This window comes from Episyrphus balteatus, chromosome 3 (assembly GCF_945859705.1).
Source record: "Episyrphus balteatus chromosome 3, idEpiBalt1.1, whole genome shotgun sequence".
Taxonomy (NCBI): domain Eukaryota; kingdom Metazoa; phylum Arthropoda; class Insecta; order Diptera; family Syrphidae; genus Episyrphus; species Episyrphus balteatus.
Window position 1 is genome coordinate 52,179,900 of NC_079136.1, and position 144,179 is coordinate 52,324,078.

The 144,179-nt window shown below is 30.8% G+C and overlaps 9 protein-coding genes and 2 long non-coding RNA genes across 13 annotated transcripts in view; 6 read left to right on the plus strand and 5 right to left on the minus strand.

The window, feature by feature from the left end:
* The window catches only part of LOC129914392 (calreticulin), a 5,274-nt gene extending 3,425 nt beyond the window's left edge, over positions 1–1,849 (plus strand). The window contains exons 3-4 of the mRNA XM_055993610.1: positions 601–1,073; positions 1,134–1,849. Of these exons, the coding sequence (XP_055849585.1) occupies positions 601–1,073; positions 1,134–1,694 (1,034 nt within the window). The 3' untranslated portion in view covers positions 1,695–1,849. The remainder of the gene's footprint in view (positions 1–600; positions 1,074–1,133) is intronic.
* Positions 1,850–10,772: 8,923 nt separating this feature from the next.
* Positions 10,773–69,016, plus strand: LOC129914075 (uncharacterized). Of its 2 annotated transcripts, XR_008772133.1 has the most exons (4): positions 10,773–12,151; positions 41,165–41,198; positions 66,827–67,674; positions 67,735–69,016. XR_008772133.1 is itself a non-coding variant. In XM_055993127.1 (3 exons), the coding sequence occupies exon 3, from the start codon at positions 66,914–66,916 to the stop codon at positions 67,520–67,522; it is 609 nt and encodes a 202-aa protein (XP_055849102.1). In that variant the 5' UTR covers positions 10,773–12,151; positions 41,165–41,198; positions 66,827–66,913; the 3' UTR covers positions 67,523–67,692. The 2 variants fall into 2 exon arrangements, 1 of the variants encoding a protein (XP_055849102.1); XM_055993127.1 differs by lacking the exon at positions 67,735–69,016 and having other exon boundaries at positions 66,827–67,692.
* A 1,765-nt stretch (positions 69,017–70,781) lies between these two features.
* On the minus strand, positions 70,782–80,622 carry LOC129914659 (dnaJ homolog subfamily C member 16). Its single transcript, XM_055993993.1, has 10 exons — positions 80,159–80,622; positions 79,685–80,082; positions 79,454–79,600; positions 76,375–76,555; positions 76,103–76,317; positions 75,875–76,035; positions 75,557–75,811; positions 75,262–75,487; positions 74,815–75,200; positions 70,782–72,699 (listed from the first exon to the last, which is right to left on the minus strand). The coding sequence occupies exons 1-10, from the start codon at positions 80,344–80,346 to the stop codon at positions 72,469–72,471; spliced, it is 2,388 nt and encodes a 795-aa protein (XP_055849968.1). The 5' UTR covers positions 80,347–80,622; the 3' UTR covers positions 70,782–72,468.
* Positions 80,623–82,561: 1,939 nt separating this feature from the next.
* Positions 82,562–88,784, minus strand: LOC129914658 (60S ribosomal protein L10). Its single transcript, XM_055993992.1, has 5 exons — positions 88,683–88,784; positions 88,513–88,544; positions 88,117–88,422; positions 87,754–87,916; positions 82,562–82,824 (listed from the first exon to the last, which is right to left on the minus strand). The coding sequence occupies exons 2-5, from the start codon at positions 88,533–88,535 to the stop codon at positions 82,660–82,662; spliced, it is 657 nt and encodes a 218-aa protein (XP_055849967.1). The 5' UTR covers positions 88,536–88,544; positions 88,683–88,784; the 3' UTR covers positions 82,562–82,659.
* A 3,725-nt stretch (positions 88,785–92,509) lies between these two features.
* Positions 92,510–106,663, plus strand: LOC129913748 (bifunctional glutamate/proline--tRNA ligase). The gene is made up of 9 exons (XM_055992573.1): positions 92,510–92,685; positions 92,857–93,786; positions 93,851–94,022; positions 96,306–96,539; positions 96,599–97,196; positions 97,261–97,491; positions 103,482–105,287; positions 105,350–106,281; positions 106,339–106,663. The coding sequence occupies exons 1-9, from the start codon at positions 92,643–92,645 to the stop codon at positions 106,493–106,495; spliced, it is 5,103 nt and encodes a 1,700-aa protein (XP_055848548.1). The 5' UTR covers positions 92,510–92,642; the 3' UTR covers positions 106,496–106,663.
* An 11,807-nt stretch (positions 106,664–118,470) lies between these two features.
* Positions 118,471–127,479, plus strand: LOC129914489 (hepatoma-derived growth factor-related protein 2). 2 transcript variants are annotated; one of them, XM_055993769.1, is made up of 2 exons: positions 118,471–119,348; positions 122,227–123,081. In XM_055993769.1, the coding sequence occupies exons 1-2, from the start codon at positions 118,652–118,654 to the stop codon at positions 122,853–122,855; spliced, it is 1,326 nt and encodes a 441-aa protein (XP_055849744.1). In that variant the 5' UTR covers positions 118,471–118,651; the 3' UTR covers positions 122,856–123,081. The 2 variants fall into 2 exon arrangements, with proteins under 2 accessions (XP_055849744.1, XP_055849743.1); XM_055993768.1 differs by lacking the exon at positions 122,227–123,081 and adding an exon at positions 126,197–127,479 and having other exon boundaries at positions 118,479–119,348.
* Positions 127,480–130,276: 2,797 nt separating this feature from the next.
* LOC129915378 (mitochondrial intermembrane space import and assembly protein 40-B) lies at positions 130,277–130,844 on the minus strand. The gene is made up of 2 exons (XM_055994879.1): positions 130,627–130,844; positions 130,277–130,569 (listed from the first exon to the last, which is right to left on the minus strand). Exons 1-2 carry the CDS (start codon positions 130,842–130,844, stop codon positions 130,359–130,361), a joined length of 429 nt encoding a protein of 142 aa, XP_055850854.1. The 3' UTR covers positions 130,277–130,358.
* A 16-nt stretch (positions 130,845–130,860) lies between these two features.
* LOC129915379 (ribonuclease P protein subunit p14-like) lies at positions 130,861–131,425 on the minus strand. The gene is made up of 2 exons (XM_055994880.1): positions 131,243–131,425; positions 130,861–131,158 (listed from the first exon to the last, which is right to left on the minus strand). Exons 1-2 carry the CDS (start codon positions 131,272–131,274, stop codon positions 130,861–130,863), a joined length of 330 nt encoding a protein of 109 aa, XP_055850855.1. The 5' UTR covers positions 131,275–131,425.
* A 1,047-nt stretch (positions 131,426–132,472) lies between these two features.
* Positions 132,473–132,767, plus strand: LOC129915380 (uncharacterized). The gene is made up of 2 exons (XR_008772292.1): positions 132,473–132,599; positions 132,692–132,767. It is a non-coding gene; the product is annotated as an uncharacterized LOC129915380 (long non-coding RNA).
* Positions 132,768–135,478: 2,711 nt separating this feature from the next.
* LOC129915381 (uncharacterized) lies at positions 135,479–136,509 on the minus strand. The gene is made up of 4 exons (XR_008772293.1): positions 136,257–136,509; positions 135,883–136,201; positions 135,658–135,823; positions 135,479–135,595 (listed from the first exon to the last, which is right to left on the minus strand). It is a non-coding gene; the product is annotated as an uncharacterized LOC129915381 (long non-coding RNA).
* A 945-nt stretch (positions 136,510–137,454) lies between these two features.
* On the plus strand, positions 137,455–138,882 carry LOC129915382 (DNA repair protein RAD51 homolog 1). Its single transcript, XM_055994882.1, has 3 exons — positions 137,455–137,700; positions 137,765–138,451; positions 138,504–138,882. The coding sequence occupies exons 1-3, from the start codon at positions 137,614–137,616 to the stop codon at positions 138,750–138,752; spliced, it is 1,023 nt and encodes a 340-aa protein (XP_055850857.1). The 5' UTR covers positions 137,455–137,613; the 3' UTR covers positions 138,753–138,882.
* The last annotated feature ends 5,297 nt before the right edge of the window (positions 138,883–144,179 follow it).

Sequence of the window (144,179 nt, forward strand, 5' to 3'; positions counted from 1 at the left end):
TGACTTGTGCCCCTATAACTTGAAAGGGCATTGTTAATTAATTTAATTTTATAACTGTTGGCATGACAACAACTGAACAAATATTTATTTATTAACATTTAATTTGAATAATAATCTTCATTGTCCCACTTTTGCCATTAATTAGGCCTAATAGCGTTCTAATTATAAGCAAATGCGTGTCATTGTACTATGCTTCAAATACTGAAAGACACTACTTATTGCTAGATGTAGCAATTGTGTTGTATTTACTTTTAAAGATTTGTGTATTTATCAAATCTAACAGTTGTTCTTCAGTACAAATGTTTTAGAAACTTCTATTTGAGTTATAAAACCCGTTTGGTAAAACAAATAGCAAATATTTGAGAATCTTTGTAGAACTGATTTGTACATTTAAATAACGGGGGTCTTTCAAGAAGCTAACTTGTATTATTTTTTAAATAATAACTTAGCTTGCTTCAACGTAGGACACACACATGCATCATACCTCTGGCTATGTGTTAACTCTTAAACCAATAAATGTGCTAATTTAATAAACAAATCATACCAGAGTACAACGACCCATAAACTCATTTTCATTTATTTTTATTTTTTCATTTACAGGTCTACAAACATCTCAAGATGCTCGATTCTATGCTTTGTCAAAGAAATTTGATCCCTTCACAAACGAAGGCAAACCATTGGTCATTCAATTCTCTGTGAAACACGAACAAAACATCGATTGCGGTGGTGGTTATGTCAAATTGTTTGACTGTTCTTTGGAACAAACCGAAATGCACGGTGAATCTCCTTACGAAATTATGTTCGGACCTGATATTTGCGGACCAGGAACCAAGAAGGTTCATGTCATCTTCAGCTACAAGGGCAAGAATCATTTGATCAACAAGGATATCCGTTGCAAGGATGATGTCTACACTCATTTCTACACGTTGATCGTGAACCCAGACAACACCTATGAAGTTCGTATTGATGATGTCAAAGTTGAATCTGGTAATTTGGAAGACGATTGGGACTTTTTGCCACCAAAGAAGATCAAGGATCCAAATGCAAAGAAACCAGAAGATTGGGATGATAAGGTAGGTTTTTAAGATCTTGTTTAAAATGGTATAGTGTTTAATTTGTTTTTTATTTTATAGCCTACCATTCCTGATCCATCTGATGAGAAACCAGAAGATTGGGACAAACCAGAACACATTCCAGATCCAGATGCCACCAAGCCAGAAGATTGGGACGATGAAATGGACGGCGAATGGGAACCACCAATGGTCGACAATCCAGAATACAAAGGTGAATGGCAACCCAAGCAATTGGACAACCCAGCCTACAAGGGCGCATGGCAACATCCAGAAATCGACAACCCAGAATACCAAGCCGATGAAAACTTATACAAGCGCAAAGAAATCTGCACCATTGGTTACGATTTGTGGCAAGTCAAGTCTGGCACCATTTTCGATAATGTTCTCATCACCGACGATCTTGATTACGCATCTAAAATTGCTGCTAAAGTTACTGAAACACAAGCTGGCGAAAAGAAAATGAAGGAAGCCCAAGATGAGGAACAACGCAAGAAGGATGAAGAAGAATCAAAGAAGAATGCCGCCGAAACCAAGGACGACGATGAAGATGAAGACGATGACGACAAAGAAGAAGGTGTACCAGAAGTGGAAGAAGACTCAAACGAACACGATGAGTTGTAAGCTCCGCTGACGCCAGATAATTCCACCTAAAAAATTGCGTGCCGTCGCCGTGTGTGTTCGTTCGTTCGTTTGGTGTGCACGTTTCACTTGTTTTGTTTAGTTTTCTTCAGTTTAACACGTTTTCATTTATTTTTTAAAAACAACAAAAAAACAAAGACTTATTTTGTAATTTATTATTTAGGAAAGAAGAAAGAAAGAAAAAAAAAAGAAGAACGGGTGTCTGAGAGAATGTCAAAACATTATTTTTTTTTTTTATGTTTCCTCCCATTTAATTAAGACCCCATCCTAACCCAACCCCAATCCCATGTTCGTTCTCGATAAGTAAGATAGCAAATTGCTTATATTGAATTTAATATTTATATACATTTTTGTATATGAGCTATGATGTGAATATAAAAGAAAAAAAAATTAATATAAACAAATGTATAAACAAAAAAAAACTCTTAAAAAACGAATAAAAAAAGAGAAAAAATACAGAAAAAACAAAAATAGTTATCGCATTGCATTTTTTTCATTTGTAGTTTTAATTTTAAGAAAAAAACAATGAGAAGGGAATTTATTTACGTTTTTGTTCTTTATTTGATTTCTTTTCTCTTTTCTTGTTGAAAAAATAAAATTTATTTATTGTGGTTTCTCTAGGAATATTTAGAAATCTGTTTCAATAAGATGAAAATCAATTTTTAAATAACAAATAAGCATTTTTTGTATGACTGATGAGAAATAAAATATAGTTTAAAATACATATGTATAGTGAGGAATACAAATGTTTTAATTTTTATAATTGCATTTTTTCGAAAGAAGTTTAAGGCCGTGGAGTTCTTTTGCTACATCAACACATAAATATGTAAGAACTAATAAAAACACCCTCAACTGAGAATATTACGTGAAGAATTATTGGAAATATGGACATAGGTTGTCCAATTTTATTCTGGCTAATAAGGGTAATTTCGGTGGGTATGGGCGTGTGGGGATAAAATATACTTTTGTTTAACTAGATTTTTGTTTTTACTGAAAGGATATTCAATTCCCAGGCCAACATTATAGGGGTGCCTATCAAAAGTTGGCCAGTTGCCTAGTTTTAAGATGTAACCCCATCTGATATTTAATCGATTTTTAAAGAAAGTGTTGGTATTTTTATAAGATAATACACACTGTCGCTGCAACCTGCCTCAAACATATCTCTATGCAATTTTTCATTTTTAAACTGCATCCAAATTAAATTTTAATAATATTTAAAAAAAAAAGTACGTATACGTCATAGTGAACATATTTTAACGTTCAATTTTGTAAGTCCTTTTATTTGCTGAGTTCCTTTATCCATATATCGAAAAGTACTTTTTAGTGCTTCTGAATGCATTCAAGGAAATATACAGAACTATTCTGCTATCCATCGGGGGGAATAATCTCTAAATATTCACCAATTACCATTCTGCTATTCATCGGGGGGAATCCAAACTCACGTCGCACATAGGGGTATTTACCTCCAAAACCCGCTCATTTAACTTTTTTGCAAAATTTGGAGTTGAGAAGTGATTTTTTTTTTTGCTACTCTTAAATACCCACGGAATAATGTTCCGTATTTTTTAGTTTTTATGCATGCAGTTTCAGCTCCAGGTGTACACTTTATTTAAAAAACATATTCATTGCATTTGAAGCTTTTATTTATTGTAAAATGAATTTATTTTAAATGTAAGTAGAAAGGCAGTTTTTTTTTATTTTTCTGATTTTTTAATGGACCTTTTGTGATATCATTGGGTGTTATTCGGTAACATTTTTGTTATCATATTAAAGAGGAAGATGTCAAAAAGCAAACACAAAAAAATTTCTGCCCGTTAGTGCCCGTCTAGCTTTTATCGTCTTTTATGTGAACATAGTTTTGTGAGAATTACTGACTGTTTTAATACAAACAAAATTTTTTTTGACAAATTCATACTTTAATCAATTAAACAAATATAACCGTGACATTTTATATTCAAATGTTTATTAATATTGAAAAATATCAGAATTCATTACTTTTTTCAAAATTGGATACTATAGCTCAGGGAAATTAGTCAAAATATGGGCATGAAATGAAAAATTTTTTCATGAAATGTGTTCGGGTGGTTGTCCTTATCATAAAAGTCAATTTGTTGGCATAATTGGAGGTTGGGAACAGCCGCCATCTTGGAAAAGAGATTGGTATCGTTTTTATTGAATAGCTCCATTGTTATTCATTTTAACAAAAAATGACAAAGGTAAGACTTATTAACAATAAAATTATCTAAGAAATGATATACAAAACAATTCCGTGAGTTGATTAAATAAAATTTTATAGATGGTCAAAGTGCGGGTTTGTATCGCAAGGTTGGGACAAAATGACATTTTTTCATATATCTGACGAACTTTCGATTTGTTTGGATAATTCTTCAAGAATGAATTGTAGAACTTATAATTACCTATAAAATGAGCCCACAATCGTTATTGTCACCATCGTATTGTAGAAGTAATCTAACTCCGAAACTCTCCATGTACTAGTCAAAAGTAAGAAAAAAGCTGTTTTTTTGCTAGTAGGCCGAGAAAATTTTGGGAGTAGAGTAGAGGTATAACCAAAATATAAGTACGCAGTTTTGCAGTCATACGCGTGTTAATGTCGATTTCGAAGGTCTGACAACTCTAATTTTGTGCTTTATACGGTTTTTGGGGGGTTAAATAGCGTAAGTTTTCCAGTTAATGTGAATGGGCTAAATTTATACTATTTGTAATTATAAATAAACAAGCTGATGCTCTATTATTTTTCCTAAATCTGAACACCCCAATCTTGAGGATGTGACCAATAGAACTATATATAAGCCGTTTATACGATTATGTTTTAGAAGCTTTTTTTGTTTAGATTTTTGTTTGTTTATTTGAATTGAAAAGCCTGATATGGTTAGTTAAACAAGCTTATATCGTGAGTTCTATTAACCCCATAGCCGAGATTGAGGTGTCCAGATGTGTCCAGGATGAATAACAATGGAGCTATTCAATAAAAACGATACCAATCTCTTTTCCAAGATGGCGGCTGTTCCCAACCTCCAATTATTCCAAAAAATTGACTTTTATGATAAGGACAACCACCCGAACACATTCCATGAAAAAAATTTTGTCCCGCGAAAAATGCGATTTAAATTACTAATTTCCCTGGGCTACTAAAGTGTTTGATAATTTTTTTTACCAGAATATAAGATTTTTTGAATATCAATGAGAAAAAAAACTATTTCTCAATATTTAACATACCTATGTATGTTACACATTGAGACAAATCTTTATTAAATACCTTCCGAAAATTTTTTAGTCTGTCCGACCAGAGGGTTTTAAGTAATTTCCCATCATTAAAAGCTATGACGGTAATTCGTTGAACTTCGCAGAATGGCAGGGAAGGGGGAAGAAAATTTAACATAATATTTTTCCTATTCAATATAATTCTCTCTAAAGCCCAATTGGCGATTGGAGCACATACTACTTTTAACCAAACTTTCTTTAATTTTCTCTAATAAATGTCCAAAAAATATGGGTTCAAACAATTCTTCCATGGCTTCTCTAATCCCTATATTCCGCGAACTTTTTCATTACGTACTCTTGGACAGTGGTTTGAATTTATCATTTCCTTAAAAAATAGGGCCCAATATTTAACTAATAAGATTTCAACAAAATCAAATTTGCCCATTCTCTTTTAACACCATTTTTGAAAAAAAAAAAATGCTTTTGTTCACAAAAATCTTTATTTTAATCCTTGTATATATAAACAAGGTTATACATATATACAAGGTTTTAATTGAAAAAAAAAACAATATGGCAACAGCTGCAATTTTTAATTTGTAGAAGTTAGAGTATTTTGAAGAGTATTTTTTTCTTAAACCTGGCCAAAAATATTTGGTCACATTTTTCACTTAAAATAGGTACCAAATGACTAAAAATTTATTTGGAAGGAAATTTTTTCATCTTCTTGCTACAGTAAAAACCACTTAATAACTTAACTACCGATTAGCCGAAAAAAAATTATTAAAATAAATAAATGCACGTATATAGTTCTGTGCTATAACTTTTCTTAAAGCTAGTAATTTATTCTTTATTTTGTTTTTTGGCTCAAGTTGTTTCATTAAGCATTTTTTGAGAAAATAAGTTTTAAGGAAAAAATTTAGAAAAATAAAATGCACGGCTGGGGTTGCACGTACTTGCTCTTGCAGTTCAAAGCACTTTTATGTTAGTCTACTTGTAGATTTTAAAAGCTGGATCTAATTTTAAAAAGAAATTGATAATGGGGAAGAGCCGACATTTAGGGCAAAATTTTGTTATATAAAAAAATTTTTTTTTTGTTATTTGACTTTTTTGAGAAAAAATAAAAATGCAGTTTTATTGCCACTGCTTTAAATATTACGTATACAAAGTTCAATCAAAATCGTTAGAGCCGTTTTCGAGAAATTCGTAATATCGTATTTTTTTTGTATGGGAGGTATACCTACGTTCTAAACGAAATATACAAAAAAAAAAACCAACTTTCAGAATTCCATAAAAATCATCTGTACCAAATTTGAAGAAAATCCATCCACCCGTTTAGGCTGTGGAAATGTGTACAGATGGACGCAGAACCGCACAGACGCACGGACGGAATTGCGGGACCCACTTTTTCGGAATTCTCCATCATCGCAATGTTGGTTTTGATTAAAACCACAATTTTTTTTTCGACACGAAACCAATACTTAGGGCAAGTATTGAAGTAAAAAATGTTTCTTTTTTTAATTGATTCTGTATAAAATTTTGCAATATTATGAACCTTTTTTATCATTATTTAATGACCTGGTAGTTTTTAGTCAAATACTTAAGAATTCATTTTATGTTCCTAAGAAATAAAAAAAAACTGAAACATATGTACTTTTTTTTACACTTACATATGTGTATGTGTAACATACACTTTGGCAGTTATCATGTTTATACCAAGAGCCATTGATAAGAAATTATGCATTGCATACGAAAAAAAAATCGAAATCGAGTATACATATGTATAATCAAAATTATTTATTACGATGATAGAAAATGCGAAAAAGTGGGTCTCGCAATTCTGTCCCTCTGTTCTCTGTATGCTGACTTACGCCAAAACCATAATAAATTGTACATCATTGGGTAAGTATTGGTTTTGTGTTAATAATCATTTTTATCAAAAAAACAAAACCGACTTCCATGGTTTTATGGTTTTTAAAATAGTTCCTATGGCTAAAACACTGCAGCCACCAGCTTTCCAATACAAAAAGAATTATCAAAATTGGGTCACTCAGTCCAAAGTTATGCGGTAACAAACATAAAAAAAAAAAAAAAAAAAAATACAGACGAATTGAATACCTCCTCCTTTTTGGAAGTCGGTAAAAAAAAATACAGACGAATTGAATACCTCCTCCTTTTTGGAAGTCGGTAAAAAAAGGACCCCGCACATTTTGTATGGGAAGTGAAAGAGAGTTACTATCCCTTATAAAAGGTTTGAGATAGTCATCGAAAAAAACCCGTTAACTTAATAACTGTCCATTTTTTTACTTTCTGCCCATATCGACTTTTGATGAAGAGCCTCAAGAGAACAACATACTAAAATTTCAGACAATTTCACTGAGGGCCACTTCCCAAACAAAATGTGCGGGGTCCTTTTGAGGATGGAGAATTTGAAAAAATGAATTTCGGATTTTTGTATTTTGAAAAAAAAAATTTTTTTGTTAAACAGAATGTTGACTTTTTTAATTGAGCTTATGGATGTTGATTGATAAAATTACTACAGGATTTAATACCTTCTTAAAAAAAATTATACTTCTCATTTGATTTTGAATTATTTAAAAACAAAATGCACTTTAATACGAAATCATGTTGCTTTTTTTAAGAGCTCAAACTAATTCTTAGAATTTCTTAGAAAAACTAATTTTATGTGTATTTTTCTTTTTCATTTTAAAAATAGAAATTAAAAAATACATAGTAAGCTCCAAATCTTATGTCATTCGAATATTTCTTAAAATATGAATTTAAAAATAAAATCGTTAAATTAGAGATTTCATACAGTTTTATAATTTTACTAGCTGACCCGGCGGACTTCGTTCCGCCATTTCTTGTATTTATTTCTATTTTCGACTTTGTAATTTGTCATAATTATTCCCAATACAAAAAGGAAATCAAAACTTGAAAAGTTCGTCCAATTAATTTAAAAATATTCACTTTTAAAATTTAAAAAAAAGTGGCCTATGTTAAAAATGTTTTTTAAGTTTTTTAATTTACCATTGTGAAGCTTGTAGTGAATGTAGCGTTATGTGTGATATATCAAATGAAAGGTAATATTATCAGGATGCTCAATAAAGATACATTTTTGTAAGCTCCAGATCAAAAGATGTAACGTGTTGAAAAATAGAGTTTTATTTTACCGATATTTCAAACTTGTCATTACAAAATTAATTGAAACTTTGTACAAATATAGTCTTGCCTATTATCTATCTACACTGTAAATTTCATTCATTTATCTATTGAAGAAAAAAAGATAAAAATAAAAAACTGTTAAAAACGGCCAAAAAACTTGGGACAAAAAAAATTGTTTTTCCCTCGGTCAAAAATTGATTTAAAAATTCAAAAGTTTGTATATGCATGCGCATGATTAAAACCTATATTTCCTATAAATTTGAGATTTTTTGCAGACTTTTAAAAATTCCAAAAAAATAAAAGACTACTCAAAAATGTCCCTAAAAATTAGGTTGTTTTTCAAAAATTTTTATTTCAAAATACAGGGCCTATGAAAAAAATCCGTTTTAGACCCCTAATTTTTTTTTTAAATATCTTTCTTATGGTGTAACTCAAATTTCTGTGCAAAATTTTGCGTACCTCTAATTAGTCTTTTGTCGAAGGTCTATGACTGCAAAAAAACCCTCACAACTTGGTTTTTTGAATTTTTTCAATACCTTTTTTAACTATTGAATAAATTTGTCTATCATTTAAAAAAAAAGTCAACTCTTTACGACTTACCGTTTAGAAAATAGCCTCTTTTTTCAATGTCGTGTTACCCCTATTTACCCTATAAAATCTTGAATTTTTTTTGCCTTAAACCTTCTCCTCTTATGCCTCTTTGATTTAAAAAAAAAAATTAAGAAAATGAGTCAGTCTGTGTGGCCGGTTAGCGAACGTACACAAAACCAAACTTTAATATATATAATAGATAATTTGTCTATTGTTTTTTTTATATAAAATCAAAAGCATTAAAAATAAAAAATCATGTGTGCAATTCACACGTGGTAGAAGTGAAACCTTAACAAATCATTTTTCTTGCAAAAAAAAAAATAGAAAAAATCTACCTATTTTTATTCTATCACCTTCAAATCCATGTTTTTTATATGACATGTACATGTATATCATCTGAAAGCTTATTGTCTAAGCTCAAAATATATAAATCGATCAGGTCTATGAGACATCTACAAAAAGAGCAAGAATTTTTTGAACTCGATCAATTTAAATAAAGAAAAGCGAAAAACACGTATTTTTATCTTCTCACGCTATTAAATCCATTTTCTTCCCTAACAGCCTATAACAACCTACACGTAGGTTGTTATCCTACACCATCTGAAAGCTTACTGTCTTAGCTCAAAATAAATATATCGATCAAGTCTATGAGACATCTACAAAAAGAGCTAGAATTTTTTAAACTCGATGAAATTTCATCCAAAAAGCAAGAAAAACATTTATTTTTATGTTCTCATGCTATTAAATCAATTTTTTTGTTTGACAACCTATAAAAAATTTTCTACCATGTGAAAGCTTATGTCGTTTTCTATTGACTTTTGAGATTTTTGTGTAAAATTCTCAGATTTTCCACTGCAAATAGAATATGAAATCTAGTTTTGTAATTGTGTGCGAAATCTGTGCGTATAAAAAAAATAAAACAAGAACAAATGTTCAGACAAATGTCAAACAGAGGAGTGTATGTGAAAGTGCTTGTGTTTGTATGCGTGAATCTTGATAAAAATCCAGAATCAGATTCTTGAATCTCAGATTCATTTTTTTGTCATTTTTTTGAATCTCAGGACGCAAATAGATCATGAAATCTGAGATTTGTCCACTATTTCCCCTCTTCACCCCCTCTTTCAGCTGTCAAATTCACAAATCTCATTCTGAGAATAGATAGAATAGAAAACGACATTATTGTTTCACCTTGTATAATGAAATGATGCATAAATTTTATTTCAAAGATGTCTACAAGAGAAGTTAGAATTTTTTAAAGTCAACCCTGTCGAAATTTCCAGACTGAGATTACGGTACTTCCTACACTGGTAGCTGGTCATCGCCAACAGATCTCTACAGGTGTTTTGAGGTATGTTTCAATTATTTCAATTTAAGATTGTGTAACTTGTAGAGCACGTAACGTTATGTGTTATATATCAAATAAAAGGTTATGTTATCAGCATGCGTATTAAAGTTAAATCAAATTTGTATGTGCACTAGATCAAAAGATATAACGTGTGTTGGAAAAGAACATCTTTTTACCGTTATTTCCGAATTTTGAATATGAAATTAATTAAAATTTTGTACAATTATAAATTATAATTTATTTAATTACCTCTCTACAGCACAAATTTAATTCATCTATCTATTAAAACAAAAAAGTTATAACAAGTTGAAGTCGTGTCGCGTTTTCGTTTCATCTTGTTTCAAATCACTACGATACTAAAGAAGTTTTCACTTCAATAAATCTTTTAATCAAAACAATGTTTCAATTTAAAATAAAGTGCGTTATTTTCATTTCATAGAAAGAAGCACATTTTATTTTTATTTAATTCTAACATTGCTCCCCATCGAACCCCACATGCGTACTCCCAACTAATATTCCTTTCTCTTTATCTAAACTTAAGTTAAATTTTCTTCTTATTGAATTGACACACTCTCAGAGACTTTAACAAAGTTAGAAACGACGGATAAACTCTCTTAAATTGTATCTATTGAAGTGTCAGCATTATTCCATGGTAGATATCTGAGGAGAGTAAGTTTTTGTCTTTTACTCAAAAAGCTATGCCCTGTGTGCAATCAACTTGATTTGCTAGTTAAATGCCTCATACTACTGGCATGATGGTTTGTGTTACCTGTTTCGCCACTACTGTGTGTTATTGTACTACCAAACGAACTTACGTAGACTAACCATACGACGACGAAACAATACGAACAACAAACCAACAACAACCAGCACCTGGCCAGACTGTTTTTGGGAGCTGGCTATAGGAGGTTAATCCAACTACCGCATCCAAGTACCTGATCAGTTCTTTCCGAAGAGCTTTGCTAGCTGGTAACTTCGTCGAGTCTTTTTGGTTTTGGTTATTGTTCTTCTTGGTTTTTTCGTAGTCAAAATATAAATTGCTATCAATTTAATACTTAATTGTGTTTTTTTGCAACAAGTCGTTAAATCGAGCTTGGTCAAAGGTTGACATTTAGTATCTTTTCCTGTATATTGTGGGTGAATTTTGCAAACTAAAAAGGTCAAAACTTCAGGAAATATTAACCTTTCGTGTGTATTTGATTTTGATTTTTCAAACAGTTTTGAAAATCTCTCAAAAACGTTTCTTCGGTTAACTTTTCAAAAGTTTATTTACGTTTACCGCGCTTTGAAAACAATATAAAACCTTTTTTTACCAGCATAAATTGTCAAAGTCGCTCATAAAAAGATACAAAAACCTAAAAAGTGGAGTAAAAGTGTTGTGAAGTGCTCGTTGGTGAGCGTGATTGAAATTTAAATATCTGTTAAATAAAAGTAATCGTAATCGTAACAACACAAATTTTACATATTTACGAGTATTTTTCGGTTAAGTGAATACTTGTTCGTGAGTTTGGAGTATAGAGAGTGGATGTGTTTTTTTTTTTTTAATTTTGGATTTTCGTGTCATGCATCCGAGAGATACATTCAACAACCATCAGTGCAGCATTTGAATCTGATTTATTTCAACTCGGAATCATTTAATTAGGACCACATCACGACCTGTTTTGGTAGTTTTTTTTTTGTCTTTTTTTTTCGTCTTCTTCCTCGATTTGTCGGGTTTTTTTGTTTTTTTTTTTTGTATTTTTTTGATTTTATGTCGTCGTTTTATCGCAAAGTTTTTATTTATATTTTGTATTCCTTATAATTCGATCTTCTTCACATTTTTTAATGTAGGCTGTTCTCGATTCGCAACGAGCGAAAAAGAACTTGAAATTCTGAACTTAATTGTTGTCATCTTCTTTAACTGACATTAAAAATACAAGATAAAATTAAATTAAATAAACAATCGTTGTTGGAAAAATACCAAACAGAAAAAAAATTAAATATAAATGTGCTGTATCTTCGAAAACAAGAGGGAGATATTATATCCTTGAGATGCTGAGGATCACATTTTGGCAGAATTAATTCGTTTTTCTGGTTGGAAATTACACAAAAAAAAAAAAAAAAAACAAAAACGAAAAAGGTATTTTATTTAGTTATATCGTTTTTTATTTTGTTGTTGTTGGTTTTATTGATAAAATACACTTTATCGGACATAATATAAAGTTTGGAGATATTAAAAATGCACAATGTATAAGAAGAGAGGTTTATTATTTTTTTAATGTCTTCTTTGTTTGCTTGAGTTTTTTCGGTTTTTTTTTAAATTTTAATGCAAACTTGCAAAGTGAAAGGTGGAATTTCAGGCAATGATGGTTATTGGGTGATAGTGGGTAGATATATACATATATAGGAATAGTAAGTTAAGCACACTTTAATTTCCTGTTTAAATAGAGTCAGTTGTTTGAAAGAAAGGATTAACAGATGTTGATGTGAAGTTGATTTGAGTCAAGATGGTATTTTTAGATGGGAAATTTAAAATTTAAATGCACTTATTTGTATGAAATATATAAGTAGACGAATATCCTAACACTAAATATCCTAAAACTCAAGTTCCTAAGTGGAAAAACTGTTTTTAAATAATAAAAAAAAATTCCCTAATTATTTCAGATTTTTATTTTGACACTAGATGGCGCCCCAAGAGGGTTAAAGTTTTTTCTCATTTGAAATAGGTATGTGTTGACTTATGGGGCTATTTTTGGATGAGGTTCTTGTCTACATTAAACAACGTTTTCAAAAAGGTATAAACCATTTTTCTAGGACCAGGGGTTCAGTGAGGGCATGCAAAATTAAAAAATTAATATTTAACATCGTTTTGCATCTTTATATTTTTACTTATGTCAATACTTTATTTTTATAAGCGTTTGCAAAAAAAAAAGAAAGCTTCAGATGGTTCAAATGTTCATGGTCAATTACTCATGATTGGAAATAAATTTTAAAGAAAGAGCTATTCACCAAGTTTATTTATTTTTTTTTTTTTCAAGAAAACTAGAAAACTATGCCCAGGACTGTAAACGAAAAAAAAAAAATATTTACGTCTAGATTTGCATTAAAAAAATTTTATTCTTATTACAATTAAAAATTTTGGTTTAAAAAAAAAAATTAAAGCAAAATTTGAAGATCAAATATTTTTTTTTTTCATAATTTTCGTCGAATTACAATTTTAACTATTTGGCCTTTTATTAGCTATTTCAACCCGAATATGAAAGATAATGTTAGGTCAAAAAGTCAAAATTGTCAGTAAAAAAATAAATAATTAAAAAAAATTGATTAAAACCAACAGAACAGTGAAACAATGTTTGAGCAGTTTAACATAATAACACATGTTGTTTAGTTATGTTTTGATGCTGAATATAATACATAATTACATTAAAATAAAGTCAATACCATGACTCTAAGAAAAGATTTTTATTTTTAAGTTAAGCACTAAAACACGTTGAAATAAATTTTTCCATTTTTCCTTATTCGAAAAAACACCCTTTAATTCAAAATAATTGTATGAACTATTTAGATTCTTTGCTCTTATCCTAATTTAAAACTAATATTACTAGATTGGGTAGGTACCATTTTTGAAATAGATTTTTTGTAATAATAACTTAATGTGTTTCTTAACTAAAAAAAAAAAACACCCTCTCACCCAAAGGCTCATTTAAATTTTTGTTCAAATTACAAAGAAAATATTTAGACTTAACTTTTTAAACGTCTTGCACGAATCATTGGATTTTTTTGACTCATTAAACAGTTTATTCCACCTCGAAAAAAACACACTTTCACCCAAAATTGTATGAAGTTTCTAAATTCTTTATTCCTTTTCTTGCAACTAAAAAAAATCCAAAAAACGCATTTTTGTCCGGTCAAACCACTAACCCCTTAAGTTGTTGATATTTTATATGAATTCAAATTTAAAAGATTGTATGATTAATATATGTAGTAGAGCTCTTAAAACGATTATGTAAAAATTGAAATCGAGACGACAGTCGATCTTTTTCTGTTTTTGGAATGGGCTGACATTGAACTGATTGATTGGAGATTGTAAACTTTTGTATGCAAATTAGTTGCATACACGTAAAAATAAAAATCCGGAAGCTATACAGCTACAAGTACCCCTAGATTGATTGCTGGGACTAAATTTTATATATGTTTGTAAAGTTGAATTTTAAACACAAGTTCATAACACATTTGGAAAGTGTATCATATATATGTAAAATCTTGCTACTTAACATGCTAAACTACGTCTCAACACCTTAAAGAGTGGTGATTGTAACAAGAAATTGAATTTTTTTTTAGATGAACAAGATAAGATCAAAATAGTTAAAAACAACTAACTTTTTTCTTTAAATTGATTCGCTATTACCCACGTGATTTTACAAGCTGATTAATATTTAAAACATGAAGCATTTGAAATAAAAATAGATTTTACCATATATTTATATAATATGCAATTTTTCATACAAATCTTATTATCCTTATTTGCTTTGATCATAAAGTACCTTCATGTTAAACTACAAAATGTTTCAAAAGCAATATCAATCACTTAAGAGCTAAGTTGTAAAATAAATTCGTACAAAATAAATAAATACAAAATAAAAAAAAATACACAAATAATAATAAAAATTAAATTAAAGTGTTTTCTATTTATTTTCGAAAAAAAAAAATACAAACCTAAGTGGAAAGTTCTAAAAAAATTAGAATAAAGATTTAAACCTTTCAGTAAAGTTTTTTTTTATTTAATACAAACAACAAAATTAGCTTGTGCCCGCGAAAAAAATTCAATATTTACAATATTTAATCATTTGAAAGCAGAAAAAGTTTTTTTTTTTATTAATATTAAAATTGCATTCAAACAATCCTGTTATTAATAACTTTGTGGAAGTTTGTTAGAGATTTTAAATGATACAACTTTTACTGGTTTGCACAGTGTTTTTTTTTATTGTTTTTGTTTAATATGTATTCAATGCCTGGTTCAAATTTAACGTTGTAAAACTAGTTTTGGTTTTTTATCAATATGATGTCAATGGTTTATTTTTGTTTACGTTAGGACAGCACAAAATAATCAATTTTCATCAGTTGTTATTTTTGTAGCTTAATCAATTATTATTTATTTAAATAAATTAGTTGTAAGGTGTACCTCTTAATTACTATTATCGTAAAACACAATTTGTATAACAGATTAATAGAAGGAGAGATATATGAACGCTTATAAAACAATTTTTTTTATTCTTTTCGATAAAATACTATTTTGTTTAATTTGGCACGACGATCACAAAAATCAAAAGCTTGTCTTGTCATCTATGTCTGGTGTTACTTGACCTCCTAAAAGAATTAATAATGGGCAATGAGGTAATGTTTTGAACAATCAAAAATACTACAGGCATTTTAAGTGAGAAGACAAAAAGGCGCTTTTTCTTAGAAAAATGTTTTCAAGATTTATCCGCGAACGAACAAAAATACTGAATTCGAAAGATGGGTTCCAATATTTTTGTATCTTTAATTTCCACCAAATGCCTGTATTTCAATTTTCTACAATTTCCTTGATAATTTTCAAATAGTTTTCAAAATAACAAAAAAAAAAATTACGTATACGTCGCAGTGACCCCAAACAAAATTATTAAAATTCAATATTGCCTTAAGTCTATGTATGTATATAATTGAAACTATTAGTCATTCATGGAAATAAACACTACTTAAAACACTAATTAACTAAACAGAACTGCCTTGCCTTAGCACATTTTTTCGTATTGTTTTGTTTTATTTTCCTGAACTTCAAATCTTCGATAAAATAAATATCAGACATGACTTTTACTCAGATAATGTTGATAAAGGGTCTTAGACTGCACAAGTAAACATAATTAAAAAATTATTTTAACTATACTACGACGAAAAGTTAAAAACTTTTCATGAAAATAAAAGAGACACATTTTTAATTACATGAAGGATGATGTTTAATATTCTTCTTCTTCCTTTTTCTCGGCGCTGTTATGATCTCGATGTCGAGGGGATCATAACTATCCCACGTAACTGCTTCACACTAGTGATCCGCCTGTGGGGTTCGCCGGGTTGACCTCAGAAATCGGCGGCAAGCCTCCCGGTTTTGTATTGTTCCATTTCTAAGGCCAACTGAATGCTGGTGGTTTTGCATTTGCTTGTACCAGGAGTTTTTAGGCCTACCTTTCTTTCTATGTTTAATATTAAACAATACAATTTTTGTTTCATGATTTTATACCACAAAAATATGTAGATATGGACGGACATACATATATGTATGCTGTATATTTTATGAAGACTTATTAGGTCAATAACGAAAAACAATATTCCCTATTCCCTTTCTGATATATTAGACTTTGCTCAAAGGTGTGAGCTCATCAAGCAAAATGATGCAATGTAGGTTCATGTATAGATACATTTCAAACAATAGAACAAAAGGGTAGAGACAAATTTCAATTAAAGGGAAGTAGAAGAACAAGCATTTTTAATTAATTTTTCATATTCTTTTTTAAGATAAACATTCTTAATTAGTCCTTTATGTGGAATATTTTTTGCTATAAAAATTATATATTTCTCTTGAGTTTTTAAAGATAATCATAATCATAATAATTAAATATTTGTTTCCAAAAGTGATATACAAAATAAAAATAAATCATTTTTCGCATATAATAGCGGTAATCGTTTCATCAAATATGATTTACTTCGTTGTTCATAGGCCGATTACTAAAAAAATCCTTCTTATACATGCCAGAAATACCTAGGTCATAAGTTATTTTTTTTTAGTTGTGTGGTTATTTTTTTGATAAGAGTTAATTTTTCAGCCATATGTACTTGAATAGGGTTCTGATTAAAAATAAAAAAAAATGCAGAATTATGTCGATAAAGCAACATTATTTATGTGGACTCTAGGAAATTTTAAATTTGGGCCATATTCATAGACACTGTCTAGGGTGTGTCAAAGCGCTTTACTATGGAATTTACAAATGTAATAGCTTTTTTAAGTTGCATTGCTTATCAAAATTTAATTCTTCGTTTACAATTTTCATTTTTATTAATATCTTTGGCTCGCTAAAAATATAGGAAGAAATTTGGATTTTTATAGATTTTTGAAAATATGTTGTTTCTAACCGTTTTGATACAAACAAAAATTTATTAAAAATTTATAGGCTATCACGTGAAAGATAAAACTTTTAAGCTTATATTTGTTTAAATTAAACTCTTTAAAAAGAAGATATGATATAAATATTAAATGAAGGAAAAAAAAAAATTTTTTTATAAAATGTTTAACAAAAAATAACAATATCATAAAATATCTTTTTGTAAAGCCAAAAACTTCTTCTTTATTTTATGTTTAATGTCACTAACTTGTTTTGAACAAATTAATTTTAAAACTCAAAATTAAAAAAAAATTCAAACCGATTTTTTTCGAAATTTAATGTTCTTAAGAACTTTTTTTTTTAATTTTCTGTAATCAATTTAAAGCTGAAAACAGATGATTTTATAAAAAAAAAAAAATTCCGTTAGTAAGACACCAACTCTTTACTACAATAATTATTATCTCTTACTTTTTTTTTTGTATCAGTCTCTCTCTATAAAATTTCAAAACCAAGTTATGAACAGTTTTTTAAACTTCTACAACTTAGTATTTTTTCAATAACACAACTTATACTTATGATAAGTTAATAAAAAAAATTACGTATCTCTTACTCTAGATTTCGAAATATATTTTTTTTCAAAAACACCTATTTTTTAGTGTTTTTTCGGTTGTTTTTTTATTTTTAAGAATTTTTCAAAGTATTCAAAAAATCTCAAAGTTACAAAAGTAATAGTTATGCAAACATTTAGATTTTTAAAATGATATCTGAGCCAAAAACAGGAAAAAGAATTTTTTTGCCCAACATTTTTTGAACGTTTTCAAGAGTTTTTTTTTTTAATCTTATCTTAATATCAGTTTTTTTTTCAACTTCAACCGATTTGAGCGATCCAAAGACGAACGATGTTATACTTTTTTTTTATATGTATATTCTTAAACATTTACTTTTTTTCGGTCACACAAAAGTGACTCACCCTAGTGCAGGGATGGCGAACCTTTTTAGAGCCTCGTGCCATTTAAAGAAAAATATTTATTTGAGATGCCTTCCGCGTGCCATACAGTTTTGATCTAGGTTTTTTTGTGACCACTAGAAGCAAAAATAATTAATTTTAAACTCAAAATATTGTCAACTTTTCCAATTTCATGTTTCCATTAATTTGGATTTGTTCGTAGTATTGCCCTCCACCTTCTCTAGTTCGATGGATTCCAACTCTTTCATTGTTTCCACTAATTTTTGAGTCGATATCGGACAAGATTGAAGTTCGTTCAGCTACATTACAATTTTTTCAATTTCCAACCAGTTAAATTTAGACATGTTAAGTTTATCAAAGGATGTCGTATCAGGGTCCAAAGTAGACCTAGCATTTCCGATAATTCTTTAATTTGTAAAAACCTAATTACCTACCCATAAAAAACTGTTTAGAACATGAGTATCTTCTTCTGAGAAGAAGAGATTTTTACAGTTTACAAAATCTCAAGAAAAATTTTACTGGAAAAATCGTTGAATGTCGATCAAATGGCAATTGGATTACTTTATTGGTGGAGTGCCGGAAATATTTTATGGCGTGCCACCAATGGCACGCGGGTCTATAAACGACTATGAATATAAATGCCCCTTTGATTCTTGGCCTTTTAGTAGTGCTGCCTCCTACATTATGGATTGTATTTAGGAGTAAAGTACACCCAGAGAAAAAACGCATAGTAATTTTTAATCCGTTCTACATTGAATCAATGGTGAAAAATATATTCATTAATTTTCTAAAAAGTCGTCCTATGCTTAACTTACAGTTTGTCACATCAATTTTTATAAGTGAGATGGCACAGTGGTAAAGCACAAGCTTGTCAACCCAGGTATAGCAGGTTCGATCCCCAGCGGATGCAAGTTTTACTTTTTTTATTTTTTTAATGTGTGAACAACTTTGATTTAATGTGTGAACAACTTTGATTTAATGTGTGAACAACTTTGATTTAAAGTGTGCTACTTTGATTCAATCATTTTCCACTTTAGGCTAAAAATGTAGTGATTTTCCATTGATTCAAAGTGGTTTAGATTGATTTTACGTTGTTTTTTGGCTCAGTGTAAGCGATTATTGTCTTTTTCTGTTCCTTATACTTTTAAAAATTTTTTAATAAAATACCAAAAATCTACTATACGATGATGATGATGCAAACAAACAAGAAACCAAACATTAATCGACGCTGCCTATACAACCTGAGCAAATGTCACGACACACTTTGCCCCCAAAATACTAAATACACGATTAAAATAAAAAAAAAAAAAACAAGTCCAACAAACCAAACAGAAACTGACAATAAACTGCCAAGTAAATGACAATGACTCTTGGGGCCATATTGGTTTGTTGACCTTATGTCATGATCATGGAAATGAAAAAAAGTATTCTTCAAACAAGAAATACCTTATGCCGCACCGCACCATACTGCTGCGCTTGACGGATATGGAATGCAATAAAGACAAATAATATAATATGTCTGTCTCTGAAAGAGTCTGTAATGTAGACACAAGTCAACAAAAAAACTTTAGTTTAACCCCTTTTTTAGATTTCTGTTTACTCAAATGGTTGAAACGTTTGTGCAAACAGGGTAATTATGTGATAATCAGTCAACATACATAATTTAAAATGCAGCTTATAGTATAGTTACCGTTGCCGGTTATTTTAAGCTCTGTTCACATACACGTGTTTTTGAACTGTCATATCATAAATTTATATAAACGAATGTAACCATGCCATTAAAGGGCAAGATCATCACTAAAAATGACTTTTCCTTCAACTTTGACATCGTTACAAAATGAAACTTTTTTTCAGAATACATTCAACTAAGAAATGTAATAGAGTGGATAAATGTATTTAATAAAAAAAAACATCGACTAAAGGAAGTTTACTGACAAGTTAGTAAAAACTATACATCACTGAAACTTCCCGTTTCTAATGAATGATGAAAGACGTTATGTTGCTTAATGTTAATAGTCTCCTGAACTTTAAAAATAAAAAATTGTTTATATACAAAATGACAGCGGAAATATATTATTTAATTTTATTTATTTCAATCGTGTGTGCAGTTTTTCGTTTTGAAGAAGGCGTTTATCATGTTTTCAAAGCCGTTGGCCAAATATGAGAAAGTTAGTTTTATAAGTTTGTTTATTTCTTATTTTTCTTAAGCTATAACCTTGAGTATAAATATTGCGCACTAAAGATACAATGGGTGATAGTAATTAAGTGGGAAGTTAGTTATATTGAAAAACCGTTGTAGTAGCCAATCAATCATGTTGTTGTTGTTTTTTTTTTTTTTTTGTTTTGCTTGGTTATGTTTTGTGGTGTTTCTGCTTTTTAACTTGTTTTTTTTTTTGTTTGCTATCAGGGTATTTTGTGTAATAGATTTCCTCTTTAAATGGTTATAGGCCCAGATATTTTAAAGCATATAAGGTTATAACCCAATGACCGCAAAACTTCAAGGTTTAGACGACAGGGGAGTTTTAACCATGTTTATAATAATTGATTCAATGCCAGGCCTTAAGAAAAAAAAATAAATAAAAATATGCATCATTTATAGTTATTAAAAAATATATATAAAATAATGGCTATAAAGTTCTAATTTTTTAGATTTTCCCTTTCGATCCCTCCGATTAGTTGGGTTCTTTAAAAAATATGCATGTGACTTATTTTTTTTTTATATACAAATTGTGGGAGTATGTTTGGTTTAGGAATTTTTAAACCAAACCCATGATGCATTTTTTTAAACTTTAGCTTTTCCAAGAATCTTTTCAACTAATTTTAATTAAATGAAACTTTATATTATTTTTACTATCAGATTTCTTACTTCTTCTTTCTTTATAATATTTTATCCAAAAAGACTGTATGTTTTCAAGAAATCATAGTATAGATACAATGAAGCCAACACTCTACAAATTCTACCTTAAAATAAGATGATGTCCGCACTTTAAACCCCAACCCTCTAAAAACTCCACAATAAGTGGAATCCGCTAAAATTTAAGGTGAACTTCATTTCATTTTAATGTGAATTTTTATATTAAAAAACCGACAAAAATAAAAATCTGAAAATTTAAGTCCAACTTTAGCTTTAGTTTACTTATACCCAACAGCCAGATAGCATGTCGTTTTTTTTTTTTTTTTTTTTCAAATGTCTTTATAAAAAAATAAGATGATTCCGCACTTAAATTAAGTGGATTTCATTAAAATTTTTAATTTCAAGAAATTAAGATGAATTGTCCGCTTAATTTAAGATCAAAGTCATCTTAGCAAGAAACCATACAAAAATCCGCTTTATTTAATGTGGAATCCGCTTTCTTTTAGGTGGTCTTTTTTCTCCGTGTAGTTGGTATTTATTCTAAAAAAAAAAAAACAAAATCTTACTATCACAATACCATCTCATCAATTTTAGGACTTCTTCCACTCAGTTAAGTAGAAACTAAAAATGAGCTTTAAATATTAAACTAAACTTTGTTCTCCAACAGATAAAATTGTTAAATATAATGTTTAAACTCTTCCATGGAAGCAATTCAATAAAAAAAAAATTAAGTTTCATGTTCCACATAATTAGTTTTTGTTGTCAATATACATATAGAACAGAAGGGTCTCATTAATTATTTCGTATTCAATTTACCAAGTCAGAGTTCCACCTCCGAGAGAAGGTAGTTCACACAGGCATAATAGATATCACACAATGTGCAATTTAAGTGAGATTTCTATTGAATACCCCAGAACCACAAAATGGATATACCCGGCAATCACAAAAAAAAACAGACTATACAGCTTAGCCAGAAACCTACAATGAGGACGAGAGGCTAAAGAAAGTAAAACTAGGTTAAGAACAAACTGGTTTGCCCTATCTTCAATGTGTTTGTTTTTCCATTCTATGTACGATAAGTATGCCTTTTTTTGTTGTTGTTGTTGTTCAAACTATAAAGTGACTTCTGTTGCTTTAAAGTTGGTTGTTGTTGTCGTCAGTATAGTTTAACTGGCTGTTGTTATAGAAGATATTGAAGTGCAAGCTATGTGTAGAGAGATGCAAGACGTTAACGTTTGTTGTGCAAAGAAAAAAAAAGAACAAGAAAGAATGCTCATAAATTTGTGTGTAAATGAAATAAGATCAAATAAGAAAGCTCTTTCGCGCAGTCAATGGACCATTTTATGAATTTCAGTCAGATAAATTTATATACCAGTTTGTAGACGTTTAAGTGAGTTGTAGGAAATTATAGGGAATTATTTGGATAAAATAAATAAAATAACTATCTGGGTACAGCATAAAATATGTCAAATCATAAAATTCATGGTAAAGTGAATAATTTAATGGAAGTGTCATTCTTAGCACAGATCTTAAAATTTAATAGTAAACGTGTTCTAGCAGTAATCTAGTTTTCCTAGAAACTAGTTTGATAGTTGTTTATAAGGAAGGAAACTCTCATACTAGCCCTTGAAAAAATTAATCATTCTGATAAAGAATTAATATTTGTTGTAAACAAATGAGGTTAAGATCTTATGATCTTCTAAAAGGATCTAAAGTTTTTTGATAAATTAACCCAAATTCTCCCGGAACAGTGTTGAACATTTTTAACAAAATCTCTTAAGATAGCTATTAGTAATTTTCGTAAGAATAGTTAATATTTGAAAATTTAGATCTTAGATTTTTCTTGCTCATTTTATAGAAAAATTAGAAGTAAACTACAATTCATTTGAGAAGAATTATACCCAAACAAATCAAAAGTTCATCAGATATATGGAAAAATGTCATTTTGCTTCCGCTTTGCGAAATAAACCCGGACTTTGTTAAAATATAAAATTAATTTCCAAATTCGTTTTTATACCATTTTGTAGATAATTTAATTTAAAAAAAATAAAGGTATTTAATAAGAACGATGCCAACATCTTTTCCGAGATGGCGGCCGCTTCCGCCTACCTATCATACCAACGAATTGACTTTTATGATAAGGATATTTACCCGAATACATTTTATTAAAAACAAGTTAGTCCCGTAAAAAGTGCGATTTTATTTACTAATTTGCATCGGGCTAAAGTGTTTTTATTTTTAATGTGTTTTAAAGAATAATAAGTGAGATCTCTACTCTTCTAAATTAGACTATAAATAAATAAATGTTCAAAGAACATTTAAAAGGAAAAATCTTTTTTTTTTACAAATCGTCGTCGGCGGAAAGCAAAATTGTTCTAAATCCACTTTTTACCGAAAATGAGATAATGATGCTGTTTTACTAATTTGAGGGTGCTCTTTCCGAATTTGAAAAGCGTTTTTGTTTAAAAAATTTCTCCAGCAGATAATATAATTTAATGGGACATAGAACAAAAACAGGTAAGAAGCCTTCTGAAAATGAGACCCAGTAAGTTTTCTTGATTGTTCTAAGTCCCATCATATTTTGTTCTAAGTCCACTTTTTATTTAAGGAAAGTGCGTACTTGTATAGGAATTGTTCTATGTCCAATTTTGGGTTTTTAGTTTTTAAAAATATTAAAAAATAGTATGTATTTACTTATGAAGGAAGTTTGTATGGTTTATTCAAAAGGAAAGAACAAACTTTATAAAAAACATAACTTCATTTACCGACAAGCAAAAAAATGTCGCTTTCAATAAATTTGGAAACTTAAAAATCGTCCCCTGTAAAATTTACTTTTTGTGACTTAGAAAAATTTTGCTTTCCGCCGACGAAATGGCATTATGTAAATTTCAGGATAACTAATTGTCTACGTATTCCAGTTTAAAGGTAAAAAAAAGAATGATCAACAAAGGTCAGCTTGTAATAATAATTGCTCACATACAGAGAATTTGCATCACCACGTAAAATTTCTCTATAAAAAAAGATTACACATACGCCATAGTGTCCCACTAAACAAAACAAATAAAACGAAAAAATGAAACTAGATATTTACTAATCAATGACCATTAACTGATTATTATCAAAATTATATAGTTTTTCATTCGAAATCAGTAAAGTTGTTTACATATTTTATCTTCTCAAAATATAACAGCAAACATGTAACGACTAAAAACAGAATTTATGGCATTTATCTCAAAATGTTTAAAATATCAATTTGAGATAATACGGCAGAATAGTCCATATGCAAAATTGATCATAAAATGGTGTTTAGTAATGAAAGTTTGTGGTGGATACTTATTATTGGGTCCTGGAGTCGTAAAAACGTTAAGATACATAATGTGCATTTATAATATAATGAAGTACTTAAAAGGACAATAGGTGAAATTTATTCGAAAACTATTTCGAAAAAAATGGAGCAGACATACAATTTTAAATTAGAGCTGCATTTGTCAAGATGATAAGGAATTTAAGTAAGATTTTTTTTATCGGGTTGGGTTGAAAATTTAGCAGGGGTCAAAATACTTCATAAAAAAATTCAAATTTCAAAATTCTATTTTACATAATTATACTTTCAAAATTCTACTTCACAAAATTCTTATTTTCAAATCTGTTTCATTAAATTCTGATAACAATAAAGAAAAAAAGAGTGGGCAGGTTCAGAAACGTTAGGGAATAAATATTTAGGTAATTTCTCGGTCTCTGACTGGTCAGCTGTCAAAAAAAATCCTTCCAATTTAGGTAATTTTATTGGAAAGCTGACTGGAAAGTTAGGCAAGAAAATTTTCCCTAAAAATTTAGGAAAGTTTTTTTTGTCAACATGACAGGAGATTGTTTTTATTTAAAGAATTAATTTAGCAAAATTAAATTTATTTGTGTGAAAAACAACTAAAAAGTTTATTATCGGTTATAATTAATTTATTTATTCATTACAGCTAAGTGAAATTTGGTGTCTTACCCATGCGACTGGTAAAATTCTTAAATAAATTTCAAAATTTGACAATAGCATCACATCCAAACTAATTTAGTCAATTTACTCAAATTTTCGTTCAGAAAATGGCGTTGCCTAAATATCTAGTCCCTAATATTTCCTAAACGTGCCCATTATGTTTAGACAGTTGAAGTAAAAAAAAAAAACAGTTAGCTCTAATTTTGAGAGTGCTAAAGTTTTGTAAAATAAAGAATATTATGGCACCAATTATGTTGTACACTATGTGGCGTATGAGTGTTTTTTTTTCTTGAAAACTAATTATAGTAATTGCCATTTTCGTAAGTTAACATTATGTGTAGTTTCAACATTAAAATCTATTTAACTGACCAATTTTTTTGGTTAGCTTTAATATTTTCTCCATAAGTCCGAATCGTGCCTGGTTCTTAAACATAAGTGACTTAAACGATTATATCGTGGACACAAAGCCAAAACCGCAAATCTGCAAAATTGTAGTTTTGAGAAACACGGCTTCAAAGTCTTGGAAACTCATGCAATCCTATGGAAACTAGTGCAACGGAAATTGATATTTAAGGCTCTTAGGCAACAGATGGAGGATTGGGATCGAGCCAGTAAATAGAAGGACCCATGATAAATAAAATGACGTATTAAAGTGAAAATGTCAAAAATGCAGATTCGCGGTTTTGCCGTTGTACCGACGATATTAATTCTAGCAAATAATCTCATCACTGTTGGAAAAGACAGTATAGTCAAACCGGATGAGGATTTTCTTATTTTTCTTCAATTCAAATCAATTATGACTTTTATTAATCAAATTTTCTTGTTCATAATTTGTATAACAATTCATTTTATAACATGGCTTTACGCCGTCTGCCAGAGTGACAACTTAAGTTTTTTTTCAATTCAAATAATAAAAAACATATAATAACTCATGTAATAAAGCGTACTAGCCGACCCCGCACTCAAAATTCGAGTGCCAATTGTAACTTTTATTTATGCTCAAATAAGCACACTATATAAATCACTTTATTTACTACTAAGAATATGCAACACTTAATTTTATTCGAAATTCGAGAATGTCTTCGAAGGTTCTCGTCTTTGCTTTTAGAAGTTTCCACTTCCAGAAGGGAGAGGGCGTGGTTCAGCACATTTGTTTTTGTTTTTTTCCTCAATTTTAATTTATTGTTTTTATCTATTTCGGTAAAAAAAAAATAAATAAAGTATATATTCTGCACATCTAGATAAAATTTCCTATCGTTCGGTATATAATTTATGCCCCTTCGGTTTTTTTGGGCCTCGTATTTTGTACCACAAAATAAGTGTTTGCCGTTTTATTATATGATTCTAAAATAATTCATCAATAATTCTTCTTCTATAACGTAAGGCCCGAGTGATGTATTTATAAAGGTCGTTCCATCCTTCGCCATTTAGTATGTTGTGCATTTCGTTGTTTGTAAAATAGATTTTGCCGTATACGTCCCTTCTGATTTCAATCAAGATAGGGCATCTACCTAAGAAGTGCAGCACGTCCTCTTTCTCTCTCATGTTGCATAGGCCACAAATGTTTGGGAGATCGGTTCTATTAGGTACGAAATTGAGTGATATTATCTCTGCTCTTGTTTTGAAAACTATTGTTATCAAAGCTGTTGGATATGTGGGGCTGAAGTAATTATTGTTGCACAGGTTGTGGTTGATAGAATTTCGGTTTGATAAATATCTACCGTTTTAGAGTAATCTCTCTAAACAAATAGGTACAAAACAAAAACTTTGAAATTGTAAATAGAAATTGACTACTGCGTATCTACATTCTACACAACAAAATAAATGTTTATAAAATAAATTGCACGACTGGGGTCGCACGTACTTGCTCTTATGCTTAAAGTAACTAAAATGTTAAAGCTTTTTATTCAAGAAATTTAAAATTGATATTTTGAAGAAATTTCATAAGTACCTAGTATAAAAAAAAATAAATCTGTTTTTATAATTAATTAAACTCCGTTTTAAACTATCTTAAAAAAAATAACAAATATGCCATTTTATTTCTTGTATAAAAAGGTATTTTTAGAAAAAAATTTTCGAAAATTGTAGGAGCCGTTTTTTAAAAAAATAATTTTTTATGTATAAAAATTTTTCAACATTTTTCAAAAAAAAAGTTGGTATGCCATTTTGAAGAAATAAATAATTTACACATAAAAACTAAATTTCAAAATTTTTCGTTGATTCGTTTTGAAAAAATTGATTTTTCAAAAAAAAATTTTGAAATATTTTTTAAAAAACCAAAAATGCGTTTTTTGAAAATTTTCTAAAATTTTAATATTATCTTTACTTACATACTTTTGTATAAAAATTTTCATTTAAATCGGGTTAATGTTGTACGAGATATTCAGAAACGAAAAAAACCGTTTTATGACAGGTACCGTTAATAACGGTACAAAAAATATTTTTTTTATTTAAAAAGTTGGCTATTATGTGTAGTACTACACACAAAAATTTTAATCAAAATCGTTAGAGCCGTTTTTGAAAAAAATTTACTTTTCTATTTCCGTTATATGGCAGGTACCGTTAGTTTTGGTCATAAAAAAAAAATTTCAATTTCCCCTCTAGGGAATCACCAAAAACTGCTAACTACCAAGTTTGAAGAAAATCACTTCACTCATTTAGGCTGCAGCTCCAGATAGAGACAGACACACAGACAGACAGACAGACAGACAGACAGACAGACAGACAGACAGACAGACAGAATTGCCGGACCCACTTTTTTGGCATTCTCCATCATCGTAATGTCATGTAAAATTGTTATCTCGAGTTCGATTTTTTTTACGAATCCTAAACTTGCCCTATAGTACCTATATCGCAAGTAAAAATTTGCAATTATGGGTATGTCCTTTATCCACATAATGTCATATTTTAATAAATATCTAGTTGTTTATTTGAACATACGCAACGATATAATCATTGTACTATACCTACCTCTTTTTCTTATTGTTTATTATCCCAACTCACGCCCTACTCTATTAAGGGAATTTATTAGGGAATTAGGATACCAGGTCATCCATATTCACGTGGAGAGAAAACACACCTTAAAAAAAAAGAAAAACTATACTCATACTGTGTATGTTTATTTTTCACTCTTAGTTTCCTCTTCTCCAATAATTGAAGGTAGGGCTCTCTTTTTTTCTACCTGTCAGTACTCTTTGAGTTATTTTCATATACTAAAGTTATTAAATAAATAGCAAAAAATAAAATTAAGAAAAAAAAATTAAACTAAACTAAATAAATTGCAAAATGCCAAGTGCACACAACGATGACGGGCTTGGGGCTTCTTGAGTTTCAATTTCAATTTCATTACTCTGAAATAGCTAAAGCAAGTCATATCATTTTTCAGTTTTTTTTTTGTTTGTTTATTTCTTAAAGATTTATGTTCAGTCCAGTAGACATACAGAGAGTAGCTCTAAAAAGCATCATTATATTGTACTACTTGTAACCAGTGATACCACTTTACTTCAATTGAAGTAGATCTACTTCTTTTTTTCAAAAAAAATTTAAATCTACTTCCTACTTCGCACCATCACAAAAATATCGAAATCTACTTCATTTTAAAATATCTGTTCCAATCTACTTCAAATGATCAAAATATGAGCCAAATCTACTCCTTTTTTCAGAAAACCAAATATTTGACTAAATATTGTTATAAAATAATTTATAGAAACGTGTTTGCACAGAAAATATGGGGTTTGAAAGAATTAAAATGTTTGGTTTTAGTTGTTTTTGCTAATTAAATTATTTAACTTAAATACCTACATTTAATAGAATTATTTTTTTTATATAGATTTGTATAAAAAAAAGAATATTTTGAAATCTACTTCGATTTTTCTCAATTTACTTCCATTTTTTCTTCAAATCTACTTCGACTTTTTTTCTGCAAGTGGTAACGCTGCTTGTAACTCGTATACTTAAGAGTATCTATGAGTATGTATATAGCCTAGAGGTGAAGTTTAAAAGGGTTTAGATTCAACAAAATGATATTAGATTTCATCCATACATAAAAACTTTAATTCAAGTTTGTGTTGGTGTTTTTTTTTTTTTTTATTTTTTAATCCAAAGTACTTAGACTAACTTTTAATTTTATCTACTTCTACATAATGGTAGTGAATTTATCTAATCATTTTAACCATTTGTATCTTGTATCTCTGGGGGATTAAGCTTATTTTGTCTTTGTATTAGTAAACAAAATGGCCTTCTTAGTTTTACCTAGTAAAATTGCTAATTGTTGTTTTTTTTTTCTAAATAGACGTAGGTAGTAGTACCGTTTTTTAACTTAAGTTTGTCTTAAAGTTAGTTTCTGATTTGATGAAGGAGGAGGTTTTTCTTCTACAAGAGATTAAAGTTAAAGTATATCGTATGACTATTTAATTACAGTGAATTTGAAACTTAAGCTAGTTGGAAAATTGGGAAATATTTTATGGTAAAGTGGAACAAAGATATTCGGTTCGGTCTGTGTCTACGATGCAAAACGGTAAAGGATTAATGTCTTTTTGGAAACACGGCATATTAACTCAGAGTATTTTCAACTCTCAATTTTCATATTGGCTATAGAAGTCACGCATACGGAACGAAATCGAACTGGAGGTTTGCATCAGACAAGGCATGATAGAATTGAATCTCAATAAAATTGTCTGTTTGCATTATTTCAAGATGAAACGATAAAAAGTCGTGGGGGAAAGTGGTCTTAAATGGCCCCAGGTTAAAATGACATCCTTGCTAGAAAACGTAGAATCGAACAGAATTAGAAAGTTTTGTGAATACCAATCCTAGTTTATCTGGCAGCACTGACATATAAGAAATTTTAGAAACTTCAAGCCATTATTTTAAATTTGAACGGTCAAACTGCCTCCAACTATATCAAAAAGTAGATCTACTAAAATTTTCTGAAAAATGTTTTTCTTATTAATTTACTGAAATAAGTTGGCCTAGAACTATTTAAGTTTTATCGGTATTAAAACTTAAATAAACTAAAGGGGTAAAATGACCTACTTAGCACTCGGGCAAAATGGCATAGTGATAAAATGGTTGATAAAACGATCTATACAGATCGGTAGTCCTGGGGCCTATTTCTCGTCGAGCTTCATCAACTAAATCAGCTACATTAACGACTTTAAACTTTAATATCTCAGTCCCATTGGACCGCACGGATGAAATTTTAGTATTTTTGAATTATTCCGACCATAAACAATATTTCCCAATACAAAATGGAGCTTTGCTATTGGTTTTTAGGGTCGTCCATGTAGTAAATGTAGCTGATATAGTTGAGAAACAGCCCCCTAGAGCCGTAAAGAAAAAAGATATGGGTTAGAAAAAGCATGCAAAAGATTCGGAGTTCCAAGACCTACACTAAAGAGACGAGCAACCAACAAGAACAAGATTCTGAATGGCTCACAGAAATGTCTGGGAAGGTTTAGCACCTTGTTTCCAAGCAAAGGGAAAAGAAGCTCGTTGAAAAACTTTTAAAGTATTTAATAATAAAGTTTGAATGTAATTTTATATTATCCTTAAGGGGGACATTAAAGGCATTAAATTTGGTAATTTTTGCTATATAATTAAAAATAAAATCTCTATAGATACTACTCTTATTGTTTTTATAAGATATAAGAAATGTATTAAGCAGCACTTTATTTTTATTTTTAAACTGGCTAGACTATAATTATTATAAAAGAAAAAAACTTGCAAAAAAGATTAATGAGCAAAAAAAAACACAATTCTAGATAATTATTTTAAATTTCCGGTAAAAGTTAATCGATAGGCATTGAAAATAATTATCATATTATTTATTCATGATCACATTAATCAACGCTTTAATTCTCCTCTCATCATCAGAACCAACAAACGTTCATTTTAATATTTTTTTTAACTTAAATTACGTAATCGTTTGAAGAGCAGCAAAAAAAAAAAACAAGATCATAGATTTAAAAACATTCATAAAAAAAAAAAAATATCTTCACATAATTAACTTCAACAACATAAATAACTAAAGCAATAAATGTCTTTTGCTGTCCAAATTGGTCTTAGTTTTTTTTTTTTTTTGGAAACCAAATGGAGCCTTAACCCGGGGTGATGATTATTATTTTCGATTACCAACTTTTTTTTGTTTTGTTTATTGTTTTTATCTTCTTCTTTGAAGGCCAATACTTTGCGAAAGTAACAAAATTAAAAAAGTTTTGGGTTCAAACTAAGGTTAAGTTTGGTTTATATGAAGAATATTGTTTTGCAATCAAAAATTTAACTAAACAAGGTTTTATTAGAAATGTACAAATAAACTTGTGTCTAAGTTTTATTGAAATGGTTAGAACACAATCTTGGAGATTTAAAACTTCTTTTTTTCAATTTGAACGATAAAATTTTGATTATTGATTAGACATGAACATATAAGCATTTGTTAGCTGAATTGGCAACATAAATAAAAAAAAAACCTACGAAACAACAAACAACTAATGAGATTCACTTTTCTCAAAAGATACCTTTGGAGATCACTTGTCAAATTTATTCAAGATACAGTATCTCAGAAAAAAAACAAGAATTTGAACATTGAGTTCCCAGAACACAATTTTTGTTTGCCCAAAACTTGTGTTATAGTTTAATTCTAGTGATCAAACAGTTGTAGAATCTATATTCAGTGACTGCCAGTATTTTTTTTTAAATAAAAATGATGATTTTCCGCTTAAATTAAGTGGATTTATTTTAAATTTGTACAATCAAGTGGAACAAAGAAAAAGAAAAGAAGATTTGTCAGCTTAATTTTAGAAGGAAGTTATCTTGGCAAAAAACCATGCAGAAATCCGCTTAATTCAATACGAAATCCGCTTTTTTTCGGTGTTTTTTTTTTTTTTGTGTAGCTTTACAAAAAAATTTTTGCACTGTGTTGCAGGTGTTGCCGTTGTTTTTAAATAATTTTTGTTCATTTTGAAGCCAAGTTTCTAAGAAGACGGGGATAGAGAGACCGTCTTCCATATAGTTGTGGAACAGTGAGTGAACACATTCTCGATAAAAATGGTCAGCTATATTTTTTTTATCTTTTTTTATAAATTTTACTTACAAACTTAACTTATTTTAAGAATTAAAAAAAGAACAGATATTTGGTTTTCCGAAGAAGTTTAAAATATAATTTGTATCATTTTAAGTCTTTTTTTTTAAGAAAATTAGTAAATAGAAATGGCGGACGCCCAGTCCTAAAGTATAAAAATGCTTGTACAGTAAAACCCGCTTTAGAAAAACCCACTCAAGAGAAACCTGCTTAAGAGAAAATCCCGCTTATCTGAAACACTTGTCTGACCCCCAAATATATTTAAATTTTAAGTGAAAGAGGGACTGTGACATTTTGCCGTTTCTCTTAGTGGGTTTTACTGTATTGGATACCTGTCCGTTCAAATAACTTTGTTCAAAAATATGGTAGTCTGCAAAGTCAATGAAAATTACATGAAATGTGTTCGTAACTTTTCGACATTACGTTTTTATTATTTGAACTTCTTTAATACATTTTTAAATAGCACTTCTAGTTTTATTGTTTCATTCCATGATTCATTATGCAAAGTCAGTAACAATTTGTACTGATGTCAAATTTTGTGTATTACAAGACGGCATCAACATTTTCTGATAATTATGCGGATCTATGGTTATGGGTAACAAAAAATTATTGTGAATTTTCGTGTTGCCATCTGGAGGCAACAATCTGAAATCTCAAAGTTTACATCATCACTCTGCGTTTGTTGTATTATTATCATTCATCACAAACCGTTCGCTGATGTGATTTTTACCTTCGCCAATAGATAGCGCTAATTAGGAAAATTGTTGCAAATTACCAAAGAGGTACAACGCGCATAGTGTGTTGTGTGCTGTATTTCATGGGGTCCTATCTCCTTTTAAATGACGGGTTATACCATCATCACCTTGGAATACTGACGAGGCAATAGTCGCTCAGAGTGCAGCAGAAGCGCATCACAATATATCTTGGCAACCTTCAAACTTCTCATCAACATATGCCAAGCCGCATGTGATGTACATAAACACAAAAAAAAAAAAAAGTATAAAAAACAAAAAGATAAAATTAGTATCATGCATCATTCGCGCATGCACGCGTTTGATTAGATGCAAGATGCGAATAGAGTCGCTTACTGCATCAATTGCAACAAGGAAGTAATCATATGAGGTACTCATACGGATACGGATTACGGATGCACAAACCACAGCAAATGGTAGACAGTTGTTGCTGTCAGTGGCACAGCGTATTTATTTTTTTTTTTTTCCAAGTTTCAAACCAAAGGAGTTAGCTCATTTTTTTTGAGGAATACCTAGCTAGTTTTGTATGAATATATTTTAGCTCTTTTGTTGGAAAGTAACTAAGTTGATGTTATGTGGGAATTTTATTTTCTTTTTGTTTCATTTTTATTAACCTGTTGAGCTGTAGCTCATACAAAATGAGTTGAGATTAAATGAAATTATCAGTTTTTATTGTGAATCTTCATGATAATCATGATGAAGATAATTTGATAAGCTAAGTGAAGAGATATAATAATAAAATTGTTATTGCTTGTGGGTTTGTTTGTGAAGTTAATCATATTATAACTTGACATGTCTGCGCCAGTAATACAAATGATGAAAAGGTATAATCGGGCAGTGTTTTTAAATGAAGATGAATTGATGAGAATATTGTTAGGTTTACTTTTGATTATCTTCCTCTTCTATTAGTCGGAAAGTGACAAAGAAAGTTATGAAAAAAAAAAAAAAAACTAGTAATTATGCGACATATCAAAGAAAAACAAAATTGTAGTACGGAACAAGTTTTTTGATTAGTTTTTTCTCAGTGAATTTGAATATTGGTGTAAGCAATATGGACTTTACTAACGATGTGAGCATAGCGCACTTTATCTAATAAGCTGACGCACCGCTATTTTTATCATTTTAAAGGAACCATTAACTAGATTCTAGTTTTTTTTGCGCCTTAAGCCAATTACATTCAGAAATCACGACACCGATCGGGAAGATCGGTAGAAGATTTATAATAAGATTATTTGGAGATAGAACCGAAACGTTCTATGAAAAAAACTGATATACGAATGAAATTCAGCTAAATAGTTGCTTTTAACATGAGAATAATGAAGCAAAGGGTGTTTTTTTCTACAGAAATAAAAAAAACATTAATTTTACCTATATCTTAAATTTATTGCTTTATTTTCTTAGTTTTGATGCTAAATCCAAAACTTTAACCGACTTTCATAAGAGTATTATCATCTCATTTTTTTTTGTTTCAACGTGATTGCCGTGAAACAAATTAAAGGCTAAGCGTTATAGGTCTCAAATAGTGATGGGAACTATCGAATAAAAACTATCAAACTATCGATAGTTGTAAAATATATTAATTCATTCGATAGTTTTAAATCATTCATTCATTCATTTAGTTACTATTTTCATTCGAATAGTTTTTTTATTCGATAGTTTAGTTACTATTTTCATTTGAATAGTTTTTTAATACGATGGTTTTTTCGTTCAATAGTTTTCTTAAACGATAGTTTTTTCATTTGAATAGTTTTTTTTTATTTATATAGTTTATTCGATAGTTTATGCGATAGTTTGTTCGATAGTTTTTATTCGATAGTTTTTATTCGAATGAATAAATGAATGAACTATTCGAAAGGTTCAAATCATTCAGTTACTAACTATCGATAGTTCAAATCATTCGATAGTTCCCATCACTAGTCTCAAAAGTTGCGTATAGACTCTGAGGGTATACTTTTTTTTTAATTTTGAGATAACTTTTGGGCCTCTTCCAGCGATTATATAAATAGGTACCCTATTTTTGTCCTTTAAAGACTTTTAAAGCCCGAAAAGTTATTTTCAAATTAAAAAGTAATATCATATTCAAAGCTACTCTTTTGATATCTCTTTCGATGAAATACACAGAGAAAAATATGACCCGCTAAAAACTAACAGATTGCCATATTGTTTTACCGTCCATACATTTCATAAGGAAATCTTATTAAAATCAACGATTAATAAGGTTTTTTTAAGGAGATTTCTTATTACTTTTATAGAGAAAATCTTATTAAAATTTGACTGAAAAGTTGATTTTTTTTGCAACTTAGCACTAGAACAACAATCGCGATCAATATTTTCATGGCAGGTTGATTCAGGCGGTAAGGTGGCCGACTAATGATTTGAAGTCCCCAGTTCGATTCCCGGCCTGGTCGGCTTTTTTTTTTTTTTCTTTTCAAAACCCTACAAGTGCAGATTTTGAAACAATATAAGGAAAACCCGATTGTTTTAATAAGGTTTCCTTCTTGGATGAAAACCATAGAGAAATCTTATTGTTTTTGTTCTATTTTATGTGGTCTATTTTTCTCTGTGTAGGAGAAAAAACAAAAATCATCATAAATTGACGGGACACTTTACTGTACACTGTACAGGTTGTACAAGGACACTAACCTAGCCAAGTAAATATGCAGCGTCTGAGATGGCTAGGTCATATGGAGCGCATGGACAACAATGCTTCGGTCGGGAAAGTTTTCGACTCCAACTCGCTAAGGCGCGAACAAAAATTTAAGAATGAATGGTATACTTAAAAAAAAAAAAAATAAAATGAAAATGCTGCCATTTTTAATATTTTTTCATCTTAAATATTTTAATTTTTTTCTATTTTAAATTATTTTCTACCTCCCATACGAACACGATTATTGTTGTTTTTTGTTGGCCTTTTACTATAGCAGAATCCAAAAACAGCAATCTATAATAAACGACTTCTTTTACCCTTATTATGTATGCCTCTCTTAGCACCTTAGTGATTAAAGGTTAAAAATATGTATTTATATATCCAATCAATAAAAGTGGAGCTACCAAAAGGTCTATTTATAGATATTTTTTAAAAAGGACACGAGCATTAATATAGCTCAAGTTCAATGGTTCATCACAAAAAAATAAAAAAATTTAAAGTTGTACTAAAATTAGAAAATAAATTGATGAGTTGAGTTGGGTGTAGACAACATTTCTGATGGCTTAACATAACTTAACTGTTGGAAGAAAAATTAATTAAACTTACTGATTTTCTCGCACAAAAGACTTTTTCTAACCTCATAACAAATATCCTTGATTCAAATTAGTTTGCTACTTGGACATAAAGATTCTGCTCATTGAAAAAAGTCCTTAAATAAATACCTACATAATTTATTTAGCTTTACTTTTAAAATTCTAAGAAGATAATGAAGTAAACATTTACTACATTCTCTGACGAAAATTTTATTTTATTTGATTTGTTGACGAAAACCGCAAAAAACAACCACATTATTTTGTAAAATTAAGAAAAAAAAATTAACTAACCCAACCTAGAATTTCACAAATATAGCTAATAGGACCAATTATTTGCATTAGAGATTTAGCTGAAAGGTATTACAATTTTATAGGATTTCAACCTATTTTCCATTACATAAAAGATCAAGGAAACCTATCTATCTTCAAAGCACTCGACGTGGTTTTTTTTTTGGAGAGTGCCAAAAGCCAAACCTTAACCAATCCTCAAATAAACGTTTGTTATTTCATTTATTGTTGTTATATTAACAATCGTGACCGAGAAGAAATAAAATAAACAGGAAAAAAATAGAAACAAGAAAAATACGTCAATATGTGTAGTTTTTTTTTGTTTTATCTTTGGTTAAGTCTTGAGTGTTTTGAAGTTTAAGTCAAACTCTCTTGTTGCTCTTTCGCATGGCAGCATCACAACACCAACAATGTTTCTAGATAGACTTCAAGGTATTCTATATAAATTCGCAAAGAGTACTGTAGTCAGCAGAACATAATACTACTACTACTATAGTTGCAATTCTTTGAAGCAATTAAAATAACAGTAAATGAAAAAAAAGTAAACATTTTCCTCCAACCTTTGCGCTAAAAAAATAATAATGAAAAACACAACAAGAAAACGACAAGAAAGCTATACAAAAAAAAAAAAAAAAACAAAGTTAGAAAAAGCCAACGAGGTAACTGACTCTGTGACTTTGTACATCTTACAAAAGAGAGTGCGCGGGAAAGTCGGCGATCGATCTTGGTTACCGCATTCAGAGATGGATTGTACTTTTTTAAGGCCTGGATACCAAAGTTATTTCAATGCCATTATGCTTTTTAATTTTTTTAAACTTAAAGCCTTTTTATTTCATAAAGTCTGTAATGTAAACTTTGCAAGTATGTAATTAAGCTTATTTAAATAACATTGATAGAATGAGTAAAAGAATAGGACCTTAAACGGAACCCTGTGGTACACCAGAATTTATTTAAAGGTTTTAAGACTTGAGTCCTCACATTGGAAGAAAAATTAAAGTACAATCTTTTTCCATTTAAGAAATTTTATGTTTCTGGAATATTCTATGGAATGCAATTTAGATAATCTTAGGCATTCTTGGGTTGTTTAGAGAAATATCAATTTTGTGTTGAAAAAAAAGCAGAAGACTTTAGCTCTGATTTTATATCCACTTATATCCACGCCTTGACACAAAGTATGAGCAAATACAGACCTGGTTTAAGTCAGATGTTTCACTACATCTATGAGTACAGCTTCAACTGTATCGTACCGAGCGAGGCCGAGAAAAATAATAATAATAATACAAAAAAATAACAAGAATAAGTTTTAAATGGATCTATCGGTGAAATATTTTTTTTTTCTATTTTCATTTTCAGTGAATGAGTTTAAGATAGATAGATACTTCGGGAAAAAATATAGAGAGAGGAGAATAGATACAAAGATTCGTATAGAAAGTGTATAATGGAAATGTGCGCCGATGAAAAAATGATTAATGATCGCGAGAGATGGTGGCAGGCAGCAGAAAACAACGCGATCTGTGCCGCCAACAGATGATGGAGAATCATGGAGAATCGACCGATCGACTTTGGAGCTGGAGACACAAAAGCGGACCGTTTAGCATTGCCTCAAGATTGTCTGGGCAAGTTTTTTTTCTCTCCACTTTTTAAGCGCTTACCTACCTACCATTGAAACTGCAATAGAGTTTTAGAGTGTAACTGAAGGTTTTCTTTTTCTATATAATGTCTTCAAGTCTTCAGATGATACTCGCATTTCTATTAAATGCAGCATAGTTATGCGATTTGTTAAGTTTAGTATTTTTGTTTTTGTTGTTGTTTTGAATTAATGTATGAGTGTAGAAAGAGGAAAATGTGAATGCGACCAGAGTTTATTTCTTGGAACTTTGCAAGAGTAATCGCATCCTACAGAGTGGATATTAATTTTTTTTTCTAATTGAATTTAAGGTCGCACATTAAAGTGGGGAGTATAAAATGCATTATGGAGGGGGGAAATCTAAAGCTACATGGCTTTGTGTTGTTTGTCGTTGTTGAGAAAAAAAAAATAATAATACAATATTTATGAAGCATTGTTGCAATTCTATGTTGGGTATTTACAACTAGGAAGTGTATAGTTTTGAGAGATGAGCGTGACGTATGCTTTCCTAATTCATTCCGGCATCGAGATAAGACAAATACAAATGAGTAAGGCTTTGGTGTTGTGAAAGACATTTTCAAGGTTTTTTTTTTGTTTGTTAAAAGCGTAACAGAGGTCGAAAAGGTACATTGTAGTTTTTGTCTAATAAAGAGAGGTATAGTTGGAAATGGCATAGTTTTTAAGTTTTGTACAGTAAATTTTTTCGACTTAAAACTTAAATATTAAAGATAAAAAATATATATATGTATGTAGGTTAAGATTCATTGAAATTACTTAGCACTTTACAGTTAATTTTTTGTTAAGTTAACAACACGAAAAGTGTATTTAAAAAAGGTTTTCAATTAAAAGCCACTATTTACGAAATATAATCTTTCAGATAAGGTAATATTCATAGTATAATTTTTGTTGCGAATAATATTTTCGAATTTAAATCTATTCTATAAAAATGTCTACCTAATATGTATGTATTTATTTTGAGTCTCCAAATTTTTGTTTTTTGAAATGAATTAAAGTGTTAAAAAAGATGGCATTTACAAATATTGACGTGTGTTATATTTGTTAGTCATTATACAAATTAGTTAGCAAAAACCAATCCACTATACAATTTATTTCGATGGTATGTATATTACAAAAAAAAACATGTCCTTACTTTGATGTTTAGTATCTTACATGTAAAATTTACAATAACAATAACAAGTTGTGAACATCTTTTTAGAAATTTGAAAATATCACACAAAATAACAATTGGCTCCATTATTATTGTTCACTGATAACAATTTCTATTATGGAAACTATTTAAGTTTCTATAAAAAAAAATGTTACGCATACACCACAGTGACCAACTTTCAAATAATAATATATACTTAGAAAATTTCATCATCATCATCATATAATAAAACGGCGAACATGGTTTTTGTGGTACAAAATACCGGGCCCACAAAAACCAAAGGGGCATAAATTATACACCGAACGAAAGAGAATGACGTCTAGAAGTGCAGAATCACTTTTTTTTTTACTTTTTATTAACCGAAATAATGAAATTAAACAAATTAAAATTCGATATGAAAAAAAAAAAACAAAACAAAAACAACTGGAATATCTGTTGAAAAATTTCCAATCGACTGGAATGAAATGTCATTCATGACTGAATGAATGAATGAAAGCATTTAGCGAAAATCAAAAAACATTAAGGTGGTTTCACATTGGTGCGTTGTTTTAAGGTCGCATGTTAATTATGGTTAACTTTCATTGTTTTAGTTATCTAAGTTTAGAAGTAAGATGTTTGTTTTATTACCATGAATTTTGTATATAAGAACCAAGAAATATATAAACAATGGTGTGAATGACAAATTTGACTGAAGTTGGTGGAGGTTGAATGATTGAATGATGGAATTTGAACGAATGGAACATGAAACAGGTTGAATTGAATCGCAAAATGCAAGGTGCAAACACAATGCTCTTAAGTCGATTACACTTTGCATTTTCTTTTTCTATACTTTTTTTACGTAGTTGAGCGTTGTTAAAACGTAGTTCAACAATATCTAAATCAGGTTTAAAATATATCAAAAAGGAGGTATATTAAATACTTATGTATTTTGTCTTCAAAAAGTTTAGTTAGTCTCAAGAAAACAACAACAAATACTATAAAAAATAAATAAACTATTTTGGTATAATTGTGTTCAAAATTGTTGCAAATAAAAAAAAAAATAAAGAAATTGGCACTCGAATTTCGAGGGCTGGGTCGGCTAGTTTGATTTAAAAACTGAGTTATCCAATTTAAGCATAGACAAAAAAAAAAAAACAATTTATCCAAAAAAGGATTTATGTATTTTAAATGAAAAGCCGAAGGCAGTCTTTGTTTTTGATCAATATTTATTTAATTTTCACCGAAGGCGGGAGTTTCGATTATTGTTGGGATCTATTGGTTATATCGACTATGTCTCAGATATACCTACATACCCTAACCAATTTTTGTTTTATTTTAAAACATCTCATTTAGAACTTATACCTCCCATTTAATGATTTCATGATATTGCAATGTTCTAAAGAACTGCTCTTTCGACCTTAATTAACAAATTTTATGCAAACCTTATAGACAAATGTTTGTTATCAACCAAAATGGTTTAGTGCATTCAAGTTTTGAAAAAAAAAAAACCAAAATGAAATTAATTTGTTTGCTTATGATTTTTTCAATTTTTTCTTATATTAGTTCAATGCCACAGCAGTTTACAGAGGGCAAAAGTTGGAAATCATAAGCGAAATGTGAGAGAAAAGTTAGGACTAATCACCATGGCGGAAAGAGGAAGAAAGTTGTTTGGTGGAAGGAAGGTGGGGTAAAAAACGGTTTTTTATGTTTGTTTAGAATTCATAATAACTAATAAGTGATAACTGATAACAAATGAACAATGATGAAAAATGAAAGTGGGTCCCGCAATTCAGTCTGTATGTACGTAAAAAAAAGGTGGCCGTATTGACAATTTTCTTTACGCAATAGAAACAACTGATTGACAACACAAACTCGGTGTTTGATTTTTTTTTTTTCCAAAAAAAGTGATAAGAGGAATATTTCCATGCCAAGTTAAAACTGTAATGTTGTGTTCTCAAAGCTTCTTACTTCGCTATGTGACATGATTTTCCATCTTGTTTTAAAGTACATTTAAAAAAATAAATACTTTGTCTTCTTCTTTTTTGTAAATATTTAATATCATTTTCTTTTTTTTTTCAGGACTAAACCAACACAAAAGAAGCTAATTAAGAGGGTATGTAAAATTTCGAATACAAGACACTCGTTGTCAATTATTTACAATATGTTCAAAGTTTTCTCACCTTGTCTCATGTCCATGTCCAAGGAGCATAGGTACAGCATGTATCTTTACAAAAAAAAAAAAAAAAAAAAAAAAATTTGTATTTTTCTGTCTTACAACACGGTGACAAGTAAAAATGAAAGTCGTCCAAATAAAACCAAACAAAACATAGACTCTCGATTGTGTCTTCTTAAGCCAAATGGGATAATCCAGAGATGCATTTTGAATCTAAAATAACCATTTAACTGTGTATAACTATAAGCCAAAACTTTAACCAGCATCCATTGAACATAAGCATCCATATATATACAATGGCTTGAAGATGGCTGTTGTGTTGGATTTATGTGCGTGGTCGTAGGTAAGTAACCTTTTCCAGATGTAATCATCTGAACAAGATCACATAATTCGTCTTGTGAACTCTCCATTTTTGTTGGAGTTGTTGTTTTTTTTTTTTGTAAATTATCATATTGAGCTTATACAAAAAAAAAAACGTAATTTACCTACAAATTGTGCTGTTTCGTATTCACGAAAGCGCCATCCACTAAGCACGATGTGACTCACGATGCCTCCTCATAAATTACCTTTAGAGAAGACAGGTCGGAAATTAATTTTTGATTTTTTTTTTTTGCTTTTGTTGTTTGTTGTTTTTTTTTTCTTTATTTTTTTTTAGGACAAAGAAAAGTGAAATTTACATTTCAGATCAAGAGACACAAACATGCAAACAATTAAGCAGAAGATACAACAATATGAAATCGAGAGATCATTATGCATTTTCTGGTTAATTTTAAATTTAAATTTAGTAATACGACTTTTGTATATCGTTTGATCCATCAGTTTTGTCATCAATTAAAATGAAGAAAATACAAAATTAATTTAAAGGTCATTGAATTTCAAGTGTAAAGATAAACACTTTAAAAATGTATACATTTTATTTCCAATTCAAAGAAATAATAGTTTTTTTTTTTCTTTTTTTGTAATAATGTAAATTAAAGAAAATCCTTTGTTTTGAGTATTGGAAACTAGTTTCAAATATATCAAAAAAATAAAAAAAGATCAAAAAAAGGCTGCTAAAAATATATTATAAAGGAAATAAAACTAAAGCCGCAAACGCAAAGCTCAAAAGCTATATATTTCAAAACCCATGATAATTTTATGCTCCATTGAAAATATGAATCCATTTAAATGCAGTAAGCTCTTCAAGGTATTGAGAACTGGACAAGATTCACATATCGTCGGTAACGGACGCAAAGTTTTGTTGTTTTTTTTTTTAAATAAGATTTTGATGCAATTTGTTAGATATACGTACATAACTGAATACTACAACTCCTCAAACCAGGAATTTCCACTTAAATTCTAAATAAAATTATTTATGGTTAAAATGTCATGAAAATAACACGGTTTGGTAAAATGGAGTTTCACACCTTGCGTGAGGGTACAACGTCATGCGCGTAGGAAGGGGGGGTCCTGGGTGGGCCAGGCCCACCCTAGAAAATCAATGGCCCACCCTAGAAAAACCGACAGTTCTACGGAACCTTTAGTCTGGTATTAGCTCCCAATAACATTTTTTTTTTTAATATCGCTTGCTGAGAATTATAGGGCTGTATGTATGTTTAATAATTTAATTAATTTTTAAATTAAAATTAATTTTTCAATTAAATTTAATTTTTTACAAAATTAAGATTTTTGGACGTCAAATATCTTTTAAACGATTAGAGAAACGAAAATGGTGTCCAAGGCCTTTTTTGTAGAGCGTTCAATTTCATACAAGAATATGTAAAGAAACCTGCTAAAAAGCCGATTTATAAAAACATGATTTTTTTTAGTAGAAGGATAATATAAAAAATTGAAAATTGCAAAGCGAAGGACCTTTCCATTAATACAAAGATTTCATATTTGGTGAGTATATTCTAGAGATGTCTGGCAATCTATCGGAGTATAAAATCAAAAAAAAAAATTCGATTTTTTTGAACAAGCCTTGTGTTTATGTATATTTTTCTTAGTCAGCGATATGTATAAATACCCCGTTTATATGAGCAGTCTAAAAGGTCGGATTCAATAATTAGCTTTTTCAATTTAGGCCGTGTGTGAATTGCGTTAAATAGTAAACAGCATGTACAATTTTTGACACTATTGAGGTTAATAAAAAATTTTCAGCTGTTAAAAATGTATTGGGTTAAATTAGAGTTAAATTTTTTTTTTTGCTGATGCTTTTTTTTTTTTTATTTAAAAGGAGTATCATGGCAGAAAAAAGGCAGACAAAATTCTAAACAATAATCCATACAGCTGAAATTTTTTTTATTAACCTCAATAGTGTCAAAAATTTTACACGGTGTTAACTATTTAACGCTATTCACACACGGCCTTAGACCGTGTGTGAATCGGGTTAAATACTAAGCCGAGAATATATTTTTGATACTTTTGAGGTGAAAGGATAATTTCAGTTGTCAAAAATTTATCCTGCTCTAGGAGCCGGTTTAATTTTTATTTTCAGAGAATAAATTTTTTGCAGAATTTTTGGAGTATTTTTTTCAATAACTAATCAAAAACTGAATATAAAGAAAGAAAATTGAAAAAGTAGTACAAAATTATGAGTGTATATTAGGAAAAATTTGTATTTTTCAATATATTTCATTTTATTGATAATGAAAAAAATTGTTAGTTACCCATTAATGGCAGCACAAAAATAAAATTCACATGACAACGCATGTTGGAAGTTTGTAAATTGTTAATATTTATACTTTTTTTTAAATCATTATTTCTTTCGATTTGCAGAAAAAAAATATTTATCTACGTTAAAAATGTATCCAAATTCACACAGCTAAATTGAGCCAAAGATATCCTCAAAGGTATCCTCTGCTAAATATTTAACATATGGATTTAGAGTCACATAGTCACCCGCATACAACAACTTTTATTTACAAATTTTTATTTTTATATGTACATACACTTCTGGCTTAAGTTTCAAGAGCACCTTAAACAAAAAAATAAAGCAAATAAAATTGAGAACTTGGTAAGGTTAGTTTTTAAAGCCAATCGCTGTCATAAATTGCGATTGAATTCAACTTTTGTGTAGCTCAAAATAAAAGTGATGTAACTCCATCCAATTGCATTTCGATATATCAAGCTTTTAAAAAACGGAATACCATATTACACTACACAATATAAAAAGAAAAACCAGTAACTTTTTATATTGAAAGATATTAACATACGATACCATTGAGCAAAAAACACACATTTTTCAAAAAAAAAAAATGAGTTACCCCACTATTATTGTAAAAAACGCATTAACCGATCGAATATATTATTAAAAATAAACTTTTGGCAAATTTTAAGTTATTAAAAACAACAGAGAGTGGCAAATTATTTGCCAATTAAAGTCGAAAATTAAATAAAATGCACGACTGTGTCACGTAGTTGCTGTAAACTAACTAACACTTATGTTAGTTTACAGATTTAAATTTCAAAGAAGTTTTGTTGATGTTGGGGAAGAGCCGACATTCAGGGCAAAGTTTTGTTAAATAATTTTTTTTTTGTTATTAGACTTTTTTGAGAAAAACTAAAAATGCAGTTTTACGCCTGCAAAGTTTAATCAAAATCGTTAGAGCCGTTTCAAGTTCAAGTTATTTGGTATAACTTGAAGAATTTGTATGGGGGTAATTAAGGTAGAAAAAGAACAAAAAAAAACAACTTTCAGAATTCTATAAAAATCATCTGTACCAAATTTGAAGAAAATCAGTCCACTGGTTTATGGCTGTGGAAATGTGTACAGATGGACGTACAGACGCACGGACAGAATTCCTAGATGCACTTTTTCTTAATTCTCCACCATCGTAATGTTGGTTTTGATTAACACCTCGACACGAAACCAATACTTGCCTAGTAAAAAAAAATTGCAAACTCATGGTTATGGCTTCTGGTCGATGATAACATCTGGCCCACCCTAGATGAAATCTCTAGCTACGCCCATGTACAACGTCCTAAATTATATTCTTTTTGTCAGTAATTGGTTAACATACCTATTCAATTGATTTAATTACTTGGCCATTGAAAGAACGCATTTAGTTTTTTTTTTAACTTCAGCGGTCACTGTGGCGTATGCGTAATATTTTGTTACATTATTGAAATTTATTGACCTTTGTTTTGGCTTTTCGCTGCTTTTTAAAATTTTTTAATTGTTCATATATATTTCTCATTTGATGTGTTACTACTTTTGAACTCTTAAAAAAATCATTGTCATTTTGAATGTTCGGCTATTTCAGTTGTAGAGACCCACAATGGCCTAAATTAATTAAGGCACCACCCTACAAACAATTTTGCTTCTATAAAGCTTTATACAAGCAATTATAGCACCTGTAAAGCTTTATAGAAGCAAAATTGTTAGTCGGGCATGACTCTCACGGCCTCATTTATAACTATGTATGTACTATGTACAAAGCAGATTTCGCCCAAAATGTTTAGGTATATTGAAACGTCAAAACAGTCATTATGTAAAACTTTTAAAAATGTTTCAAAAAACACATTTTTGGATTTTTTAGAAATATTTCAAAATATTATTTTGAATACGGGTTGATGAATTTTATCGAAATATCGTTTTTATGTGTTTAATAATATTTTCTTAAAATTGGCATAACAACTTTTTTTTTTTAATTTTAGAAAATTTTTATATACACTCCTGCTCAAAATTAACGCACAGTTTTTTCTTCTTTAGTTATACCGCTGTATCTAATTTAAAATGGCTTAAGAATAAGTTGGTGTATTTTTTACTTGATCAATAGGGCAAGTATTGGTTTCGTATAAGAAATAAATTTTGAGGTTTTAATCAAAACTAACATTACGATGATAGAGAAGTCCAAAAAAGTAGGTTTCGTCATGACGTCCGTGGGTCTGTGCGTCCATCTGTTCAAGTAGCTACAGCCTAAACGGGTGGACGGATTTTCTTGAAATTTAGAATAGATGTTTTTTTTTCGTAATTTCTAAGGTTGTTTTTTTTTTTTGTTTTTTAATATCTCGCTTAAAACGTATACCATACAAAATTTTCGAGTTATTGCAATTTTCTCGAAAACGGCTTTAACGATTTTGATTAACTGTACAAAGGTCTAACATAGTATTTCTCTAAAAATACGGATAATTGAAATATGGTATTTCCGTTTTTTTAAATCACTCATGTCGGCTCTTCCCTTAAATCTTTAATTGAATCGTTTATTTTCAAAACATGATAAGTCCATTTTGATTGTTTTTTTTTTTGTAAAACCCACAAAAAGGATGAATTTATTAGTTCTTATAAATTTAAATCTTGATTAATAGATAAATTTGATATATAAGGATAATATTTGCATTTAAAGTAACGATCAAACTTCTTCAATACAAAAAATATGGTGTCAGAAACTTTTTCTGACCAAATGGACTTATAATGTTTTGAAAATAAACGATTCAATTGGTTATTGCAATTTTGTCGAGAACGGCTCTAACCATTTTGATTAATTTTTGCATACGTTATATTGAAAGCAATTGCAATAAAACTGCATTTTTAGTTTTTCTCAAATAACAAAAAAAAAAAATGTATTTAACAAAAATTTGGTCTCCATGTCGGCTCTTTCCCTACAAAAACCAAATTTCTTCAAAATTATAGAGGCAGCTCTTATAATCAACACGTTTTTTAACATCAAAAAGCTTTGAACTGCAAGAGCAAGTACGTGCGAACCCAGTCGTGAATTTTATTTAGAACGGCTCTAACGATTTTTGAATTTTTTTTCTTAAAAATTCCTGTTTATGCAAGAAATAAAATGGTTTTGTGTAAAAGATCATTTAAAACGGTGTTTAATTAATTATAAAAACGGATTTTAATTTTTTTACACTACTTATGAAATTCCATAAAAATATCAAATTTTCCCTAATTTTATTCAGTACAAAGCTTTAACATTAGAGTTACTTTTACCATAAGAGCAAGTACGTGTGACCCCAGTCGTGCATTTTATTTTTAAATATTTTTAAAAAGATTTGCAACACATTATTTCTATTTCTTACAATATAGGATTAAGTATCTTGTGCACATTTACCATACAATACAATAAGTTAAATAAAAATTAAAAAAAAAGGATCGCAAATGTTCATCCACAATTGCATTTGAATATTATTACATTGAACATAATTTGGTTATAGTAAAAGGTTTTAAAAGACTTTCATCTAAATGAAATTCAAATAAATCTTTTAACTTTTCAATTCAAACTTAAAGTTCAAAAGGAAATAATATTACTACTCTGGTATAATCCAAATGTGCAAAATCATTTCACATGAATTACTAAAGCGAAAAGTTATATACCACAACCACAGAAATGACCATTATAATCATATTCGAGAAGGTGGTGTATTGCATTAATTCGTTGTCTTCGCCCGCACACTACACATATAAAAAAAAAAAACTTTTAATGCCTATAGCGATGAATCGCTTGCATTTCATTTAACCATTGCACGGACTTTGGAACCCAATGAGAGAGAGAACAGCTATATCCACGTAATTTCCATATCCACACATAAATCATTCTCGAACTGGACCCAAAAATAAAACAAAACATTATAAAGACCTGAATGATAATGTTGCATGTGCATGCAACATGCATAACTGTGGGAACTGGTGTCTGGTTGTGAGTCATTATTGTATGGTGGGTGACATGGCCAGGCCATACGGCTCGGCGCAGGCTAAATCACCAACCGGCTTCTTGAATAGGCATGCAATCTATGATGTGATGTGAGATGTAAGTGGAATTGTGGTAGCCAATGGCTTAATACTTTTGCAACTGTTTTTTGCTAACCGAATTTTGTTTAACCTTTTACAATGAAAGACCTGTTTTTCAAGACAAAAAATGATACTCACCTACTTGTTTTTTTTTTTAGTTTAATAATTTTGTATTGTGTTCAAAAATTGAGATAATTCTATCGATTACTGTGGGTTTGTACATTGTACCTACTACTTATTGGCAAAAAAAGGTCAAGTGATATTGTAATCAAGTGACCCTACCATGTCAAATATTGGCTACAACTAGGGAAAAATATTAAAGAAACAGAAATATCACCTCCATTAATCTAGTTCCCACGGTAGGACAACCCTAGTACCTACCGATAATTCGGTGGATTTCTGATTCCAGAATCACAGATGCTTCTTCTTCAAAATATAGAATAAGTGACAAAAGGAACTTTAAGAAATGTGGGAAGACCATATTTTATTAAATGCTGAAGCGGATCTTACAGCAATTTTTGAGCTATAGCCACTTAATCACCTTGACGCTTGAAGGAATTACAAGCAGCAAGAAAAATTGATTTCATGAACAAAATTTCTAACATGGTGAAATAAATCGTGACTTAATAAGAGCAACTTCTGAATTTCAGCTTATAAGGCTTGAAAAGTGTAGGTGTTGTTGTATTTAAACTAAATTACGACATCGTTAGTCCAAAACTTTAAAGATCAATTCTTCTCATAAAGCCATTGACCCATTTGATTTGGGTGGCAAGTGTTCAGTTAAACTGCTTTATTTTCTCACCAATTTACCATTTGTGACAAACGCCCGCCATCAACGACGACACGACGTGACAATTAAAGCTCAAGAGATATTAAGATCCCAGGTAAAGTGGTCAAAATTGTTTTCATTGATTCCTATTTAATTTGCGGTTTTATGATCACTATAAATAATAAACAAACAAAAAATAAAACATAAATTCAGAATAAACAAAGATGACTGATTTTTATTTTGTTTGTATAAAATATAAGAATAAGATGACGAAGACAATCAATTAACATCATCAAAAAGTCACAAAGGTATAGGTACCTATAAATAAATTGATTGATCAGTTAAATAAACTGACTTGAATTTACTTAACACGTAAGAACATTAATTCAGTACAAGTTCATGATTTCAAAGTGATTTTAATCCAAGCTTTATAAAATAAATTTAAAAGTTTAATTATGCCTGGATGACTGATCACTTTTTAAGATTAATTTTATTTATACAGAAAAAGTATTAAGTAAATGATAAAAATAAGAATTAAAAGAAAACAAGTTTTTTTTCAATATTACCAAATTTAGTAGACATAAGGTTTTGTGGAAATAAAATATTATGTAATTTCTTTGAGAACTTACATTTTTTGTGCCTATATATAAAATATTGCTTAAAGGTTTGAAAACCTTTTGAAATTTTTGGAGTAGAGGCATGTAATTTGAGTATTTAGTTTTATAGCCTTTATGCATCTACCAACATTTAGCCAACAAAGTTTTTTGAAGATATCAATTCGTCTAAAAACTTTTATTGAGGAGCCGAAAAATCTCGCATTCCTTGTATTCATTTCTTACACAGGACTTTACAGTTTGTGTTTTAAAAAGTACTAACCCATTTGTGTATGAAAACGGACTCTATGCTATGACTTGCCTACTGTATCCTTCAATCGCAATGGATTTTTTAATTAATTTCGATGACAAGGCGATGCTGATTCAACATTACAATCCCCCATAGATTTTGACTGATGTAAGCCATTTATGGATCATAGAAAAAGTTGTAACTGTTATAGAAATGAATCATTCAATATCTTCCAAGAATCTAATGTGGTCACCTAAGTGGTTATATGTTTTTAATTATCTAATATAATTGAATGAGTTCTATATTACACCTTAGACCGGTAGGTAATAAATAAAAAGTTGTGAACCCGTTTAAGAGATAAATAAATTTCCAACCCACGTTAATTTTATTGACAACACCAAAGAGTGAGTTCATTTTATTATTTCTATAAATGTAGCTTAATAATACCAGTCAAGTAAAGTGTCTGCAATGAAATCATTCCTGTCGCGCAATGAAAACAATATTTTTTTACTCTGCTGTAATCCGTTTATGACTCAACAATCTTGAAAAATCTCGAAACCTCAACTATTCGTATGTGTGTTCGCCTCAAGGAATCCCAAACAATAACAAATCATTATTTTTTTTTATAAAAAAAATTATAAAGCCAAGCTTCTAGAGGGAATTGCTTAGGCTTCCTTCTCATTATAATTTCCATAAAAATAAAAAATAATAATAAGAAAAAAAAAAAAACTAGCTTGAGATTTGAGTACAAAGCCATATGAAGAATGAGGGCCATCATCGCGCAACGTTTCTCATGTTGCAGACATTGGAGTAATATTGCAACAATTATAGTGCACCAGCAGAAAAAAATATAAGAAAAAAAAAAAAAAAAAAAAAATAGCAGAAAGCTGAAATATTAATAAGAATACTCTTATACGTGTGTTGTTACTTGAAGAGCAGACGTGTCGCTTCGGTTGGTCGGTTACGACTCGGCATAGCGGCGGCGGCGGCTGCGCGTCTTCAACGTTATGGATACAATGGCAGACCGTCACGTTTTGTACCAAGAGCATTGGATTTTGTTCTTTTTTGTTGTAAATTTATTTTCTGTATTCTATATGAAAAAAAAAAAATAATAATAATAACATTTCATGAACCATGACGCAAGCATGAGTTACGTCATTTCGGTTTGTTTTATTTTTCGCCCATGCCGCCGCAGTCATGAGTGTTTTAATTTAGTTTTAGATGTTTATATTTTTCTACTGCAAAAAAATTTAATAAATTTAAACATGCTAAGTTAAATTGACACTTGTAGATTTGCATCTGTCAAATAACGAATCTTAGGGCATGAAAATGTTGAAATAAAAGTATTTGAACCATTGCTCATAAACTGTAATATATGTATATTGACATTTCCTTTTAAAATTTATAATCACAATAAATGTGGGCAAAAAAAATTGAAAAATTATACCTTCGAAAGGACATGTTAAAATTTGTTCAATAATTCTTTTTTTTTTCAAAAATCTGAGTTTAATTACCATTTTTTGAAAAACTCTTTCTTCAATTTACTTAATTTTGATTTTACAAATATAAATAAGCTTCTAGCTTTTTCAAAATGTATATTTAAATATTGTAAGTGTTGCCGTTGTGTTCAAATATTGTTTGTGTGTTTAAAGTCAATTTGTGAGAAAATTGCATCTATCGCCTAAACGATGGAAGATTGTCCTTCACTTCCATATAGTTGTTTTACTTTAATTGTCTAGACAATCTTTTGGCATTAGTAAATTTATGAATTTTAAGCAAATTTTTTGAAAAAAAATTTGTTTTTTCACAAAAATCTTCAATTAAATTTAAAAAAAATTAAAACGGCAACAGCGGCAATTTGTAATCTATAGATTTTAAAGTATTTTTAATTACCGACGTTTGAAAAAAAAAAAATCATTAAAATCAGAGCTGTTCGGCCGGGTTCCCTAATATTGCCATTTTTTTTAGCTTTAGTTACTCCACTAAGGGCCAGTTGTACAAACGTGGTTCAGCCTCGGATCAGGAATTTACCCTTCCGATTTCGGCGGATTAGCTGCGGGTCAACTTCGGTTCAAGCATGAATGTGGCTATTTTTACATATATGGACCTTGAACCAGTGCTAAAACTCAGCTATGCTTTCGATTTAAGAAGATAAACGTTGCTGATCCACGGATTAAATATTTGTACAACTAAGGGTTTCATACCAATTTCATTATACAAAATTTAATTTAGGTAATGTTTTTTTATAGAAAACTATTTAAAAACAAGCATTCCAACGATTTTTAAACAGAAGTTTCCAGACATTCATTGTAAAAGACAAAAATAAATGTTGGCACACTTCATTTGAAGGTTGATGTGTTTTTGTAATTTTAAACAGATTAAATTCAAATTTAATTATTATTATTGCTTTTTTCTTTTTGTGTATAATATTTAACATTGTAAAGCTACAGAAGTTGTGTAGTAACTTTTTTAAGTTTTTGTACAGAAATAAATGTTACGCATACACCACAGTGGCCCGCAAATCGTTTCGATGAAATGTCTAGGAATTTTTCCCAATATGAGAGCTAAATTTATACAAATAGAGTCGAGCATCGAGGACTTCAATATGGGGTTGGTGTGGTAAAAAAATCCAGCCATTAACATTTTGAAAAAATAAAACTGGATTTACATCGTAAACGAAATATTAACAAAAAAATACCACTTGCTGTATTTCGAAAACCATAAACGAATCTAGAATTATTCTACGAGTATAATAGAAAAAAAACTATTAAGTGAAGAGAAATCATATACAGGGTGTCCCAAAAGTAATGGATCAAACGAAGTATGCTGATAGGCCAACTTTAGGGCTCTCAGAATTTGGTAACTTGTTTACCCCAAATCTTTACGGTTTTCGATTTAATGCAGTTTCTGTGAAATTTCGATAAATCCCGACTTTGCAACAGTATTTCGCTTCCTCCGCTCATAATTGATTTTGGTTTTTTACAATTCTTTCACTAAAACATTGCCTAATAATAAGAAATAAATAATTAATCAAAATATTTTTTATTTCATTCGCCATTTTGCTGCAAATTAATTAACAGTTCCATGATTTATAAAAACTCAATTTCTTACTTTTATTTCAGAGCAACACCATGAAAAAAAATTGTATGGTGTGACCCGGCCTGGTTTATTATTTTGAAAACTTGCCGTGTTATTGCAGTTTTCAAAAATGTATAAAAGATTCCAAAGTTGAAGTTAGAACTAAAGATATTACAATTTAAAAGCAACAAAACAGGGTCTTTCAGAGAAAAATAATAAAGGAAAATAAACTTTCTCGACTGTTGTTTGTTTATTTCTTTTTGAATAAAAGCCTCGATTTTTGTTTGTTATTTTGCTCTGAAAACCTCTGTTTTTTTTGGATTCAAATTGTAATATCTTTCGTTCTAATTTCATCTTTGGAAACTTTTATTCATTTTTGAAATCTGTAATAACACGGCAAGTTTTCAAAATAATAAACCAGGGTCACACCATAAAAATTTTGTTCAGGGTGTTGCTCTGAAATAAAAGTGAGAAATTGAGTTTTCATACAACTGTTAATTCATTTGCAGCGAAATGGCTAATGAAATAAAAAATATTTTGATTAATTATTTATTCCTTATTATTAGGCAATGTTTTAGTGAAAGAAATGTAAAAAACAAAAATCAATTATGAGCGGAAAAAGCAAAATACTGTTGCAAACTCGGAATTTATCGAAATTTCACAAAAACTGCATTAAATCGAAAACCGTAAAGATTTGGGATGAATAAGTTACCAAATTCTGAGAGCCCTAAAGTTGGCCTATCAGCATACCTCGTTTGATCCATTACTTTTGGGACACCCTGTATATCAAATTCGATATTTTTCTCGTACCTACTCCTGTTTTGTGACTTTTTCAAATTCCTTATTGAGGTAACACTTAAATATGGCATTAAAAATGGGTAGAGGCAACGGCAAATCTTTCCAGCTCTAGAGCCATTAACGTCCAGTCCTTTGCTTTAAAAAAAATATGTACAAGCTAATTCTTTCAACCTAGTTGTGCATTTCTTAAGGCAAACAAATATAACTACATGTATAGGTATCATGAAATGCATTTTAAAATATCAGAGAAATTGATCTCGGAACATTTGTTATCATTAAATCAAAACAAAAAAAGAAAGTGTTTCACACAACAACAACAACAAAATAAAACAATTTTTCCCTTCTTAACTTTCAAATTCAACAAACTTGCATCAGTGAGCTGCAACAATGAACCCAAAAATTCCAATCAATCATTCCTACCAAATATACTTCCGTTTATTTTTACTGTATTGTATTCTTGAAGTTAACATTGTTTGTACTTCTATTTTAACCTTTAACACAGCAGCATACCTACGTTGAAAAACACAGACTTTCTCATTTTTTTTTTTGTTTCTGTCAGATGACAAGCGAATAGATATATGAAACTGATATATGCATAGCATAAAACATATATCAAAGATATAAATCAACTTTTATGTCTTAAAGCTTTTAAAATGATTAATGCTATATTTTATTCGCCTCCAAAAAGAGGTCTCAGATTTTCCCATGGCTAAATAATAATTAAGTTTTATTTTTAAGTGGTGCTTCTGCCTCCTAATTACCACAATTAGCGCCTTGCCATGCATTCTTTTTTCATAATTATTATATTTTCAAAATCAAAAAAAGAAATAGTATAATTAGATGCAATTAAAAGAATTAAATCGTTTTTATTTAAAGATTTGAAGTTGAAAGACTGTATCGTTAGGCTATGCCGTGTCACATTTTATTGGTTAATAAAGCAATTATAAACTACCCAAAGTTTTTTTGCTTTATAATTATTATGAAAAGCACCAAATTAACCTTAATCTTATTTCATATTTATTTCAATGTTAATGTGGTAAAGTGATCAGAGGGCATGAACAAATTATAAGCATTTTGATTGAAATAGCTATAAGTTGGCTAAAAATATTATAAATTCTCAATTGAATTGCTTGAATTGCTGCTTGAGTCTCATAAAAAAGTAGAAATAAGGAGTTTGAGAATTGCAAATTCGAGCGAACATCCACTCTTAAGATCCTTTTAAAGCCTCGTAAAACCAAAAGTTAAATTAGTACCTACCTACCTTTATGATATTTAAAAAAAAGAGATTTTACAGTGCTCATTTGGCGCTGCATGAAGGAACGATAATTTAAAAAAAGCATTTTTGATGAATTGTGGTTAGTTTTTTCTTCCGCACTATGTGAAATATGTCAACTTGATAGTGATTAGTGATAGGTGTGCTTTTTCAGCGATTTTTAAAGAGCATCAATGAAAATAGAAAAAGCTATCAACTGCTGCTATTTAATCATTCTTTATGTCGCAGATAACGCCGCAAATTACTCTATTAATTTCTACCTGATTTGAATTATAGTTTGAAATATGGAATGCAAAATAAATAAAAAGAAAGTAATAGTTTCCGATAACAAGAAATAACAGATTGCCTGCGATAAAACAATGGTATTTCAAACTGAACTACCTACTCTGTTTCGTCATCCTCATCATCGTTTTAAACTTTTATTTACCTACATCTTTGCTTTTTTTATCGTAAATCACATCATTACATTATGCGGAATGCTCACAAAATTGCAGTGAAATTTTAAAGAGCAAAGAACATTTTCTGAAAAAGAGCAGTGAAGTTACAAAGATCAGAACTTATAAAAGCAGTGCAATCTTTAAGAGCATAGAACATTTTACTATTTTCCCTGTTCACTTGATCGCTTTATGTTCTTCATTGCAAAAGAGCAGAATGAACATTGCAAATTAGATTGTGTTGGATTTTCTTAGCAGTGAGCAGCTATATTGAAAAGCAATCACAACTAGAGTTGGGAATGATAAATGTAAGGTGAGCGCAAGCTGTTTTGTAATGTCATATTACGACTGCTCTAGGTTGCTGTTTAGTTTTTTGAAACAAATCTTTTTCGCTATTCGGGAACTAAATTGAACTTAGTAAAGTGAACTAAGTTCACTAGTTCACCAAGATGAACTAGTTCATTGAATTAGTTCGTTCGCGAACTACACAAGCCTAATCACAACTGTTCGCTGCTCAGTGGAAGAGCAGCTATCACAAAGAAAGCAGCTATCACAATTATAGCAGTCTCAGCAATACCTTTTAGTGCATGAAAAAAATTTTGCTCTCAAATATTTAGCAGTCTTGATAGTAAAAAGCATACATCCGCATTATTTGTCGTCATGTCAAAGCCTTAGTTTTAATTGAAAGAAGCTATCACAATTATAGCAGTCTCAGCAATACCTTTTACTGCATGAAAAAAATTTTGCTCTCAAATATTTAGCAGTATTGATAGTAAAAAGCATACATCCGCATTATTTGTCGAAATAAATCAATTTGTGAAAATAAATCAATAAATTTGAGAGTTCCACAGGGTTCGGTTTTGGGACCAAGACTTTTTCTAAATTTACATTAATTTAATGGTTTATTGAATCCTTTTGCAGTTGATGTGGGTTTTATTAATGGTACAAATTTATATCCGAATTAATTTGGGATTTCAGTTTGTTGTGTGTTTCTGGTTAGAACAGAACAAATTGATTATAAGTTCTAAAACTAAGGCTATGTTTTTTTAATTTTTCTGAATTAAAAATTACTGAATCTGATCAATCTTTTTTCATGCTACTGACTGTTAAAAAAATTAAACCTTATAACTGCACCTGTGATTCTTTTGCTAACTCTTCAACATTTAATTACTCAACAAGTTGCTGCAATACCTAACTGTTTTAAGTTAGAAATTGTTAATGAATTCAAGTATATTTGGGATTAATCATCATTGATTCAAGAATGAATTTTTATAGCTATACAGAAAATCTTAGAATTTTCTTCTATTTGCCTAAAGTTTAATTAATAAATTAATTTAATAATAAATAATAACCAGTCGAATTTTGAGCAGAACAACATGTAAAAAAGCTTGTTATACACAAGTTGTACCAAATTACAAATACTAAAGTTCCAAGTGTATTCCACTGATGCATTATACAATGAGACGTCAAAGACCGATAATGGATTCCCAAATTTATGTTTCTTTTTCACTTTTTAATGTAAATTAAATAATTTTTAGAGCATGAACACAAAGAAGTTAAGTAGTATTTGCTGGTGTTGTTGATAAAATGGTACTTGCACTCGCATAGGTCTATATAGTGTTGATGCGGTGAATTACTATAAACAGATCGGTTCAAATCGGACCGCACCGAACCAACAACAAACGTTTGGCGCGGATATCTCGTTGATGGTGTTTTTCGGTCCGATGAGCGCATTGTTAATCAAACAAATAATAATACAAAAAAAAATAAAATAAATGAAAAAGGAAAGAAAAATGTTATGCTACTGTGTTTGAGGTTAATTTGCATATTAAGTGGTAGACTATTCAAAAAAACAAAAAAAACGTTTTTACAGATTGATGGCGACCGGCAACGGTAATTAATATAAAGAGCCAACTGAAATAAGCGTAAATTAGTTGAAAGTGAAATTTATGTTAATTCTTTTAATTCTATGTAATTTCCTTGGAATCATCTATTAATAAAGTATCTACCTTCTTTAGGTTTGTTTGTATGTTTTTTTAATACAAATTATGTTTGTTTGATTCAGTGACTGCTCATCGCCACCGCCATCTGTTGGAAAAAGATATTAATCTTTGTTTGGAGTAGCGTCGTCGTGTAATGCGCAGCTCATTTGACTTACTTGTGGAAGGAAGTATCTTGTACCAAGAGTATCTTTGTTTTCCTTAACATTTTGTCTAGCATATTATGGCGCTGCATCAGCTTCAACAGCTCATAAATATGGCCGACAAATGGGGTCATTTGGGGGCTGTTTGTCTTGTGGGTGGAAATTAGATTTTCACTTTGTTGTTTCTATTTCTATTGTGGTGAGGCGCTAGGCGTTAAAAAATGCAAGACACCGCACGCTTCCAAGCGGAAAAGATTGAAGACTTTTCAGAGTTTCCCGTGAGATGGAGATGGATCTTGCAAGAATACAAAACCTTAGAAGATACAAGATCCCAATCTTTCTGCCTGACCTTATCGGTGATGGCGTCGGTGGTGGCGGCAGTTGCCACCGTCGCACGGTGTGGGATTTCGCGAATTTAGCGGAATTTAATTCGAAAAATGACTTGTCTTGTTTGATGCCAAAACCGGTTTTTCTTAAAGCTAATAGATTGTAGAAAGTGATAACAAAAGCATTGATAGGTGGGGATCATGTAAACAAAAAAAAATAGCTTCGAAGTTGCAGTTGGCGATTTTTTTTCTGTTTATTTGGTGAAAGAGATTACTTTGCTCTTAATTTTTTCTCGTGCGTTTGGTGTGTGTTTTAATAAAAGTTTTATTTTTTTTATATTTTCTAAATATCAAGGTATAATTATGTAAGTAATTTTTTATTTCACAGGGTGTTTTACATTTTTGTTTTGGTGATTGAAGTTAAAAAAATGTGTTTTTTTTCGATTTTTGTACCTTTGTTAGAGCAAAACTTTAGTTATTCCGCATTATTCCGCTTAGAGACAATACTCAATGCAAAGATTGATTTATTATCTATCAAGAATCACTAAAATTTGACACCCCAATTTTGTTATGATATATTTTTTTTTTTTTTCTAAATGACCATCAAAAAAAAAAAAATGATGGCATACCGTAAAAATCAAACAACTTTTTGGGATTTTGTTAGAAGAAGAATGTTATAGAATCAGAAACTTTTTTATTTCACAGGGTGTTCAAAAAATTTGTGAATTTTATTTTAAAATAGTTCCAATAAAAATACAGGGTGTTCAAATTCAAAGTTAACAGTAAGAAAAAAAAAAAATTAAGTTATTTAAAAAAATAAAAACGTAAACTATCAATTAATAAAAAAAAGTATTACATCTGATAAAGGGTGTTCCAATTATAATGATAAAAATAAATTAATTAAAAAAAAACAATTGTTTATTTTTCGAGCAATAGCGCCTTTAACGCGTATTTTTCACAAAATTTGATATTTGATACTTTGAAAATCGGTATTAAAATTAATTTTACTTGTTATAAGTGCTGTGTTTTGTTATTGAGGCATATGCATAAAAAAAAGTAATTACTAGTAGTAAAAGGTTTATAGTAAATACTAGTACTACTAGTAGAAGCTGAAACTAATAGTATTTACTACATTCGGTATGCATAAACCTCAGTTTCTACTAGCTAGTATAAACTAGTAGTAAATACTGGATTCATCCCAGTAAATACTACTAGTTCATCTGAAAGTAATAGTATATACTAGATACCTACATAAATGATGTTGCTTTTTTTTGTTATGTATTTTTAAAGTTCTATAATTTTCTTCTTTTGTAACCAATTTTTTGTATTACAATTTGTTGATAATAACAACTGGTGTTTAAGGCGGTTAAGGAGTTTTATACGCTTGGGAGTGGGACAAATGCCGAAAAAAGCATTTTAATTTTAGTACACATAATTTACTTGACGTTCCTCCTCCCCTTCTTTCAGATTGAGAACTTTGATATTTTTTATTGTAAAAGGGATAAATAAATTTATCAGATTCAATTAAATATCTTACCCATAAAATATTCGCTTAGCCACTCAACGTTATCTTTACTCAAAATGATAGAGCATTTTAAAATTATTATTCGCGGGCCTTCTTCGCTGTTTATAAATTTTTTCAGATCTTAAATTGAAAAAAGCTGCAATTTTTATATTCGAAATAAATCCTCTGCAAACCGGTTGCTTTGAAAGTAAAGTCGCGACTGATGATGTCGGTATTTAACATGAGAAAGTTTTTACTAGTAAATGTTCAAGTTGGTATTTAGAAACTTGAAAAATTAGCAGTAAATACTAGAAAGTAAAAGTTCGTACTAGTTTTTTATGCATACCAAAACCAGTATTTACTATAAAAATTCATCAAAAACTAGTAAATACTATTCTTCTAGTAAATACTACCTTATCAGCATTTACTATGTTTTTTATGCATATGGAAAGTAGTAAATACTATTAAAATTTACTAGTAAAAGCATATGCTACCTTTTATGCATACGGCTCATTGTGTGTATATGTACTGTGGAGTATTAATTTTCGTCTTTTTATAATGTGGTATGTTATTTGAATAATTAGCAAACTATCCTTTTAAATTACAAAATATTTCGGTATTATATAATTTGCAGAATGTCTTTCCAAATAACAAAGAAGGAAATATTTGATGTTTGGGTCTCAAAAATAAAAATTAAGCGCTTTGAGGCAGTTGGCTTTTTATTTTACTAGAATAACACGATTGGTAAATACAAATTGTCTATTCCAGTTAAACTGATTTTTTTTCGACAGGAAGTTTACGGTTCTTTTAATTTTTGGTATCCTTGATGATGTATGGCAGAAAAATTTCGTGACAGAACACTTACCAAGCTACATAATTTAAAACATCCTTTGAAATAGTATCTTGTACGTTTTAGTAGCCTTTTAGAGAATAGTTTCTTTAGTTCATAAACAACGCCATTGACATATCGGTTTGCAAAAAACCTAGTCAATTCTGACAATAATTAACTTTTTTCTTTATTTTATTCATATTTGTCATAAAATTAAACAATAAATCATTCCTCAAAAGTTTTTTTTGTAAATTATGATTTTCAAAAAAAAGTACTTTTTGGTGAAAATAACCTGTCACTTCAAAGCTCATTTTACAAAAACTTAAATACAATATCACCAAAATGTGAATTACATTTGATTGTATACACATATTCAATGAACTAATCACAAAAAAAACTACAACAAAATTTAAAATGCAAGCGTTATTAATTTTATTCCGCTAAATTCGCGAATTCCCACACTGTGCGTCGTCGTCGTCATCATTAAGAAACCGAAAAAAAATAATTTATTGTTAACATAATTTATCTTTTGAATGCACCTCTCGGACATGTGTGAAGTGAAAATGTAATTTATTTGCGATTTGTAAAGGAAAGTAAAACGCTTAATGATTTACGATATGAAGACCCTTAAGCAGGGTTTAATATTTTCACGTATGCAAAAGATTTGGGTTTTTATTTTTTGTTTCTCTTGAAAATTGATTGCATTTGGTTTATGTATGATTGAAGATGCGGTTCCGCATCATCAACAGATGCTCAACAGCTCAGCGCAGCAGAACATCAAAGCGAAGACACGGCACATGCAGTGGCGCTGAATATGTTTGGTATGCAATAATGATTTAGACAGATGATGATGGGTATTTAATGTAATAAGTTTGCTTGGATAATAATGTAGAGTTGGCATGATGATGCTTGTTTGTTGTTTATACAACTTTCTTTCTTTCGTCGTCAAAATGACCTGCGGCGGTAAGTTTAGTTAATTTAGATGCACTAAAGATCCATTTGTGGACAGTAAAAAAAAATAGAGGAGATGGAAGATTTTATAATTTTATTTAATTGATCAGATATAATTTTGACAAATAGGTTGGTTGCTTTTGTTTACGGATGTGATGAAATAGTTTAGAATTGGTTCCCACAACATTAGGAAAGAAATAATCTTTAATTGTCAATTAGATAGAATGTCTTCATTAGTTGAACAAGTATTGATAATAATTTAGTTGACAATCTTTATATTACTCGTAGGTACATCATTATTTGATTAGTGAGGAAATAGAAGAGCAGAAAAGATACATTCTTCACTTTCTTTACTTTTAATTATCCACAACCGCATTCAATAACCTGGAAGAGGTCTATTGGCATAAGTATTAAGGTCTTAATTTATTTTGCGTACTTTTTAGGGGCCTATTCTGGTTCTATGAAGAAGAGAATCGAACATTTTCAATTTTTCACTCTAAGGCATAAGGGGAATACAGCAGAATTTCGTTTTTGGAGTTTATGTCCCATGTGAGACATAAGACCCAAATAGAATTTTGGAACTTATGTACTATCGAATTGATTAATTGTGTGATTTTTAAATGGACCATACATTCCAAATATTTTGAAATGTGAAAAAAATGTTTGTATTGACTTTAATTTATAAGAAATGCTTTTGAGATCAGTCCTACAAAGTGCTTTTGGGCCTTAACGGAGAAGACATATTGATGCTTGTTTCCAGTTTATCTCCTTGAAAAAGCAATCTTTTTTCTTGAAATTTGGTGGGTTCAGGATAAAGTTGATGTTCTAGAAGTTTCACGATGGCTTCTTCTACGAGATACAATTTGTTTCAATTTCCGTTGTTCATCTTATACTCCCGATTTGGAGACAAAGCCTACTTAGTGGAGCTAAGGAAATATTTCTATGTAATCAGCTGTAGGCATTTTCATATTAAAATGCCTTATTTTTATCACTTCTTGAAACTCATCTAGGTTAATGAATAATTAGAATGAACATAAGACCGAACATTGTTCCTTAGTAAATTTGTGAATTATATCCCTTTAAAACTTAAACTTTTAAAAATAAAATTAGTACCTGGGCGTTATGTCCTTGCGTCTGCTTTAATTCTTACTTTTCTAATATAATTATTTCTCAGTTAGAACTCGGCGTTATTTCACTATGACAAAGTGCAATAAGCAATGTGTGGATTGTGGAACATCGAATTTTGTAATTAAATATTTAATCGTTTAATACGGAGCTCCCTGAAGAGTGACACCCTGCTCAATTTCGATTTTATTGCACACGTCTGTCATAAATAGTACCGCTCAAAAAATTTTAGGCAAACTTTTTTTTTTTTAGTTCCAATTTTTTTCTAACTCATCCGTAAAATGGATTCAGAGTTAATTTTTTTTTAAGATCCACCGAAGTCTTGAACCGATCCCGATGACTGTAAAGAGCCAAAAAATGATCTACGTTTATTTCGGCCCCCTTGATCATTTCTTATTTTAAAATTAATTTTTTTTAATTTCACAGTTTTTTAAACAACATTTAATCTTTTAGAAATTTTACGTTTTGTCAAATAGAGACGTAATAGACACAAAATATTGGCTTTGCACTCCGAAATTGTATGCAATATTTGAACATGTTAATACCTATTGCAATAAAATCCCGTAGCTCTTACGAATTCCCATCAGAAATGCGCTCAAAAAGGGTACCTAATAAATTAGGCTCATTTTCAGTAAAAGTGAAATAATCATACTATGTGTTAGTTTTGGTTGAATATGATTTTGTTATTGTTAACCCTCTGTAGGCACACCTCTTTTTTGCGAATTTGGTTTATACTTTTTCATGTCGCTATAGAACTTTTTTCGGCTTTATAGAGAATCATATATGAAATTGATGTAGAATATTCCGAGGAATTCAAATATCGTATTCACAATTCAAAAAAATGTATTTTCACTCTTATAAAGACACTTTTTTGTGACCACTTTTAATTTTTGTCTTGCCAAATACGCACCCGTGTGCCGACAGAGGGTTAAAGATGATCTTCCTAAAAAATGAAGGAAATAATATCATTTCCCTCCGGAAGGAATTGTAGTTCTGCACAGTTTAATCCCACAATTTATTAACCAAAACATATTAATAGGCTACTACCTAAGATCTTCCATTGAAATAATTATTTATTATTCTTTTCCTCATTAAAAAAAAAAAAAACTAAGATTTATAGACAAGAATTAACAAAATAAAACTAACAACAAAACTACTTCGAAGAAAAATGACCTTAAAGTGTCCAACATTTTGGCGCGTAAAAAAAAGTTTGTTGTTGTTTTTTGTTGCTGTTGTCTTTATTAATTAAAATCCATTGTTGTACAAGCAAAACATTATAAATGCTTCTGTGTTATTTCCCCCTTCTGCAGATCACTAACTCAACTATTGTTTTAATACACATCTTTAGATACCCCCCTCAGTAACAAAAAATTAAGTACTGGAAAAATTAGTTCATGCTTACCGGGTTCCCAAACTTACACAATTTTTCTTACAGAATCACGCTAACAATAATAATTCTGTTGTGCGGAGGCCATTCGGTGAGAAACTGCAACACGCAAAGCAAAAGTGATACAAAATTGTTGCACAAGATAGTGAGAGTTTGTGTGTGTTAGTGTCAGTGTCCATTGTGTTTTTACAGGGTGTCTCGTAGAGAGATAACTTTGACATTGTGATCCAAACTTATAAAAGCTTACATCTTTTTTTGTTTCAGAGCTTAAATAAACTCTAAATTGTATGTATACTAAATTCCAATATCCGTTACCGCATACAAAAATTCAAAGTTAAATGTTGAATCATTTTTCTTAAAAAAAAAACACCTTGCTTGCTCCAAAACATTCAAGACTTCGTTAATGTAAGCTGGACCTATTACAGAGGTCTCCTGCTATCTATTAATGGCAATGAATGGGAAAAATTACGTTGGACGTAATTTTAATGTCACTCTGGTGCAACTTTGTTTACAACACACAAATAATAGTCCTACACCCATCATACTCTTATTCCAGCTGCTCAGCTCACTCCCAGCATCAGAGTCGCTGTCTGGGCAAAACTATATTTAGAAAATCGAGAATATTTTCCCACTGACATTGCTCTTTGGTAATTTAAAGCTCGATCAGATGCAAGCCTTTTTGTAAGGCAAAATGCGATAACATGAACTGCGCAATCCACTGTGACAACCACAAAATGAACATTTTTCCGGAAGCCCCATGGAAACTGAAGACTCTTGCCTACGTCGTCGTAGTCGAAGTCGTTGTCTTCGTTGTCATTGTGTTTTTGTTGGTTGGGTAGCTAACTATAAATTACCAATATAATCCAAGCCGAAACTAAGTCTTTAACCACACTATGATCCATTTGTTTGATTCTAGATGAGAATGAATGAAGTTGAATTTACGTGGTTGTCGCTTGGTTTGGCTTTTGAATGGTTTGGTTTGGTCGTTCGAGCGGGATAGGCTTTGAGCTGAAAGTCTGAAACCGAATCTTGCGAGCATTATTATTCTTTCAAACCAAAAATCGATGGCCTGCAAAGATTATATACGCCACAATGCAATATTGTAATATAATGTGGGGGGCTTAATGAAATCGGCTTGTACCGGTACTTATAGAATGCTTAAATAGTAATTCTCAGTGAAAAGCCGGCCTCATGTACTATCATTAAAGTTGCTAATAAATTATATCAACCTACACGTACAATTCTGGCTTTTGATACGAGCGAGTAGCAGTCTTTTAAGAGTGTGCGCAGTTGAAATGCTTTGTTTTTTTCTTTTTTTATTTGCGGGCTTGAGTTTTTTTTTTTTTATTTTTTATTCTGTAAACAAATTAAATTGCTCTTAGCGAATACAATACTCAAGTTGAGGTGTAGGATTTTGCAAAAGTGCTACTAGACACCTATCTCTATTGAACCAGAAGTGGAACGTGAAGAATGGAATTAATGGGCAATTGATTCAAAGAGTAAACGGAGGGAATATTCGTTGTGTGTATAGACTTTGTCTAACCAAACCATTAATAAATGGACTTTAAGAGGATTTTGAACTAAGTTTTTTTTTTTATTTATTCGTTGTCAGATGTTTTTTTTTTATCTATTTGGAAGTTATAATGATATTGAGTCACAGATGGTCGAATTTCGGTAGTAAAATACACATTTAAAAGCCTTTTTAACATTGAAATTAATCTTTTAAGAGTTTACAAGAAGGCATTCATTGGGCTATATTAAATAAAGAAAATATTGTACTGAACTTAAAATTGAAGCTGTAAAATAGCTTTTATTCTGCTAATTGAACATTTTATGAAAAAGATGAATTAGCGACCAATTTCCACAAGAACCAGCATCGCATTTATATCAATGTCCATTTCGACTTCCTAACACATAAAACAAATGGTTTTAAAACAATCCACAAAGTCCAACTTGTATCATTATTTGTGCATTAAAAGGAAAAATTTTCTTTACCGACAAAAATTCATTTAAAAAATTCAACCAACAATGTTACGCATACGCCACAGTTACCTTACCTAACCTGGAGAGGTAAAGTGTGGAACAAATTGCTACACGTTTAAAAACTCTGTTGTAGTTTTTAAGACAAGCTTTGGAACTGGGCCCTTTTCAATTAACAAAAATTGGTTTTTAATATTGCGATTTTATTAAACAGTTTTTAAATAAATTTTTAAATAAATTTAATAATAATTTTAATAAACTTATGCTTTCAAAAAATTCAAATCCCTTTTGAATATAATTTGGTCTTGTTATCAAAATAATTTCTTCTCATTTACAAACTTGTTTATTTTTGCAAATTAACATTATCTAAGACTAAGTGGAGAAAATATCGAAAATTTTTTCTACAAAAGCAAATTTGCTAAAAATCAAGTACCAGAAAATAACATGATTATACGAGTATAAAGAAAATAAAAAATATTTTGAGAAATATTGCAAAATCTACATCAACATACAAATTTATATTTCTTTTTGTTCAATGCTCCCATATTGTTAATGTTTTTTTTAGTTGTATCTTTAACTTTTCCTTACAACAATAAATAAAGATGTTTACCAAATAATAAGTCTAAAAAATGATTCCATTAATTTTTATACATATGTTTTTTTTTGGTTTAAACCTCATTACAATGCTCATGAGCCGTGAATATTCGTAGCTGAATTGAACTAAATAAATTGAAATTGCGAGCAAAGTATGTTGTTACACATTACCCAGACAACCAGGTGTGAAATAATAATAAAAAAAAAAAAAATAACCACGCATGCAGTGGTGCAATAAACTGTAAACTATTGCGAAATAAGTTGCTTTTATAAAAAAAAAATATATATTTAAGAAAAAAATAATAAAGCAAAGCTAAAGCAATTAAATCAGCATAATAATGCGTTAGAATGCCCGAATAACCCAGTAGAAAAATAAAAAAAAAGAAGAAGTATTGTATCTTCTTTTCGGGAAGGTCATTCTCTAGATATCTAGACTTACTGCGTCTGCTGATATAGCTTACGGCCTTAATTTGTTTTTTTTTTTTTGTTTGTTCTTTCTTACTTTATATTGTTTTTAATTGGAGTGGACATTACTAGAAGAAAAAAAAATTACTGGAATCTTGCAGAAATTCAGATCTTTACTGGGTCAAATTTTTCTATCATTCTTTCTAATAAAATATACTAAAATTGTGCTCTTTAAAATAAATTGAAAGTTTTGTTCAGTAAAAAGAGTATGAACTGATCTTTTTCATTAAACTCATGTTTAACCAAAATCAGTCCAGAAGAAAAACTATAAATTTAACTTTTAACTTTTTTATATCTTTTTATTCTTAAAAGAAAATCCTTGGTATTGATTTTTTTTTCTTTTGCTTTCAGATTTCCTCCTTTGTGAATCTTTTGATCACAAATCAATCCGTCACTCTCCAGATCAGAGAAATCTTCAAATAAAACACATACACAAAAATGTCGTCCTCAGACCGTTCCATACCTCATCTTCGTGATATCTTCGGAATCAACAACTATTCAACATATGCAACACCAACAACAACCACAACAAACAACAATGGCATCACAACTTACAACAATACCGAAGCATATGTCCATAATCCTGTCGTCGATCTAACCAAAAAACATTCCAAGAAAAAGCGTGATAATAATAAGACCCTAACAAGTGGCGATGTCAAGACCCTAGAACGACATTTAAGTATGAAAAAAACAATCCGCAAGAAGATTATGCGAGATCTTCAGCAAGCATTCGTCGAAGATCCAAATGAATTCAAAATTGAAAATTCAAATCATGAACATTTGAAATCGGAAATTCGTGCGGAAGCGTTCCGTTTTGGTGAAAAACCAACACGGAAATCAGATAATTTCCTTGATATGCTTCGTGGTGAAAAACCATCGAATGGTAGCAGTAACCATGACAACAGTAGTAGTTACAACAATGCCAATTCCATCCAAAGTAGAGATTATGATTTTGATAATTCTGGTGGAGGTGGTACTGGACAAGCAAATGGTGAAAAGCAAAGCTTCTGGCGACGGCTTACGATGAAGGGTAAATCAAAGCGATAGAATTTTGTTAAAGAAAAGAGTTCTTCAAATCAAATAATATAAGAAGCAGCAGTTTAGTAGCAGCTCAAAAAGCACAAATATAAGAATTCTAAATAAACAACAAAACCCCTTTCTCAAGTTTCCTCAGTTTAATGTTTTCCATTATTTTATTGGTGATAATTATTATTTTATATTTTTTTTTTTTTTTTTTTATTTAGATATTTCTTTTTTAGATAAATGTGTGTTGATGGATCACGTGCGAACGCAAATGATTATTAAATATAATTAATTTTTTTTTAATGATTTATTATTTAAGTTTATAAAAAAATTTTAAAACGTTGATATGGAAGTATCTTAAATAAAAAATGTGTATGTGGAAATTTTGTTTACCTACTAATTTAATTTGTAGAAATGAGAATCTTTTAATAAATATATGTAATTGACTATTCTGATGATATCATTAATGTTTGTTAATTAAATAAATTAAGGAAAATTCATAGATTTAAGGTTAATTGTTAACTTTTTGCTTTCAATAAGTTGTACCAATTGAATGATCAAATATTCATATAAAATCACAAAATTTACTTACGTTTGTGTAATGGATGGAAAATAAGTGTGTTTTTAGTTTTAAATTAAATACTAAATGACCCAGTTACTTTTGAATAACATTTCTACAGTGGAATCAGTTTTTTTATAAATTGTATTGATGTTTTTTTAAATACATGTACTTTGTACTTACATTATATTGAAAAAAGGCATTTCTTATTTATTTTAACTTGCGATATACTTAGAGGAAAAACATTTTAGTTCTCACAACTCCACGGATAGAATTTATTTTTATATTTGACTTAGAAATTATATTCTTTTACATACAATTTTAATATATTATTTTTTATTTGAAATTTTAACATGAAAGAAACTTAATCTTATTTTATTATTTGATATTTTTGGAAAAAGAAATTTTTTTTGCTCAAAATCTTTGTTTTGGTTTTTCTATAACTATTAAGAGTGTGTTTTTGATACTTTCTATTTTCCAACATAAAAATGTCTTCATACATAACAGCATCGAAATATAATTTCTTTTCCAAACTCTGAACAAAATTAGATCAGTTTGTATTCAATCAGATTGTATATACACTGTGGCGTATGAGTACTTTTTTTTGTTAAAGAAATTAAATTACACAGTATTTTTTAATAATACTGAATGTATTCAGTTGTATTCATGTATTTGAAGAGAAGTGAAAGCTCTTTACTGATTTGCAAGAAACCTTATAAATATCAACATGGGACTATTTTTTTGTATTATTTTGAATTAAAAATTAATATTTATTATTTCTTATATTCCTCTTTAATAGTAAAAAAATTAATTAAAATTCAAAAAAAAAAAAATAATCAACAAAATTTTAAGTGTACTGTGAGCTTAGATCTGCCTTAACAAAAATCATATACGTTGTAAATGCATATCAAATATTTAACTTAACTAAGCTTAGAATTTCAGATTCACCTATATAATAGTTTATAATACATTTGTAAATTACAAAAAAAAAAAAAATAAATATATGCATAGAAATAGAGTTATTTAATTGTTTTACTTTAATAATTAATTTTATAAATTTTAACTATTTTAAATAAAAATTCATAAATCAAATGAAATCCAAATAAATATTATGGAAAAAATATAGTAACAGTGAGTTGTATTTTGTATTTTTTCCAAAGTTCTTACTTTATTGAGATTATCAAGGTAAGGTATCGCAAACATCTTTACTAATGTCCTCTTTAGGAAATTACTCTTATTCTTTCACTACTTTAACTATTTTTTAAAATAGACATTTTTTTAATGAAATAAATTTTACAGGTGGCAGAGCCGGAATGAAGGCGAACAGTGTGGCACTTGCATGGCCATTTCTAGACGACAAGTCAATAAATGGTATAGAGTCGTTTCTATGTTTTAAACAAGGAAAATTTTAACTCACGATAGCCCCATTAATTTTGAAGGAATCAGTCTCTGGTGATTTCAGCCCTTAAACGTGACAAAAATGATGTATCAATACATTTAGGGTAAATTTCCTATGAATGCTTTTATCAATTTTTTCGAAATCGAATTTTTGTCCAGTATTTTTGTTTAACCGAAGAATATCAGTCGAAAGCAAGTTGCAAATAGCGGTACATTGATGTAATTTACCATGAATTATTATAATTTTTTATTTGCATAATATTATTATAATTATATTTATTTTTTACTCTAAAAAGACCCTATCCAATTTTGTTTCGTTTTTCGGGCCAACCAATTTACTTATATTTTTCGTTTAAACTTATTGCAAATTAAATTTTAGTCGTGCGTCAATAAGCATGAAAACCAACATTTATAAACATTTAACTAAATGAAAAACAAATAATCAATAATTTCATAAAAAAAATGTATTAGGTTTTTTTGTCCATTTTTGGCAGCGACTATTTTTGGCTCCAAGATTTTGTAAACGCGGCTCATTGCCTCTCAAATATTCTAGTAACACTGTTTGTATTTTGCCACATCGAACAACTCTTGAGAAATTCTGAAAGATTATTTTAAAAATCAAACACCATCTTTTATGTTGATATTCTGTTTATTTAATATTTTTTTTTTTTTCATTCAGCCAATGTTTATCATCTAGTCATATTAATAAACAAAAAAATTACACACTAGTTAATACAGTAGTTGTTTTATTTTTATTTATTTTCTATTTTTTATGTTGTTTTTTTTTATTATTTTTCTAAGGTTTTGTTATGGCGTTACTAACTATATAGATCACCGAATATAATTATATTAAGGTTGATTGCAAAAAGTTTTATTATTTTTAAGTTATAGAAAAATGTTTTATTTTATTTTTATTTATTTTTGTTTTCAGATTTGTTGGGTATATTTATATAAATATTATAATTAGTCTAGCATTAACAATATAACAATATATTAAATTAAATTTGCGTTACTTTTTTATCTTTTAATGAGATATTTTATGTAGGTAGCTGCTATAAACAAAAAAATCTATTTTTTTAATTATTTTTTTACTTTTGTGCCTCTGTATGAATTTTATTGCTTTGCATAGTTAGAACAAAAAAAATATAATAATAATGTAGATATCGTACAAATTTGTAAATATGTTTAGAAATTGATACTTTTATTTTTGTTTTTTGTCTAGATTTGCTAGAAGAGTGAATTCTGATTTTTTTTTTAATTTATTGATAGTTAGAATTTTCTGTTATATTCGTTTGCGAAGAAAAGTTTACTAGATTTTTATACTAATTATTTATTTATTTTTGTTATTTTTTTTTTTGTTTTTGTGTATTTATTTATTTTCCGTGTTTTCTATGCGTTCGTATAAAATAAAAATTTTGCATTACTTATAGTTATCTAATACATATATAAATATTTGTTTTTTTTTTTTGTTTGTTCTATTTTTGCTATGACTAGATTTTATCAAAATAAAGGAACAAAAAATGTTAAAAATATTTAACAGTTTCACACTTTAAAATGCGTTTGCATAGAATTTTCTATTGCAGTTTTTTTTTTAATTTGTTTTACGTATTCTGCGATGATATTGTAAAATTCATATATAAACGATATCATTTTTTAAATGAATATATCAAAGCACATTCCAATTGTAACCAAGTTAGGGGAAGAAAGAACTTCTGCAAAACTTACAATATTGTATTGGGAGAAGATTGCTCAAATGTCACTTATTTTTTTATGAAATCTGCCCAACAGAGCCTCTAAAAATTCAGAATTGAAGTTCAGTTGCAATAATGATCAAAGAAATTAAAGATCTGTTACTTTTTATTAAAAAAGTTTCCCTCGGAATTAATTGGTATCTGCATTGGGCAATAAATTTTTCTGAAAAATTTAGCTGTCGGATTTTTTTCCCGGAAATAAAATCCAAGTGAGATTTACGATCTTGAAGTAGCGGAGGGGCTACGGTGACTACTACAATGAGCTTTGCGATTGCTATTACAGAAGTTAAAAGTAACACGTAAACTCAATTATATCATGGAAATATGTAGCTTTAGAAAAGTTCACAAGTCGATGAGATAGCAAAACAGTCCAAAGGATCACTTAGATCCTTCCTCCATCCACTTATAAGGATCCATTACGAAGAGTCGCCAACAGACTTAATTAGAGGCTCTCATACCATTTGAAGGACAAGCGAACATTATAGTCGACAATAAATTCTGAGAACTCTATGATACTGGTCATTAAAACGCTAGTGCAGCATTGTTAAGTAAATCTTTTTAACAAAATAAAATAACAATAAGGGTTTACAAAATGAAATAATTTCTGAAATAAGCTGACTGATAAGTGGTAAACTGCCTTTAACATAAAAAATAAAGAAAGCTTTGTACAATGAATATCAATTCTTAAAGATTTAATAAAAAAAAAACTGGAAGAGTGGAAGATTTAGGGTTTAATTTGTTTTTTATATGCAATGCTGATTTAAAGAAAACTCTCTGCAAGGCACTCTTAAATAAAAAATTAAATAAAACTCTGCTTTGTAGTTTTAAAAAAAATTAAGAAATAAATAAAATTCATAAAATATAGTATAACATTATTAAATTCTTATATTAAAATATTTATTAATAATAAATAATAGAAAATATAATTTTTATAAATTCACCTTCTGAAGATATTTTAACTTAAACAAAAATTTTAAAAATAGAGGATTTATCTATCTAGTGGCAAGAACCCCCATATTTTCTATTGTTATATGAAAAATCTAATGTTTTTTTTGTGTAATACATTATATTACACAGTATGTATGTATGTTTAATAAATATAATTTAATGTCTATGATAGAATAAACTAATATTTGGTTTTTAAAAAATATAATATAAACTGCTTTTACAGCTAAAAATAAAATACTAAAAACAAAAAGTCAATAAACTAAAAACGTGTTAGTTTTTTTTTCAAACTTTTTGTTTTCTTAAAAAAGTTCAAATTATTTTGTTGGAAAGTCGGGCCAATAATTTACATAATACCTATGTGTAGTTCCCTCAAACAAACGATCCAACCAATTACTCAGATTATCGAGTAAGTTCTCTTCGAGCAATATCTTCGGTTCGTATTCGCTGGTTTCAGATTCATCTGATCCACTTTCCATGCCAAGGAATGCACCGGCCTCTGGGTCGTCGTTGCGACGGACTAGTTGACGGGTCATTTTTAGCATTCTCTGTTGAAAGAAAAATACAAACAAATTGAAGCAAATAAAAAATAATTAAATATTAAACTCGAAAATGGTTTTTGATTAGAACCAAAAACACTAACAGATCAGCAAAGGAATATAAACGAAAGTTTCGAAACTTCTTAATTCTTAAAGATAAATTTTTAGCGTTTCACGTTTTGAATAAAAAAAAAACTTGTTTAATCAAATCACATTTGTTAGCAGTTTAAGGTATCAAAAAGCTGCGTTTAACTATTAAACGACACGCTTATCTGCGATCGCAAATTTTAAGACTGAACCATGAACAAAAAGTAAACTGTTCTTAAAACAACTGTCTTTGACAACCCGCAAGGTAAAAATAAACTGAAATATATGTAAAAATGTCTACAAACTGCATGGACAAAATTTCAGCAGAAAACAGAGCATTTGTTAAACTCCCACGATCAGTCCTGGTACATATCTTGAAATCGATTGGTGGGTCGTATTATATTTTATATTTCTTGAAAATAGGCAGATTCAAATGAATTGACAAGTATTTTTAGGTGGGATAGCTTGTTGGTAAACTCAGGCTATTGTTTAACCTTAAACTAAGGCGATAGGGGACACTTTTATGTAATTCATTCTTATTATTTAAATCTATATTGAAAGAAAAGTTCATTGACGTTTAGTGAAAAAGGTCTAATAGTTCCTAATAATAGAAACACATAACTTAAGATACAAAATGTCAAATGTCAAAAACAAATCCAAATCCAAAATAGTTGTCCCGATTTTAACTATGAAAATAGTTAAAAAATAGTTTAAAATGACTATTTTTTTCTCTGTGTGATAGTGAATATTATGGATTTGGATTTATTTTTCACATTTCAATTTCTTTACATCCAGATGTATTTTTTAAACTAGTGAATAATAATATGGCCGTAAGGAATTCTTTCAATTGTAAGAGAGATAGACCTCCATATATTAGAAAAGTATAGTTTTAAAGTTGTAAGAAAGCCTTAAACGGGAAAAAAAAGATTTTTTTTAATCGTTTCAACTTGAACACGTTTACGGAATTTCTCTACTCTAGATATTTGTAGTGATTTGAAGGTGTAATTTGTGTAATTGAAAAATCATTATTTTACGTCTTCCATTTTAAAAAATAAGTATTTCGAAGATTAGGTCCATAGTGCCAATTTTGTACCTATATAGTCTTAATCTAAAAAACAATTTTATCCATTTAAATAAATTTAATCATGGGTAGGATAAAAATTTGAAATTACTGGGCCATGTTAAATAAAAGCACGACTTTTAAAAGTTGATAAAAATAGTAAAGTTTTTTTTTTTAATTTCTAAAAGAATATTTTTACTAAAACGTTTCTTTTACAAAAATTTTCGTTGAAATTGGTTATGCCGTTTACGATAAATTCAAACATTAAACAATGGTTCTATGGCAGGTATCCTTAATAACGGTCCAAAATATATTTTTTTTTATATCAAAAGATGGACATTATTTGTCATAGTGAATTTATTTCTTTGAGCCGTTTTTGAGAAAAACAATCTTTTGGTCGTATCGCAGGTACCGTTCATTTTGATACTAAAAACAAAATTTCAAATTCTTTTCTTTCCACCAAAAACTCTTAACTCTGAAGTTTGGAATTAATCACTTCAGTGGTTTAGATTGCAGCTCGATATAAAGACTAAATTTCAACAGAATTGTGAGACCCACTTTTTTCGTCTTTTCTATCATTATACCTAATGTCTGATTGTTAACTCGAGTTCGCTTTTTTTCGAATCCTAAACTTGTCCTATACTACCTACGAAACGCATATCGGAGGTAAAAAAAAAAGGATGTAACCATACTCAATAACGCAATTAAGTTACAATACTGAAACTTGACAGAACGCAACGTTTGATATACATACATAATAGTAAACATTTGAAAAATTAAAAAAAATTTGCGCCGAAAATCGTCAACAATATAAGCCAGCATACAATGCTGATGAATTTCCGCTTATGATTTATTTTAAATTATTTAAGATTTGGATTAAATGCTTATTTTTTAAATTATTAATTGTGAGTTAAACCGAAAAAAACTTAAAAGTCAGATCAAGAATAAAATTAAAACAAAAAACAAAAATAACTTACCTTTGCACCACGATTGGTTTCAGGATGCTTAGCATGATACATGCAAAAATATTTTCTATGCCCATTAAGAGCAATAACCGTGCCCACACAATTGCGTGGATTTATTCTCAAGTCACGCGATTCCGAAAGTGACAAACGCAGCAATTCCGAATACCAGCTTAGACCCTTTTCAATCAACATATGACCAAACATAAGAGTTTTACTTTTTCTGTACGGCCAAACAGCTTTATGAAAGCCTGGTATAAGCTTGGGACGTGTTTGCAAATCAGTTATAAGAATAATTGTGCGGCAGCCAGGCTTCAAAAGCCTAACCAATCCATTATATTTCTCAGCCCTCAACTCGTGAAGTTTCAATTCGGGAACATAAGCACCTGGTTTTTGTGAAGCTGTGAGAATATATGCTGATATTAAAAAAATGTAAAATTTTATCAGAAAGATAAAACTTACTTCCGTTGCTATTAAGCTGACCTTTAGCTTTCAGAGTTTCTTCTTCGGCCCGGACTAAATAGACCATGACATAACCAACAGCAAACATAAATGCAATTGTTCCCAAAAGAGAGAGCGTTGCGAGGACATGTTCTTGCTCAATATTATCCATCATGTATTCGGTGACGTATAGCAGACGTGTAATCACTTTACCAAGTATGCCTTGAGCATGCTCATCCAGGAGGTCCTAAAATAAATTTTAAACGATTAACATTGTGAAAAAGTGTTCATTGGTTTTGATAAAAATGTTTTCTACCTTAACGTAAGCTTCATAGCTAAGAGCCTCTGAAGCTCGCAAGAGACGTTGAATGGCATCGTCTAGCTTTTGTTTTGTATGATTAAGAGTGTGCTCATCAGATTCGTTTTCCTTGCGTTCGATGCCTAAACGAGTGCCACTGACCCACTCATATTTGATGTGCGATGTATCACGGCGCCAAATGATAACCAATCTTAGAAGCGTATCATCTGAAGAGCCCTTTGACATGGCATTCACAAAATCGGTTTGTTTGTCCTAAATAAAAAAAAAAATGGGTCAGAAATGGAATGAATTTAACATTGCAATTAGGAGAGGAACCTGGAAAATATAGGCAAAGCGAACACGTTCCGAACTGTAGCCACTTTGTAGAGCGATTTGCCTTAAAGCATTTCGGGCATAGTTGTGGGCATCTGTGTTTTCCGTTACAAGTATAACACAGAGACGTTTCCTCGGACGATTCCATTCTGCAGGGCAAACTCCTAAAAAAAAAAGAAAATCAAACATTTATGAAATAGAACAACACACTCAAAAAAGATTTTGACTTACCTTCCAACATTTCTTGCGAGGATAATCGTGGCAGAGCTAAATACTGATTTGCCGATATAATATTATTTAGTGTTTGTGTCGGAATATCAGACATTGAGACACTTGCAACTGGACGGGTGGGATCTTCATTGAATATGAGCAAAGTATCTAAGCTCGGATGAACCTTGTAACGCTCTTGAATGCCTTTGGTGTCCTTGGAGCTTAATTGTACAAAACTAGAAAAAACAATTATTTAGTTTAAATTGAAAAATGATTGTTTTTTGTAATTTTACCCAAATGCAACACGATGTCGAAAAGCGAAGGCAGTGATAAGATATCTCAAACGCGGTTGTTGTCGTGGTTCCATCACAACTGCTCGTACACGATTATCCATCCAACCATTTAGAAAGTTGTCTATTGTATCGTCCTTGATATTCTGAACCAGCTTGTATGGAACTTTCTTCCGTATAAATTCTTTAAATAAATAAATAAATAAAAAACTATTTATCTTTTTCATAATATTTTAAGGCCACTAATTTTAAATCTACTCCGTTTTTAAATCTATAAGCTCTAGTTTTTGAAATAATTCAACCCCCAGACATTTTTCGGCTAGAAGAAAACAAGTTAGCTCACTTAAACCAAATATTCTGGTGTCAAAGAATGATGTACTGTTTTAGTGGTAACAACTTTTTTTTTTGATTCCATAACCATTTAAAAAATGGCACTGTTATTACATGTTTTTTGGAAACGGTTCCTGTACATGTCGGCATTCTTTGATTTTTTTTCTCTCACACAAGACAACTATTATTAAACCAAAATTCCTTTCATATTAGCGGCTGGATCTTTTATTTTGTAAACATTCAGATTAAGATACAATAAGTGACACAGTATTTTATTAACCTTGAATCAATCATTATTTCTATTGATAACGCATGAAACCCATAAGAAAAATTCCCCAGAGAAAAGAAAAATTTACATATCAGTTTTCAAGCATTATTAATGAAGCAAGTTCCACATTTTTTGCAATTTTTTTTTGGAAAATAGTTAAATATATTTTTCAAAAACGTATCATTTCTAGTTTCCAATCTAAGTAATGTTTTTAGAAAATTGCCCATTAACTAAATCGTTTACGAAAAATTCAGATATCAAAAGAACGTTAATGAAGGGCAAACAAATATTTTTTTTCTTCACAGATATGACGCCTTCTTTCTTCTTTTCGGCATAACATAACAAAATTTTAATCAAAACCGTTTAAAAAAAAAAAAATAAGCTTTCCTTTTTTCGTTACATTACAAATACCGTTATGTTTAATTTTCCCTCTAGGAAGTCTACTAAGAGTTCAAGTTGCTTAAAATTTTAGACATTTGGTAAATTAATAGTGCCTACCAGAGAACCAAACGAGTCGAGTATTGTTTACGAACATAGAGTACTTACTCGAAAAAAACGATCTCGAACAAAAAGAGTCAACACAACTCAAATATGTATGTTCGAGCTATCCTGTTTACGAGTATGGAGTCATCATAAGTAATCCTACATTTCAAACGAGTTCAAAAAGTTAAATTTTTTTTTATCCAAATTTAATTTGACAAGATAATGAAATGAAAAACATATAAGAAAAAAAAAATAAAGAAAATTCTGAAATAAACAGAAAAATCAAATAAAACTTAATTTTAGATAAAAAAAAATTGGAATAAATAAAAGGTTCGTCGTTGTTTTAGAATTTTGTATCTTCTTTTGTGACAAATAGAAAATATTATTATCTTTAAGATTTAAACTAATACTTTGTTCTTCCATTGTTTTTTATAAAATTATTACTTTTTTAACTGAACTCAGGCGATTACTATTTAAAAATATTATTCTCGCAAGAAATTCGCTTTCGAACTAAAATATTTTATTTATAACTTTCCGTTTCACCCATAAGAAAAGCATTTTTGTAATTTCCCCAATATACCTACCCGAAAAAATAGTAATGTGTTTTAAAAACAATCATCCGAAATCGCACTATTGCATATTTTTTAATTACTCCCTCATTGATAAACCCTTTCTAAAACCACAATTGTAAATTAAAAATAACCTGCTTTAATTGCAACTGTACCGCAAGCAGCCAACCCTCAAAACTTAAATAAAAAACAATATTCATCAGGTACCTATAAGGCGTAAAACTTGGAAGTGGTTGTTTTCATTGTTCAAACTGTTCATGATTTTTCGATCACGTTCGATCACTTTCGATCATTTCGAGTAGTCTAGTGTTTATGAACAGTCAATCTGTTCACGAGTAATTTTGTTCGTGGGTATTGAGGATCGAGTATATTCATGAGTTCAAACAATTTGTCTAGTTTGAATTGTGAGTATTTTTGTTTATGAGTAAGATGATTTACTTAACGAGTATAGAGAAAAAACGATCGAGCACGAACGATCATTTAAAAAAAAAACTGAAATTGTTCGAACATACTCGTTTGGATCTCTGGTGCCTACCTAAATAGCCTACCTATGTTCTTCGAATGCAAAAAACATCTTAAATGAATTTGAGCTCACAAAATAGTATTTAATTTGATAGAAACACACTTTTATAAAAAAAAAATTAAATTCAAAAACTTTAGAACCGATAAAAAAATGTTCGTCCATTAAAATTGATTCCAAAAACCAAATTACAAATAATTTCGTTAAGAATATTTAACAATTTTCATTAAAAATTGACGAATCGTCGGAAAAAAACGATCACCTTGTGTCAAAATGAACGTAATTATGAATAATATTTTATGACACTCCTACTCTTTGAAAACCAACCCTTATTAGTAGGTAACATGTTTAGGAGACCAAATTTACATGTTTCTCGGTTCATATAAAAAATATAATTTTAAGTTTGTCTGTTGACTAAGGGCCCTTTTGTGACTCGTCCATCAAACGACTCAATTCAGGTAGAAATATTTAAAAAAAAATCATTTTTTGATTATTAGAATTTACTTTACCTAAAAAGACAGTTTAAATTGGAATTGAAAAGATTTTATCGAAAACAATTTAAAATTCAATTTTCCTTTTCCATTTCCATATTAAATTCTTAAATGTGCCCTTTATTATGAAAGTGGACTAAGTCACTCCTAAAAATGGCCTCAAATCTTGCCTTATTATAATTTTTTTTTACTAAGGGGTAAAGTTTATTTGAAAGCGAAATTGCAGTAAATAAACTTCTTTATTGCTCTTCTAGTGATTTCATAAAAGAAATATAATTAAATAGTTATAAGAAAATTGTTATGTAAGTTTTTCTTTAAACAATGCAAAAAGTGACTTAGTCCACTTTCTTAATCATGGGCAAAAATGTACCTAAATAAAAAGCCATGACTGTAAGAAAAAAATAGTGGTCATTCAACTTACCGACAATTTTCTGAACACTATAAGCGCTCTCCCTGTAGATATAACTATGTCCATTTAGAACAAGTATAAGATTTGGCACTTCATCGACGCCCACCTTGCGCAGTAGCATTTGTTCGTGTGCGGCATTGATTGTGGCAAATGTAATCCCTAAAATTGAAGGTGAACAAAAACAAATCATTAAAAAGCTGACGCAACAAAAAAATAATTTGGAAAAAAAAACTAAAAACAAACCCAATGGCTCCAGAGCATCAATCATCTTCTTAAACACCCCAACCGCCCGAATACACCGGAAACACCAATCATTATAAAACATCAAAATATGCGGTACTGTTGCACTTTTCGGAACAATTGTCTGTTCAAAGTATTTTGTTGTCACTGACAATTTATGATACAAACTGATATCTTGGTCAAAATGGAATCGTTGACCAAAGAACTCCTCGAAGGGATCCGGAGCAAAACGACCATAATGACTGTAATCATGTTGTTGCCGAAACATGTGCGAATCTTCATTGGTGATGCCATGTTGGTCGTAGACACGTCGTCGGTCTGCGTCGCTCAACAATTCGTAAGCTTGTTTGATTTCAACAAACTTTTGCTCCGCCAAAGGGTCACTAGATTTATCTGGATGCCTGTCAGAGTGGAAGGATTAGGTTAAATCATCATCATGAGAGAAAGATGATTTAATACAATTTTATCATCACTTACCACTCCTTTGCTAATTGTTTATAGGCACGTCGAATCTCTGGGGTGGTGGCATGTCGATTGACACCAAGAATTTTATATGGGTCACCTAGATTAGCTGTAGCCGAGCAATTCGAGATGAATAATATCACGAGGAGTAGAATGCTGGCGATGATGTATTTTCGTAGCTGTGCTGCAGCTCCATTGTGCATTTTTTTCGGGTCTGAATTCCTCCCTGTGGTTAAAATGAAAAAAATCAGTTCACTTTACAGCGAATCAATGATTTTTATTGAATCTTTGGATTTGCCACGATTGATGGAATTATGTAGACTATTTAGAAGGTATTTATTTTATATTTGTTAAAAAGTAGAAAATCTTTTGGTTTTGGAAAGATTTTTTTTTTTTGTTTTTGATTGAGAAGTTAATAAAATTTTCGCAGGGTATCGATCTTTTTTCATCCACTTAAAAACCAACTGACAGATGGATGACAAGGGATGCAAGATGATGGATGAATTTTATTTGGTTGACAGATAAATGCATGTGGGGCACAGGGATGGCTGAGGAAAATAGAGAGATGAATTTTTGGGTGCGTTCAGAAATGGATGGTCCGACGTCAGGGCTTACATTCGGCGATTTTTCGAATGACGATTTTTCTTTGTGTTTGAAATCACTTGAAGCCTGGTACGCAGCTCGCGCTAAATTTTAGCCGAGATAAAATTCCCATACAAGTTATCGATAATTTGTATGGGATCCATTTTAGCTCAGATAAAATTTATCGATAATTCTGTGGCCACAACCAATAACCGCTTAAGTGAGTTAAGACAAAAAATTTTCAGTGGTCTTATGATGCTTTCCAATTCAAAGTCTACATATTTTTACTGTTTTAACTATAAAAAACGATAGATTAAAACCATCTACATCGAGTTAATAAAAGATTGAGTTGTTTTTGAGGTAAATTAAAAAATGCGGAGCATTATAGTAAAACTTAATTTTGTTTTCTTTTTCGACTTAAGCGGTTATTGGTTGTGGCCACAGAATTTGTATGGGAGCTAAAATTTAGCGCGAGCAGCGTACCAGGCTTGAGATGTTATTCCACACAAGGATGGTTTGTCCTTTTTCTACTCACGCAATTACAATAAAAAAGAGAATTCATTAGAAAAGTTGTCGAAGAGTTTGTTTAAAAAAATATATCGATAATTTTTATAAAAAAATTCGAAGTTATCGATATAAAATATAGTAAATAAAAATTTCTCTGTGAATGGGTGCGTTCAAACAGAGCTAACGTAAAGCTATCGGATAGTTTTTTTTTGTTTTTGTAAACTATGTTAAAGCCTAGTACGGAGATCTGGATAAATTTTGGCTCCCATACAAATTATCGAAAAAATATATAGATTTCAAAATGGACTTAAAGCCAGAACTATAATTGTCGGATGAAACGGAGCGGAACAGCGCTCGCAACCGCACTCGACGGATGAAAATACAAAGAAAACAACAACAATCGACAGTAGCTTCCGACTCCATCCGCCAATTATGGTTCTGGCTTAAGCCTATTATGGGAGCAAAAATTTAGATCGATCTGCGTACCAGCACCCCTGTTCTGTAACTTTATCGCTGACGAGAAACATTTTTGAATGTCTTTAAAAATCATTTTCCACAAATAAAACAAAATGTCTTTCAAATTCCAAAATTATAAATGATTTTTAACGAAATTTCTTTTATTTTGATGGAATAAAATAAAGTGATAAAAGTTACAGAACAGTGACACAGGCTTTAAAAATAAACGCCTGGTACACAGCTCGTGCTAAATTTTAGCTCCCACAAAAATTATCTAAAAATTTTATACGAGCTAAAATTAAAAGATTAATTTGTTTGAATCTCAAGACGCAAATAGATCATGAAATCTGAGATTTTTCTACTTTTCCCCTCTTTCAGCTGTCAGATTCAAAAATCTGATTCTGAATCTCGTCAATAGAAAACGACATAACTATTTTTATCTATTTTTTAGTATCGAATTTTGTTGTATTCACCCGACAAACAATTTTGGTTCTATAAAGCTTTACAGATGCAATTGTTGCTTCTGTAAAGCATTATAGAAGCAAAATTGTTAGTAGGGCAGCCTTATGAAGAATTTCATTGATATCGCAAATTTGCTATGAATCTCGAAAAACGACCACTAAATCTCTTCGTAATAAAAATTTATATGCAATTTTCCATTCCAAACAGCTGTGGCTGTTGTTTTCATGATTCTTTCTAAATGTCCCGATACGAAGGGAATCTCTGATAAGCCAGACTATTTTAAGTTCGTTGTTTAGGTGTATCTGTTGACATTTTTTAATCAATACGAAATCCAATTTTTCCAACGGGGATCTGTGCCATAGTATTTGAACGTATTTTCTGATACATTCCAAACAAAAATAAGAGAAAGAATTTTGTTTTTAGAATAAAAATATTATTTTATTGAGGCATAGATGTTTTGTGCCAACTTTTTTTTTTCATACAAAAAATCACTTTTGAGAGACCCAGATTTAACTGTAAATATCACGTTGAACCTTCTCCCAGGCAGCCATTGGTCCGTGCATTGGCCTGTACTTGACTTGGCAACCATCAGGGGCCAAACGACCTTCGTCACGGAGTTCCTCATAACGCTCACGGTCGTATTTGGTGAATCCCCATCTCTTTGAGACGTAGATCTATAAATACATAAAAAAAATAAAAGTTAAAATATGAACAATTTTCAGGATTCAATTTAAATTCAATAAAAATTAAAATAAGTTTATATTTAAGTGTAGTACAATTTATTGAGTATGGTCTCGATGTCGGCCGAGCCATCTCACCCAAAACTATACAATTTGCTCTTCCTCAGTTCAATAATTCTGATACATACAACAATCAATGCCGAAATACCACATTTTAAAGAACTAAGGGTAGTTTTTTTTATATCAAAAATATTTTATGTATTCCTACATTTTAGCTAACTACTAAAATGAAATTTTTTACTATTGAAAAATATAAATTTGTCATACATAAATTTGAGTATGGTGTCGATGTCGGGCGAGCCACATCTGAACTCAAATCTAAATTCATCGAAACATTTTTTGTATTTGAGTTAAACCTAAAATTAAACAGTTACTGAAAAGCCGGGCCACAATCTAATATCGGCAGCATCTAACAATGGATTGAACCAAAGTAACTGCCACATCTCGATTGTAAAAGGTAACTTGCCGACATTCCAGAAACTGAAAAAGGAACGGTTCTAAGAGTTTATGTCAAATATTAAATTGAGTTTGGTCTCGATGTCGGGCGAGCCAACTCACCCATTAATATATATTTTGTCTTCCCAAATTTTCATTTGATACAAAAACTTGTTTATGTACCAGTTAAAATTAAATTTTTGGGAATAGTCACTTCTGTGTATATTCTTGGCTTCCAAAACTTATTAAAACAAAACCGTCTTAATAAATTTTATTTAATTCAAATATAAAAACATTTGGAAAATTTCCATAACGATGTTGAAATTTTTAATTGAATGTTTATGAAAATTTATTAAAACAAGTTTAAAAATTATTGAATTACTCGTATGTACATATGCAAGTAATAACAATTAACTCGCAACGTACGATCAGTTTTCAACAGTTTTTGAATAGCGACTCGAATTTTATACAAGTTGCGAATGGTTTATTATTCTATTGTCATATATTAAATTGAGCATGTTCTCGATGTCGGGCGAGCCATCTCACCCATTAATATATATTTTGTCTTCCCAAATCTTCATTTGATACAAAAAATTTGTTTATGTACCAGTTAATTTAAGATTATTGGGGTATTTATTCACGAATTTTATTAACTTTCAATTTAATTTAAAGTTTGCATTAGAAGTGGCTAAGTGACGTTGTTGAAAAGTTGCTGACAATGTTAACGAAACGTTAATTAGATTAGTGTTTGGTGCTGAAATTGATTAACTCGCCTCATATTATTGTACCTCGATAGTATAGCGGTCATTATTTCCAAAATTTGAAGAGTGTAACAATGAAAATCGATAATATTCTCATTTGATGTTTCCCTATATCATTTATTTATTTCTTAATATTTAAGAAATAATACGCAAAACTGAAAATCGTAGTTACAAATACATTCCATAGATTTTTAGAAAATCCCAAAATATTCCCTTAAATTTTGTATCGTGTACGCATTTTTATTATTCATCGATAGTATAGTAGTCAGTATCTCCAGTATTGCCATATGTTATAAAATTCCTCGATAGTATAGTGGTCAGTATCAGCGTTTCAAAGCTATAGCACTTTGAAACCTCTTGTTTTTGGTGAAACATGGCAACTTCATACGAAAAATGTCGTTTGAAGGCTGTTTATATACAGGGTGTCCCACAGTCACCGCCCCAAACGAAAACCATGGATTCCTGAGGTCATTTTAAGTCGAAAAACTTAAGAGGTAATTTTCTCGTTTTCGTCCCGTTTTCGAGTTACCACGGTTTTTATGATTTTTGTTCTCTTTTCCCTTATCTGGCTTTATCTTTGCCAAACTACGTTTGATTTGAAAAATTTTTTTTACAACCAAACAAGAATTTATTACAGTTTTAGTTTGTCTCAAAACTTTTTTTTCTGCGGACAACCGTTTCTCCACAATTTTGCATCAAACACAATTTTCCTCGTTTTTTAAGTTGTTTTTTACACTTTCATATCATTTAAGTCAAAAAAACACGTTAATGAGTATTAACTTTTTGTGCTTTTTATTAAAGCCCAGTTTATTTTCATAAAAAAAAATAAGTTTTATTTCATAAAAAAGGCTACTGAAATTAATTTAAAAAAAATAAACAATCTGAGTGAATTAAAAAAAAATAATTTTTAAATAAAAAACTAATTTAAATGAATTAAAAACTTTTTCTGAGCTATTGTGGTTAAGAAAAGAACAAATAAATAAAGCTCAGAAAAAGTTTTAATTCATTTAAATAAATTTTGTATTTAAAAATTATTTTTTTTTTTAATTCACTCAGTTTGTTTATTTTTTTTAATTAATTTCAGTAGCCTTTTTTATGAAATAAAACTTATTTTTTTTTATGAAAATAAACTGGGCTTTAATAAAAAGCACAAAAAGTTAATACTCATTAACGTGTTTTTTTGACTTAAATGATATGAAAGTGTAAAAAACAACTTAAAAAACGAGGAAAATTGTGTTTGATGCAAAATTGTGGAGAAACGGTTGTCTGCAGAAAAAAAGTTTTGAGACAAACTAAAACTGTAATAAATTCTTGTTTGGTTGTAAAAAAAATTTTTCAAATCAAACGTAGTTTGGCAAAGATAAAGCTAGATAAGGGAAAAGAGAACAAAAATCATAAAAACCGTGGTAACTCGAAAATGGGACGAAAACGAGAAAATTACCTCTTAAGTTTTTCGACTTAAGATGACCTCAGGAATCCATGGTTTTCGTTTGGGGCGGTGACTGTGGGACACCCTGTATAAATACTTTTTTTTCAAGATTTCATTTTAATTTTATGATTATACCTTTTTGGTTCAAGTTCTAATAAACGTGTGAATAAAATGAACAATTCTCAGGATGTTTCTTTCAAAGATTACAGATATTCATTCTAGAAAAAATTAAAAACATTTTTTGATTTTAGAAACTACGTAAAAAAACTACGCTGAAGTTTGTTTCTTGCATTTAATTCGAAACTTTTTTTTAATTTGTTTTTTTTTTTTACAACGACATCTCATCAAATACAAATGTTCTAAACTTCTTTTTTACCAGGACTTGAGGAAATTTCAAGTTGATCAAACTCATTAATTTGAAAATCAGAAGTTGAAAGTTTAAACTTTGAGGTAGGAGAAAACAAAATCTGAAGTTGATAATATTAATCCTCAAGTTCATAAGAACTTGCAGTGAAGAAAATGGGTAGGAAGGTGTTTAAAGTTGTCGACAAGCCATTCCGAGGGACTTGTGATTCTTAAAACATTTTTTAGATCGAAACAAAATCTAGACGACTTCAGCAAAAAATTCAAAATGTCAACGAAATTGCTAAAATTATTCATTAGCCATTACACATTTCCAGAATCAGGTAATATACAAATGTTAAGTAGAAAAGATCTATTTCAAATATTTTTGAGTGGAAATGAAATGTAGAACTCAAATTTTTAAAATCTTTTAGAAATCCAAACCACATTCAGCTTTGTAAACTGAACACATCAATAAATTCCTGTTTTAAAAATATGAATGTATGTATGTATATTCTAAAATAAAAAAACAATAGAAATATTATTTAAGAATATATTTTTAACCCAGCATGTTGTTTTTAAAACATACAAATACACATGCTTTAAATTGATGTCGAAGTTAGGTAAATGACGTAAAAATGGAATTTTCGAAATACAAGTTCAGCTTATACAGTTTACTTGGTTTAACCAAAGCACATGTTTTATAATTTGCTGAAAGGGTCTTAATTTCTTCTTTACAAAACAGTAAAAAAAAAACTGTCCAGTGGATGCGTGACATCACACGGAATGTTTAGTAATGTGAATACAAAATATGCTGCACAATCTTCTTTGTTTACTAGCACGTTGAAGTTCGCTTATGCGATACAGAATGTCACCCCAAATTTTTCTGATTGATCCATTAAATAAATGAAAGGTTCTCATATTGCTTTTTCTTTATTTTTGAAAGATTTCGCTATAAAACTAGTTAAAAAGATGTACTTTAAGGTTAAAGTACTGTAAAGATTGCAAGAGACTGAATCAAAATATTTAAAACGACTGCCACCGAATAATCCACTATCATGTAGCTATTCCAAATTGTTTGGAATAAGATAGTGCGTGACATAAAAAACAAAGAAAGCTGTAAATATTACATTTCCAATCATGGAGTCATACGTTGTTTACGAAGAATCAACTTATTTGTCACTACAAATCTTTACGAAAATGAAACACGACTGTTCGAATAACAGAAGGTAACCAGCTTCCGTGAATATGAAATGGTCAGTGTCAAACTTAAAATCACTCTTGCATATCGATGTTTCTTGGGATTTGAAAGCAGTTGAAAATTAAGTTCTTATTGCAAAGAAACAATCAATGCTTTGGACGGGTTAGAACAAAATTGCACCTTCAATATATGTATTTTTGGTACTTTTCTGTTTTCAAAAACATAAATTTAGAACAACTTCTTTCTATAGAAAAACAAAATCCCATCATCAATCGCATTTTCTGGAATTATCATTTTTTGCTTTGTCACTCTTAAAATTGCAGTGATTTCAGTAATGACTAATGAACATATACTTTTTCTGTATTTAAAACATGAAATCATTTTGAATCGTGAAAGATATAATAAGCGTTATCATTAACTTCAATTATTTCGAAAACCGCAAAAACAATTGCAGAATCTGTACTTAATAAAAATTCGACTTTTTTATATTCGTAATTTGTAAAATATGCAAGTCAGTAAAACTTGAACAGTAGATTTGTATAAATTCTTTCATCAAACCCGAGCCCTTAAATGTTTTTCAGCATAAATTTTGTATCTTCCGCCAAGCTAACGGCTATCTTCCTTAACTTAATCTTAAATACTTATATCAAGCCCACCCAATTTTTTAAAAACATAAAATTTCTTCATCAACATACCTTTTGCCTTCCTGGGAACTTGAACTTGGCACGACGCAGAGCCTCAATAACTTGTGCCTTGTAACGATCGCTAGAGCGCACAGACATAATTGGCTGTCCGATGTGGACACGTGCAACAGTACCTTGTGGTTTACCGAAAGCACCTCTCATTCCAGTTTGGAGCCTGTAAACGGAAAACAAAGAAACTTATTAATATCTGGATTCCAAGGCAAACCAGTTTAAATAGAATTTTCTAAAAAAATCTTCAGTACGAATGTCAAAAAGTTTGTAATCATCGAAATGAATCATAACCCAGTGCTCGAAGCAATTTCATCATGTTAATTGAAATATTTCAAAGAAACTTAAAAAACCAAGATAACTCACCTATCAGCTCCGGCACACGACAACATCTTGTTGATGCGAATAACGTGGAATGGATGAAGACGCATACGGATGTGGAATTGATCCTTACCGCAGTGCTTTACCAAGTATTTGTTGCAGCAAATACGTCCAGCCTCAAGGGCTTCACTACTAAGCTGTTCATATTCGTCAGAGACTAAATGCACACAAAGCGGGAAGTCCTCGACGGTAGCCTTCTTCCTGCCCAAATCGAAGATACGGATCTTGGAGTCTGGGACACCACGACAGAACCGTGATTTGGGGTAAGGCTTGTTCTTACAATAACGATAACTGTAGAGAAGGGAATAAATCACTTTAGAACAAAAAATATTTCAAGTGCCATGGAAATAATTTTCATATTGAAAATTAATAAAAACTTACCATCTTGCGGGACGGCGACCCATCTTTAGGATCTGAAATCACAGAAAAACTTCACTTAATAACTTGATTCACAAATAGTTTATGATTGAGTGGATTTATGGCAAACATTATTTAGCAAGAGTATTTGTATTAAATGATGGATGGATGCGGATAAAATAAAGTTAACGTACCTTCTATTCGATGGCCTACAAGAAAAAGAACGGAGTGAAACGATGACAGCCGGAAGCTGTCCCTGTTTGATAGATTGTAGCGACAAAATTATCAGTAGCGGTGAGACAAAGAAGTTTTATCAAATAGGGTGTGTTCAGAAAATTGGTGTTAATTATGACTTAAGGCACTGTTTAGATTGAGTGGATTGGGGACTGGAAGCACTTAAGTCCGTAGTGTTTTTTTCCTGGTCGTGGTTTAGAAGTTTTGTTTTTTATTTTTTTGTTGTAAGAAGATAAAGATAAGTTTTGGGAAAAATTTTCAGCCACTTTCTCATTTACTATAAAAGAGTGATTTCACTCAATTTACCTAGCTCTTAAAATAATACTCAGCACATTTTTGCAAGATACATTTTAGGTTTTGACATTATTTGTACTCGGTTTTATTTCAAGAAAAAAAAAATAAAGAAACAAACAAATTAAAGGAATAAAAAATATTACAGAATTAAGCCATAACTACAATGACCTAAAAAGTGGGAAATTTTCAAAAGTAAAATTTTTTTATTTCTTTCTAAAGGCTTAACTACATTGGCTCAAAAAGTGAAAAAGTACAAAAGTGAAAATTTTCAAACACATTTTTGTATAGTTTTTCGAGATGGAAAATTAAAACAAATGATGCAGAAAGCTTATTTTTTGATCTAAAAAACAATTTGTATTCTTTTTCTTACAAAAAAATTGCGCTAGCCAGAAAAAAAATAATTTCACTTTTGTACTTTTTCAAAAAGTGGTGTATGTAGTTAAGCCTTAACGCTATTTGTTTTGGGAAAAAGCTACAAAAATTGTTTTTTTTTTAAGGAAAAAATAAGCTTTCTGCATCATTATTTTTAATTTTGTGGACAGAAAAACTGTCACAAAATGATTTTGAAAATTTTCACTTTTTGACTTTTTGCAAAAAGTGGAAGTTGTAGTTATGCCTTTAAAGGCTTGGCCACTATATTTGTATGAAAAAAAATCAACATCTGAACGTTGATATGTCAGTTTGGAATTTTTTTCATACAAGTACCGTTACCTCTACCCGTACCGCTACCGTATACCCTCCGGTGTGGCCAAGCCTTAAGGCGTGGCCACACCGGAGGGTATGCGGTATAGCGGTAACGATATTTGTACTAAAAAAATTCCACACCTGAACGTTGATGTGTCAGTTTGGAATTTTTTTCATACAAGTAACCTCACCGCTACCTGTACCGCTACCGCATACCCTCCAGTGTGGCCAAGCCTTTAAAAAGATATTTCAAAATACTGGAAAAGCGAAATGACATATTAACAAAAATATTATGTCACTTTTTATTTTCAAGCGACGAAACATGCGTGCATATTAAAGGTATAAAGCCATAACTACAATGATCTAAAAAGTGAAAAAGTGGGAAATTTACAAGAGTAAAAACTTTTTATTTCTTTACAGAAATTAGGGGTATTCACGATTCGATGCAAATGGTCTTGTATCGTTGTAAGAGTGCAAAAGTGTAACATTTTCTTAAAATAAAACAACCAAATATACAGACTAATTTTTTTTTCCACTTTTACACTTTTGCTATACCCCAACCCTATTGCAAAAATAAAATACAATGGTGCAAAATTTGTCTATTGTAGTTGTAGTAGTAGAAAACAAAATTTTGCATTTTTACACCTTTTTGTTACACCGGATCGTGAATACCCCTCTTGTTTCTTAGACCAACGGCCACTTTTTGCAAAAAATTTAGCGAGAACTACGTACCAGGCTTAAAGAATGGTTTGCTGATGCGAAACGAAATTTTCCATACAAAAATTCGATAGCGAAATCTTGAACGAAAAATCTCGTTTTGGTTTTCGACTTTGACAGAATACTCGATGATATTTTTTCGTTATCATTTTGGTTGTCGACTTTTACAATTACAATAACAATAACAATAACAATAACAATAACAATTACAATTACAATTACAATTACAATTACAATTACAATTACAATTACAATTACAATTACAATTACAATTACAATTACAATTACAATTACAATTACAATTACAATTACAATTACAATTACAATTACAATTACAATTACAATTACAATTACAATTACAATTACAATTACAATTACAATTACAATTACAATTACAATTACAATTACAATTACAATTACAATTACAATTACAATTACAATTACAATTACAATTACAATTACAATTACAATTACAATTACAATTACAATTACAATTACAATTACAATTACAATTACAATTACAATTACAATTACAATTACAATTACAATTACAATTACAATTACAATTACAATTACAATTACAATTACAATTACAATTACAATTACAATTACAATTACAATTACAATTACAATTACAATTACAATTACAATTACAATTACAATTACAATTACAATTACAATTACAATTACAATTACAATTACAATTACAATTACAATTACAATTACAATTACAATTACAATTACAATTACAATTACAATTACAATTACAATTACAATTACAATTACAATTACAATTACAATTACAATTACAATTACAATTACAATTACAATTACAATTACAATTACAATTACAATTACAATTACAATTACAATTACAATTACAATTACAATTACAATTACAATTACAATTACAATTACAATTACAATTACAATTACAATTACAATTACAATTACAATTACAATTACAATTACAATTACAATTACAATTACAATTACAATTACAATTACAATTACAATTACAATTACAATTACAATTACAATTACAATTACAATTACAATTACAATTACAATTACAATTACAATTACAATTACAATTACAATTACAATTACAATTACAATTACAATTACAATTACAATTACAATTACAATTACAATTACAATTACAATTACAATTACAATTACAATTACAATTACAATTACAATTACAATTACAATTACAATTACAATTACAATTACAATTACAATTACAATTACAATTACAATTACAATTACAATTACAATTACAATTACAATTACAATTACAATTACAATTACAATTACATTTTGCGGTTCATTTATTTCTTACACACCAAAACAAATCGGTGCCATCTTCTGTTATGTCGTTTTCTATTGACTTTTGAGATTTTTGTGTAAAATTCTCAGATTTTCCACTGCAAATAGAATATGAAATCTAGTTTTGTAATTGTGTGCGAAATCTGTGCGTATAAAAAAAAAAAACAACAACAAATGTTAAGACAAATGTCAAACAGAGGAGTGTGTGTGAAAGTGGGTGTGTTTGTATGCGTGAATCTTCATAAAAATCCAGAATCAGATTCTTGAATCTCAGATTCATTTTTTTGTCATTTTTTTGAATCTCAAGACGCAAATAGATCATGAAATCTGAGATTTGTCCACTATTTCCCCTCTTCACCCCCCCTTTCAGCTGTCAAATTCACAAATCTCATTCTGAGATTCGTCAATAGAAAACGACATTAATTAATTCAATTTCTTAACACCGGTAGCGCATTTTATCTTCCATCAATCACCAAAAAACTAAACTGGAACACATCTAATAATTTTCCAACCAAACTGTACAAAAAAAATTCTCCACTGCATTTTCTCCTCCAACAACAATCTCATTCTGAGATTCGTCAATAGAAAACGACATTAATTAATTCAATTTCTTAACACCGGTAGCGCATTTTATCTTCCACCAATCACCAAAAAACTAAACTGGAACACATCTAATAATTTTCCAACCAAACTGTACAAAAAAAATTCTCCACTGCATTTTCTCCTCCAACAACTCTCCATCACAAAACTGCACACATTTTTCGAGTTGTCATTTGTCAAGTTGTGGTGTGGCAAATAAAAACCCGTGTACAATTTGATTTGTGCATAAATTTTATTTAATTTTATTGCTATCGGTCGAACAAAAACGATATAAATCAAATAATTATCTAAAAATGTCCATTAAATTAACAGCAAATGTTAATAATCCACCAATAAGTAAGTGCCATCAAATAATCTTCCTCAACTAAAAAATTCACTTCCCCTTTTAAGGTTATGTTTTATTTTTTTTATCGAGACTTCGTCTTTCGTCATCTAATTTTAGCTCCCAAAAAAAGAAGAAAATTAAATAAAATACTTGAATATTTACATCATTCTATTTATGATTAGGTGGACTAGCAACAGCGCATTTAATCAACGAAACAACACCTGTTGAAATAACATGGGGCAATGAAACTGCGCTCCTATTTCCAGACAATCGGCGTTTGGTTTGCCATTCGAATAATGATGTTTTACGAGCTCTAGCTCGTGAAGCTCCTCAATATAAGTTGTACGGTGAAACTGCCATCGAACGCACCCAAATCGATCATTGGTTGTCGTTCAGTCTCACCTGCGACGATGACATCTCCTGGGCTATGTCTTTTCTGGACAAATCCATTGCCCCGGTTACTTTTTTGGTTGCCAATAAGTTAACCATTGCTGATTTTGCTCTTTTCAATGAAATGCATTCTCGCTATGAACTGTTGGCAGCCAAAGGCATCCCAGCCCATGTTCAACGTTGGTATGATCTAATTAGTGCTCAACCTTTGATTCAAAAGGTTTTGCAGACTTTGCCCGATGAAGCGCGTGTTAAGGCGAAAAGAATCAATAAGTCTTCTTCCAAAGAGAAGGAACAAGTTGCCACCAAACCTGGTGAACGCAAACAAGAAGGCAAATTTGTGGATTTGCCTGGCGCTGAAATGGGCAAAGTTATTGTGCGTTTTCCTCCAGAGGCTTCTGGTTATTTGCACATTGGACATGCCAAAGCTGCTTTGTTGAATCAATACTATCAGCAAGCATTTAATGGCAAGCTTATTATGCGATTCGATGATACGAATCCAGCTAAAGAGACTGTCGAATTTGAAAATGTGATTCTTGGAGATTTGGAAATGTTGGAAATTAAGCCAGATCTCTTTACTCACACTTCGAATTATTTCGATTTGATGTTGGATTATTGTGAGACTATGATAAAGGATGGGAAGGCTTATGTCGATGACACAGATCCAGCGACAATGAAGATTGAAAGAGAACAAAGGGTTGAGTCGAAGAATAGGAGTAATGGTAAGTAGTTATTCAGAATTCTTATTGGATAAAAACTTTGAATCAATTAATTATTAAATTTAAGATGTTGATAAAAACATGGCAATGTGGAAGGAAATGTTGGTGGGATCGGAAGCCGGACAGAAATGTTGTGTTCGTGCAAAAATTGATATGTCATCGCCTAATGGTTGCATGCGTGATCCAACTATCTATCGTTGCAAGAATGAACCACATCCAAGGACTGGAACTAAATACAAGTGAGTGAATGATTAATTTTAATTATTTAGAGTGCAAATGCAAAATTAATGGAATATTCATGTACGTTTTAAGTTGTTTAGCTTTAAGAGTCGATAAGCAATTGGTTAGAATTTTAAATAATTAAAAAGTTGATTTCGCCATTGAAGATAACGATTGCATATGCCAAATTGAGTAGTTGAGCTACTTAAAGAAGCAATTTTGTGATTCCATGTTGCAAAAATAAACTGACTTGAATTTGTTTTTTTTTCCAAAGAAAGTAGTTTTCCCACATTATCCATACTTTCTAGAATAATTTACTAAGATGGTATTTGATAGGTGGATCTCCATTTTCTCTGGTAGTAAGGTAGATGCTTCGATGTTCATTTACTTTACGTTTCCCAGCCATTTCAGTCGTGTTTTTTTCTCAGCTTTTTGATCACTTCAAATCTATATTTATGTAGATCCCAAAGAATTTATTGATTGCTGTTCCGATCCTTTATTTTGTTCCGATATAATAGACCAGACAAATTAGTAAGTGTATCGTGCGATAATGTGAATCTATGTACCTTTTCTACACCTGAAACAGCATCACGCATGAGCTTTGGGCGTTAATACGTGCCCGCGTTCGGCCTAGATAATAAATATATATATCCAACGGTCTCCGAGACCGCAGGTAGGTTGTTATTTTTTTCACCGTTTTCTTCAAATAAGTGAAGATTTATCAAGCCTTCCAAAAGTAGAAAAACTTAAAATGCGAAAAACAAGCTCCAGATGGGATCCTGAAATGAAACGGGAGACAATTTACTTATTTTTCATACAGCGAAAAATTGTGCATGTTGGTGCCTTGCAATTTTGTTGAAATTTTTTTTATGTTCCATTTTTTATTTTTATTTAATTTTTGGTATGTTAGTTTATAACAATTGATACGAAGAATTCGAAATTTTAAGTTCCTAATGTAACAGAGCTCAATGTATGAGCACAGCCATTTTTTGCTCTAAAAGCGATATATGAAGTTTTTGATAAAATCACAAAATATTAATTAAATTTATGTTATTTTAGTCTTAAGAATAATGGTGAAATGTATAATAAACAATATTATTGATTTAAAACAAAAATTAATACCAGAATTCGTGAGATAGAGGTAAAATTCTGTAGCGGTCTCCTGGACCGCACGTAGGTGGTTAAGTGACTGAAATAGGGGGTAGGTGGTTAAGGGTTAAATCAAATTTTTCAAATCCAATCTTGTTAAATCGAAATAAATTTAAACTGCTCTCTAGAGGTCTGTTTAACTTTTTAAATCCAGATCTAAAATTCATTTTCACAGTATTCAGTTGTTTTGTCAAGTATTTTGTAATGGAAAAATAAAATAAATGCAAATTTTACAAAATTTATGAAGTAATCACATAATTTATTTTGAGTGACACTGGCCAACAATTTTTAACTTTTTAAAATTTTCCAGAAAGATTTATATCAAATTGTATGGATTTGGGTTCAGTAAGCTCAAAAATCATAATGGTTCCTTTCTGACAGCTTCAGTTTTTAAAGTATTTAATTTTTCGTATTTCATACTAATTTTTAAGTTTTCCATATTTTGGGCGTTTATTAAAATTTTCCAGAAAAAATTATATTAAACTAATGTATTTGCGGTCAGTAAGCCTAAAATTCACATTCATTTATTTCTAGAAGCTCTATTTTTTTTTTTAATATTTTAGTTTTACACATTTTGGGGGTATTTTCGTACTTATTTTAAATTTATGCATATTTTAACTGTATGTTAACATTTTCCATACATTTTTTTTATCGAACCTTATGTATTTGGTCCAGTAAGCCTAAAAATCACACTGCCTTTCTAGGAGCTCTATTTTTTTAAAGATATTTTAATTTTTCACGGGTAATTTCATACTACTTTTTTTAGTTTTTCTTATCACAAGCGTTTTTAATGTTTTGCTGAAAAATTTATTTCGAATGTAATGTATTTCAGTTCAGTAAGTAAAATAAAAATACAAAAAAATATTTTTTTTAAAATTAATTGTATGAACTTGTATGCTTTTATATGTATGAATAATTTAAAAACTAGAGCTGCTAGAAAAAAAAACTAAAACTAAAGTTGTTTTCGGAATCAGCACACTGCATTTAGTAAGAAATGATAAACAACGATCTGGAAAATGTTTGTGTATGGTCCTTACCAATTAATGTTAAGATGGCTTGCGACATTGTTTATTTTGTGTCCCTTCATTGTTTAATTCCTTTTTAAATGTACTACCTATTTATTTCTTTTTAACGGGTTTATTTTTTGTTCCTAGGGTTTATCCAACATATGATTTCGCTTGTCCAATTGTCGATGCTATTGAAAATGTCACTCACACTCTGCGTACAATGGAATACCATGACCGTGATGACCAGTTTTACTGGTTCATTGATGCCTTAAAACTCCGTAAGCCTTATATTTGGGAGTACAGTCGACTGAATATGACAAATACAGTTCTTTCTAAAAGAAAGTTGACTTGGTTTGTCGATGAAGGACTTGTTGATGGATGGTAAGTTAATTCAATATGAAACTTCAACATAAAATTCATACGTTTTATTAAAATTTCAGGGATGATCCTCGTTTTCCAACTGTCCGTGGTATTCTACGTCGTGGTATGACCGTTGAGGGTCTAAAAGAATTCATTATTGCTCAGGGTTCAAGTAAATCGGTTGTTTTCATGAACTGGGATAAAATTTGGGCTTTTAACAAAAAAGTCATCGATCCAATTGCTCCCAGATACACTGCATTGGAGAAAGACAATCATGTTGTTATTAATGTAGCCGGTGCAAAGAATGAAGTTATCGAAGTACCAGCTCATCCCAAAAACGAATCGGTTGGCACAAAAGCAATTCAGTTAAGCAATCAAATTATCGTTGACTACGCTGATGCTGAATTGTTAAAAGAAGGCGAGAATGCAACATTCATCAATTGGGGAAATTTAATGATTAAGAAAATCAATAAAACTGGAGATAAGATAACATCAGTTGATGCTGAATTAAATTTGGACAATAAGGACTTTAAGAAGACAACAAAACTAACTTGGTTGGCTAAGTTGGAGCAATCAGAATATCCACCAACATGGTGTGTATATTTCGATAATATTATTAGCAAACCTGTTCTTGGAAAGGATGAAGATTTTAAGCAATATATCGGGCATCAAACTAGGGTAGGTTGTATACTTTTGAACTGAAGTCAGAAAGAAAATATAATTTTTGTTTTTATTATTTTAGCATGAAGTTGAAATGCTAGGAGATCCAGAACTTAAGAAATTGAAAAAAGGAGATATCATTCAATTGCAGAGACGTGGTTATTTCAAAGTGGACGTTGCTTATGCTCCACCAAATCCAATTTCTGGTGTAACACGTCCAGTTATTTTGTTTTCAATTCCCGATGGTCATACTAAAGATATACCATCTGCGGGATTGAAGATTAATAACCTTCAGGAAGCAGCTACTAAAAATGTAAGTTTAATCTTGTTGCTTATATTATTGTGAACGCATTTTTAAAGGAATCTTTTGAGTAAAACAAGGACAAATTGAAAAAAAAAAGAGAATAGATAAACTCGTTGTTGTATATTCCACCCCACTCTCAAAACAACCCAAAAGGTTTTAATCCATTCTTGTCGAAGTCTATGTCTCCAACTCCTACCCCAAGACCGAGATACAATAGGAATATCTAGTTGCGTTCTTCGGAGCATCGACCTAATTAACTACGATAATAGATAAAAAAAAATTGAACCCTATTTTAAACCCTGTAAAATTTAAACATTTTTATTATATGCTACTTACAGTTGTAAACAATGTTCACTCAAAAATCAAATTGAGTGAATAGTTTACAAAATGCTGTTATATTAAGATTCTTAGGCTTGTCGATTTTAAATGATATATACTCATTTACAAATCTAAACTCCCTAAGATACATGCATTGCCGACATGAAAAAAAAATCGTAGTTATAAAATCTAAAAACAAGGATTGGGTATTTAGAATAAAAAGATAAGCAATTGTGTTTGTCTTTATTTTTAATAACCTAATCTTTGATTAATAACACAGTTGCATATAAAAAGAACATTTTTTAACTACCATAATAAATGTTGTTCCGCATCTGTAAGAAAAATTAACAAAGTTTGAGGCTTGTCGATTCATAATGAAAAATATCACATTTTGCAATCTAAACTCCCTCAAATACATCTTTCACGACCTTTATCTTTATTTTTTTTTTCAATTACCTAATCTTTTATTAATAACACAGTTGCATATAAAAAGAACATTTATTTAATACCATAATAAATGTTGGTCCGCATCTGTAAGAAAAATTAACAAAGTTTGAGGCTTGTCGATTCAAAATGAAAAATGTCACATTTTGTAATCTAAACTCCCTCAAATACATCTGTAATCTCTGGCATTTTCTGGCGCGTTCTTTTGAAGTTTGTAGAGTTCTTATTAAGCGTAAGTACTTTTATTCACAAAACCTATTTCACTCGAGAGCACATTTGAAGAAATCTATGGAACTTTTGAAAATTGCTGGTGGTCACGCAGAGTATGGTAATGATGATATGGTATGAATATATGATATAATGTAACTTTCTCAGGTTTGGAAAAAAATAATGAAAACCATTAGAGCTAACTGGTTTACAGCAGATCATAAAAACTCTCTCATGGTTGAATTGATTGGGTACTTAAATAAGCTGTTATACTAAAGAAAAAATCGTAGGCTTGTCGATTTCAAATGAAAATCATCATTTGATTATCTAAACTCCCTACGCTACAAAAAAAAGAAACTAATGAAAAATATTCTTTGGCAGCTTCATGATCTAATAATCTTGAAAAAATAACTTTAATTTTTTTTAAGTTCCAAAAAAAAAACTGGGAGTGCGGTCTTTTCGGAGGGAGACTTAGGGCCATTTGCTGAATCGAAACTTAAATAATTTATGTTGAACATACAATCTTATTCTCTACTTTTTCCTCAGTTTACGTCAAAAAAGGATTTATGTTGAACTTAAATGCTTAAGTTTCCATTCAACAAACGGCTCTTAATTTCACGAAGAAACTTTTAACAAACACTAGAATAGTCCGGGAATTAAGAACTTTAAAATCGAACGGACTTTTAACCAATAAGGTCTAATCACACCAATTACACAGCTGCATTAAAAAAAAAAACATTTATTCAATACCCGAATAAATGTTGTTCTACAGCTGTAAGAAAAATCAAAAAAAGTTTGAGGCTTGTCGATTCAAAAAGAAAAATATAACATTTTGCAATCTAAACTCCCTCAAACACATCTGAAAAACTTATTCAGTCTTCAAACATTTGTTTTTTAATTTTACTGTTCAAATAAGATATCCAAAAGACGGAAAATGAAAATCACAATTTGATTTATCAATATCATTGTTTTCAAAATCTTGAACTTTAGAAGATTAATACTTAAGGTTTACTTTCTGGTTAATTCTAAAACACAAAACTACTTTGGGTCCTTTTTATTTATTGATTTTTAATTTTGTTCACTCAAGTGTACAGCTTAAACATAATTCCTTCAAACATCAAGTTGATTGAATGTTTTGCAAAATGCTGTTATATTAAAATTCTAAGGCTTGTCGATTTTAAATGATATTATACTCATTTACAAATCTTAACTCCCTAAGATACAAGATAAATAATCTAATATGAAAACGATGTGATTGGTTTACGATCGATTCTGATTAGTTTTTAATTTTAAATGAATTACATTTTTCAATACACAAATTAAAAAAAGAACATTTATTTAATACCATAATAAATGTTGTTTCACAGCTGTAAGAATAATCAAAAAGTTTGAGGCTTGTCGATTCATAATGAAAAATATCACATTTTGTAATCTAAACTCCCTCAAATACATTTAAAAATCCAACTATTATACAAAGTTATATCAAAGAACTCTTAAGTATGTCCTCTACATCGTTGAACATATTATGTACATATTTTTGTCCCCCGTTTTTATTACTCAAAAACTATTAATAGCCTGTTTTTACTAGAGCCCAAATTAGATAATTTCGCAAATTACCTCATTTCCAATGTCAAATCGTATAGAAAAAAAATTAAATTTGAAATTTGAACTGACCTAATTTGCGAAATTATAATGAAAACAGGCCCTACTGGCTATAGTGAAAACAGGCTATAAACCGTATACGAAATACAGTTTAAAACTTTGCAATTAATTAATTTACAGCTGATCATAAAGCACTCTTTCATGTTTCAATTGATTGAGTAGTAGACTAAGCTGTTATATAGAAAGAAATATTCTTAGGCTTGTCGACACCAAATGAAAACCACCATTTGATAGTCTAAACTCCCTACGATACAAATGCAACCAATATTCTTTGAATACGCCTTGAAAGTAATTGATTTTGTTAGTGCGTTGTTGTTGTTTATTTAACTTCTTTTGTCAATTTTTCAATTGTGGTATATAAACAATCCAAACTTAAGCATTTTATAAAAAAGGAAAAATATTTGTGCCACGATAGCTCAGGGATTAGTGATTTAATTAAAGTCCGAACTTGACTTGAAGATTTTGTCAATTCTGTGCACAAGGAATGTAGTATAAAATTACGAGTTTCACCCGAATGGATTTATTTTCCGCTAAACCGGTTTTTTTATCTTCACCAAAATTTAAGTGAGTAAGAAGTTGTAGATTACCTCACATATTACCTGTAAAAAAAGTTTAAAATACTATTTTTCGCCCGTAGCTCACAATAGGGTAAAATTGAAATTCAATTTTTCCGGGTGGAATCTTGTTCACGTGAATAGGGCTGACTTTTCATAATGGTTATACTAAAAAATACCTTAGGCTTGTCGATTCCAAATGAAAATTAACATTTGTTAATCTAAACTCCCTGAGATACAAAACAACAAACTCACAATAGGGCTTAAATTTCATAAGGTCATTGCAACTAAATATTATACAGCTGATCATAAAACACTCGCTCATGTATCTAATGATTGGGTACTGGAATAGGCTGTTATACTAAAAAAAACCTTAGGCTTGTCGATTCCAAATGAAAATTAACATTTGATTATCTAAACTCCCTAAGATACAAAACAAAATCAAATCATCATCACAAATTGAATTTAAATACATATATAGTTGAATCAGTCGTGTAATTTGTACATATCAAATTTGTTTTCTACGCTTCTATAGTTACTTTTTTTACTTCTAGCTAAACGAAATTCGACTCGAATTTCATAATTGTCTCTATTGTTTTACATATTACATACAGCTTTAAATGACTTACTCATGATTCAATTCAGTAAATGCTAAAAAAAGCTGTTATATTAAATTTAAAAAAAAAAAACTAAGGCTTGTAGATTTCAAATGAAAATCCTCATCTGAAACTCTAAACTCCCTTAGTTACAAATTAACAGGCAAAAAGTTCTACCATTTAGTTTCTTAAATTCAGCCCTATTCTGAATTAAAACTCCCGGGAAAATGTGTTCGGAAAAATCGAGAAATTCCTAAAATATCATTCCTTTTTACGTTTAAATTTTGTTCCTTTCTCGTTAATAAGAGCAAATTTTAATTTAACATTTAAAATAAGCCTAGTATACACAATTTGAAGAAAAATAAAATTGTATTCCTGAGTTTTTTGAAGAAACAATAACAAACACAGGAATTGAAAAAACAATCAATCCATCAACGCACCAACTCGTATGTCTCAAATTTATGAGGTCACAACTACTGTATAAATACCATCTCAACTTACCCTTAAAGCGTATTTTTTCCTACCCTACGATGAAAAAAGAACAAACAAACGCCAATCCATACTAACTAAAAAAAAAAACAATACCAACTTTAATTTACGTAAATGCTTTAATCAGTTGAATCAAACATGTGCTTACGAGTCATTCTTCAATGTCGATTGCGGCGAGCAATATAACACTTTTAACTCCACCAACTGCTTGAGTGTATGTACATTAAAGTGAAAGTGGTTGCCACATCAGCCAGTGTATCCGACACGATAACAATACAAAGACAAACGAATATAGTTAAGGTGGCAGTGGCATGAAAATGAAAGATATACACAATACAACACACATTAAAGCATTAAGCTGGCATTAACCGAGTTCACTGTACAGCAAGCAACGTAGCTTTTGTTTCAGTCAGTTTTGTTGATTCGTCATTTAAACTACCTACCTACCTGTATTTTATTCGCTCAGGTGAGGTTACATTTAAGTTTATTTGTGAATGATTTTTCTTTTTTTTTTAATACAAAAATATGATGACGACCTACCCAAATGATAATAATTAATTACATATATTAATTTATTGTTTTTTTTTTAACGATAACTATTCAAAGTAAAATTCAAATAGTAAATTGAAATTAAAGTCAAATATTAATCATTGATTAAATTGTGTTCGTGGTGTAGGTATCTACGTGTGCATTTTGTTGGTTGCTCTAGATTTAAATTTTAAACATCCCCTTCCCCATTCTCTTAGTTTTTTTGTTAAAAGTTGCAAAAAGAATAAATAAATGTTTCAATTGTTGTCTTAAAACTATTGCACTGCCTAAGTGAGCAATTTGGTTGTCATGAGAGCAGATCCTTCAATTTAATTCCTTTTATAGAGTGCGTTTTCTTCTCTACGACCTAAGTTTTTAAACATTTTAGCTAGATGGCGCCTAAAGAGGGTTAAAGCTTTTTCTCATTTGAAATGGGTATATGTTGACTTATGAGGCCATTTTTTTTTTTAGATATATGTACAACTGTAAAACTGTTTAATAAAGTTCTTGTCAACATTAAATACCGTTTTCAAAAAGATATTGGTCTTTCTATTCTATTGTTAACAATAGTTAACTTTCATCGTTCCTTAATGAGAAAAAGTAACAAAATGTAACATTGTGACGTCACAACATCGTTCCATAAAGTTGATCTCAAACAATTTTGTTTTGGCAGATCAAATGTAACATTAGTCGTTTCTAAATAAAAGTTGAAATTTTCTAACAAAATTTAACAAAAACAACAACAACGATTTTTTGATACAACAACCAAAGTTAAGTTTATTTTATAAAATAACTCGCCACAGGGGTTTAGTCAGGACATGCATGATTTTTTTTAAATCATGTCTATAAGAAACCGCGAAAGTCTTAAAAGTTATAGCGTTGGACTATTTTTGTTAAGGGTTTAAATATTGCTTTTAGATGTATGTAACTCACTTCAAGCTTAACTACGGTAATTTCCATCTGAGAGACATTTGGTACAGTTAGTTAGGTTCTAGACCCAAATATTCATGCACCAGTATCTCAAATCTTTGATTCTTTAGAGAATGAATCATACTGCATTGGCTGATGTTACAATAGGTGAGTGGGTAAAGGTCTGACTACAAATGATAAATGAATAAAATATGCTTACCTTTTTTTCTAATCTAATCCATCTTGGTCAAGTGTTTGATAATAATTTAAAAATTATATTTTTTTTTTGCAGGCTTCACCTCCACCTTCTTCCAACGCAGATGCAATTGACCAACAGATAGTGAGTCAAGGTATTGTCGTCCGTGATCTCAAAGCTAAAAAAGCCGAAAAGGCACAAATTGATGTTGAGGTTAAGAAATTGCTTTCATTAAAAGCAGACTACAAAGCAGCAACAGGTAACGACTGGAAACCAAAACCAGCATCAGCAACTCCAGCTGCACCCACTCCATCATCTGGTTTTGATGCCAATTCGATAAACAAACGCATTGTAGAACAAGGGGATTTAATCAGAGATCTAAAAGCAAAGAAAGCTCCTAAAGCTGACATAGAACCCCAAGTAAAAACCCTATTATCCCTCAAAGCGCAATATAAAGAGGCTACCGGAAAAGATTGGAAACCTGAAGCTGTTGTACCAGCAGCAACTGCTGCAGCACCAGCAACACAAAGTGCCCCAAAATCATCCGAAACCGAAGCTATCCTCACTAAAATAAACGATCAAGGTGGAAAGATCCGTCAACTTAAATCGGAAAAGGCTGCCAAACCCACGATTGATGCGGAAGTAAAGGTTTTGCTTGAACTCAAAGCCGAATACAAGAAATTGACAGGTTCTGATTGGACACCTGCTTGCGCTTCTGCTGTAGTTGTCAAGAAAGAATCATCTCCAGATCCAGCCGCAGCTTCAACTGTTTCAGCTCTCCTTGATAAAATTACAAAGCAAGGTGAAAAAGTACGAGATTTGAAGTCTCAAAAGGCCGGCAAGCCAGCAATAGACGCTGAAGTTAAGGTATTATTAGCCCTCAAAGCTGACTACAAAAGTCTTACTGGATCCGATTGGAAACCTGGTACAACAGCACCTGCTCAAGTAGCAGCAGCAGCACCTGCCGCAGTAAAAGAAGCATCACCAGTAAAAGGCGACCTTTCGAGCATAAATGACAGAATCAAAGAACAGGGAGACAAAATTCGAAAATTGAAATCAGAAAAGGCCCCCAAAGCAGCAATCGAACCAGAAGTGAAAGCATTATTGTCGCTCAAAGCCGAATTCAAAAGCATTTCAGGAAAAGACTGGACTCCCGACACTCAAGTTGAACCCCCAAAACAAGTTGCAGCAATGACTGATGAAAAAGAGCAACTCACCAAGCAAATTAATGAACAAGGCGACAAAGTGAGAGCAGCCAAAGGTAGCCATGCAGCAAAAGAAGTAATCGATGCTGAAGTTAAGCTGCTACTGGAACTCAAAACCAAGTATAAGGAAGTAACTGGAACTGACTTCCCTGTTGCAGCTCGTGGAAGCACTAAAAAGTCTGGCGAAAAGAAGGAATCTACTCCAAAACCTGCCAAACCCTCCAAGAAAGAATCTCCTAAGCCTGCTGAAAGCGCAACTGGAGCTGTTAAGAAACAGACACGTTTGGGTTTGGAGGCCACCAAAGAGGATAACCTTCCCGATTGGTATTCACAAGTCATCACAAAAGGAGAACTAATCGAGTACTATGATGTTTCCGGATGTTACATTCTCAGACCCTGGTCGTTTGCAGTTTGGAAATTCATTCGCACATGGTTCGATAATGAAATTACAAAAATGGGTGTCAAAGAATGCTACTTCCCAATGTTTGTGTCCAAGAGTGTTTTGGAAAGAGAAAAGGATCACATAGCTGATTTTGCTCCCGAAGTAGCTTGGGTTACCAAATCTGGTGAATCTGATTTAGCCGAACCAATTGCTATACGTCCTACCTCCGAAACAGTTATGTACCCTTCCTATGCGAAATGGATCCAATCCTACAGAGATTTGCCAATTCGATTGAACCAATGGAATAATGTTGTTGTAAGTAATTTAGATTCTTTTTTATATGGCTATGATTTAAAGTATTTCTTTTTTTTTTATAGAGATGGGAATTCAAACATCCACAGCCTTTCCTTCGGACAAGAGAATTCTTATGGCAAGAAGGTCACTCTGCCTTTGCAACCAAAGAGGAAGCCGACAAAGAAGTCTTGGAAATCCTCGATTTGTATGCTCATGTGTACACAACACTCCTGGCCATTCCCGTGGTAAAGGGACGCAAAACCGAAAAGGAGAAGTTCGCCGGTGGTGATTACACCACAACTGTTGAGGCATTCATATCGGCGAGTGGTCGTGCTATTCAAGGTGCAACCAGTCATCATTTGGGACAAAACTTCTCCAAAATGTTTGACATTGTCTATGAAGATCCAGAAACACAAAAGAAAGAATTTGTGTTCCAGAATTCCTGGGGTATAACAACACGAACCATTGGTGTGATGATTATGGTTCATGCTGATAATCAAGGACTTGTCCTACCACCTCATGTGGCGTGTATTCAAGCAATAATTGTTCCTTGTGGCATCACAGTGAATACAAAAGATGAGGAACGTGAACAGTTGCTGCAAAGTTGCAAGAGCCTAGAAGCTCTCTTGAACTCCAATGGAATTCGTTGTGAGGGTGATTATAGGGATAATTACTCGCCAGGATGGAAATTCAATCATTGGGAACTCAAAGGTGTTCCAATTCGTATTGAAGTTGGTCCAAAAGACATGAAATCCAATCAATTGGTAGCAGTGCGTCGTGACACTGGTGAAAAATTGATTCTGTCTTGTGAAAATGCTGAGCAGAAAATCAGTCAACTTTTGGAAACCATCCATGAGAGTATGTTTGCCAAGGCAAAGACCGATCTTACTTCACATACTAAGGTGACGAAGAATTGGGGTGATTTCTGTAAGTTTTTGGATCAGAAGAACATCCTATTGACACCTTTCTGTGGAGAAATAAGTTGTGAGGATCAAATTAAGGCCGATAGTGCGAGGTAAATTAAACAACAAACAAATCCAATGAAAACACTTAATTGTATTTTTATTTTTAGGGAGGAAGATGCTGAGCCTGGTGCACCAGCTATGGGAGCAAAATCACTTTGCATACCATTCGATCAACCTGCACCTATAACATCGGCTGATAAATGCATCCATCCAAGTTGTAGCAAAAATCCTAAATATTATTGTTTATTCGGAAGGAGTTATTAAGAAGAACAAGCATGCACACAACCACACATACGTTTGACCGATTTACGTTAGTTTTTATGATCTTCAATGAGATTCTATTTCTTTTTAATTGTTAAAAAGTCTAACTTTTTTTTTTTTGGTTCTATTTTTAAATTATTTAAACTCAAATAAATCCGTTGATTTTTTCAATTCTTAAACATTTTACTACAAAAAACGTTTATTTTTCATTATCTTAAAAAAACAACGTTCACCTTATTATAAGTGAGATGTTTGGTGTCGGTTGGCGAGTTGAAGACGATAGAAAAAAGTAAGATATGGTAAGTAATGTTTGTTTCGATTTAAATTTATGGACGCTCCTCTGAAAGTCACATCTTCTTCCTTGGAACATACGAATCGGAGCTTACTCAATTGTTCAAAGTTACGTGCTGCCACTTCAAAGCCGCCAATAAACTGTACAAGCGAAATAAAGGCTTTCCAGAAGAAAAAATGAGGCAACACTAAAAAAATAAAATGCAGGACTGGGTCGCACGTGCTTGCTGTTGCAGTTCAAAGCACTTTTATGTGCTAACTTGTAGATCATAAGAGCTGCCTCTATATGAGTTTTAAGGAAATTTGGTTGATGTAGGGGAAGAGCCGACATGCAGGGCAAATTTTTGCTAAACGGACATTTTTTTTATATCTGAAATTTTTGAGAAAAAAAACTAAAAATGCAGTTTTATTGCAATTGCTTTTAATATTACTTATATAAAGTTTAATCAAAATCGTTATATATTCGTTTGGTATAACTTTAAAATTAAACGTAAACATTCTAAGCGTGATATAAAAAACTTTCAGAATTCCATAAAAATCTTATGTACAAAATTTGAAGACAATCCGTCCGACCTTTTAGGATGTAGAAATATGTAGAGATGGAAGCACAGACCGACGACGGAGGGAATTATGAGACCCACATTTTCGGACTTCTCCATCAATGTTGGTTTTGATTAAAACTTCAAATTTTAAATATGAATAATGAAAAAATTTTAAATATGAATAAGAAACAAAATGTGTTATAATATTCTAGATTACATCTATTTTCGTGTTTTTGATTTTACATACTTAATTTTCGTCTTATCAAAGTCTTTATTTCTCAAATAAATGCGATGCGAAAAAAGTTTTTCTTTTTACCATCTAGGTAACATCTTTCTCAAAATCCACAAGATTTTGTTGAAAACCCTTTTAAATCACTAAAATCATTTTCTTGATGGGTTCGCAGATATTATCTTTAGATTTGAAATGACCCATTCATCTTTGGTAATGAATTTGACAAACTATATTCACTACGATAGTTTTCCTCTGCGTGTTCTGATACATGTTTTTTTAGTTGGAGGTGTGTCGTCTGTATTTTCATCCAGGCGTTCGACTCTATCAGATTCAGTAGTATCTTCTTCTTCATTTTCATCAGTGTTGTCCTCCTCGACAGACCAAAGGCATTTTAATATTGAAGCTAAAAGAAATAATGAATTATATTTATTTGGATATATGAACATTAGGACGGTCTTTATTTTACTCTTTTGCGAAAATTGAGTGCGACGCCCCCTAGATTGGTTCCAAATCAGGAAATTCAAATTTGACCACCCTAATGAACATATAACAAACAAACCTGTTAGTGGTTCTTGCAAAACTTGGGTGTGTTCGGCATTTTTTGAAAAGTCATCTTTATTGCGTCCTAAAATGTGACACGTTAATCTGGAGTGGAATTCTTCCTCATTTGGAAGCTCTTGAAGTCCTCCTTTTGTACCCAAAAAATTAAGAGTTTTTTCCAATGCATCTTTATGTAGTCTGCTTGTCAACACATAATTAAAACCAAATCGTTGTCCCATGTCTTTGTATAAAAGTTTTAACGCAACATTCGCATGAGCAATTCCTAAAAATATTTGAATTGTAACGTTTATTTTATGATTCAACTAATCGGCCTTATCACGATTCCATACGTATGGCGAATTCCAAAAAAAACAATCACAGAATGCGTTCTTAATGGAAAAATTCATACAAATCGCAACGACGATCGGATTTTTATTATTTTTTTCGGGAATCGTAGAAAATTTCCGATACGAAAGGAATTCGTGATAAGGCCGAATGTATTCTTATTCACCTTTTTGAAATGGAAGCACACTTGTTTTTCCAATTACCCTCATATTACCCATCAACTGCGACATTTTATTTAGAATCTCGTTTTGGGATTTAAGAGCTTGACCGTAAGCTGGAAGACTTTCTCTCGAATTAGATTTTGGTGTACTCACATTCATAATGTCGAACCAATCGCTTATCTATGTATCAAATGCAACGCAATTTGTAACAAAAACCCTAAACAATTCAAAACTATATTTCTTACCAATTTAAACATCTGGCAACATTCTTCCCAATTTGCTTCTTTAAGTAGCCCTAATTTTGCAGCGCTGCTTATAAGCTTTGCAATAGATTGAGAAAATTGTTTTGCAGCTTGTTTATGCTCGTTCCCAGAAACATTTATATCATCGCTGTTTGTTTTTCGAGTGGCGGCATTCTGTTCTGAGGGGGTACATGAAAGTAGCTCAGATACTATTTTTTTCTTAATTTCTTTTCCTTTGATTAAAAAACCATGATCAAAGAAATTATTAATTAAGACTTCTAGAAGATGAGGCACATCGGGAAAAACAAAAATTTTATCATCATTGTACAAAAACCTATGAAAAGTCAAAAAGTTTAAATTTTTCATTAATTAAACTCAATAAACCGGGGGGCTATACCATGGCTTTTCTAACGATAACTTTAAATCAGTAAATAGACTGCTGTTTGCTCCTCCTAGATCACCTACTACAGCAACAATACTATAACCACAATCTTCAACAGTTCTTAAAATACTATATAAAACTTCTTCGGTCATTTTAGGTTCAAATGAATAAAAAATTGGTTGTTTCCATTTGCTCATAAGTCCTGCAAAAAAAAAAAGATAAAATTATTTAAGCATTAAATTTGTAAATTTTGAATTTTAATACCCGTTAACATTGCTACTTGAACGTAACTGGCTGATTTTTTGTCTGCTGAAGACTTGTTAAGTTTCATTACATCAAAGGACAATACACAAACTTTTTCATTTTGATCCATATGTGTCGTTGAACTAAGTATTTTCGCAACAGGTATTAAAACTCCGGGTGATAGTTGGATTGAACGTGCCCATTTCTGTAATGTTTGGACTGATGGAAGAGGAAAATGATTTTTCTTCAGAAGTTCGTATGTTTTAGCACCAACTGAGTATAAATTAATGGATCTATAAATATCAATTTCTGTCCAAGAATAACGTTGTATCAACGATTCCCATAATATTTCTATTTGATTTTTGGAAAAAATTGTTTCCAATTTGTGTTTAACTCTTGCGTTTTCCAAATATTTTTTTTGCAAGTCATTTTCTAGAGTTTTAATTTTTCTTTTGCTCGCCACGTCTGTTTTTTGTTGGAGTTCTAACTCTAACGATATTATTCTTTTTTGAAGTTCAATTTCTTTTTGAGCGAATTCATTGCATTTTTTGTTAAGTGCTTCCCTATTTTTTTTTTTTACATTCAAACATTTAGATAATGAGTTATTTTAAAAATTTTATTTTTGAAACAACTTACTTTTCAAGTCCAACTTCAAACAATTTTGTTTTGAGTGCATCACACCCTGAACAACAACCAATTGGATCTTTGAAACTTAATTCTAGAGAACATACACTTTCGTCACATTCTTCCTCACTTTCTGTTAAATCGGCACTTTCAAGTAAAGTGTCGTCGAGCACAGATGGTATTCTGTTTTCCATGGAGTCTATAAATTAAAAAATAAAAAAAATAAAATAAAACACTATTCTTTCATTCCAATTATTTGTTTTCAATTTTTAACCTATTTCGCTCCAGTCTCATAAAGATGCTTAAGAACCTCGTAAAAAAGGCAATATAACACAACGTTCTAATACGACCGCGAATTCAGAAAAAAATAGTCCTAAAAACACCTGGTATAAGCAAATGCAAAACGCACAATCATTTATGTAGGCGTCTTCAGAAATGGAACAATTAAAAACCGAGAAGCTTGAACCCCACAGGCGGATCACTAGTATGAGGAAATTTTCAAACACGGAGTTGATGGTTTGGCAGGGTGCATACACCATACCATTAACCAGGTATGAGTGGGAGGAAGCACACATGCCGCATTACTGGGACAACTCCATATAACCTATTTCGGTAATGAGATTCTCTATCTTGTGATTTGTTCAACATTTTAAGATAACAATCATCAAAAGGAACATTCAATCCAAAGCTGATATAGCTTATCAAAAGAACCCAAAAAAATGCACTGCAAATTTGTTTTTCAACAGCCTCCATTAAGGAGCACATCGAACGAATAAAAACGAAAAACTTTGTACACTGACGGCTCACACATGCAAGGGAGTGTTTTCTACGCAATCATAAGGCCATCAACCTTAAGGCAATTATCTATATTTCATCAAGGGCTACTTTCAGAGTTAACTGGCATAACAAAAGCAATCCAAATGTGTAAAACATGTAGTACAAACAATTATACCGCTTATTTACTTGAATACTGTCATAACTAAAAAGTCACAAGTTTTGAGTTATTAATGCAGAAGTTTTTTGAATAAAGTAATCTTTAACCCTGCAAAAACTCATTTCTTAACATTTAAAATTAACGGAGAAGGAGCACTAGTTTTGTTTTAGAAACTAACTTTTTACATCCAAAACTAGATCGATACCTAGATCGATAATTTTAAAACTCGTTCTGAAAAAAGATCGTTTTTTTTTCGAGTTATGTAAGTGTTCAAGTTCAAGAACATCAAATGACTTAAAGTGCCCACAATAAATGACCCCATGGCCCTAATTGGAAACCATACATATGAAATATGCTCAAATAACAATATTTTGATCCCTTGGGCTCTATATCATACGGTTAAGCAGGCGATTTAGAAAAACTACTGAGCCGACCAGTTGGCTTAAATCCACGATACCTGCTTTGCAGTCAACTACCTATTTCTCTGTGCCATAGGCACCTCCGATTATGAATTAATTTTATATATTTTGTTTAAATAAATACAATAAAATAAAGTTTAGATTTACAAACCCTTTTCATTGTTGTTAGAAAGTTCTGCTTCAGTTTCATGACATTCCTGTGTGCTTTCATCTTCTAATTCTAATGTGCTTTCATCTTCTAATTCCAGAGAAGCTTCCCGGGTAATTTCTTAAAGAAAAAAAAAAGCAAAAAGAAAGTTAAATTAATATACTTGTTAATTTATACAGTAACACATTATACCTGTATTCAAGAAAATAGTTGGAATTGCTTCTTCTTTAAAAATCATGGTTTGTTTGTTTTTAATTTTTCTAAAACAGGAAGAATCAAAGTGATCACTGCAGATCATGGTATTTTTGTCAGGTACAAAATTATTTAAATTAATATTTTTTAGCCATTTTTTTAAATGCTCAGGTTTATTTAATGGAAATCTGTTAAAAATATAAAAAACGTGTTAAAATTAGTATCAAGTATGTATGTATGTACGTTAAATTTAATACTCCTTACAGTCTAAGAGAGATGCCTGGTTTAGATTCTTGTGTTGCTTTGCAGTAAAAGCAAATCCGTTTCGGTTGTAACAAGAGCGTAGGAATACTTCCGGGCAGTAATAACTTTGCCGATTTACATACTTTAAAACATTCCCTTTCGAAATGGTTACTACATATTTTGATATTTGAGGTTACAACATATAAAGAATGTAGGTTAAGTCTTTCTTTCCAAATTTTTAAAAGTTTGGGATTATGCACAGGAAATCTGTAACATGATTTATATTCGTATAAATGCAAAAACAAAGATTTGAGTTGCTTTTCATAAATCAAACATTCAACTCACCCATGAAGTGTTCTCTGTTCACTATTTGCTTTTCCGCAAAGGAAGCAATTTTGCGGTGGCATTTTGAAAAATTCAATTCTTCGCTTAAAATAAAAAAAAAATATATAATTTTATCTCTTATACTGTTTAATAAGTTTCTGTGATAGAGCATTATTATTTTTTTTATTGGATTCACAAAAAGCAGAAACATTGGATACTTGAGTATGGATTTGTGTTTAATTGTTTCCCTTAAAAGGCAAACTGATGAGCTTCTAGAATGTAACTGAAGGCCTAGTCACAATACTACTCACAAGTCACAACGCGCTGATTTACCCCTACTCTGCACATTCTTCATTTTTGTATGTTTATTTCCTATCATAAATTCATTTGTTTAAAACAAGCACCACTTTAGAACATTGTTTATAGTAACCTAATATTCTTCAATTTGTTTATTTTACAAGTTATGGTGAGCTTTAAATTTGATTATAAGTAGGGTCCATTGTCAAATCGAGTTGCTACGCGCTAGATTTCCAAATATTGAGGTTCTAAAAATAACAATATTCTAACTAACAAAAAAGTTATAAATTCAAATTCTAGAGCATTAGAACTTGGTGAAGTAATGAAATTAAAACAAATTTAGTTCTCATTTTTCCTTTAACCGAGTTTTAACAGCTAGAACTTTGTCCAGAAATCGGCCTTAATATATGTATATTTGTGGTTCATATTTTATTTTGTCTCTTAGATCTAAGTCGATCTTAAGTGGAACTCGAAAAAATTAAAGATACTTATCGACGGTTAAACTTCATAACCTCGTAAGTCCTTTTTTCAAGTTTTTCAGAAATCAAAAAAACAAAATGTTGTGTTTCTTGTTTTTGTATGTGATCTATCAATACGAGTGTTTGAATTTTGTCATTCCTGAAAAATGTCCAGAACAACATTGTTAAGCTGAATATACCAAAAGATAGCTCTGAATTTTCTGAATTGTTTGCATTAATAATATTTTTTCGAATTTTTAGACTTACGAGGTTATGAAGTTTAACCGTCGTTATCTTTTTCTGGGCAAACAGGCTAATCGACGAAGCGAAAGTTAATTTGATGAAGAATGCAAATGGAGAACTCAGCAAAATATTTTGAGCAGCTGGAAACAGTTTTTAACTGGATTGGAAGCCTGTATAGCTTAGGAGCAACATTATTATTAGTCGTAGTTGGCGTATACATGCATTACAAAAACAACACGCAGCTGCCGCACAGTGGATCGAAACTATGAAAAAGTGGTCATGGGACTGTAACTTCTGATCTAATGAACGGATCCTAAAACGGTTTTCGCTATATTGCTTCTTGAAAATCGCAGAATTGAATCCAATAAAAAATCACATAAAATGTTTTGTTTTGTTTACTTAAAATAGCTGTTAACATACAAAAACTACCAAATCCTTATTTTACTACACATAAAATTAATACTTTACGTTATTGTCTTATTTATTAAGTAAAAAAAAGCGTTTACATATTTTGTTAACAGTCTTTTAAAATACCGATTATTTGCAAAAAAATTATTATGAATAAAAAATAGCTTAAAAAGGATTATCTTATGTAAATATATGTTATTTAAAAATGAATTGGTATTATTATGAAAATACCAACATAAACATAAAAAATATGATAAAATACAGATATTGTCAACTTAATAATGAAATTAATTTAAAAGATAATGATGGATTCATTAAAAAAAAACAACAAAAAAGCAAACAAAATACGATACCTACTTATACACTAAAATTGTGCAAAATTGTAAAAAGTAAAAGTGCAAAATTCTTTTGGACCAAGGAATTTTACCTGAAAAAACATTATTGAAAACTTTCCAAGTATTTAAGTACAGGTACCTAATAATATCGTTTGTCAAACTCGTGTGCTGTGAAACGAAAAGCATAACAAAATTTTTTGTTGTGCTGTTTTTTTATACAAATTTCCGTTTCGCTTCAGCAGGATACTGGGCTTTAGAAATTGAAATATATATATATATTTTTTTTTTAATTTAAACTTTAGTTAGATTGCTACTTTATTATCCAGATTTTGTTAGAAAATACATAAGCATAAAAAATTACAGTTCGTTCATTCGTTGATCACTCTGACAGTGCTTTACTCTTAAAAAAAACCTTAAAAATTAATTGTTTTTACTCACTCTTTCTTTATTTTTTTGGTCAATCTGCCTTACGTTATGTATTCAGTAGTTACATTCTTGGTTTAAACTACCCCATGTCACTTTAAGCTAGCCAAATAACACCAACCCTCCCCTTTACAGATAGGAAAAAATAAAAAAAATAAATAAAAAATTACTACCTAAAGGGTTAAATTTATAAAGATGGTGCTCTAAAAAACGGGGTCGGATTCGGTCGGATCCAAATTTTTTAAAATATTATACACGAACTATTAAGCTTTCATTCTAGACTACTAAGAGAGCGGGCATATGTGAGCATTTTTTTAAAAGCCTTTTCAAAGTTGAAGAGAAATTTTCAAAAAGGGTTATAGAAAAACGTGTTTTAGAATTATTTAGAAATACAATTTTAGGATTTTTTTCTTAAATATATATTTTAGATATCAGTATCTTATTAATAAAATTTATTTCAAGAAGATATCTTAAAAAATGAGCCAGATATAAGAGTATGAAAATTTCTAAGAAAAACATCATTTTTTTTTCTTGTGAAATAGTCCCCACTTGAGACTCTGTATCTTGGAAACCAAAACATTTTGATAAAAATAACTTGTGGATTATGAAAGAAGGGACAATTTTCTATGATTAACAAACAAAAAATATGTACAAGAATGAAAAAAAAATTTTCACCCAGTGTCCGGAATTTTGTACTAGACGTTCCACTGTGTGCCGATGGGAATAGAAACTAAACCAAGCTGCTTATAGAATTTTGACGAAGTGAATAAGTTTACGTTTTCCTTTCTCTTTGTGCATGCATATAAATTTTTGTTCATTGTTGATATTTGGGAAATCCTGCTGCGGATAGCTTTGCCAAAAAAAACACGCCCATAGTTTCTCCATCTACAAAAGAGAAGCTCTGAAATGGAGCACCTCTTCAGAGGTATACCTAAGTTTTTTCAACATTCCATATTTTTATTGGTCATGTTGTGTGATCGCCTTGAAACTTCCGCACACACCCTATTCGGACGCTTTCAGTCTGGTTCTAAGCCGAGGTAGGTATCTACTTCCAACTAATAGATTTTTGAAAATACTTAAGAGTTTCAAAGGATATCATAAAAAGTTGGGAATTGCAATAAAGAGCCATTTCACATAGACACAAGTTTAAGATTAGGATGAGAGGTGGGAATAATTCGCCTTATCACTGCGGCCTCTAATGGGCCTATTGTGATTTAGATACAAATTGGAATCTCTGTCACGGAGATATATTACTTCTCCGCCAAAGTGGGTCGGGTTTACCGAAGCTTTTGACTTTTGATGTTAATGTATTGACAAGGCTATCATTGTTAGCTCTTTAAAGGTAGAACTATAATTTTCGGAAGCGTCGGAAGAAACGGAGAAGAACAGCGCCCGCAACCGCAATCGACGGATGAAAACTTATCAAAAAGTCAAAGAAAACAACAATAAAAACGTAGGATTTGATATTAGCTTCCAACTACTGCTTCCTCCAATTATAGTTCTGGCTTGACATCGCAACTGAACTGAACAACTGCGCGAAATTCAGAGAATGATAAATTGGTTTATATATCAGTTAAATGTGAGCTCAACTATCTCGGTACTCGGTGTACGTAAAAGGGGGTCCTGCAGAAACTTATTGGAAATTCAAGCTGTACAACAGTAAGCGTCATCAAAATTAATAGGCACAGTTCAATCGTCGGCAAGGATTCTACTATAATTTGAAGTCACTTTAAATTGAAATTGAGTCTTCCAGCAGGAAGGCTTTTCGTATTTATTTTTAGGAAACTTGAAGCTTCTCCAAATATATTTTATAAAAGCAAAACGACGATGTAGGACTCTTGGCTATCATGAATTGTCCAGAATAAATTGAATAATTTTATTAATAGGTTTTTACTTACAAGTTTTAATTTGTATGCAGATAAATCTATTTATTTATTTTGTTTGCCTTGGTTTTCGAGGAGGACGTTTGTTTTATTTATTTTTTTGATTTGTTTTTTGTTTGATTTTTGAAAACGATGTCAAAATGCGTATACTATCCGTCTCTTTTCAACGTGAGATGGCGAAGTAAAAGAAATTAGGTTTGTCCGATGTTTATTTTCGTAATACACAGAGAATTTCTGTGGATCTCGTTTAAAGGCTATTCACACCAACGATAAAAAGCCTGTTTTCACTAGAGCCCAAAATGAGATAATTTCGCATATTTTCTCATTTCGAATGTCAAATCCTATTGAAAAAAAATTAATTTTAAGGCTTAACTACATTCACCACTTATTGAAAAAGTACAAAAGTGAAAATATTTTTTTTCTCGCTATAGCGGGGTTTTTTAGTAAAAAAGAGTTTACAAATTGATTTTTGGACGGAAAAATAAGCATTCTGCATCATTTATTTTAATTTTCTAGCCCGAAAAACCATTAAAAAATGCTTTTGAAAATTTTCACTTTTGTACTTTTTCACTTTTTGAGCCAATGTAGTTAAGGCTTTAAACTTGAACTGTAATTTCAAAAAACTTTACCAGTCTCATTAAGAACAAAACTATTTCTTTTACGCTAAATATTCGCCAGGTTATTGTACGTTTTGTCAAAATAAATAAAAAACAATTTTTGTAGTTTTTTTTCAAAAACAAATAGCGCTAGAAAGAAATAAGAGTTTTTTACTTTTGTAAATTTTCCCCTAAAAATTTTTTTATTTCCTTCCAGTGCTATTTGTTTTTGGAAAATACTACAAAAATTATTTTTAATTTTGTGGTCGGAAAAACTGTCACAAGATGAGTTTGAAAATTTTGACTTTTTGCAAAAAATGGCCGTTGTATTTATGCCTTTAATTTCGCTAGAAATTGAATTGAATTTAAGACTTTTAGAAATTTTACAAAATTTTTGCAATTCAAAGAAAATTGCTTAAGCCTAGTATGCAATTCAAGCTTAAATTTTAGTAGAGATAAAATTCCCATATAAGTTATGGATAATTTGTATGGGACAGATTTTAGATCAGCTAAAATTTTTCGATAATTTGTACGGGAGCTAAAATTTATCTCGATCTGCGTACTTGGCTTGAGGTTTGATTTAAGGCTTGGCCACACCGGAGGGTATGCGGTAGCGGTACGGGTAGAGGTAACGGTACTTGTATGAAAAAAATTCCAAACTGACATATCAACGTTCAGATGTGGAACTTTTTTCATACAAATATCGTTACCGCTACCCGTACCGCTACCGCATACCCTCCGGTGTGGCCAAGCCTTTAAGCATGGAATACACGGTACAATTATCGTACCGATTATCGTACAAAAATTGAATCGCATTCGATATATTGTATCGTATGACGTATGAGTGCACCAAAGTATCCGCTGTACCCATATCGCACGGTCGAATGCTGATGATGGAAAACAAGAGGTGGTATGCGATTGATTAGATGAGGGTTGTACCGTGTGTGGGCTTTTAATTCACCTATGATTCAGTTTTTGAGATAAAATAAAATTTTTTTAACTAACATCCAAATAATGGATAAAAATGAGAAAATTTATTTGACAGATAATGGAATCGTAAGTGAATCGCATGGTGTATGTGCTTTCTTTCGATATTGTTAACGATATCGGTACATCTCAAGTCGTGTACGATGATTGTATCGTGTATTCCATGCTTTACAGGGAAGGTTCCACATCATAAGCTGCGTTCCTTTGGAAATATTTATCTACTTTTTAGTACTTAAAGCTGCTTTGAACTACTTTTTCAGTATAGCAAAGTAGATCAAAGTAGTTTTAAGTACTAAAAAGTAGATAAATATTTCCAAAGGAACGCAGCTATAGTATCGATAATGGTGTAGACTCGCCATTAGAAATTTTTTCTGCACAATACTTTAAAAGAGCACATCGCTAACAAGAAATAATAGCAAAGTATCGAGTAACGAGTACTTGCCCGCCATCAATTTGTGGAACCAAAAAAAAAAAAAAATTGTTTCTGTGTAGGCTGCCTTCAACTTTTAAGTTCCACACGCGATTTCTCTCCCTCAACAATTTGTATTTTAACAACTTGCTGAAAAGAAAATTCACAAAATTCACATTTCTTCAAATAAATTATTATCAAAAACAATTTATTTATATAATTTAACTATCAATTAACTAATATCCACTCACTAAAATTATGGGAAAGAAAGATAAAAGCTTCAACATTGGTGATTTGGTTTTTGCCAAAGTAAAAGGCTATCCACCATGGCCGGCCAAAATAACAAAAACCAACAATAAAAAGTACAGCGTGTATTTCTATGGCACTGGCGAAACAGCCAACATAAAAATCGAAGATCTCTTCAACTACAAGGACAGCAAAAATAAATTTGCCACCGACAAGAATTTGAAACGTGCTCACTTCCGCGAGGCCATTGCCCAGATAGAAGCCGCCCTCGAAGGCGAAGACTCGGCGCCAATTAATTTAGAAGAATTTGATGCGAGTGTCGTGGCTCAATCCGATGCCGGGGGCAATGACACAACAATCGCTACCGATTTGGATGAAACGAATTTGTTGGACGATACTGTTGCCGAGGAGGCAGATGAAGTGTCTTCAGCTGCAACAACAGCTCCACAAGCTGCTGCTGCTGAGGAGACAGTTGATGAAGTTGCCACCGAGGTGGTGGAAGAACCGCGTGCTGTTGTGGATGTTAAGCCACCAGTCGAAGAAATTGTTTCATCGTCGACGTCTCCAGCAGCGGAGGCGACCGCTGCCGGCGCTAAGGGCGCCAATGAAACTGAGATTGTTAGTAGGAGTGGACGGAAGATCAAACCCAAACGCTATATGGACGAGGAGGAGGTCCCACAAAATCCTTCTAAGCGCATTAAGGCTGAAAGTAAGTAGACTCTTTTTTTTTATATATTTTGATTACCAACTATGTACATGTTTAGAGTTAAGGGGTTTGGGATGGGACTTAGACTTTTTAGAGGAATTATTTGTGTTCGAATTGTTCAACAGGCATGCAATGTGCACTCATTTTTGTGTTTTTAGAGAATTTCTTGAGAAATTGAGAGGAAGCCAATCTCTTCAATTTGTCTTTTTCAAAAGCAAAAGTGAGGTATTCTGATAGGAACCTCTTTCAAATTAGTAAGGTTGCTAAGGTCTCTATTACCTATGACAAGTTTTGAAAGAATTATTTTGATACAACTTTTGAAGAACGCCAACAGAAATCTTCAGCGTGTAAAAGTAATTTACCCAATAGTAAAGCAGTCGAATAAGGGCATTTGAATTGTGTTGTATTGTTCCAGGTAGGCATATTGCGGATGTGGATTTTTTCACATCCGCGTATGCAAATGCGGATGCGGATTTTTGAAAGTTAACATCTGCAGATATTTAAGGTCTTATACAAAAAAAAAAAACAAATATAAATGAATTAAATGAGATTGGTTAACCCTCCAGTAGGCGGGTGGTCTACAGTCCTATTCATAAATTACAGAAAAAAACACAAGTTGAGCGGATCTTGTATAAATTTATTTTTTTGAGTGTTTATGCAAAACACGCCTTTAATTTAATAAATTTGAAACTTAAGATGTTATTTTAGGTATTAGCCGTTGTTTTAAAACCAAATGTTCTACGATTGTAGACCACGCGCCCACTCGTGTTACATTTTAACACGCGCCTACTGCAGGGTTAATTAACCCAGCGCTACGAAATAATTGTTCCCACTGACTTGAGGAGTGGGTAGAAATTTTAGTTAAAGTCTTCTTTATGAAGAAGGTTTTCCTCCACATTGGCTCTATTTTTTTTTCCGGAAAGAAAGATCTCTATTAATAGCCTGTTTTCGCCTTATATTTGATAATTTTTTAAATTAGGGCAGTTTAAATTACAAATTCTAAAAATTACCTATACAATTTGAAATTCTAAATCAGAGAATTTGCGAAATTATCTAATTTGGGCTATAGTTAAAACGGGCATTTGCATTTCTGTGTATTGCTTAAGAATCAGTCAGAGACCATTACTCGGTGTGAGTCTCATTGGTACGCGCCATTCGCCAGCTCCGCTTTCTTTCTTGTCACAACTTCTTTGGATACGCAAATGAAATTCCGCATTGGTTATTGCAGGTGCGGAAGCGGATTCGGAGGTCCCAATTCATGCGGAACTTCCGCATTTGTGGGTGCGAATATTCGCAACATCCCTATTCGAAGCACTTATCGCAAACATTTTAGTATTTTTGCAATTAGCCAGTTTATGTTATGGACATCTTGAAGAATTTTTATATTATACGAAATAATTAATTATATATCATTATATTGATTATTTCTATCTTCGTCACCTTTTTCTTAACATGTATCTTAAATCCCAAATGGGTTTTTGTAGTATTTAGTATGTTTTAGGTCGGCATTGAATGTTGTTTAAATTTTTCGTCGATGTTTCGAACGTCTTTTTTTTTTTATTTTTTTTTTGTTTTTTAACTCATACAATTAAAAAAAATAGTTTTTACGTCGTTTTTTTAGTTTTTATATTGTTCCAACCTGTTATGAAAGAAATATTTTCTGGCTATATTAAGCGGTAAAATGCTTGTTCGTGCTTCTGCTGCTTCTTCAGTAAGCTATCCAACTGACAAAAAAGAATTTTGAACAACATCTGATCCATAAAAAAGAATTTGTTGGATCGTTAGAGTGATGGGACTCCACGGATTAAGGTCGAGGGACAATTTAGCTGTATCATAAGCGCAAGATGATTATATCAAAACCACTAGAAAGCACTTTCATATGACCTTAAATAAAAATATCGCTTTAGTAGCACCTATGTACATAACATGTATTATGTGTTTTTTTATTTTTCTTGCAAGAGATTGGGGATATACCGACAACAAAGAAATGGGAGGATGTCTATTTCTTATAATTTATAACGAAAAACTTAATTTCAATTTCAATGTCTTGTATGTCACACAGTAAATGCTCTGTAAATGTTATGAAATCCATTTCCCTCAGAAAATGATAAAATTACTATTTTTTTAAATAAAAATCTACTCTAATTACAATAATCTTCATTTTACTCATTATTTTTTTGCTGTTGTTTTATTAAGCAATTTGTTCCATTAAAAAGGAAATATTTACATTTTTTCATTATTTGTTTAAAGTTGTTACAAATTGTTCTGTTTTGATTTTTTTATTCAATGAACCTTATATACGAGTATAATTAAAAATTTTTTTTCTTTAAATTCAAAAATAGTTTCTGCAGGTTTGATAGAATCCGGAAAAAAGTTGAATGTTTGAAATGCCATATATTGTATTGTCCGCTGTCCTCTTGTTCTTTCTCGTTGAATTCTTAAATCTTGTTTGATTGTGTTCTGAGAGGACTCAGCTTTAAATGATAATAGTCGCGTCTATCTTTTAAATTATTCGCATTGCCTTATTTGAAGCACTTGCGGAGTTATTAAGTTCTCTGATATTTCAGGAAATAAAACTTGACTTTAGTTATCAAAACTCATCGGCATCGCAATTTAATTATGACAGCTCAAAAAATTTCTTACAAATTAATGATTAACGATCGTCCTGCAAATATAAACAAAATTAAACATATAACACATGTTGTCTTGGCATTATTCGTTTTGTTGATAAATACAATTTAAATCTTGCTTTGAAGTATATCTCTATCGCACTATATAAGACAATTACATTATTTACAAAACATAATTAAAACACTGAAGGATGTGTGACTTTCTGCGCTCGCATGGTATCTGAAACAAATATATTTTTTATTTGTTACAGCCACGGAGAAGCGTTTGATGGACCCCAAAAATCCCATTCAGAGCACAAGTCAAACAGAAGACATCAATATACAAAATGATGAGGATGATGACACACAAAGTACTAGAATACAAAACGAAGACAACATTATTGAATCTAAAGTTGTTGCTGTTTATGATGCAGAAGAGTGTTCATCCGTGACAACTACGCCAATAGCAATCGAAAATGATGTAATAAATGTCGAAGACGATGATTTACTTTGCATAACAGATATAGAAACCATTCCGATAGTAAATATTGACGAAAGGGAACCACCCCGAACGCCATCAAGAAAGTCCACTCTTAGACAAAGTAGACGTAAAAAGCCATCACAAGATAACGCCTACATAGCTATTATGCGAGAAAAAACAAAAGTATTAAAAGAGCTTGCAAGCACCTCGACGGTTTTAAATGAAATCCTGGAATCGCCAGAGAAAACAATTACACAGCAATATTTTGATGTATATTCAGCAGAAATCGAATTACTACCTAGCGATTTGCAATTAAGGTGTCAGCGCGAAGTGCATCAATCTGTGACGGACATTATACATAAATATCAAGATCTGGCAGAAGCGATGAAGAAGACACGTTCTTGCCGAATACTTTTATAATAGAAGATTCATTTTTTTAAAATTTAATTGCAAACGATATGATGATATCCAGTGTCTTTAGCATTTGATCAAAATATTATAAGTGGAGTGATAATAACTTTGTTGGCTATACATCATTGAAATTCAAATATGTATTATGTTAAGTTTTTTTTATTCGATGGAAATCAAAATGGAAGTGAAGAAAATTTCAAATTTAATGGGAAAATAAAAACAATAATCAAATAAATGCTTGTTTATAGCCTTGATTGTCAACAACATTCAGGAATTTTTGAAATTATTAAACATTCATTCTTTTCAATAGTCATAGTCACTTACCTAGTATATTGTGGAACACAAGTTAGTTGTAAAGCACTTAAGGCGTCAATTCAATAAAATCAACACCATTTATATTTAAAAATACAACACAAAAACTTTTGGGATAACCCTTTCAATCCAACTATTAAAAGTAACTAATAATTCGTTTTAATTTGACTCACATTTTGGGGTAAAAAATATTCTCCATGGTGTCCTTGATCCATATAACTTAGGTAAGTACGCATTTTGGTCGTTTAAATGAACCTCTCAAGTACTCACTTTAAAAGCAATCTGTATAGTCAGTACCTGACAAGAGACAAGAACATTGCAGAAATCTGAAAAAATTAGAAAATATTGTCCTTCAAACGAAATATGGTAAAATTGGGTAAGAAAGATATTTCAATTTTAATTCAACAAAACAGAATTTCTGAAGTCTAGAAAACGAACAAAAATAGAGCTTTTCGGTCAAAAAGAAATTTCAAAACAACAAAATGTGTGTTTTTCGAGTAAATTTGTTTATTTCTGTTTGTTTATTGCTCTGAAAACCCCAGCTTTATCAAATTAAAATTGCAATATCTTTCTTTTTAAATCATACGATTTTTTTCAGGGTTCTATTTTAAAATTAAATTTGACATTAAGTTTCATTAAAACCCCGAGCTGTTAATAAATTTGTAACGAAATTGTGTACCAGATAAAAGTGTTTTGATAATAATTTTTTTCCAATTTCTTCTGAAAGAATAATTGTGAAAAACAAAGATCAACTATAGACAGAAACTAGAGATTTCAGAAATTTCACAAGAACTGCATTTAATAGATTTGGGATGAACTTCTTCTTCTTCCTTTTTCTCGGCGCTGTTATGATCTCGATGTCGAGGGGATCATAACTATCCCACGTTACTGCTTCACACTAGTGATCCGCTTGTGGGGTTCGCCGGGTTGACCTCAGAAATCGGCGGCAAGCCTCCCGGTTTTGTATTGTTCCATTTCTAAGGCCAACTGAATGCTGGTGTTTTTGCATTTGCTTGTACCAGGAGTTTTTAGGCCTACCTTTCTTTTTATTTCGTGTTGGAACGTTGTATGATATTGCTTTTTTGACGGGGTTCTCAGGATCTCTCCTTTGAACATGGCAATACCAACTGAGTCGGTCGTGTTCAATTTTTTGGGAGATGGTGTTTTTAACATGAAGGCTTCCTCGGATCTTCGTACTTCTAATTCTATCAAGCTTTGTTACTCCTGCTGTCATACGAAGCATCTTCATCTCAGCTGCCGTTAACTTACTCTCATACTTTTTGTACATTGTCCAACATTGTGAACCGTATGTGAGTGCTGCGGTGTAGAGCCTTCCTTTCAGCTTAGGGGGCATTTTTCGATCACAGAAGATAGCACAATTTTCCCGCCACTTCATCCACCCTACGCTTACGCGATGATTGATATCGTCATCACAAGTACCTTCGTTATTTATCATAGACCCCAGATATTTAAACTTTTCACACTTGGGAAGCACTACACCATTCAAATACATGTCAGGAATAGGCCTGTGTGGATCAGAAAATGGGCAGCATAGGTATTCTGTCTTTCTCGCGCTTATGCGGTACCCATTACCTTCTAGAACATCCACCCATACATCAAGTGCTCGTTGCAGGGATATCGGGTCTTCACTTATGATGGCTCCATCGTCAGCAAAGAATAACTGATGCACTTTTGGGTCCGTCACTTTGACTTCAAGCAGGTAATCAAGAACGGTACGGATGGGATGAACAAGTTACCATAATAAAAAAAAAAAAACATTTTTCTAAAAAAATTGGTGTACCACTTAAAATTTGAATTTTTTCAATTTAATCAAACAATTTTCCTGATCTGGTTTCCTGATCGCTATTACCGGCCCCTTACAAAAAATATCGATTTTGACTATCAATTCATGTAAGCTGATTCCCCAAGGTCATTAAAATAAAAAATTTTTACTTAACTTTTCAAAGGTAATGGTAACAATTTAAATGAAATTACAGGCTGCCAAAAGAACACAACAAACACATTTCGAAGACAAAAACACTTAAAAACATGTGATAAGACTTTAACTACAGAGAAAGGTCACATTTTCTATAATTTCAAAAATAAAAAACATATGCCTAACAGAAAATCGAAATGGCATTCATTTCGAGGTCTACCCAAAAAAAAAACATGTGTTTTGGCTTTTTGTCTCAGATGCAGGAATCTGATATACATAATCTTAAGTGTCTTAGGAATTATGTATACATTTGACAAAAGAAAATGGAATAGTAAATTATGCACTGAAGCAATATTATTCCATAAAAAAATTAAAAAAAAATAAAAAAAATTCAGCTACAAGTAGAGCTTTGTCCCTCCAAAGTTACATCAAGAATGATAAACGAATATCTTATTTGTTTGAGCCTTAAGAAATACTGCAAGGCGAAACAGTAATTCATTATGGACTCCTAATACCATGTTTGATGGCTTTGTGAGAGAAACAGCAAAATTAAAAGAAGACATAAAACATTTTATTCGTTATTCGAAGTTTTTCTCCAATAAAATTAAATTATGTTTTATTCGCGGATCACGAATAAAAACCCCCTTTTTTTTTGTTATTTTAATAAACTTTCCACAACTTTCTTCAAGCTATGCATTAACATTTTTCTTATCAAAATAACTGCAATGAAGTTATTTATCAAGCCACCTTAGAATTTTTCATATAAGAGATACAGAGTTATACAGATAACAAAAATTTCTACACAACTATCTATTGACGTATGTAGGTCATTGACGGTGTTACATCCGTAAGCCACCTCATATTCTCGTTTAGCCATACTCAGAGTGTTTTAGTTAGGTGGTTTTTAATAAATTTATTTAGATTTAGAGAATGGTGAATAATAAAAACATAATTCAAAAACCCTCGCACACTACAGAATTTGTTACGGTCTAGAATTGGGTCTAGTTTGATTGCTAGTGTATGTACAAAATATAAACAATTTTTTGTTGGCTAATGGCTATACTTCCCATTTTATTAATCATTAAAACTATTTCAATTTCAGCAAAAGACTCGCCACCTAACGATGCCAAACCAAAATCAGCGCACAAAAAAGCAAGCAAAACTACACCCAAATCAGATATTCAAAATAATTTACTCTTGGCTTACACCACATCTAATAAATGTGTTGGAATTAAGCTTGATTTTATGAAACCCGAAACTTTTGAAGATGAAGCTGCCAAAAAGCAATGGGAAGAAAACATGCGAAAGGAGTGCTACGTTTTGAAAGAGAAAATCGAACATGGCATTGTCAAGGTGGATTCCATTAAAGAACGACTCGTTTTAAATCCAAACCGTTCGCGAATTCACAAAGAAGAAGCCGAACGTTTCACAAACGAAATGATTGACCAAGAAGACGCTCTATTTACAGAACGAGACTTTATCAGACTTTCACAAGAGCTACGCGAAAGTCTTGGACTCAAACGAGCCAATATCGATCGGTGCTTATCACTTTTAGATCAATTCAAAGATCTAGAACTTAATCAGTTGATGTTAAAACGCAATGCAGATTGTGTAGACACAATTCGACGACTCCGCAAATATGTTGGTAATCTTAAACAATGGAATCTCTCCAGTGAAGAGCAGGAAGATTTCAACAAAAAAGCCGGAATAATTCGTGAAAGAGCTGCCAAAATCTATCAGAATTTCAAAAAAATGTTTATTGTCAAAGAGGATCAGCATTTTTGGGAGCAATTTTGTGAAATGGTCGATGAATTTCGACGAGTAACAAAGCACATTTCGGAATCAAATCGATTTTTGATTACCGAAAAGTCTTATCAGAATATTCTTTCCGATAAGGAAGCTATCAGAAAAGAAGAAGAAGAAAAGAAATCAAACAACTTGAAGACAAAAAAAGATAGCCAAGACCAAGGTATCGATGGTGATGTTACGCCAATGGACGAATCAAAAGATGATGAAGAAAAAATACCATCGGGTATTGCAATAGAAACCGCATAAGTTTTTTTTTTTTTTTTGGAGCAAAGCAAAAAAATATCTAAAATTCTGTAAATTTAAATGGAAAATGGAGTTAAAAGAGTATTCATCGCGTTGTATTTTCTGTCTGTTCTTCTATAACTTTTAAGTATGACCTAGATAAAAAGTGGAGTTTGGTCGCGCGCAGCAGCAATTGACTTTCCAAAATTTCTTCTCATTTTTTACACAAAACACACAAAAATAACGCCAATATAAAACACATACGACGTTTATTTTTTTTTTATTAGTATTGAATTGTAAGAATGGTTACAATATCATAATTTACTTAATTAAAATATATATAAACAAAATTTATGTTTTAATTTTTTTTTTGTTGGCTGAATGCATGAATTTGTAGAAAAAGCTAAAAGCTTAATCATAATCAATGGTATGCACCAGCATGAAGCCTTTTTGAGAACATTTGATATACATAATATATGCAGGTATAAATAGTGTATATTCTATTTAAACAAAAAAAAATATAATAATAAAAAATATTAGATACTTATATTAAATCAGAGAGCTTTCTTTGAAATTTTAAATTGTGAAACAAATATCATTGAGAATGATATGCGGTCTGGAGCTGCACTTTTTTTTTTGTTTGGACTCATTCAATAAAATTGCTTAATTTTTTAAATAATCAATAGTTAATGTCTGAGTTAAGGTGTTTATTTTTTCATATCAATTTACAATTTTACAAGCTAGTTTGTTTGTTTAAGATACCAAAGGATTTAGAGTGTAACTACGTTGTAAAGGGATTAGAGATAGTAAAGAACCAGAGACACAATCTTTCACAACTCTGTAAAAATACCTACCAACGGAATTAATTAATCGAATGAACGTAGCATAATGTCAGTGGAGCTTTGGTGAGAATTGAAACAGGTTCGAACCGAAGGTCGTCAAAAAATCGCATAAATAAAACGGAAAATTACTTTTCCCAATCAAGTCTTTTACATAAGAATACAATTGTGTCTGGAGCACCTTAAGTGCAATACGAATAGTCACTTAAAGGATAGGGGATTTAAATCAACTTTACGAGGACAACTTGTTCAACTAGGGGGGAATATAAGCAGAGTTTTTGTGAGAATTAAGCAATGTAAAGCAAAATCTATTCACGAAAACGATCCAAAGTCAATCGATTTAAAACTATTTTTTAATGATGTTCCGTAGCTTCAAATGGTTCCAATGCATTTATATCAACTCATTTTTCCTGGAAGAGAATAGGTGAAGTAGTTCCCAGTAAGTTTTTGCTGTTGGAATCTGTGTTAGATTTTTACTGACTGGACTTTGAAGTCTCTGGCTATAGATGGGTGAAAAAAGTTCTTGATTAAGGCCCGTCACAGATCGCAATGCGTTGCTTGTTATGACATGGAGGCTCACGAATCGATTCCGACTACCAAGTAATAATGCTGCGGCCGAAATTTGTTCGCAGCTGATATGCGGTCCGTGAATCTCGTATTAAAGCGACTCCACATGGTCGACAGCTCGAAGCAGAATGCCGTTCAACCAGCAAGTGGCTGGAGAGAATCTATGGCTGAGGCTGTGATTGTAAGACCAAGATCATTTTTTGTAAAAATAACTTCAAGATTCGATCTTACAAAAGAATTGCTAACTTTGTTTCAGTCAAAACAGCATTCAATAGCCTGTTCAATTACCAGCGATCTCCAATTTCGCACTTGAAGTCGTTGTAGACCTGGTCGCTGTGTTGATAATAAGGTCACCTTCTGTTTTTGTGACATCCGCCGCTCAAAATTTTCCATCGAATACTTTGAAGTAGGTTAGATATTTTGTTAACATAGAATCCACTAGAAACTCGGACACTTATACCAACGAAGACAGTTCCTTCCTCGCGATCTACAAGAGGAATGGTGGTACGCCAAGCTGTGAAAATTTGCCTTTGATTTACTCCGATTTCAAACGCGGGCAATTTTTTGTTTTTTTTTTTCAACTTCTTGATTCTTCAACATTTCGACTAGTCACTACGAAATGAGGAGAGCCAGAAACCAACATATGTGAGGATAATGATGGACATGTTTGATAAAGCGGTTACAAAAGCAAGATCTCCAGCTGGAGTCATTGAAGTATTAGAAATCGCAGCACATAGGTATACATCGGGGATACGTATCTATTCTCAAATGTAATACTCGACTTGCTTAAGCCATGAAGATAATAAAGATGATGTCATCATAGATGAAGCTACTAAAAGCAAATCAATGCAAAAGCTCCAGCATTTAGTTGGTGGATAACTAGAGCAAAGAATTTTTTTTATATTTTATATTATAATGTTTTGGGCATTAAAATGGCGGGGAAAAACAGGTGAAGGGTGGGGGGGGGGGGGGGGGTACGTCCGTAGTTAAGCTCAATGGTAATTGAAGAGAATTCCTAGATGCGCCAGTATTATGATTGAATTGTTTCAGGAGAGGAGTACAACTAGCTATTTTATCTGAATATTATTTATAAAAATCGCGATAAAACAAAGAAAAACATTTAACATTACGTTGGTGGTCGGCGGACGCAATTGTGGCAGTTATCGATCTATCATTTTAAAAGCACGATTTTGTATTCTATCCCAGGAAACTCATATACGTTATCGAAACACCTACGCAGATGTTACAATTGTATTAATTCAAGTTATTGTCGAAATTATGCTTTAAAGATTAAAGTCTGGATGAGAAGAATTTAATACAGCTTCGGAGAAAACCTACGCAGCGTTTATAGCGACATCGATGATATGTGCCCTTTATTATGAAAGTGGACTAAGTCACTCCTAAAAATGGCCTCAAATCTTGCCTTAAAATAATTATTATTTAAGGGGTAAAGTTTATTTGAAAGCGAAATTGCAGTAAATAAACTTCTTTATTACTCCTCTAGTGATTTCATAAAAGAAATATAATTAAATCGTTATAAGAAAATTATTATGTAAGTTTTTCTTTAAACAATGCAAAAAGTGACTTAGTCCACTTTCATAATCATGGAAACATATGTTCATTCCACTAAAAGTGGATTGTTACACTCATACTGAGAATGGAAAATTTCTCAGTTTCCTTGATGCTAGTGCCACATTTTGGTGCTGTGAGCCTCATTACAAAAATTGAATTAAGAAAAATCAATCTTCCTACTTAAAATACATTTTTTAATTCAGTTAACTTTTTTTTAACAAATACTCTTTTTTTTTTAAGTTAAACAAAACAAACTTAGTTTTCTTTTTTCTCTACTTCACTGGATTGTGCTGGATTTTCCGTCGATTCACCACCGCCCATTCCTTCAATGCCAGCCAAATCGATATCATTGTCATCGGCATCATCCGAACCGCCACCCTTATTGTATACAGCAGGATATTTTGTGAAACAATCCTGCATCGTTTTAAATGCATCATAACAATCTGATCCTTTTGGTTCTGCCTCACTGAAAAAAGATACACACAAATACAATTTTTTCAGTTTACTATTATCAATTTTATACCTGTAATGGAAACAAGAGAATGCATCACGGAATTCAACGCCACATGGTCCTGTAGCCATTCCACCCAAACACGGACAACCCCAATTGATTTCTCCAGTTGGAGTAATCAAACCCTGTTGAGGTTGTGGCGGCGGTAGCTCAATTGTACTCGGAGTTGCATGATCTTCTTTGGTTGCAAAGATAACTTTGTCCTTACCAAATGACTTGCACAATGACATTGTCTTTTTGTTTTTATTAGAATTCAATATTTGATGAAAGTAATTGCAATAAAATTGGTGATGCTTTTTTGACTTGAAAATGACAACGAATATCTTGGAATTTCGAAATCAATGTGATTGCTGCACGCGTCTTAACGTAATAATCTTCTGGAACGCGGACGATTGCTCGCCGGCTATCGGAATCAAATTTGAAAATATCAACTTCAGTTAAGCCACCAATTTCACCGAAAACACTTCGCAATGAATGATCAATGCTACCTTTGAAGTAGGCTGGAGTTAGAACAAGATCGTCTTTTTCTTCGTCTTGAAATTTCCTATAAATCATAAAAAAAGGAGTGAGTACAAGAAAAACATGAATAAGCAAAAATAAAATTGTGTTTTTTATCTGATTTACCTACAATGTGATATCTAGATAATAATAACCAGACATAATATAATTATGTAAGAATTTGATTTGTTATTTAGTTTGTTGATATTTTATAATTTTAATTTATAACTTTTTTGTAATATATAAATATAATGTGAAATTATACACAATTTTATGTAATAATTTTGAGGGTTATGAATTATGACAGATGAATGACAGTTTGGGAGAAAACATGCTGAGCCGAAAGTCCGAAGTGCACGAAAAAAAAGTATTGTTCGTTTACTATGAACAATTTATGAATTTAAATGCTGAACTAAATGCGTTGATCAGCGACTAAAGAGCTGAAGAGAAAAGATTCGCCAAACCAACCAAGACTGACCACAAAAACACTCAAGATAGCGTTTTTGTATATGTAAAAAGCCAAGGTCAACGTTTTTTATTTTTTTTTGTGTTAAAAGAACACCGTCATCAACGACAGCTGAAGCGAAACGAAAAATTTTCAAGTCTCGAAAGGGCCAGTTGTACAAATATTTAACCCATGGATCGGCAACTTTTATTTTCTAAAATCGATAGTAAAACTGAGGTTTAGTACTGGTTTTAAAGCAAAAATAAAAAAACAATTAATTTCTCTTCACTTGAGCTGCGTACTAGGCCTAGACAAAGAAATTTAAACATAAATTTTAGGAATGAGGATAAAGAAAGACTACACCGGAAAGGTGTGCGGTAGCGGTATGGGTACGGTACAGGTACTTGTATGAAAAATATTTCAAGTTGACACATAAACGTTCAGATGTGAATTTTTTGCATACAATTACCATTACCACTACCGCTACCGCATAACTTCCAGTGTGGTCAAGCCTTAAGGCTTGGCCACACCGGAGGGTATGCGGTAGCGGTACGGGTAGAGGTAACGGTACTTGTATGAAAAAAATTCCAAACTGACATATCAACGTTCAGATGTGGAATTTTTTTCATACAAATATCGTTACCGCTACCCGTACCTCTACCGCATACCCTCCGGTGTGGCCAAGCCTTTAATGCTAAGGTATGCGGTACTGTGTGGGTAATTGTATGAACAAAATTCTAAACCGGAACCTTAGAGTTCAGGTGTGGATTTTTTTATTCTATTACCCGTACCGCTACCGCATACTTTTCCAATGTGGTCATTTCTTTTTTTGCTAATACTATGTTTCCACCTAGGCTAAATCCGAGATTTAGCTAAGTAGATTTAGAATAAATCTTGAGATTTATTTTAACAGGCCTATTCTGGACAACCTCACTGATGCCTCACAAGTCACAATAACCTCATAACTCGAGTTGAACTCGATTTTGTGACTTTTTCGTATTCTGGCGAAAACCTCACAGTCACAAGAACCTCATAAGGTGAGGTGAGTTTTGTTTTGTGAGGTTTTTCGTATTCTGGCGTACCCTCACAAGTTGTGAGCCTCATAAAAATTGTTAAAATTGTGATCTCCTCCAGAGCAGGTCACAACTCACAAATTACTAGAGTTTTGATATTTTTTATTTCCATAAATATTTTGGGAACAATTTTAAGATTTTTTTAATTTGTGATTTAACAAAAATAGAATTAGAACTTGTTTTGTTGCATCTTATTGCAGAAAAAAAAATAAAAATCAATAACCAATTCCAAGAAGACACCCCAAAGCAATGTATCCCAAAACGTCTTCCATTGGATGTTGGTTGCATCTGGAGATAGTTTCTCAAAGTCGTCGAATTATATTTGCGACATGGCTTTTGCATCGGCGTTACTTTGGACGACGATCAAAGCATAATGACTTTATGCTTGAAACCGAAAGAGAGCTGGAGTAGCTCAAGGGGTGGCCATATCATTCATTACCTCACCATATCATTCATTACAAAACCAAGTTCAAGGAGGCACAGCAAACGAGCCATGTTCGAACCATAGGATTTCTTTGCATACAAAGAATCAAAGATGAACTCAAAAGCGCAAATTTTTGCTTCGATCCAGTTAAATACCTAACCATAACAAAGCATAACAACAAACGTATCAGCACCTAATATGTATCAATAAAAATAACCAGAGTCTAACGAAGTCCGTAAACCATGTTTCTAGCTACATTGGAAATATTTAAATACCATAGGTAATCTCTTATTTATCATTTTAAGATATATTTTTAACTTTTTTCAGTATCACACAATAAAATCAGCCTCCAGTTGAGAACAAGAAAAAAATAATTTCAGTTCACGATAAGCCTGGCTCTGTAAAAAAGAAAGCCGCAGTCAGTTCAAACAACAACAGGCAAATCGCAATCATCAGCGAATCAAGCAAATTGTGTTCCATCAGAAGCAGCAATAACGAATTCAACCCCAGCTGGAACAACATCGACAAAAGCAACAAGATGCCAATGCCAAAGCATAAACGAATGCACCCAATGCAAAAAATAGGGATGCAACATCGTTAAAAAAAACATCGATGTTTGAATACATCGATGTTTTATTTACAACATCGATGTTAAAAAAACATCGGTTCTATCTTCGATACATCGATGTTTTCCCGATGTATTTTTGTTGGACATAAATACGTTCTACTGTATCTAAAGAACAAAATATATATTTTTAAAACCCAAAAACCTAAGTTGAATTCAATTTTTAGGTACCACAAAACAGACAAATTTATCAACAAAATGAAACATATTTTCTTAATACGATTTTCGATTTTATTTATATATGAATACCATCAATTCTAATCAAATGGAATCAATTTTTTTAACGTTCAGAGCTCTGAACGGAACTCACAAGCATGTCAATAATGGTCGCCATAGGCGTACACACCATTGGGCCAAGCGGGGCGGTGCCCCGGGGCCCCAACTGACGCTAGGGCCCTGACTGGAGACAATTCAGAGAAGTAAACTGTTATTATAAATGAAGTAGAAAAAATATTACCTCAGGGACCTCAAAAAATGCTACTAAAATAATCTAAGCGACCAACAAATAATGCTTCTAGGGCCCCCAAAAAAAGAAAAAGGCGTATACATCCTTTTTAAAAAAATGTCTATATCGAAATGGCCCCTTAAAATTAATATTGTCCCGGAGCCCCGGCAACTCAACGTACGCCTCTGATGGTCGCGTTCTGATTTCTGAACACACAGAAACAGTCTTTTGAATGAAAACATGAAAAAAAACTTTGAAGCTTTGAACACTAGACAAAAAAGATTGAGTTTGAGAGTTCAAGTTCTGTTATTATGCAAAAAAAGGAAAAACGAGTAACAAAATGAACGATGTCGATGTTTTGCAGATTTAACGTCGATGTATCGGCGATGTATCGGCTTAAGAAACATCGATGTATGCATCGATGTTTTTAACAAAAACATCGATGTTTTGAAAACATCGATGTATCGTTTGCATCCCTAATCACAAGTTCCAGAAGTCGTTGATAGTTCACTTGTTTTACCTAGCACTATTTTAAAAAATAAAATTTAATTGATATTTGATATAAAAAGATCTTTACAGGAATAAATTTAACAAACTAAAAGAATTTGTATAAAATTTTTTTAATTTTTTTATTATTAATATTATTTTCAGTAAAATGATTTGATTATAATTATACATGTACTAACGTACATCTAAAAATAAAATGTAATTAGTATTCAACAAAAATCAAAAGTTTGTCGTGTTTTTGTCAGATACATGGGTTTGTGCCATCTATTCATGTAAGGGAGACGGACATTTGTCATGCCAACAAAAGTCAGCTACCATCTGGTGTACGTGTTGCTTCCTCCGTTACCGATGGGAACGCACTGAGTGTTTTGTTGTTTTCTTACTTCATAGAAGGTGGAATAAAAAATGCAACAACATATTAACTGTCCAATCGCGATATACCTAATCTGGTGGCATTTCGAAAATAGGTATACGCATCAAAAAAAGTATTCAGTTCTGTAACGTGTAAAGCAAAACCCAATTATCTTATATTCAGTTAAACGAAAATATCAATGCAATACCCACCGGCTAGAATATAAATATATTTGACAAATAGCATCAGTTTTCATGATGTCAAATTCGGATCCACCCATCGAATTCTAAGTCCAAATCTTTGTAAATTGCAACACAGTCCGTCTGTATCTTTTCGCCCATTTTTTAATCGCGCATTTTAAATTCTCAAACTTTTAATTAGATGCTCAAGCCATTGCACATAAGCACATTCAATGTTAGAGCATCCCACCAGCAGTCAATGAAGTTTTGCAACAAAAGTAGGTGCGAACTGCGAATATGATTTCTGTAAATTGGACTGGTTATAGTGGTTATGTTGTGCTGATGGAGTGAATAAATTTATGGTCAACCGACTGAGATCCACCGGGCAAATGTGTAGCACTTGCGTACATGGAAACGTTGAATGCAACGCAACCTATACAGAAGATTGAATCATAACTTTTTAAAACAAATATCCCACAAAACAATAAATTTTACTTGTTGACAATTGTAAAAAATTCAGAAAGAAATGCTGCTGTCATCACAGGTTGATAATGAAAAAAAGTTCCATAATTCCAACTTCATCGCCATTGTTTTCCTCCAGCATTGCTCATCGCCCAACAAATCTTTCACAAATACAGTTGTCACCCACTCGTGATTGACTCTGAAGTGAAAATATGAAAATTAAAAATAGTTTAAAAAATGGAAACGGGCTGCTTTTACCGGTTTATTATCTGAATGGCTTCCATTACTTGCACCTTCGTCATCGGATATCATACTTTTGGCTGGGAGGAGGCAATTGGTATCAACGACAAATGGAACTTTTATTGAACATCGTACTCTATGTGCTGCATGGGCTTTAGGTGGTTGTTTTCCTGGCGTTTCTTTGGATCTACATTATTATTGTTTGAGGGATGGAGTCGGTTTATTTAGAACATGCTGAGGCGCACTCTCATCGCCGACCATAGGATATTGTTGACTTCATCTGTGTACTTACTGGATAGTGACGGATTCCTTCGGGTTATTCATGTCGCTTCTTTTTCTAGAATATTTTATTTGATTAGAAAATATGAGTAGACAATAATATATATTTTTACCTTGTTTTTAATTGTTTTTATTTTTATAATTCGAAGAATCCAAGTATTTACTTTGTGCGTATTGTATGTTCTTGTTTTTTTTTTTTAATCTTGTCAAAACAAATCAGCTGTCAGAGTGAGAACTCACCTCTTCTGTGGTGAGTCTACTGTGAGGTTTCTTATGAGGTTTTTTGCAGAATACGGAATTGTGAGAACCTCATAAGAAACCTCACAAAAATAACCTCACAAAAAATTGTGACTTGTGAGCATCACAACTCCAGAATAGCCCTGTAAATCTACTTCGCTAAATTTCAGATTTGGGTTCAGTTACCCTAAATCTAATATTTTCAGCCACTTTCAATCCGAGATTTAGAATAAAACTCGAGATTTATGCTAAATCTACTTAGCTAAATCTAGATTTATGATAGGTGGAAACGTAGTATAATACTACGTTTCCACCTACGCTAAATCAGAGATTTAGCTAAGTAGATTTAGCACAAATCTCGAGTTTTATTCTAAATCTCGGATTGAAAGTAGGTGAAAACCTTAGATTTAGGGTAGCTGAACCCAAATCTAGGTTTTAGCAAAGTAGATTTAAAATAAATCTCGAGATTTATTCTAAATCTACTTAGCTAAATCTCCGATTTAGCGTAGGTGGAAACATAGTATAATACTACGTTTCCACCTACGCTAAATCCGAGATTTAGCTAAGTAGATTTAGCATAAATCTCGAGACTTATTCTAAATCTACTTCGCTAAATCGTGGATTTGGGTTCATCTAACCTAAATCCAAGATTTTCACCTACTTTCAAACCGAGATTTAGAATAAATCTCGAGATTTATGCTAAATCTACTTAGCTAAATCTCGTATTTAGCTTAGGTGGAAACATAGTATAAGGGTATCCATGAAACGATATACCTAAAACTCTGGGTAAACCTAGTAACCATGCATTTAGCGATTAAATTCTGTTCACCGACACCAATTCATTTGGAGATATTTACTTAAGTGATTTCGCTTACTCACGCATTAAAAAATCGCTTTTATCGAAAATACTTTTATTGCGACAACATAAAAACGCAAAATTTGTTCCAAATCCGCTTTAATTTGTTAGAGCCTTTATGATTAAAAAAAAAAAAAAACACAAACAGAACTATGCTCGAATTTTATGACATGAACGCGGCTAAAATAAATTTGACAAATCTCTTCGAAATTTCGAATATGATAATTTTTCCGTAGTGCTACTGCGCGATGTACTTTGTTCAAATTAAAATTTAAAAATTGTTTTTAAATAAGTTTTTATTACTTTTTCTTTAAAAAACAATTTCCATTTAACAATAAAATCATATAAATTTGGAAAGTACCATAAAATTATTAATCATGGAGCGTTCTTTAGCAACAATAACAACTGCTGATAATGACGAAATTGATGAAGAGTGCGGACATCAATTAATTAAAAGTTTAGAAGTAAATTTATCCTCTTTGTTTTATTAAAAAAAACTTTGATCAACTAATTGTCTGTATTTTCAAGGGAAATGGAATAACAAGCAGTGATATAAAGAAACTTGAAGAAGCTGGATATTTCACAGTCGAATCGGTAGCATTTGCCCCCAAAAAGGCACTCATTTGTATTAAAGGCATTTCAGAAGCAAAAGCCGATAAACTCCTTGCTGAAGCTTCAAAACTTGTTCCCATGGGATTTACAACAGCAACAGTTTACTTTCAAAAACGTTCTGAAATCATTATGTTAACAACAGGTTCCAAGGAACTTGACAAACTCCTTGGAGGTGGCATTGAAACTGGCTCGATTACAGAAATGTTTGGTGAATTCCGTTCAGGAAAGACACAACTATGTCATACTTTGGCTGTCACTTGCCAACTGCCTGTGAGTCAAAATGGTGGAGAAGGTAAGTGCTTGTATATCGACACAGAGGGAACTTTTAGGCCGGAACGTTTGGCTGCTGTAGCTGAACGTTATAAATTAGTCCGAGATGAAGTATTCGATAATGTGGCTTGTGCTCGAGCTTACAACACAGATCATCAGACAAATCTACTTCAAGTAGCTGCAGCAATGATGGTAGAATCTAGATATGCTTTATTGATTGTTGACAGTGCCACAGCATTGTACCGGACAGATTATGTTGGCAGAGGAGAGTTGGCCAATCGTCAAATGCATTTGGGAAGATTTCTCAGGTTACTTCTTAGACTTGCAGATGAGGTAAGTTAGTTAAAAAAGAAGAGACACGATTATTACTATGATTTTCTTTCAGTTTGGAGTAGCAGTAGTTATTACAAATCAAGTTGTAGCCCAAGTTGATGGTGGAACTTCTATGTTTGCTGCCGATCCAAAGAAACCGATTGGAGGCAATATAATTGCCCATGCTTCGACGACACGTTTATATCTGCGTAAAGGACGTGGAGATACGAGAATATGCAAGATATATGATTCACCATGTTTACCAGAGTCTGAAGCAATGTTTACCATTCAAGGTGATGGTATTGGAGATGTTCAAGAATGATTTATAATTCTATATTGCTATAATTCCATTTTGTTTATGAATTAGATATTTTTATTTAACATTTAAGTTTATTTAACCTCGATATTCAGTTATTACTTCGAATAAAATTTATACTCGATAAGTTTCAAAATTTCCATTTTTTGCTTAGCCTGTCTCTGAAACACGGTAGTCATGGAAAGCAGATTAGTTTTTTCGAAGATTTAACGAGACGATGCTTTAATGGGTCAAGTCTATTCCTATACCTTAACCTTGAACAAGATTCCACCTATAAAAAATGGAGTTATTGAAAATTTGAGGGTTTTTTTTCAAAAGAATGTTTAAGACACTTTTGGCCATTTGAGCTCCTCGTAACTTCTTCATAGAGCAACTCAAATTTCAAGTGGAATAGAAAACATTTGAGACTTTACGCCGAAGCAAGAAACGAGGTGCATCGTTTAGAATCCATGATTTGAATTAGAGCATTTTTAGTCTGGATTGTTTAAAAAAAATATGGGCGAAAAAAATCCTTCCATTTTTTTAACTGGTTCAGAAAACTAGTGATTAAAAAGTTAATCAGGGTTTGGGGATCTAATTGGTTTACTGTAAAAAAACGCATTTCTTATTCATTTATTTTTTTATTTATTATTTAATTTGTTAAACTAAAAGACGTTTATTAATGTTAACAAGAAAAAAAGGTCAAAGTTAATCGATAAAATAGCAAACATCATTGTTCAATTGCGAATAAGAAACTGCGTTGAATTTGATTCTTTTTATTAAGCTGGTTGCTTTGTTTAAAACGAAATATTGCATTTTTGCTAAACACATTTGGTCATATTCATATAGTCATATTTTAAAAGCGATTCTTACTTAGACTTGAATCTAAGGTTATTACCCAGGTTAGAAGCAGCTCTTTTCCATAGAAAAGTGATTGTGAAGTGGGTCTAAATTGTCTATCAATAAGACAAACCTCAGTCTATCTTAGAAGCAAGAAAGTTACAGCCTATGAAAGAACTATGAATATGGAAAAAACGATACTTTGCCAAACGGTCAACTCCTGGGGGTGGAATCGGCTAAAAAACGACAATTTTGTATCCACTTGTCTAATTTATAGGGTTTTTATAGTTTAAAAGGAAAAAATAGCGTAAGCTACCCTGTGGAGACGCAAGGTACCCACCTTCAGAGTTATGCGTTCCTCTGAAACCACCCTGGTAATCGGGCCCGTACTCATACAAATTTCAAATTTGGAGTCATATAATTTCTACTAAATACTTTAATATGTATAGGTAATCTTCATTTTCCGCAAAAGGCGCAGGTGAAATTTCATTTTGGGAATAAAAATTTGTCTGCCCAAATTTAAAAAAATGTCAAATCGCATACAAATTTTAAAATTTCCTCTTTTTAATAGTGACTTTAAATAATTTCACGTCATATCAGTGAATGCCTCTTAAGATGTTAATATACCATAAACCCTATTCTGAAAAACCTTAAGAACTGATAAATTAAAAAATTAAATAAGAACTACAAATTTGGCATACAAAAATAAATTCCCTTAACAAATTCCTCCACGCCATTTAACACTCTTCTAGACAAGACCCAACACAAATTCCCTTCCCTCCCAAGTCCCAACACACGAGTACAAAAAAGAGACAAAACAAAAACAAATCACATCTTCTATCACATTCTAACAATTCCGCCATGATGATGATTAAAATGTGAATCCATTTTCTAATTCTATCTCCTTTTATTCTATCAATACAAACTCTAGGTGTAAAAAAGACAAATATACAAGAAAAATTAAATAAAATCTGTACAAAAACAAAAATGAAATCAAAATATTATCAAATAAGAGGGAGACCACCACATGCGATTTCTGTCAAGAAATTCAACTTGCTGGAATGAGGAGACTGCAGGCAGCACTCTACCAACTAGTTCATTTATATGTGTAATCTCCCCGTGTCTTTCATTTAGGAGTCGTAAAAAAAATAGAATTTTATAATCTCTCTGATTTGAGCACAAAAACGAAATTGTTTAAAATCTCGTGTTAAATTTTTTCATCAACAAAATTATACAAAACGAAAAACCAATAAAAAATAATAATTTCGATTGAACGTGTGTCGCACAGAATTTGCTTTAACCCATTTGTATGCATTTAGCAAAAATGCATTCGAAATATTGCTCACATCCGTGCATGATAATAACACGGTTCGCGATTACTTAGAAAAAACAGCAAAAAGCAAAAACAACAACAACAACAAAAAAAGGAAAGTTTCAATTCGGACTTCGGAGACAGAGGTTTTCTTCAAGTTTCGATATTAAAGTGTCCTCTGTGTCGATGTCATAATTTTTCCCCTCCGCCCCTGTCACATAAAAATAATAAATAATTATTTGTGTCTCAAAGGAAATTTGAACCAAGTGTGAAGGAAATTCTCATCCTGAAATTCTCTCAGAGAAAAAGAGTGTTTTTGTGTTATTTTGTTGTTTGAATAAATAAATTTTAATTTGATTCCCTTTTATTTTATTTTTTTTAGCTTTCCACCTTTAAAATCAATGTGAGAAAGAGTTTTTGTTTAAAGGGAATCCACGAATATACGTCATTAAAAAAGATCAAGAAATTCCCCAAAATACCCTTCCCCTCGATTAAAAAAAAAAAATACTAAAATTTTATAATTCCCACACACACACCATCTGGAAAATTATATTTCTAATTATTGTGAATTATTTTTGTATATGTGTCAAATCCAAAATTTATCAGTTCACATTGAAGTGAAGTGAAATTTAGAGAAAATTGATAAATAAATAAAAACAAGTGAAAAAAAGGAAAAATTGTTTCTTTGGAAATATTGTTTGAATTTTATTTGAATTGAAATAAAATTTCGTCATCAAAATCACATCAAAGTCAAATCACACAAAAAAAAAAAAAAAAAATGACCACGGATAAAAACAATGCGGCTGACACCGTTGTTGCTACAAAAACAACAAAAACAACATCGACGCAACAAACGAATGGAAAGCCAAAGGAAAAGAGAAGGTGGGTTTGGTTTGTTATTAAAAAAAAAATTAAAATAATTCACAATATTGTTTGGTTTTTTTGTTTTTTTTTTAATTGATTGTTTTTATTTTTATTGTACCTACTATTGTAATTATTAAATAAAATTTAAGGTAAAAATAATTTAAGCAAGTTTTTATTTTTAATTCGATATCTATTCTTTTTAGTGGTCAAAAGGCAGCTTTCTCCTATTATAGGTAGGTAGCTGATTAGCATAAATTTGTTTAGAATTTTCCAGTCTTTGATTAGATAGATAGTTTACGTAAAGTTGAAGGTGGAACAGTTTTGTAGGGCATTCCACGTGGCAATAAAAGGTCTAGTGTTATACGTACTGTATTTAGTGATGAACTTAAGTTAAATTTTTTAAGTAATGAATAGAAAAATGTGTACGTTTTGAAATTACCCAAATAAGCACAGCCAAAATAAGGTTCCTTTAGGATGGTTCCATTTGTCTAAGCATTAGTAGCTACTAGTACATTATATATTTTTTTTTATAGGTACCTATACCTTTCAATTCGTACCTATACAATTTCATGATTTAATCGACGAATTCCATCAAATAAGCAAAAGCAACAAATTTTACACATAGGTAAATGGTAGGTACATTTGAAGGTCAAACCGTTACAAATCTGATAGTCCAAGCAAAATGTAAGAAAAAATACCTATTTACGGAATAAATCCAAGTGAAGGATTTAAAATGGAATTACCTTTATTTAAGTATAATAGTCTAACAGCCAACATCAAAATTTTGGGAGTAGACGTATAGCCAAGATGTTAGCACACAATCTCGTAGCTATATGCGTCATGATATCGAATATGATAATAAAATGTAGTTGATGTAGTTAGACCTGCAACAGGCCCCACAATTCTAACAGCTTTAATTTTGTATATAGTTTTCAGGGAGTTAAATAACATGACTTTTCAAAATTCCCACTATTTTACATTTAATATAAGAACTGATGATCTTTCGTTTTTCCTTAGTTTATTTTAACTAAAGTATTTACGGAGAAGTCAGATTTCCTTGGTTTTAGTTCCAAGAGGTGTATTAAAAAATGTAAGGTTCAAGACTGTTAAAAATATTTGAAGTATTATACTTTATTTGCATTATTGTAGTAAAATGGATCCATTTAAAACCTTCATAAACACAGCCAAGGCAGACCTTTCCTCAAGCGACAACTTTTTCTGGGTATTATCCTCATTAAAAAAAAAAAAATGAAATTAACCACTAGGCCCTGCAAGAATTTCACATCTTATAAATTCAAATCAAAGATCCATCTAAGATACCAATCATTTTACGTTATCACCCAGTCATCAATTTATAAATGTGCATTTTGCCCAAAAACAAGCAAACAGCGTCATTTTTAAAAAAATCTGGGCTTATAGCACACGACCTTGGGGGTATTTTTCAAGGCTGAACCTCATGGAACTAAAACCAATAGACAATCTGAATTCCATGTTAATTGTTTAGCCTGAATAATACTTTATAGATTCTTCCTTATTTCGTGACCTTTCTTTATTAAAATATTTTGTTCTTTTTCGTCGGCTACAGGTCTGATTTGAATATATATTTTCTACCTAGTTCTCGATCGACGTTTCGATTGTGGTTACAATCTTCTTCAGGATCTAAGAATAACATTTCTAAAAATTGCTGTTATAAATAAAATTTATACTTATCTTAAAGCTTTTATATTAATGGATTTCTTTTTATTTTTGTTTGATTTCTTGGTTATGTTCAAATATTTCAAAATTCAAAAAAGGAAAATGTCTTGAAAAAGACGTTTTCAATCATCGAAATTTCAAAACATAAAAACTTTTTGTATCATTTGATAAGAAATTCAAAAAATTTCTTATCAAATTTAACTATAAGAAATTGAGTTGATTATAAAGTTCAAGTTAGATATTCCTTTTAACAAACTGACTATAAATACTGCTAAGCCCTTCACAATCTGATCTCCTGTTAACAGTATTCTCTGTGTCTAAAATATATAGCATTTCTAATACCATTCTTTTATTATAATGCTTTTCTATCTGTAAAATATCTACATTGTTATAATCTGGTCTATGTCCTTCGTCTATACAATGCAAAGCTAGGGCAGTTTTTTGTGAATTTCCGTTATTAATATCCGATCTATGACCGGCTATACGGTTTTTTAGCTTCTGCATGGAAGTACCTACATAAACTGATGGACAATAGTTTGCTCCATCACCTAAACATTTGATTTTATATACTATATCTGATTTATCGTTTTTAGAAAATTCACCTTTTAAATTCGAAAAAAAGTGAACTTCTCAAAACATTTACTGATTTAAAAGCTAAACGAACACTATCTTTGTTTCTAATAGGAGCATCTTGAATTCGATTCGAAAGATGAGGAATATACAAACAACTTCGTAGGAAAACT

Excerpts from the sequence above, each read along its gene's own strand:
- LOC129915382 (XM_055994882.1), top strand. The coding sequence starts at position 137,614 with ATGGAGCGTTCTTTAGCAACAATAACAACTGCTGATAATGACGAAATT. Across the intron at positions 137,701-137,764 it reads AATTAATTAAAAGTTTAGAA|GGAAATGGAATAACAAGCAG; the intron begins GTAAATTTATCC and ends TGTATTTTCAAG. Across the intron at positions 138,452-138,503 it reads TTCTTAGACTTGCAGATGAG|TTTGGAGTAGCAGTAGTTAT; the intron begins GTAAGTTAGTTA and ends ATTTTCTTTCAG.
- LOC129914659 (XM_055993993.1), bottom strand. The coding sequence starts at position 80,346 with ATGCACAATGGAGCTGCAGCACAGCTACGAAAATACATCATCGCCAGC. Across the intron at positions 76,556-79,453 it reads TAGTGTTCAGAAAATTGTCG|AATTTATACGGAAGAAAGTT; the intron begins GTAAGTTGAATG and ends ATTTATTTAAAG. Across the intron at positions 76,036-76,102 it reads CTCGCAAGAAATGTTGGAAG|GAGTTTGCCCTGCAGAATGG; the intron begins GTAAGTCAAAAT and ends TTTTTTTTTTAG.
- LOC129915379 (XM_055994880.1), bottom strand. The coding sequence starts at position 131,274 with ATGTCTGGTTATTATTATCTAGATATCACATT. Across the intron at positions 131,159-131,242 it reads TATTATCTAGATATCACATT|GAAATTTCAAGACGAAGAAA; the intron begins GTAGGTAAATCA and ends TATGATTTATAG.
- LOC129914658 (XM_055993992.1), bottom strand. The coding sequence starts at position 88,535 with ATGGGTCGCCGTCCCGCAAGATG. Across the intron at positions 88,423-88,512 it reads GGTCGCCGTCCCGCAAGATG|TTATCGTTATTGTAAGAACA; the intron begins GTAAGTTTTTAT and ends CCTTCTCTACAG. Across the intron at positions 82,825-87,753 it reads AGTTCCCAGGAAGGCAAAAG|ATCTACGTCTCAAAGAGATG; the intron begins GTATGTTGATGA and ends ATGTATTTATAG.
- LOC129914489 (XM_055993768.1), top strand. The coding sequence starts at position 118,652 with ATGGGAAAGAAAGATAAAAGCTTCAACATTGGTGATTTGGTTTTTGCC. Across the intron at positions 119,349-126,196 it reads TAAGCGCATTAAGGCTGAAA|CAAAAGACTCGCCACCTAAC; the intron begins GTAAGTAGACTC and ends TTTCAATTTCAG.
- LOC129914075 (XM_055993127.1), top strand. The coding sequence starts at position 66,914 with ATGTCGTCCTCAGACCGTTCCATACCTCATCTTCGTGATATCTTCGGA.
- LOC129913748 (XM_055992573.1), top strand. The coding sequence starts at position 92,643 with ATGTCCATTAAATTAACAGCAAATGTTAATAATCCACCAATAA. Across the intron at positions 96,540-96,598 it reads GAAGGACTTGTTGATGGATG|GGATGATCCTCGTTTTCCAA; the intron begins GTAAGTTAATTC and ends TTAAAATTTCAG. Across the intron at positions 106,282-106,338 it reads ATTAAGGCCGATAGTGCGAG|GGAGGAAGATGCTGAGCCTG; the intron begins GTAAATTAAACA and ends TTTTATTTTTAG.
- LOC129915378 (XM_055994879.1), bottom strand. The coding sequence starts at position 130,844 with ATGTCATTGTGCAAGTCATTTGGTAAGGACAAAGTTATCTTTGCAACC. Across the intron at positions 130,570-130,626 it reads TTCTCTTGTTTCCATTACAG|TGAGGCAGAACCAAAAGGAT; the intron begins GTATAAAATTGA and ends ATCTTTTTTCAG.